The sequence below is a fragment of the Amia ocellicauda genome, chromosome 17 (assembly GCF_036373705.1).
Source record: "Amia ocellicauda isolate fAmiCal2 chromosome 17, fAmiCal2.hap1, whole genome shotgun sequence".
In the NCBI taxonomy this organism is placed as follows: Eukaryota; Metazoa; Chordata; class Actinopteri; order Amiiformes; family Amiidae; genus Amia; species Amia ocellicauda.
The window spans coordinates 21,430,001-21,536,944 of record NC_089866.1 but is presented as its reverse complement, the minus strand read 5'-3'; the positions used below and the strand labels follow the sequence as shown (position 1 = coordinate 21,536,944).

The following is a 106,944-nucleotide window of genomic DNA, read 5'->3' as shown; positions in this document are numbered from 1 at the left end:
CCTTGTTTATTCAGGCCTGGTCTGTGGGTTTCTCTGTGCAGTGGAGGGATAACGAAAAAGGGGTGGAGGGGGGGGTGCAGGAATAAAACTCACTGACTTATTTATGAACCGATTTTATTTATTCGGAAGTTGTGCAAACACTTCAATATACGTTAACCTTAATAATATCCTACAACACAGCCTGGCTCTAGCACAATACGACTTGCCAAATGTGTGACACTAAACATCCGATCTAAAGCTGCCAGTGAAATAATCCAATTCTCCAGAACCCTGGGGTATTTATTAACGTCAAGCGCAGCTGAAATGGATATGTTTATTTCATGTAATTTGGGTGCTGAGTGTGTACCTGGGTTTGTCTTGTGAAACAGCGCATGCACTGTAAGGACATCATCTAAAATATGCTGTTTAAGGCAGCTGGTGGGAGGCTGTAAATATAATTAGAATCATCTTTTGCTTTCAGACCTGCTTCAGTTGTCTGTAAAGTGGTGGAAAACTCAAACGTGTTGCCAAGCGCATGAAAACCTATAAATTGAAGTGTTGATACCTCTAAATGAAAAATCGCAAGAAAAGATCACCAAAAATGATCGATAGAAACAAGAAACAAACCATCCAAAAATAATAATAATAAAACAAGGTTAACCTATACTGGAAGCAGAATAATGTATTTGTTTGCAGATATCCATCTCTCCACTGCCTTGAATTACATCTCGGATTCAGTATTGTCACCTCAATCCTTATTCACACTGTACTTATTCAGGGTCACAGAATAAATTCAGATTTGCATACATTTCCAGGGCGTTCAAAGCCTTTTGCGTTAACACAGAATACCCTGCTCTGGCTTCAAGGAAAAAACAGCAAATATTTCCCAAGTAACGGTTGAAAAAGATTTGAAAAACCCCAAACCAATTGTGTTTGGCTTTTACCTTTGTTACCTTTTACCAAGTTAGCCGTTTGTAGACAGGAGCTAGAGTTAAATGCTGCAGTTCGTTTCAAATACAGACTGCAAGTGAATCACAACAGGAGTAGCCTGGACTATTGAAGATATCACACTTGTATGAAGACCAAGACCTATAAGGACTCTCCAACTGAAAAGGCCTTTATATGTTTTGTATATATTTACCTTTTTAAGAAATGATGATTGCTTTAATTTTACTTTGCAGTCCTGTCTGCCTTTGCATAACATATCTTTATCAATGTTGAAATATCAACATAGAATAGTACATGTAATTTTACTTTGACAAGTTATATACAAAGTCACTTTCTGGTATCATTGTTTTGTTTTGAGTAAAAAGCAAGGTATTATTATACTTGGAATCTATTTTCTAAACAAACCGCTAATACTCTCTCTGGGAATTAGAGATTCAGGAGTATTGTTCATGCCTGGCCGTCTGTCTTTGTCAACTCTTCGACGTGCCATTAATGCAGTGCTCTGCAATTTATTAGTCAACAAATGTTTGAAGCTTAATCATAGAGGAGGAATTGATCATCCTGTCAAAGGTCGCATTGCTTAATCATGAGAGATACCTGTAAATATGCATAACATATAATTTATTATTACAGTATATGCAACAAATGAAATCAGAAAATCAATAAATGTATTCTTCATCTTTGCCAGCACATCTGTGGAATAGAAATCCAACCAGATGTCTTTTTTTGGAAAGATTTAATTTGCACAGACAATATTGTTTATTTCTACGATTCTTGCCCTTACCCAAGATGACTCATATCTGCAATATAAAATTACAAGAAAGTGCGCAACAGATACATCGTGCAGAAAATGTGCAGTGTTGAGTAAGAAAACAGTTGATTGAGAATTTACAAGAAGTTAAAAGCCTGTCAATAAAAAGGTACATATTTATGAAGAAGATACCTATTTCAGTTTAATATCTTTAACATCTTAACACTTTAAACTTTGTCCTATTTCTGTAATACATTTTTGTAGTCGAAGAATCCTGTTTTAGTTAGTATAGCAGTAGATCCCATTCCCCTGGTGAAAGGCAGGTTTTGCTTTGTGATGCTCTCTAATCCCTGCTGTCTTAATTGCCCCATTCGCTCCTATGCGGTGGTTTGTCTTTCACTGTGCCCTCTTTACAGCGGCTGTGTCTGGTATAAATTTGTCACCAGAGTATGGCCTTGGCTTGGGATCAAACCCAATCCCCATGTGTATATTTAACTTTCTCTCCAAGAGTCCTAATGTAATTATTTTCACAAGCAGTTGGTGGGTTTAGAATAAACATTTAGATTAAAGGGAGGATCTCTTTGTGAGCGTGTGTGTTGTGCGAGTGCGTCTGGGAGTGTTTTCTGCTGACAAGTATTTGTGCTGTAGTGCTGGCATTAGAGGAACGTGGATAACTGTGTTAGTCCTCGACTGACAATGACAACAATAACAACTACAGAAAGACAAGAAAGAATTACTGGGAATTCTGTGCATGGCTGGCAGAGAAAAGCCCTCTTGCAATCTGAACGTCTCACAAAAGCCTTGTTTACAACATTGTGATGGTTGCTAGAATCAGGATTAGACACTGCTTTTAACTGTGGTCTTTTTTGAGCTGTGGAATTAAACATTGTGTTGAAAACCTCTCAGCAGTGTAGTCAGTTGGCGCAGCGTATTTCTGTTTCCAAACCGGTTTTACGGTCAACAGAAACATGACAGTATCAGCAAACAGCTTAATCTTGTTGTCTGCTTGTTGTGTGTTGCAGTGTTTCTTTACCTCTTTGCTATTGCACATTTGAAATTCAGTTCCAGGTGATAGTTATGTACGTGAACTAGGGCATGATCCCAAATTGATGACAGCAATTTGGTGAGAAACGTAACATTGTGCGTTTGTCCGGTTTTCAACACTTAACTTTTTTTTATTTTACTTTCCTTCTTCTATCACGGCTTACCGTTCCTTTCTATATTTTATTCCACTGCACTTTACTACACTCTCAAATCTGTCTTTTACAATGTTATACCAAAGTAAACTCTCATGAGGGCCGCCCTCCTAGTAATTTGAGAAATCTGTAATAAACTACTCTGTAAGCTGTGACCTGCGCTGCTTCCGAGGAAGGAGCTATAGACCAGTCAAAACTGTCAACCGTTGTCATTATTCCATAAAACCCCTCCGTAGATCACAGGTGTCAACGGTCTCTCCGCTCTCAGCACGATTTCAGAGGCCTCCTGCTTGTACGCTACAGCGCACGTACTGCGAAGGTTAATGATAGCTTCCAGCTCCTGCACTTGGACTTAAGCACACGGTAATGACTTTCTGATAGCAGACAAACAGACAGGTGCTGACGGCTCTTGAAGACGAGCGCTCGCACATTTCCTCGTTTAATTTACAGCCTACGAGGCCCCCCAAGAAAAATGGACTTGGAAATGTCAGTTCATTATCTGAACTGCAGTCCCCATCGCAGCAGGGGTTTAAACAAAACTGGCAACGCTATTCACACACTACCAGCACGGTGCGCACAGTCTCAGATTAACTTATAATAACAATAGCGGGGCTGGCGGGGGTTGGCTTGTTTGTTTTTCGGTCATAGACAATGTCTTTCCAATTTAGGCCCAAGTTGTAAGACTCTGAGGCACGTTTTCAGCCACCTATGTGCTACAGTGACTTTCTTCTGATGCCTGTATGCAGTTACAAATCATTGCTTCTCTCTGGTGTCGGTGCGTTCGTGGTCTGAAAGCCTTAACGCGGAGCAGACTCAAGCAAGTCCGTCGTGTGGCATTAAGGGGAAGGAAAAAGAAAATGTTTATGTCGTGAATGCCGGTGCCTTCTGCTGAAATGACAGCTTCATCAGCTCCACTCGACCCTGTGCAACCTGAGAAGTGTGCAGCTTTGCAGGGAGAATTTGCAGTCGCCGCAGGACTCCTCTGAAGCGCATGTTGTGTTTCCATGTATTTATTTCTTTTATTTCATTTTCTCTTTTAAGTTGTTTACAATCTGTGAGAAAATGGTTATTTCTTCATGGGACACTCCTCATGACAAATAAGACAGGTTTTTGCAGTCGGACATGTTGCTTGTTACTTAAACTCAATTAGGTATCAAAGGCCCTTTCCCAAGGAAAATGCCTTACCCCTCTGACTTAACCTTTCCACACCTCCGCACCAGCTGTTTCGGAAATCCATTTCAGTCTCTTTTGCTTTCTATGAGTTCCTTTAGATTTATTTCTAGAGCTGAAATTAACTCTCTCCCACAGCTTGATATACACCTTGGTATACTGCAGAAAATGGTCCTCATTGAAAAAAGCCAGTTGTGAAGGCTTAATATACCAGCCCTAATGGCCCAGACTGCAGAGCCTAGGTTGTTAGATGTCCCCTTCATCTGTAATCCATTAAAAACTAATCAAATGTATACATTTAATAATTTACTTTTATAGATGCATTACAAAGGTCCATGATATTATTAAGTCAATTAATTGTATTTCAGTACACCACTATAACTGAATTGATGTTCAGAGGTGAATTTAAGCATTTATCTTAATATGAACATCTTGTATAAATGTTCAGTACCAGCATAGAATTGACTGTATTCAGCATCGGGTATAAAGGTTTTAAACTGCAGATGAATGCCTTCCTGTACTTTTTATCAATATGTGTTGCTTCAATATCCTTTTTTAAAACAAAAACTGGCTCTAGCATTCTTTCCAGGTAGACTTTGACCAGTTACCCCATCATCCACTGCTTTAAACGTGGTGGCAAGGGTGGCCAACCGTTCTTAGGGCTTGGTTTGAGTTGTAATCCATTTAACTTCTTCTCAGGACTGAGACCAGAAACAAGCTTAGTTTTTCCAGTGGTTATAGAAATGGGCTTGTTAGCAAATGGCCCAGATCTGCCAAATGACTCACTTGCTTGAGTTGCCCTGTGGAAGTTGCTCGGCCTGCTTCTGCTCTGAGATACAGTTGCCTTCCTGTCAGTGACTCTACCCCAGCAGTTCATAATGCTTATTTTACCCCTTAGACTTAGTGAGTCACTTTAGAAGAAAGCATCTGTTACATTACTACTTGTAATTATTACTATTATTTCATACTTGGAAAGCCAGCTGTTCTCCAGTCCCGTGGTTGGATACCTCCTGCATTATGGATGTTGTAAAGACACTGGCCCCTGTCAGAGCTGCGCACCGATCGACGCCATGCATAATGCTCTTATTATTATGGACTGAATCCGAACAGCTTTTAACACCAGTTTAAATTCCAGTAGCCCTTTCAGGTAGCACTGATTTGTAATTAAGACATGCATTATAAGTAATTACTCCTGCGATGTCTCATTATGCACTGTTTTTATATCTGCTCTTTATGACGGTGGTATAACATAATGTGGCATCTCTCATTAACCCCCCAGTGCTTCCCAGCGCAGCTCTGATCTCGTCTGAGCATGGAGGCTCTTTGGGACCAAGGCAAATAAAACGGAGAACAATCGAGCCAGTTTTAAACATAAAACATATAAAAGCCAAAGCAATAGGAGAACAATGCCTAGATTCCATCTATCTTGTCTTCAACGGCGGAATAAGAGAGAGAGGGTCATTCCTCAGAGGCATCCGTTTCTCTGATAACTGATAACGTGTCCCGGAGCTCTTGTACTTTGCATTGTTGTCTTGTTTTTCATCTGTTTACAGGCACACACATGCCACACGTTTCGCAATGGAAATGAAAAGCCCCTCCCAAACCGAGACCTTGTCCTTATCGTCGCTGCCTCCTTTTCTTTTTTTCTTATTTTTTTTATATTTTCTGATGGGTTTTCTTTGATCTAGCCAACACCGTATCCAATGGGACAGCCTCAGAAAAAAGCCAAGGTTTCATTTTGCTGCCGTGCAGAAATGGATGTGCCAATTCCCCCATTGCCCCTATCCCAAAGAGATGCAATACAGAAGAATAGAAGAAAGAAGAAAGTGTATTTATTAAAGATGGCCAGCTGGATGTCTTTTTTTTTCAGTTTTTCTTTATTATGATGACTTTGTATGTATTCCCCTCTGTCTGTTTGTTATTGCGGCTGGTGATGGCCCCACATCAGTCACTGAGCGATGTCCCTCAGTAACTATAAGTTAGCAGTCAGTGCGGTTTGGATTTAAATCTCTGTCTCTTCTCTTAATGAGCACTGTTCTAACCCATTATTATCTCCTTCCCTCAGGACAGCACACTCCATATGGCTGAATACCAGTCCTAGATGCATTAAATATTGAGTATTGGGGGGAAAAGGAACATTAAAAAAGTCTCCCTGTAATTGGCTATTGTTTGTATATATATATATATATATATATATATATATATATATATATATATTATTTTTTTCATGTGAGTGTTTGTCTGAGAAAAAATCCCCAAAGAGCTGGACTGCTTTGTTTTTTTCTTGTGCAGAGTTGGTACATGCAAGATCAACTGGCCCAAGGAACGCTGCTTACTTCATGGCTTTTGGCCCAGAAAGTGGGTTTCTGAACAGCAATCGCCGAATTAAAATTTCTTTAAGGTCTTAAATGGGGTAGAGTCGAAAGCCAAGTTTTATTTCTATCTCTTTTTGCGGAGAGAACGGGACTATATCCCTCTGTCTGCTTCTCCCACTCCCTCTCTCTGTCTTCCTTAATCAACATCCTTCTTCGCCTGTCATTGTGTCATCTGTTTCATTATCATGTGAACCCCATTTCCTCTGTGCATCTGTAAATGGACTTCAACCTGGCAGGATGAGTTTGGAATATATATGTGTTCTTGGGGGAATTCAGACTTGGCAGCCTTGGAATATGTTTCACCTGAAAGATTTCCATGGAGGGAGGGTCCCTCTTTAATAATCGTCAGCATCATCTTTATATGCATCAACGTTTCCCAAATCCTTGCACCATGAAATAAAAGACTAGATACAAAATACTTTAAAACTACAATAATAAACAAACTATTAGAGGATGCCAAGGGTACAAATCTGTTTTGAATTTTGTTTTGAATTCACCGGTAGTCTCTAATTTCCTTTGTGATGGGACTTCCCCAGTCAAAACCTTGTACAGTGCCCTATGGTCTATAGTAGACAGCCTATGGTTAGGGATATCCTTATAATTGGGACAGTGTTTTCGGACAGCTACCAGTAATGTTGACAGACTCGTTCATGTGAAAGGAAGCAGCTTCATAACACTTCAGAAGAAGTGAGGAAAAGGTTTGGAGAAGATCATACCAATGTCACACTGTTAAATTACTTCTATTACACTTTTTATTGTGTTCTGTATCTCTCTCTCTCTGCGGGGTCTTTGACAATCATCCATGATATCTTTACAGTGTGTGTAAATCATATGGGAATTTAAATACGTATCTGAAGCCCACAATATAAGGTCAGGGTATGTGATGAAATGAAAAAAAAAATTAAAATGCCAACATAAAACACGTAATAAAAAAACTTTTGATGGATCATATAACCACATATATACGTTTTTCATCTTATACTATTCGGGGCATATTTTGAATTTAATGCTTTCTAATTGACCTTAAAAATTAACTATTAATTAGTGACCAATTATTGAACCGTAGTTTATTTATCCCTTCCCTGATTATGGTACACAGAAATCTCTACATTTTACAATTACAATTCCTGATGCTATTTTAAATGTCATTCTTCACTTACTTTTTTCTACCTTGCAAATCAGTTACTTATCCTCTGCTTAATCACTTTAATGCTGACAATTCTCAGGTTTCAAGAGACTGATGCGATACAAAATCTTTTAAATTGTCGGTTCGGTCCAGCACAGCATTTAAGGTTCCTCTGTGACCGTTATTAATTGCTGTATTAAGAGATACCTACCTTTAATTAAGAATTGGGGGAGTCTTAACAAAGTCTGATTGCAGCTTAAAGGCAGGGGAAGGAAAACTAAAAAAAAGGAACTAAAAGAGAAACTGTTAACATAATACAATCTTACTCCATCTGTTAAAATACCAATTTTGTAAGTCTTGGGGCTGGTTTAACACCCACATTAGCATTAGTTTTGGACTGTCCAATTAAGCAGGTTAGGCCGAGACCAATACTAATCATGTTCCAGGAAACCAGCTTTAACTCCTCAGAGAATGAACCTCACCGAGTTAATAGTTTCCGCCACCTGCTGTCAGATGACCTTTGAACTCCTAAAATGATAGTCCCTGTCATGGGGCTTGAAGAAGAGCACAGCACTCCAATCATTCCTTCAGCTTAATTAAATTAATAGTCTTCAGTCTGGCTTTCGCCACACTGTCCTGTCCTTCAGAAAGGATATATATATATATATATATATATATAAAACACTAAGAGCCTGTTCTCACCACAGCCATTAAGCTTCTCCTGGATGTCTTCCAAGAGGTTTCGACTGTGGTCTACAGGCCAGAGGAATTCCAATGTAGGTCAGGAAAATATGACCTGACTTAATTCACCTTGAATGGCAGACTTAATTAGGTTTGTCAAATCTCTCCTGCCAAAACATGGATGAACTTTTGACAGCCAGGTGAAACTGGAACGCTTTGAAAAGATAAGATCTTAGCATAATAGGAGCAGAATAATGATACAGCGTCTGCTCCACAGACCCCTAGTGCTGTTATTGTTGTTATTATAACAATTATCGTTCAAAAGAAGACATTTTAACAGGTCGGACTCTGCATTCAAGATGAGCTGTGATTTTGTTCTGCACATTCACTGGTCTGTCTTCCTCTTTAGTGAAACCTTTCTGAAGGAGTCCATGTTGCCGGCTAAATATGCTGACTTAAACAACACATGGTTAGTCCATTTGCCCCCATTATTTCTGAGGATTGCATTTACAGTTGGGTAGATTAAGGCAGCTCTGTGTGTGTGCGTGTGCGAGCGCACTTAACTGCCGGTCTGTAATCATAAACCAAAAAGCACGGTGTACTTTTGTACTGTTGATCTGCCCTTTAAAAGCAGATACTGATTTTACATATTCTACACAACCAAAACGAATTTAGAAGTCTTAAATGACACTAGGGAAAAAAAAAAACATTTTAAAAGAAGGGGAATAAAAGAGCCAAAATCATCTTGAAAGAAAGCCTTTTCCAGTAGAAGGTTTGGCCTGTTGTACTGCAGATTGTGAACCTCCGATTCTAAGCATTAAAATGAATACCTTATACCTTATGGAAATTAAGCACGTTTGACATTTTAGGCATTAAAGGAAACATGAACATAGCCTGGAAATGTGCTTTCCTTCTGTAATTAGATCAGTCTGCTTCACTTTGAGATTCAATTTGTTACTTCTGAATTTTCTCTCAATTAAAGACAATTAAATAACTGTTTTCATATGCCTGGCAACATCTGCACTTGATGTGTTTGCTGTTGGCCTTCAAAAGGCAATGTGCAGTCATTCCTCTTTGTGATACATATATAAATATATAATTAAGCATCAGCATGACTGGCAGTGTTTAAAGAAGGACTGGGCTTAAGTGCTTAAGTGTTGAGCAAGGCACATTCACAAGACACCAGCAATGGTCACATGATGTTATTCTTCGTGGATTTGATTTCAAAGCCAAGACGTTTTTTCGAGAAATGAAGGGAAGCTAAAGTAAGCAAGAGGAAAAACTTTCACGAAGTTCTAATCCAAGTGAACCAAGCAGTCTTCATGACTTAACAATATGATTAATATTCCGGCACACAGTGGGAAGTAATGAGAACACATCAATTTTGAAAGTGGCCAGGGGGCATGCAAATACGCTACGAAGGAGCTGCCTGGATATTTGAACAGACACTGAATGTTTATCAATTGACATAGATTATGAGATGTTGGTTTGTTTCCTACATTAACTAAATCAACCATTTTTCTCGGCCCAGCTTTCACTGCACTGTAGGTACTCAGTGGTGAGAGTGTAAATCTTTTCATTTTCTTTCCTCCTGCACTAGAGTCTTTAGAGACGTGCTTTGTAGCTGAGATCTCTTTGGTTATTGTTATAAGCAGCTTTTATAGAGCAGTCTCAACAACTTTGTATTGTACCATCCGGCAGAAAGAGAGGAACTCGTTTACAGGCCTGACATATAGCTGGAATTATCCCCATTGTACTGCCTGTTAAATGCTCAGACGACTTCTCTGCTTCTTAGCATTGGTCTTTTTTTTTTTCTTCAAGGGGAGAGCTTGCATGTGTATCCAGAAGCAGCTGATTTGTCTACAAAAACAGAAGGACGGTCTTACTTTTTTCAAGGAGACAAGGGAAATACCATTAACTATGTTCTTAATAGGAACCTTAAACAGTTCTCCCTTCGAATGCAGAGTCAGACATCTCAATTGACTGGAGAACTCGATAATTTTGACACAAGAATGTCAATAAAATATAAAGTTGGGGCTGTAGGTGAATATCATCCTACCCACATTCAGGAAGAATTCATGGCTATTATTTGAGGTCATTAGTGTGAAGTGTTACCGGTCTTCTGAATGAAGGCCCAGGTGCAAAAGTGTTTTGACCTATAAAGATACTTTGGAGGACAACAAAATAACCAGAACCCGTTTTTATTAACTTATCAACTAAGACAATGTGGACAATGCTGTCAGCTAATTAGCTGATTGAGAAAAAGCTATAATTCACTGGCCTTCGAGCAGCTTACTTATGTTGGTTCAAAGTGTTTTTGCAAGGTGTCCAACATTTTAGTCTGGCCGTTTTTTGTTAGTGTTTTAGAATTTATTGTACTGCAGATCTTTTGAATTAAACGTTTGGAAGCATAGTAGATTGCTATGCTTCTCACCTTAAACACCACTTCTAATGCTTTTAATTGGCATCATCAACATCGAGTGTCCTCTGCAATCTGGTGGCTGGCTCTGTCCGTTCTCCTGAGCTCTCTTCCTTTGAAGTCCTTAGTAGATCTGTTATTGTTACTCCTGTCCAGTCCCTAATGCTGTCCATCCGCTTGGTTTGCTTTCCACCTCTGGTTCCTTCTGCCAATCCTGCTAATATGTTGCATGGCTGAAACTAAAATCTTGAAACTCAAATATTTAAAACAACGGGAAACTGCTAGTAGGAAAGTCCTGAAGTGTTTGTACCTCAATGCCAGGAGTATAAGGAACAAGGTGTTAGACCTAGAAGCCACAGTGCAGGTGTGTGGCTATGATGTTGTAGGAGTGACAGAAACATGGCTTACAGAAAATGATGGGTATAAATACAAGTTGAAAGGATACACACAGTTTAGGAGGGACAGGCAAAATCAAAGAGATGGTGGGGTAGCATTATATGTCAAAAATGACATTGAGGCAGAACTCAAATTAGATCCCAGTAACAAAACAGAATCTTTGTGGGTTAAACTTTTGAACAAGACATCCAGAGGATTAGTGGTAGGAGTGTATTACAGACCACCCAACCCAAACATAGACTGGGAAAGCCCAGTCGGGACTACAGAAGCAGAAATAGAAATGGTTGAGATGGTAAATGACTGCTTTCTAACTCAATTTGTCAGGGAACCAACCAGAGAGAGCGTATGCATTGACTTGATATTTTCAAAAGAACAAGATAGAGTCAGGGGGACAGTAGTTAGAGAACCAATGGCAAACTGTGATCGCAATATGGTTAGCTTTGAGGCATTCTTTCAAAAAACAAGGACCAAGTCTAAAACAATGATCTACAATTTTAGAAAAGCAAACCTTGAAGGTATGAGGCGGCATTTAGAAGAGGTAGACTAGAGCACATTGGATACAAATTCAGTTGAAAATGGATGGTTATATTTTAAGAATATACTACTTGAGGCTCAGGAGACATTTGTACCAAAACTTAGCATATTGAGGACCAAAAAACACTGGCCAAAATGGTTTAATAGAGGTATGCAAAAAAAATATCAAGAGAAAGAAAATGTTGTATAGTGCATACAAAAGGGATAGAGACAAAAAAAATACATAGAATATGTTGAGCTGCAAAGAGATGTTAAGAAAGGTATCAGGAAAGCAAAGAGGGAAATAGAAAGAAACATAGCTCTTGGAGCTAAAACTAATGCAAAGAGCTTTTTTCAATATTACAACAGCAAGAGGTCAATAAAGGAGGAAGTTAAACAGATAAAGGGCAAAAATTGAAGAATCCTGGAAAACTAACAAGATGTGGTAAATGTTCTGAATGAGTATTTCACAGAGATTTTTACAAAAGAAAAAACAGATAACATGCCACAGGTTAACAATCAGTCCAGTCAATCCCTAAGAGAGATCAGCATAAATGAGGAGGAGGTACTAAAGGGACTAGCAGAATTAAATACAAACAAATCACCTGGGCCAGATGGGATATTTCCAACAGTACTTTATTTACAGGCCGCTAAGTCAAATATTCCAAATGACACTTAGAACAGGGGATGTGCCAACTGACTAGAAGACAGCAAATGTCATACCAGTCCACAAGAAAGGACAAAACTGAGCCAGGAAATTACAGACCAATCAGTCTCACCTGCATTACTTGTAAAATGTTGGAAAAAATGATTAGACAGAAAATAGAGCAGCATCTTAATGAAAACCATATTCTTGGAGATAGTCAACATGGGTTTAGACGAGGCAGATCATGTCTTACTAATTTATTAGAATGTTTTGAACATGCAACTGCAGCTGTAGATCATGTGAAAGCATATGATATGATATACTTAGATTTCCAAAAAGCTTTTGATAAGGTTCCACACCAAAGGCTGATCCTCAAATTGGAAGCTGTAGGTATTCAGGGTAATGTAAGTAGATGGATTATGAACTGGTTGATGTCTAGGAAACAGAGGGTGTCGATTAGAGGAGTCACTTCTAACTGGAGTGAGGTTGTTAGTGGATTTCCACAGGGATCAGTACTAGGGCCTTTGCTTTTTCTAATCTATATTAATGATCTGGACTCTGGGATAGTTAGCAAACTTGTCAAATTTACAGATGATACTAAAATAGGTGGCTCAGCAGATACAATCTCGGCAGCACAGGCTATTCAAAGGGAATTAGATAATATTCAGTTGTTGGCCGACACCTGGCAGATGAAATTCAATGTGGACAAGTGCAAGGTAATACACGCAGGTAACAAAAATGTCCACTATAATTACACTATGGGAGGAATAGAACTAGATGAAGTAACGCATGAAAAAGACTTAGGAGTCTATGTGGACTCCTCACTTTCTCCATCCAAACAATGTGGGGAAGCAATAAAAAAGGTAAACAGAATGCTAGGGTATATTGTCAAAAGTGTAGATTTGAGCACAAGGGCAGTGATGTTCAGACTGTACAATGCGCTAGTTAGAGCTCATCTGGATACTGTGGACAGTTCTGGGGCTGGTTGCATAAAACTATATTAGACTGGTCTATACCATTAGACTGGTCTTAATTTGACGATTAGTAATTGTGTGCTGTATTTAGCACTTTTGTTTTGCTATTTGCTATCCTAATTCGCCCTGGTTCAGGGTGCATTGCAAAGGAATACATAATAATAATAATAATAATAATAATAATAATAATAATAATAATAATAATAATAATAATAATAATAATAATAATAATAATAAACTTTGTGCTGCTTTGCGTTTCATTCACGGATGTTTCCTCTTAAATTAGCATATTATTTAATCGTTTCTCCCGTCTTTTACAGACCGCACAGCACACACACAACAGTTTGACAATGTTAACTTTTTCTTAATTTTATCCCACACCTTGTGTTTGAATGCGTTAGTGAAAGTTTCCGAAAATGGCTCCCAATTGATACATTTCTCTACATTATATTTTAATAACTAGCATAGATTATCAGTTAACTGTGATCATCGCTGTTTTAGAGAAACCATGTCCGCCATGTTTTTTTTTTCTTCAGGTGTCTTAAAATTCCCAGAATGCAGTGCGTAATTGACTTAGTAAGACCAGTCTAAGACCAGTCTAAGGAAAGACTGTTTTATGTAATGATCTTAACGGAGTGTCTATCGTTAGTAGGACTTATTATCATACTAAGACAAAGACTTTGTCTATGTTTATGCAACCGGCCCCTGGTCTCCATACTTCAAGAAGGATATCGCTGCTCTAGAGACAGTTCAGAGGAGAGCAACCAGACTTATTCCAGGTCTGAAGGGAATGTCCTACTGAGAGACTGAGGAACTGAACCTTTTCACCTGGAACAGAGGAGACTACGTGGGGACTTGATTCAAGTCTTCAAAATCATGAAAGGCATCGACCACATCAAACCAGAGGAGCTTTTCCAGACCAGCAGGGACACACGGACCCGGGGACACAAATGGAAATTGGGCTTCAAGGCATTCAAAACAGAAAAAAGGAGAAACGTCTTCACACAGAGAGTAGTCACAATCTGAACAAACTCCCCAGCAATGTGGTTGAAACTGAACATTTGGGAACATTTAAAAATAGACTGGATAGGATCCTTGGATCACTTAGTTATTAATGGACACCAAATGAGCATGATGGGTTGAATGGCCTCCTCTCATTTGTAAACTTTCTTATGTTGTTATGTTCTTATGTTCATGCCATGTGTTCGAAATGCTTTGATTTTCTGACTGCGGTGGTCTCTATCATTTACCCCGCCTTCCCTGCCCTTTGTGACCTGTCTGTTGCTCTTAATTAGCAGCCATAAATAAAGGGAAAGAAGGGCAGACAGAAGTCAAGTGTGGTGTCTGCAAATCCATGGACAGTCCATCCAGACTTTCCATTTAAACAGCTTGTTTCTACGTTCCTTTGTGAAAGCAAACCACAATCACATGTAGAGATTGCTTCTTCGCCCTTCTTATCATAAGACAATCCTATCAAAGATTTCAGCCTCACTATACCTTACCATTGAGCCCAGCGCCTCACCCTAAATTGCAGGGAATTACACGGCTGCCCACTGGAGCTAAGATGACACCACCAAATTGATTTCACTTATGACTTCACTTCACTTTAAGCCAGCGCTTCAAGAGGTACAAGCCAGTAAATTGCAAAGTAGTCCACAGATTCACCCACACTGAATTAACAGCCTGCCTGGCCTTCAAATTCATGCTTGACTGTATCTGTCTAGTGTCTGGCCCAGTATTAGAGATTGAGTTCAGCAACTCAATTCCATCTGTTCCAGTTTTGCTCTGTCCCAGTCGTGGGCAGGTGCGTCTGCTACCTCACATTTGCAGCAGAGGCAAAGGTGTCACAGCTCGCCATTTTATGTTCCAAAATATAATCTCAAAATGTTTTCTTCTCTCAGAAGGGCTGAAACACACTACCTTGTGACTTTTCTGTCTCTTTTTTTTACTCCCTCATTGTGTTTCTGTGATCATATTCACTGTGAAATGCCAACACGTTTTCAAGACCGTGTCAACTTAGTGCTGTTATACAACTAAACACGCACCGTCTCTCAGTCTGAACTCATAGCCTCAATATGTAACAAGTAGCATATTAATTTTACACAGAGGTTGACAGAGAGAAACAGATTAAACTGCAAACTTTATATTTCCTCCTATGCTGCCACAAATGACAGTAATGCATTTTTCTTTCCCCCCTCTAATATCATGCCAGTCACATTTCTAATGAGAAAATTGTATATAACTGTGAACATAGAATAAATGTATTCTGAAGGCACTGTACATATACAGTCATTTTTTTCCTTTTTTAATCCAGGTAGAGATTTCAGTCAGATGTCCATAGCTCTAAATGCAGTGCAGTTGTGCAGTTCCACCACCGTAAACTCTTCTTGTTGTCTTTGTGGATGACATACACCGATTAAGAACATCCAGTGAACAGGTCACACAATGTGTTTGAAATATTGCTTTGGAAGTAGTTCAGAGTAGAATACTACAAAGGAGTCCAGAGAAAATAAGACATATGGAAATGGTGAGAGGTTGTGACCCAGCCGCACTGTATCTTTTGAGCGAAAAGATCTTGTTATATTCATAAATCTGCTGAGCTGTGTGTTGGATGTATGTGTTGGAATATCTATCAGTGCACAAGGACATGTCTTTGATTGTGTATTCAGTGTATATTCCCACCCACATGCACCCTGAAATGTTGTTTATTACAAATCACAATCTGGGAGAATTAGCTTGCCTTCAGCCAGCATTTCAGTCTCTTTTTGAGAGGACTGAAAGATCTGCCAGTCATTTGCATTTGTCAATAACACGTTCAGCCACCGGGCGACAAACTTCATTTTGTTCATTTTTATTTAAAAAATGGAAATGCAATCACATCGGGAAGAGCGATTTATCCGACTGGATGCATTTTGTTTCCCCTTTGCTTTGCTTTTCATGTTTTTTTTTGTACAGGAAAATATAGAGGATGACATAAAGAGAATGAAACCAGGGTTTGATTACAGAGTTAAAAAAAGATTACAAGGCTGTCGAAGAAATTACTGGCTGACACTCTTATAACTCATGTTTTCAATCCTTTGTGTTTTTCCGGGCTAAATTGCATATAATCCCCCATTCACAACACACAAAGCTGAAGACATATGACATTAAGACATGTGCTTTCTAAACCTGACCTGCACGAATAGTAATTTTCTGCAAACACCTGTGAAAAGGAATGCTATAAAGCCTAGGTTACAGCTTACCGCTCCTTAGCAATGTCTGTGGCTTTAATAGATGGCAAAACACTCATTCACATTGTGGTCTTTCGTGAAAAATGGAGGTACTGCCAAGTCCCTTTCTGGTCCTATTGATGTTGCAGCTTAGGTTTAATGAGGATGTAGTAATTCAGTGCGCAGGGTGCTCGATTTTCATTATATTCCTCACACACAAGGGCAAGTCTGAGGTGCATTAGTATTTCTGGAGTAACATCTTACTCTAAAAGGGTATACTGGAAGCTTATTGCAGATTCGTCTCTAGGGCTTTGACAATCATGAGTGCCATTAAGAAAACTTTGAGGGATTGTAACAGATCAATTGTAATTTTGCTAAATTAGCTCAAGGTTTTTAATAGCCATGAGTCCCCAGAGTGCTGTGTAGAGTTGGGAGGAAGATGGTGTGGATCTTCTTTTTTCTTTCTCTTTTTTTTTTCAACAGTAAAAAGATCTAAGTGTGTTGTCTCCGAGCCTATTGTGGCTGTTAAATAAGACATAGGGCAAGATAAGCAGTTTAATTATAGCATGAAAAGGATTCTGCACAAAATATTGCTAAGGCCTGGACCCTGAATCACAAATTACAAACTTGAACTCTGTTGTGTTGTGCTGTGTTGTTAATAAGCTACAGGTGTTGAATTTGGGATTCGATGGAAGGGCAAAGTTGTTGTTGTTGTTGTTGTTGTTTTGACTTGGTATAGACCTAAGACTCATAGAACAAAGAGTTTTGACAGATTCACTTCATGCCGGATAATGTTCCCTATGAATTGTTAATAAGAGCTTAGTAATGTCCTGAGGAATTGTAATAAGGGGCAGCTACAGAGCAATTTTTATAAATTGAAAACCAAGCCGTAAGTGATGTCTCATGCACAATAAACTGCTAAGTGACCATTTGTACCGCAGGTAAAGACCATTATTCAAAGTTGACAACGGAACTTTAAATTATGCATGTCTCGTTTTCTGCTTGTTCAACCTAGGCAGAGCTAGCAGTTGGGGCATGATTTTTGCTGAAACTAACCAATGTTTTTCAGTAAAATCACATCTATATTAAATAAAAAATGTAAAGAACTTAGGTGAGGTACAGAGTCAGGCTGTGTGCCAATACAGTAATTGTTGGAATTCATCCAATTCCATTCCAGCTATGTTATAACTAACATATTTAGATTAAAGACAACAAACTATCCCCAAATGAAGAGAGTTTTGTCCCCTCACTGTCCTATTGCTTTCAATGCATTTTGAAGTGATGCTGAATATACTACCACTTGATGAAGATGTGGACATGTACAGTATATGCTGAATAATGCTCTCTGTACCTGTAGTCCTCTGATGATTCTTGTGTAGAATAAATATTTGTACTGTATGTCTTTAATTAAGGTGTAATATCAGCTTGAAAATGAAAGGAAAATCTATACACATATATGGTGCAGTGCTGGGTGGGGCACAAAATGGCTGCCAAGAAGGAAGGAATAAGTAGCTGGAAGCACCTCCTGTGGGACTCCCCTGATTGACCTGGTTCCTGGATAAAAGCAGGAAGTCAACATGCCTTCTCTCGTTCAGGGAGACAAAGAAGGCAGCGTCACGAAAACTAGTAACTGACCTTTTTGTTTTGGACATTTACTACAGATTAAGATTTGGCTTTGTGTGTTCAGTGTGTTTCTTCGTGTTTCGTTTGTAGGGAGGGACTGAGAAGAAGTTCTCATGGTGCCAATGTATATATAACAAATGAATGGTTCAAATCCATGGATGCTGAGGAGCATTTCTTATGTAGAACATTTCAGTGACTTCGGTGATTTAAAGCATTTTGTATTGAAAAGACTGAAGGATGTGCTAACTTGTGCCCACCACTAACTATATAAGTCACTTCTGCTTCCTTATAGCACACGAGCACATTGCTGCTCCCACTGAGTGTGACGGGGGAATTTGGCTGTGAGACACGTCAGCCGGCTTAATTTGGTAATGCTCTGGCATTTATCTGCATCAGTGTGGGATCTCACTGAGCCCTAGGAGAAGAGCAGACAGTCCCCACAGCAAAACAAAACCGACTAGACGCTGCACGGTGGAGTTCAGTAGCTAGTATTGAGAGTTACATGAAAAGACCAGAAAATAAATAAGCAACAGTCTGCCAATCTAATCCTTGAGACTGAGCCAGTGCAAATGATATTTCAATTCCTTCTTATTTTTATTTCTTTTAAAGATTGATTTCCTTCTTCAGTGTGCTAATTTCAGGTACTGTGGTTCTTAAGCAGCTCGACAAGCCTCGAAACCTCTCAACTTTAAACACAGATCATTAGATTATCGATTCTTCATTTTATGGGTACTGTTTCATTGTGCAACCAGGTCGACGGTGATTAATAGAGGCCAATACAGAGGACGTGTATTTTAGTGAAGTGAAAGGTTTCAAATTGCCACCCTTAAAAAGTCACTCTCCATAGCAGCTCCAAATTAAAGCCAGCAGGTTGGGCAATTAAAACATGTGTACTTTTGTTCTTTAGTCCGTACCCATTGAGCTGAACGAGCAAGTTTACCCGAGATAGCATCCAGTTCCCTCAACATTTTTTTTCAAATAAGAAGCTTCACTATGGGAAACAATTGTTGTTGTTTCATTCTGCTGTTGATATTATGTTATTCTACCTATCAATTTAATTAAGTGAATAACTCAACTCTCTATTTCCATGTATTGTATTATTATATTAGTAGTAATATTCACACCATCATTGGATATCTGTGGAAGCGTACTCTGTTTTTTGGGTTTTAGTTATTTACTTATGTAAACGGTAACCAAAATATATATATATATATATATATATATATATATATATATATATATATATATATATATATACAGAGAAAATCCTGAAGCTCTGGTCATATTGTCCTGCAACATTAAAATGATGCATGGAAATATCACTGTCAAAACCTTTTCTGTTTTCCTGCTAATGAAAGTAAGTAATTAAAACAGGATCAGTGTGCAAAAACAAAGTAGAATGAGTCACTGATCCCAGAGTGCCAAAACCGCAATACTCATATTAATTTCACACACCCCTCCCCAAATGTATCTTTTATTTTTCCTTAAAGAAATGCATGAATACAAATACCATGAAAAAAAGCAATAGGATGGGAGCAGCTTTGCAGGAGTATTTAATATTTCCTGTGCAAGCAGCTATTTTTGTTTTTTATTATCTGATTTCTTAGCAGACACCCTTATCCAGGATGACTTACAATTGTTACAACATTTGTACACATTTATACAGCTGGGCATTTACAGGAGCAATCTAGGCTGAGCTCAAGGGTACAACAGCAGTGCCCCCCACCTGGGGATTGAGCCCACAACCCTCCACTCCAGAGCCCTAACCACTACTCCATACTGCTGCCTGCTATCTGGTAGAGGGGTAAGAACATAATCTCCCGGAGAAGTACAGAGAATGACTTACTGACTGCTGGTACAGTTCCAATAAAAAATATTTATTTATATCATGGCAGACAGGAGTGCAGAGTATTTGGTCTTGGCTTCAAATGGCTGATAAAGATATACAGCCTTGTGGTTTTAACCAGTTTGACCATTAGGTTTGCTCAGTTATAACCAGTCTAAAACCCATTCCCCTTGAGGTTTTCAAGCACAGACCAGATGTTTCTCTTGCTTTGGAATTCAGTAAAGCAGCCATTTCTAAATGTAACATTTTGGTGTGTACTTTGTTTATATATATTGTACTATTTCTTACATAAGCAGCCTATTATGATGGGTTAGTCATATACTTGCTCCTCCTATGACGCAAGCGTATTTTGTTTAAAAGTGTACCTTATTTAAATGTGTAACTAGTCAGCTTGCCGATATGTGTTAATGGAGTGAGAATGTATCTATCTGGTCCTTAAGTATTGGTTTAATTAGTTTTGACAAAGCTCTGGCGACTGAAACGTCAGCCTTTTCCCTAATACATTTCCTGGAGAGGAGTTTGACGCATGAGTGGGAGACTTTTTCATGTTTTTCTACATTTCCCAGTAATCAATAGTAGCTCATTTCCAAAGTGGCCGAGGTGATCATTGGAAGGGGGTGGGTGTTAATTCCAGACCCATTCCCTGCTCTCCGTTGCAAACAAGCTAGGTAGCAGACAGCATTCGAAGCAAATCATATCCCAAGGTCAGAGAAGAGCAATCCATATTTCTATGAAAATTACCTGCAGGATTCATTCGGGGGGAGTCCTGAGTGACTCAAAGATACTCTTAAAGGAACCTTGGAAGTAGTCAGGATATCTCTGGAAAGTCAGCAAGTGTTGTTTTTGATATTTTTAGGATGCTTACGCCAACTGTTCACTTATATCAGTTGCACTCTTGTCATGCTGCGGGGTCTTTCTGCATCCCTCACAACAATCTGGGCTCAAGAGCCTTGACAATAGTACCGCGATAAATATCTTGACAAGGCCTCAGCCTATGACCCAGCAGTGACAGGGGCATTATTCTAGACTACAATAGGATTTGGAGCCGTGGTCCTGCCAAGTAGAAATCGAAGTATTGCTGTTGGTGACAAGGAAATCTCACTATTGCACAAATTCCTAATTTAAGGATTCTTCAAATAACGAGAGGGGAGGGGTAGCCAACATGGAATAGCATGAATACCAACAGAAAAAAAAGAATAAGATAACAAAAAATAAAATTCAGAAAATAATAGATGCTGTTTGATCCTTCTGCTGTCTTCAAACAGCATACAGTGTACATTGAAGTAACCGCAATCAAGGGGAGAGCCCCAAAGCATCCCCTTATAAATCTGTCTTATAATTAATGGAGTGCTTCTAAAGGGTTACTCACTGGCCTACTGGGAAATATAAATCAAGATCTCTTTTAACTGCAGCTATGGAAACTGCGAATGTGATGTTGTTAGATCTGAGGATCTAAACCGATTTGGGCTTTTGGAGTGGTTGCATTAGAGGATTGTATTGAGCACTGGTTTAGTTATTAATAGAATGGATTTGGATACTGTGTGTATTTGTTTTTTTTTTGGGGGGGGTGCATTTTCTTCAGTCCATTATAGGGAGAAGCACAAAGTAGCTCAGCATGTGTGCATTCTGTGATGTATTTTCTCCTCCTTCATTCCCCACGCACCATTATAGAGACATGTTCGAGCATGGTGCGTTCATCGTAATAAACTCGATGCGGTTTTCCGTTAGAATCAGAACTGATAGCCTTGCTGATTGTGTTTCCAGGTCTGCAGTCGTTGGCGATCATAGAAATTGCCTATTTGCCAACACCTAAATGTTGATATGCTAAACAGACAGTTCAAAAGATTTAAGACACCTGCCTCCCTCCGGTGCAGATCTTTAACCCTGTGTTCCTGCCATTTGTGTTCATGTCGGGACTAAATTAAATGACAGAATGACTTATGATGCCCAGTGCAGGTCCCGTCGCGGTACCCTTGAGACTTCATCCCCACGTGTGCGCCTTTCACTACAGCTACTAAAATGCATTAAGGCGCAGCAATAAACCTTGAGTGGGAAATGCATGATTCAATCCAGCTCCCCTCAATAATTCTTCCCAATTCAACCGTTGGTGAAGTATTGGGACTATACCTCAGCACACAAGAAATGAAGTAGAGCTGAAGTTGAAATTATTGTAATTACCTTCCTCACCGGTGAGGACACATGTCACACATGTATTCAGGAGTTCAGTTCTAGTTGTTTTTATGACCCAAGACCAGGTTTCCTTGTGACAGCAGCCCGATTAGAAAAGATTTCCTTATAGCACGGATACTTTATGACCCCAACAAGGCAGACTCTGTGACTGTAAAAGTTGAAGTTGCTCTATGTCATAAATCTGTGGCATGAAAGCTCCATCCAGCCATAGGTCATTATTTTAATAATAAAAATTCACAGGAACGTTATAATATGAAAATATGCTGACTTCTAACAACCTGTATTCAGACTAATGTGAAAACAAATGGCCTATTAAAGTTGCTCCTCGACAGGGTAGGAAAGAGCATATCGCATCACAAATTAGCACAGATGATTATTCAACTTTCAACTTTCCCCCCCCCTGCTCTCACTCTTTCTCTCACAAATGTTGCATTTTACTCCCCATTTATTCCATAGAGAAACATTGTGTCTCTCCTACGATGTTTAAGGGGTAATCAATGAGTCTCTCTCAGATTTATCCTGATCTTTTGCTTTTTATTTCGCTCTCAAAATTGGCGACTGTTGCCAAGATCCTGATGATAAATGAACTCTGCTTAGACAATCTCTCCCTGCCTTCACTTTGAACCTTTCCCAGCCTATATCACAGTGTGGTTCATAAGTGCAGACAAGTACCACGATGAGATCTGGAATCAAGTTAGCTACCTCAACACTCATCACCTGATCCTTGAATATTGTTGAGGCCTTTATCCAAAACGATTCACGATGAAGAAGGCACAGCGTTACATAGCATAGAGTAAGCAATGCAGTGTAACAGCAAATGAGGAAAACGATTACAATAAAATGTGTTTTTCAGGAGTTTGAAAACCACAACAGACGTATGTAGAAGGATGTAAATAGTTTATTTCAGCCTAGACTCGCTTGATTCCAGGATCAGAGGACCTGGCTATGGGATGAAGGACTAAAGCAAAGCAAAGAAAGTTGGGAAAGTACATTTGTTGCCAAATACTTATGCTTGGGAAGGTGTGAGAGTAGGGTTGTTCTCCTCACGAACTTCAGTTTGGAACTCCAGGAAAATCAGACCATGCGTTACCACACTAACTTAAAAGGTGTTTATGTGCTGTGCTGCTGATAACAGTGTACAGGCTGCAAAGCAGAGAGTGACACCATGCTGTCTAATTAGGTGAATTAGAGCTCTGCAAGTGAACAGTTAACTGCACAATATTTTTCAAAGAATATCGGAAATTATCTTACCACCACCAAAATTACATTCTCATGCAAATTCGATCTCTTTGCTCTGGAAAATCCTTAAGGCTGATTGACTGAAATCAGGGCATTGATTTATTATTTCTCTTTGCATATTTGCCTGTTTATGCATCTGCTGAGTGCCGTCTAAATGGCTGGTGTTTTAAACTTCTTTTTCAAGTCTTCGGGGCTTCAGTCTCTGCAGCCTGTCAATAAATTCAATTACCTCCTTAAATAAAACTTCAAATGAAACTCTTGTTTTTCCGCAGTGGGATTTCAGCTCAGAAGGAGGGAGATTAATGGTATGCAGTCACAGTTTAAATGGGGGTATACACACAAATAAAGTCTTGCCAGTGAGAAAAAAGAAAAAAAGCTAAGCAGCAATTTGTGCCTTATACTCATTATACACATGACAAACCAATCATGGCGCTCAGTTCGAGTCTGGCTGCTCGGATAGTGAACAAAAGTTTTCAAGCAGGAAACTTAAATCCACTGGAGGGATTTGCAGGTTCTCTCCTTACAGGAAAATGAGAAGTGATTGCTTTGGCTAATTGAAATGATAAATGTAGTCTTTTCAAATGTAAGAACCTACTTACAACGTTGTACTGAATTTCTTTATACCAGTGATTTTCTTTGATATGTTTAATTATATATATATATATATATATATATATATATATATATATATATATGTTTTTCACCCTTAATTAAAAAAAGATCACAAGACTACCGAACTAATTGCATGCTTGCACACACACAGCCTGACATATATTTTATATCTTTTAATGAAATCCTAAACACCAGGTTTCTGCAAAACCTCTCCATCTAAGAGGACTGGGTGAGAGGAGCAGAACATATTGTGTATATTGGTTTCAGTGCTGAACGCCCATCTCTGATTAGTGCCTGTATATAGAGCAAGCTGATTTAAAGCCTCCAGCCCTGTACTGGATAGAAGACAGCTGTGTTCTTATCAGTGAACCCCCCCCCCCACAAAAATATGCACTATGTACTACTGAAATAAGTACAGACATACAAAAGAGTTATCAATAGCTTGTAAATCAAAGAGAAGAAGAACATCCAATTTAGTGTTTCCAGCAGTTCCCTGCCCTAATTATGGAGTTCATGAAATTGCCACTCAAAGGATCTGGACAGAAAACAACGTGCACAACAAACTGTAATATAATCCACAGTGGGGCCGTGTGTAGAGTCCTTTACATTTTTCTATGGCTTACTACCATGTCCATAATACATTTCATGGGACCCACAACACCCAGTGGGTTATACTGCTTATCGAAAAATACAGAATGTAAAATCATAAAAATAATTAAAATAAATGTAGAAACGTATTGTGCATATAGTACATTTGGAGGGTTTTATAGTCTTAAAGGATGACTGCATTTTAGGCATGTTTCCAAATTTGGAATGGCAGGTGGCATCTTAATAAATGGAACAATGGAGCACAGGCTACTGGCATTGATAACCTGAGGATTGAAGCAATAATGTCATGGAATAGTAGAATGATGTGAGGTGTAATGATTTAGTATGTTAGGATCCAGAATGTTGTAAATTATATATAAGAACGCACAGCCATGTGATACAGTTTGTCCCATCATTGGCTGATTTTTCCTTTAAAATTCTTTGCTTAAGAAAATATGGTCACTAGTGTGCAATATCTCGTATATTTCATTTAACATGAATATGGTCCAATCTCAACCAACCTTCATCTTCATAAAGCTTCTAGATCTGGGGTTTCAAACTCAGTTCCTGCAGGACCACAGTTTCTCTCAATCACTAAGTTGATATATAACGTCACTTCTGAGCTTTTTCCCCCACTTCATGGCTTTCCACATTTTTAATTCAAGCTGCACTATGCAATTTGCTGTCTGTCTGAGAAGTAGTTTATTCACTCAACTAAATAATGAATGTCAAAAAACACTGCAGCCCTGCAGGAGGTTGAGTCCCCTTGAACTGTAATCTTCAAATGCAGGCATTGAGGGCCACAATCCAGCAGGATTTCCAGTATTAAGAAATTGTTCATGTTTTTTCACTAACCAGTTGAGTTAACCTAGTGAGAGCTGAGGTGGAATGAAACCACGAATCCCTCTGGGCCTGGAGGACTGGTTTGAAGATCACTGCTCTAGTTCTTCAGCCGAGGAAGCGAGAAACTTCCAATTAGCTCCACCCCCTGGCAACCGCAACCATAGCAGCAGGGAAAACGAGCAGCAAACAGTTTAACATTGAAATACCTTCCTTTTTAATTGGTTAGCACCTCCGACAACCAGCATTTGTGTTTTAATGCAGCAGTAGATGTGTTTCAAGTACTTTTTCTTGCTTGCTTTTCTTTGAAGAAGTATTTAGATATAGTGATATAGTGGTTTTATTAATCACACAACCTAGAGAAAGTATACATTTGGTAAAACTATTTATAAGCACATCCACGTTCTCCTTGATAATGTGATCAATCTGGACAGCTTTTTGTTTTGAAGAAAATGCGAGTAGGATGCACATACTCTGTGTTTTCAGGCAATGCTTGTGTCTAAAGTGGGTAAAGCAGTAACCATTTCCTCATGATGTATTAGCTTATTTCATGTTGTTAATGTACACTACTTTACGTATTGGGAGAACAGACAAATACCAGACAAAGTAAAGCTGTTCCAAGTGTATTTAATCGAGTATAGGCCCGCCCTTGGTCTTAATGACTGCAGTAGTCCTTCTGATAGATGGTTGGAGAAACACATTCCTCCTACAGTGCAGCTTCTACTGGTCTGGTCTCTGCACTCTCTTCTTCTGAGTTCCTCTTCCAGTTCATCCCAGAGGTGTTCCTTGCGATTAAGGTGTAGTCTTTGAGCAGGCAATTACACCTGTTCAATTCTTCTGTGAACCACGTGGTTACACTCCCAGCTGTTATGTATTCCATGCAAGCTGGTAGTATAGCGCCATTAAGACCATCATGATATGTATAGCAGTTAAAGCAGCCGCATCCATCCCACCTTCATTTCTCTATCGAACTAGAAGGAGTGCATGATTTAATCTTTACAGCCTACAGTCATTTTGGATTTGATGATTATGATTAGTTTGGCCATATTCAAACTTTTCTGACAAACATATCACCAATACACCTTTCTCGGTTCTGTTTGACTTCAATAACTAGGGCCATTTCAGACACTGTAGGTCCAAAGGCACTGATCTGTTGACATAATTAGATTTTATTTTATTATACATTAGGCTCATATTCCATGGAGTGCAGCGAACTCTGCAAGGCAGTAATTAGCTAGATGACTTTTAACTATTAACCCCTTTGAGTCTGCTTGTATTAGGTGCTATTTTTATCCAGTCTAATACACTTTAGAATACTGAGGCCTATTTTTATATTGTCAGCAATGCCCAAAGGTGTACGCCAGCCCTGATGCAATTAGCTTATAGTGAAGTATAACCAGTATATCAAGTGCATAGTTTAGCATCTGGCTGGAGGAATCAATAAAGTACATAAGTCTTTCGGTTTCATGGGACAGCAAGCCATTAGATTAATTAATGTGTCTTTCCTTTTCTTTTCTTTTTTGCTTTGTTTATGTGGTTTTGGAAGGAGCTTTTGCAGGTCATTCTTTACATGCCATTAGAGAACTCTCACGGTTATGAAAATTGACACTTTTCAATTTAATGTGTCTCAACGCGCACAATTTTTTTTTGTGTATTTGTTTGTTTTATTAATTTTTTTAGTTGACGGTTCCAATGACCAGTCCTCAGGGGCTTGCAGAGTTTCTTAAGTGACACAGTGACACTGTATATCGTTTCCCCTCTAAATTGCCTGGTAGTAAACTCTGAGAAGTCTATTATATATATATATATTTAATGGTTCAATTGTACAGAGGAATCAGAGGAATGAGCATCACTCAGCACATGCAACGTACACAACAAGAATGGACTGATGACTGTGCAAGTGCCTTGTAAACAGTCGCTTGTGTGACAGTCCAAACAGCGTTAAATAATAAATAATTTAGCGTTTATATCGGGAACTCTCTCACTAACAACAAGTTGCCAGGTTATCTGATCTATCTATCTATCTATATCTATCATATATATATATATATATATATATATATATATATATATATATATATATATATATATATATATATATATATAGAGGGAGAGAGAGAGAGAGAGAGAGAGAGAGAGAGAGAGAGAGATATTGTGACACTTTAAATTAAGTTATTTTCAAATGCAGTAGAATGTGATAGAGCCTTGGAGGCCTACACTGCCAGACATATTTCATTTTAACAGTTTGACTTTTATGCTATTGCTCTATAAAGACATATTTGAAAAAAGTTTAGTCATAGCTTAGTGTAAGTGCATTCATTAATTGGTAAAATGTAGCCTGGCTTCAGTTTAAATAGCGACATTATTTTTTAATGGTACCTCCAGTGAATTTAACATTAAATAGGGTTGCCATTCTCTATTAATACCATGTATCTGACAGGATGGTACCGTATATTTTCACTTTTCACAAGGTACTTTTGCATAGGATGTCATCATATAAGTAACAAGGGAACACCACTGCATGTCATTTTGATGACTACAGAACAGTGAGAAAGGTATCAGGTATGATTCCCAAATTAAAATAACTAGGTAATGTAATTTAATAAAAATAAAAAAAATAAAAATGATGCTCACTTAAAACTTTGAACCACTTCTTTAAAAATGCAGAATCTCTGGGGCTATGGATGTCTATGAATAGAAGTCATGTTTAAATATAAATTTTACAGAGACAGGGGAACTAGTTACAGTACTAGGACAAGAATTCGGGTCTCCATGGGCCTGTCGATTTAAACATTGACAGACCCGCAAACTGCAAACTTATATCACAGTTTAATTTATTGGTTGAAGTCACTTTCTACTACTTATAAATAAATAAACACCATTGTGTAAAGTTTGTATTTGGTGACTTGTGGCTTGTTCTATGCCTAGATGTAGAAATTCCCTTCCAAAGGTTTCCCATTGAAACCTGCCACAGAAATACAGTACAATGTGAAAAACAGAAATAATGAACTTTCTGACCAGATAGAGAAGAGAAATCACGCATCATGTGCTGATATATATTTATTGCTCTTTAAATCAGTTTAAAATGTTTAAATGAATGAATAAATCCTCTAAGCCCTTGGATTTGCTAATCATTTACGCTAGGCTTCATTTAAGCGTAGTCCCCTAAATTAAAGTCCCAGTGATTCATGCTCCGACATTGGGGAAACTGCATAACTGTATGAATAAGGCAGGCTTGACACTCATTACAGTGATGACCAATGACTGAAATTAGATTCAGTTCATTCTCAGATTGTCACCTTCGTTAGGAGATCATCAATGGATCTGACTCATTCTCCACAACAAATGAAATCCTGGAGTGGGCACAGGGGAGAATACTTCCTCCGAGTGGCTGAATTTGCTCAGAGTATGGAGAACAGAGCTGTCAGTAATCGGCTACGCCAGATTCATACGGCATGAGCGCAACCTTGATCTTTGCCATGTTACTCATTGGGATATGAAGGGAGTTGGTTGTAAGGCTCAGTACCTAATGTAAATCAATGAAAAGAAGTGCTTTTAAATTGTTTCCCTTTTACCTTTATTCGCTAATTCAATTTATGCTGCATTTCTTCATGTTTTGCTTCTCTATTTTATGTGTAATGGGAAGTGATTGACCTTTTTTTTGCCTTATGTGAACTAAATGGCTTTTTATTACATTCTGAACTTGCAGGCGGCCCCATTTAGAAGTCACCTTGCTTCTCAATAAAACACGGTTATGAGGCTGTGGACTTGACACAGGACATCCAAAGATGACTGGCGTATCGATTTTCCAAATACATTGCTTCATCATATCACCGGAGAAAGGTGGTTAGTATTCCGGGTCCAATTCAGCTTCAATTACACATACATTGTACAGTGCGAGAAGTCCCACCTCTCAAGAGCCGTCCTGTTGTCAATTGAATGCCGAAACAAACTATGCTGTCAACATTTTTCTTTGTTTTATGCAACTACAGGGTCCCCAGAGGAATAACACGGCAAGGCTGTACAATGCGATTAAACCCTGCCTGACACGCTGACAGCGAAGCTCAAAGAACGAGCATGTGTAAGTGTATAATTTAAATAATGCGCCTACGTGGGTGTGGAAGAAGGAGGGGAAGTTAAGAAGTGAAGATGTAACTGGAAAATAAATACAGAAAAATCAGTGTTTTGACAAGTAGTTTACAGTTCTGACCTTGGTGACTATACCTTCTTTTGGTTAGGCCATTTTACGGGCCAAACCTCATGTATGATTGGCACAGGGATTGGTCTGCATTGACAAATGTTTTATCAGATGTATTTTGGACAAAGAGTCCCTAATCAATTAGCGGTTTCCTTAAGTGGGTTAACTGAGGCCCTGCAGTCCAGCGATCCCTGGTTTAAATTAGGGCTGCAATATCAAGGGACCGTAACAAAGATTCTGCAAGGGTACGTCTCAAAATTGGCCAAGGTTCAGCAGCAATCCTTGTGTTACGCAAGCTGCCTGTGAGCTGGCAGTGTTATCAGCAAGAGCTATGCCAGTCTTGTGTCTGACACCTTAGCTCTGCTGATGGCTCTCTGGGGCTCACAGCGTGAAAAGAAGCCATGCCCGTGGCAGAAAATGCCTTAAAGTTGTCTTCGTCTCTCCCCTACTGCTTTGATTGCAGTATCAGAGGGTTATAGAAAAACACAGAAAAAAATGCTAATTGCAAATTAAAAATATAAACATACAATCTGTAGTTTACATAATTGCATCCCGGAGGGGGAGGCCTCTTATAAACACAAAAGAAATGATCACACATTTGACAGAAGTTTCAATAGTTATTCTGAAACAACAAGAAGCTTGTCTAATAGATTCCCCAAGCATCTGCTGTATACATATATAGTTTTATCAAATAACAAGCAAACCAGTGATGTTAGTGAAACAAAGGGAAACAGTGTTAGTTACTAGGAATCATAAATTTGTAATTCAATCCTTATCCCTGAGCACATTGCAACAGATCTCAGAAATACTAAGAGAGAGATGTAGTACATTGTGCCGTACACAGCTATCGAATTAAATTTGTACTGTATAATCACGGGCTTTTTCACATCCGAGGCTCTGGCACTTGAATTGATGGGTTATGTTTTGGTTGGTTTTGCTTTCTTGTTAGAGGGCTGACAAAAATAAAATGAAGGATTACACTGGAAAGGAGAAGGTTTGGGCTTAGGAACAGTGTGCATTAACATAACCATAAATCACAAAGCTTTCGTAGCTAATACAAGATCGTGCATTACAGTTGTCCTCCTGTTCGCCCTGTTTTGCCAGACAGACATGAGATGCAGGCTTATTCAATCTAATGTACAGTGACATTTATAACCCTTTTAATTTCCTTTCTTCTCGGGAAACATGCAATCTCATTTTCTGCAAAGTTGCTTTAAGGCTATTCCATTTAAGACTTAAGCATGGCCATAACAGATTCTTCAAAGCCTTTTTTCGTTTTTCGCCTTTTTTTGTTTTTTTTAATACCCATTTGGAGGTTACATTTAGTACTGGGGGCGTTGTTTCTAGGCCTGAAAAAAGTTCTGGATGGCGTGAGGGTTGCCTTTGCAAACAAGAAATCACCATTAACAGCTGTTGGCCAGGAGAATAGTGGTGGAAACCATCCATTACTGTTCCCATCCTAATCCTACCTATTATTGCATCAATCTTCCAGTTTCCTATTGCCGCCTTGATCGATAGCTGTTTTTTTTCCCCTCTTTCAAATCTAATGGTCCTGTAAAGCTCCATTTGAGGAAACATTTTTCTCTTTAATTCTTCGATAAGGTCAGCATTTATATAATGAAATGTCTTTCTTCCATTAAGTTTAAATCTGACGGAGAACTGAGGGTATTAGGTCTACATCTATTAAGTGAAAACTTGCTGCTGTGAGAGAATTGAAAATCTATTAATATTGCATAGCAAGATTGGTTGCTGAGATATGACGTGACCTACAGCAAATCTGGGTAAACAATTAACCTCCTCTTTTTGTCTTTATTTAATCTTTAAGAACAAAAAAAAGAATGAGAGTTATTGTCATTTACACATGGTTCTCTTTAAAGCTGTAAGTCATCTGGAATTTCTGTTGGTGTGATAAATATAATAAATATAATAAAATATTACTTTGGGACTTTGAGGAAGGGGGGAAGTTACAGGAATATGGTCCCAATGAAATGACTGTGGAATGTGAATTAATTTTCCAAAAGTGGTGTTAGTGATTTTACTTATTTAGTGAAGTTTCGAGCTTCGAGAAATCGAGCTTTACACAACACAAGATATTATCTTCAAGCCATGTCTGTCATAGAACAAACCTTCAATCTAAGAATCTAATCTGCCTAGTATCCGGTGTTGAACAGTAATGGACTTTTCTCACTTGAGATTTAACACAACACAAGCTTTTATTCCGAGTACCATAGGCGGCAATGACAAGAAATCCTTTGTGTTTTGACAATTCTTGCCCAGCTGTGATGAAAGTGCCTCTCTTTCTTCGAGCCCATCTTAACTTCTGATCTCCTATGAAAATTATAAGTGCAAGCAGTCAGATGAAAATATAATAATGATTAGAAATGACTGAGGTTATAGTAGGCTTAATAGGTTCATATACATTTTGCACTAGAATTTAAGTTTGAAGATCAAATTAGTGTTGTATTGTGGTTTGTAGGATAAGAGTTACATTCTCCCATAAATTAACTAAGATGGGCATAATTTCATATGAGATATGCCCACAAATACACACAATGCAGATCGGTCAGTAAATGGACTTGTATGACTAGGCCAAAGTCTCACTCCATTTTGCCTGAAACAGCAAATCACGATCTTTCTAATCATTATATATATATATATATATATATATATATATATATTTTAATTGATTTGCCGTGAAAACTAAAAAAAATTGATAAATAGAGCTGCCCTACTTTCAACACTTTTTTGTTGGCTGTCTCTGCTTGCCATTAAAACTGGGGAATTGTTAATCTATGTCCATTTCCCAATTCAGTCATGGAGACAAATTGTATATTTATTCACTATTGCTTTCCAGTACACTCTTTAAACTCCAATCAGGTGATGCAGAGCAATGCACCTGTCAGATCCAGCCAGGGTGCTGTCGTGTAATTCTCTGAACTTAAGGAGTCGTTGAGAGCAAATCTCATTAATTTAGTTGGTTTTTAAAGATGTTGTTTTTAAAATGACCACTCTGCCAATGAACCTCGGCACTGGTCATTATTTATTTCTGTATGGTACTGCGGGGAACATGCAGTTAATGGAATTATAATGTGACTTTGTCTTAAAAGTCTTGTGTAACTGGGGTAGGGAAGGACCCAGTTTTCTAACAGACAACTTTCCTGTCAGTATACAGAGCCCAAACATGGACATCAAACCACAGTTACAGATTAAGCATTCTTTCAGTAGTTGTGCCCCGATTTTGAAAGGATTATAGTGTTTACTTTCCCTTAATAAACTGTGCCTTTTTCCCTGAACTTGTTGCGAAATGTCTCAGTGAGCATCAATAGCTGGAGTGTAAACAAAATTAATTAAAACCCAACTGTTTTTTAAGGTACTTTTAATTTATCTCATGGGATTGTTTATTAAGCAACATGGCAGTGCTTTCTGAGGAGGCACGGATGAAACACAAAACGCTAAAGACAAAAAGTCAGGGCTTGCATTACAAATGGAGTTTAGGCCTCTGCAGAGCTTCTAATTCAAACTGTAAAATGTTTCTGTCTTGAAAAAAGACACATGCACAAAAGTTTGCCCATGACATTATCATTTAAAACGGAACATGTATTTGCAGTCCAGGTTTGTGTGTCTGTGTGTGTCTCTTTGTAAGTTGCCGAGGTTTACAAAGGAGATCATTTTCCATGGCAGGTTATTGATTCACTCAGTTATGCTGATTACAAGATAAAAAGGAGAATCTACAGTAGCTGTGTTATAGCGACTTCTGCAATTGACCTTTCCTTTAGCATCCATGTTTGGGTAATCAGCAGCAAGAAAGGTGACCACAGCAAACGGCTTTTTCTCAATTACTTTGAATCAATTCCTCCGAGTCTAGGTGTCAGTAACTACAGGGTAGCGAATAGGGATATGCCTAATAGAATGTTCCATTAGGGGTGGACACACAGGCAACTCAAAATCAATACACTAAACCCCACAGTGATTTGATGCAGAATGCAACACAATAAATACACATTATCAATAGCCTGCAGTTTTTATGTCGTGGGTCTACCTGATGTTGGGTGGAGTCTTGTATTCCTGCCAGTACAAACCATCAAAATATGGCTCATAATTTATTATTTTAATTACCACTGCAGAACACTGATTGGCCAATATCCAGAGTAAGATTCATTTTGGTATCTAGAGAGGGATGTGTATTAACCTTTTCGGAAAAAAAAAATTGAAAAGGAAGCTGATCTGCATTTCAGAGGCATGCCGAGTCTTTTATTCGAAGACGTTTGCTCCTGGCTATGAATGTATATTTAATTTGGTGTCAGTTTGCCTTCGAAAAGCTTGTTCGTAGATTCCTCTCCTACAGCACTTAAAACCCATGGAAATCAGTAACACTTGTTTGGGTATTTAAGGAAAAACATTTTTTACCACAGTTTTCGCTCTTTAAATGTCACTTTCAGAAATACATTTTGTGTTTGTAAGGAAATGTGTAACAATTACAGCAAGTGCCTCACTTCCTCAGCTTCCATTTATTCAGTACTGTATGTTCAGGTAAAAGTGCAGCCGTGTCAAATTATGCATTGGTCATGGAATAGTAGCAATATTTCAAAACCAAGCAGGCTGCCGTGTTGCATAATGGAAGGCTTGTTAAGTTTACAACTGTATACTACCAAATATGTCATCAGTCCTCAGCAATATGCAAAAAGAAGGTTCGACATTGGCCAGTGTTATATACACGAGCTCAGGCAACTCTCGCATGAGGGACTTGTTACAAGTGGAGTTTTACATTTTGGTTTCAATCCTCCAGGTACTGCAGAGGTGTTGTCAAACTCTTGGCTGCATCTTCTGAGGAACATGCAGGCTGCTTACATAAATGATGACGTCTGATTTCATAGGTCCTTCAGAAAACCCAGCAGCCACCAGGTGATTAAAAACAGACCCTCACAACCGCCCTCAGTGTGTCCAGCAGTCATTGTGCATTTAACAGACATCCATGAGGATTAAGAAGCAAATGACGGACAGAATAACCTCTATGACACAAAGCGTTTTCCCTTAAGCATTCATCTCATACCTAGAAGAGTAATACGAATCTGAACCTATCATGGTATTGAAGGTGGGAGATTCTTTTTTACTGAACACACTACATATGACTGACCCCTGACAATTAATGGGTTAGAGTACGGAACCAATATTTAAAATGAACTAATTTGGGATTTGTCTCTTTTAATGCATTTTTAAGATTAAAGCCACCAAACAAAGAGGGAAGAAGAAAATATTTAAATTCTACTGCTGTCTGATATTCCAGCTTTGTTGTCAGGAAACATGGAACCAAAGGAGATATATACACTCACCTAAAGGATTATTAGGAACACCTGTTCAATTTCTCATTAATGCAATTATCTAACCAACCAATCACATGGCAGTTGCTTCAATGCATTTAGGGGTGTGGTCCTGGTCAAGACAATCTCCTGAACTCCAAACTGAATGTCTGAATGGGAAAGAAAGGTGATTTAAGCAATTTTGAGCTTGGCATGGTTGTTGGTGCCAGACGGGCCGGTCTGAGTATTTTACAATCTGCTCAGTTACTGGGATTTTCACGCACAACCATTTCTAGGGTTTACAAAGAATGGTGTGAAAAGGGAAAAACATCCAGTATGCGGCAGTCCTGTGGGCGAAAATGCCTTGTTGATGCTAGAGGTCAGAGGAGAATGGGCCGACTGATTCAAGCTGATAGAAGAGCAACTTTGACTGAAATAACCACTCGTTACAACCGAGGTATGCAGCAAAGCATTTGTGAAGCCACAACACGTACAACCTTGAGGCGGATGGGCTACAACAGCAGAAGACCCCACCGGGTACCACTCATCTCCACTACAAATAGGAAAAAGAGGCTACAATTTGCACAAGCTCACCAAAATTGGACAGTTGAAGACTGGAAAAATGTTGCCTGGTCTGATGAGTCTCGATTTCTGTTGAGACATTCAGATGGTGGAGTCAGAATTTGGCGTAAACAGAATGAGAACATGGATCCATCATGCCTTGTTACCACTGTGCAGGCTGGTGGTGGTGGTGTAATGGTGTGGGGGATGTTTTCTTGGCACACTTTAGGCCCCTTAGTGCCAATTGGGCATCGTTTAAATGCCACGGCCTACCTGAGCATTGTTTCTGACCATGTCCATCCCTTTATGACCACCATGTACCCATCCTCTGATGGCTACTTCCAGCAGGATAATGCACCATGTCACAAAGGTCGAATCATTTCAAATTGGTTTCTTGAACATGACAATGAGTTCACTGTACTAAACTGGCCCTCACAGTCACCAGATCTCAACCCAATAGAGCCTCTTTGGGATGTGGTGGAACGGGAGCTTCGTGCCCTGGATGTGCATCCCACAAATCTCCATCAACTGCAAGATGCTATCCTATCAATATGGGCCAACATTTCTAAAGAATGCTTTCAGCACCTTGTTGAATCAATGCCACATAGAATTAAGGCAGTTCTGAAGGCGAAAGGGGGTCAAACACAGTATTAGTATGGTGTTCCTAATAATCCTTTAGGTGAGTGTATATATACTATATATATATATATATATATATATATATATATATATATATATATATAGTAGAAGCTCAAATAAGAGCTTTTGTGTTGAATTTCAATTACAGTATCTGACAGCAGGTAAATGCTTGCTACCCCACCATGAAATCGAAAATTACCAAAATCATCTACTTCACCATCTGTTTGGCCTTGAAATTAGAAACTTCAAAAAAATAAGGATCCTGTTTGTTCTTTCAAAGTAAGTGGTCAGCATGTTTTTCATAATACATCAAATCAGCCACTACTTCATAAGCAAATAAAAGAAAATAAACAAATGCACACAGGAACCATCAGCAAGTGTTGAGAGACACAACACTGGCTAATGTTATGATTGTTTTTTATTACCAAGTCTCAGAAACACCCATGTACTTCTCCACATTCATTTTTAAGGTTTAATGAAATATTCAGATTACCAATGATCTTAAATAAGCAAAAGAGAATGTGAATTTTGAAGTCTGTCACTTGGTATATCCATAGTAATACGGGCAGATGTTCCTGTACAGGCCATTACCGCAATGCATTTCCAGGCTTTTGTGATGACTACAGATTATGGGAAGGAAGAAGAAATCAGAAAAAACTGTAGCTGAACACGGTCCAATTACATCTGTATATGTTGTGTATGTGTGCAGAGTGTTTACATGTACCAATCCAATTGTTTATATTTGCGGGGAAGGGATGACATATCGTTACCTGTGTGTCTATAAATCTGCACCGCCTCTGCTTTGTAACAAAATTCAACAGGAGGCATTTGTTGTCTGTGTGAATGATTTCAATAAAATAAATGGATTTTCCTAACAAAAATGAAAGTATACAAAGCTCATGACAAGGCAGCAGCTGTCGAAGGGATTCTTCTTGTCACCTCAGTCTCCAGTGTTTTACAGGATGTCCATTAATCTTTTTCCACCTCCTCATCCGACCCTCCCCCCTTCACATTGTTTTCCATTACAGAGGCTTCAAAACTCTAGGCCGCTCTATAAGACCCAGTCATTTGAAGTGTGATTCTGCACGCACTAGAAAGTAGGTGGATATTTTTTCGTTTAATAATAGCAGTGTTGCCTGATACTCACTTCGTCTTTCAGCGTAAGGAGATTTCAGCCAATATAATAATGTTTTAATCCTTGATGCTATGAATATATACATCCACTATGTTACAAAAAGTAATGGTACAAGACTCCCAAAAGAAGTGTTATGTAAAGGTTGCTTTTTCTGAAGGGCGTCTTAACCTACATACTTTGTAAAACGACATATTGAAAGTTAGGATCTACTCTGTTTAACATTTTGGGAATAGTTATGTGTGTCAAATCAGCTGTACAATGTTGGTAATATAGCTGGTTCTACACTACATGGCCAAAAGTATGTGGACACCTGCTTGTCGAACATCTCATTCCAAAATCTAGGGCATGAATATGGAGTTGCTCCCCCCTTTGCTGCTATAACAGCCTCCTCTTTTGGGAAGGCTTTCCACTAGATGTTGGAACATTGCTGCGGGGATTTGCTTCCATTCAGCCACAAGAGCATTAATGATGTCTGCGTTCCAGTTCATCCCAAAGGTGTTAGATTGGGGATGAGGTCAGGACTCTGTGCAGGCCAGTCAAGTTCTTCCACACCTATCTCAACAAACCATTTCTGTATGGACCTTGCTATATGCACAGGGGCATTGTCATGCTGAAACAGGAAAGGGCTCCCCAAACTGTTGCCACAAAGTTGGAAGCACTAAATATTTTAGAACATCATTTTATGCTGTAGCATTAAGATTTCACTTCAGTGGAAGCCAGAACCATGAATATTCGGGCAGGTAGCGTTCTCCAGGTATCCGCCAAACCCAGATTCATCCGCCAGACTGCCGGATGGTGAAGCGTGATTCATCACCACTCCAGCCGACGCTTGGCATTGCTCATGGTGATCTTAAGCTCGTGTGTGGCAGCTCGGCCATGGAAACCCATTTCATGAAGCTCCCGACGAACAGTTCTTGTGCTGATGTTGCTTCCAGAGGCAGTTTGGAACTTGGTAGTGATTTAGTTACTACTTGCAACCGAGGACAGACGACTTGTACGCGCTACTCGCTTCAGCACTCTGCAGACCGGTTCTGTGATCTTGTGTGGCCGACCACTTCGCGGCTGAGCTGTTGTTGCTCCTAGACGTTTCCACTTCACAATAACAGTACTTACAGTTGACAGGGGCAGCTCTAGCAGGGCTGAAATTTGACGAATTGACTAGTTGGAAAGGTGGCATCCTATGACGGTGACACGTTGAAAGTCACTGAGCTCTTCAGTACGGCCCATCCTACTGCCAATATTTTTCTATGTGTACTTGATTGTATACAGCTGTCAGCAATTGGTGTGGCTGAAATTGCTGAATCCACTAATTAGACGGGTTGTCCACATACATTTGGCCATGTAGTGTATATGTATATACTGTTCAGTGTCCACATTATTATAAACTATGATCACAAAAAATAAATACTTATAGGCTAATAGAAAAGCTGGTCCTGATTTTATTTTGTTTATTCTTTATTTTGGCTTATAAACCGACACGAGCTTATACATGTTTTTTCTAGAATATAAAAGCAACCATTCGAAAATGTTAATAATGTTGTAAAAACTTCCAAGTCTATGAGAAAAAATGTAAAAATAGTAGGTAAGCAATAGAAATATGTGCAGTGTGACACATTTTTCATTGGAGTACACAAGAAACATTTGGGAGGTGAGTCAATCTTTAAACAGGTACATCAATCTACCAGTATTACAAATCCAGTGGCTGGAACTGAAATATGAAAAATGGAATGGTCTTAAACAAATATGGTCCAATGCTGGAAAATAAAGAAAACAAAAGAAAAAAATGAAGGCTATGAGCACAAAATGAAACAGATGTGCTACAATTTCTTTGTGTAATACTTCTAAAATATGTATCTGTTGTTGTTCTTTTCTTTTTGCAGGGGTGAGGGTGCATGCGATATATGGCTGTCGAAAAACAAACAAACAAGCCAAACAAAAAACAGGTGGCCTGAGACAAACAGTTGATTTAATATACAGGAGAATGACATTAACATCTGGAAGGTAAGGGGAGAGTTCTGCCACAAAGCATGCTTGTGTGTTGATGCATTTTGAACAAAAAAACACCTGCATTAAATATCGCTTTGTCTGTGATCTCCATACTTCTGTTGAAATGTGACACAGTTTCTAACTGTTCGTAATTATTCAGTGTCTTTTTTATCAGGTCAGTAAAGTTAAAACATGTATCCGGAGCTGTATTCCGATTAATCTGCTGTCTGCAGAATCACAAGGATTCATACCACATTGTTTTATGATCGTAAACTTTCAAAAGCCCTTTAACTTTTTTTATATAAGAAATGCCTGGTCTGTTTGGAGTAACGGCAGTGGACAAGAGCATGTCTGAGCCTCTTGATTGGCTAATCCCAGTTTCAATGCCGGGGATGTGTTTCCATGATGGGAAGATAAGTCTGTCAGTTCACTTGCTTAAGACAGGCAGTGTTCAGTAAAACCTACAAGAGAGACAGCACAAGCACAGCCATTACAAAAGAAGGCCTCAGAGCTGTTTCAGACTTGTCACTTTGCCTTTGAAAAATGTGAATTTGATTATGCTAGTTTGTGCCGAAGAGACAGGTGCTGTGTGGCATTTGTTTGTTTGTTTTAAAACTTTTAAAGAGCTTATTTATGTTATAGGTGTTTGTTTTATTCGAATAATAGTTTTATTCAAGTTCTCTTGTCTCCCAGCATCACCACTTTATGAGCAACCTTTCTACATACACCGATCAGCCATAACATTATGACCACCTGCCTAATATTGTGTAGGTCCCCCTTTTGCCATCAAAACAGCCCTGACCCGTCGAGGCATGGACTCCACTAGGCCTCTGAAGGTGTGCTGTGGTATCTGGCACCAAGATGTTAGCAGCAGATCCTTTAAGTCCTGTAAGTTGCGAGGTGGGGCCTCCATGGATCGGACTTGTTTGTCCAGCACATCCCACAGATGCTCAATTGGATTGAGATCTGGGGAATTTGGAGGCCAAGTCAACACCTTGAACTTGTGATTCATCAGACCAGGCCACCTTCTTCCATTGCTCCGTGGTCCAGTTCTGATGCTCACGTGCCCATTGTAGCCGCTTTCGGCAGTGGACAGGGGTCAGCATGGGCACCCTGACTGGTCTGCGGCTACGCAGCCCCATACGCAACAAACTGCGATGCACTGTGTGTTCTGACACCTTTCTATCAGAACCAGCATTAACTTTTTCAGCAATTTAAGGTACAGTAGCTCGTCTGTTGGATCAGACCACACGGGCCAGCCTTTGCTCCCCACGTGCAACAATGAGCCTTGGCCGCCCATGACCCTGTTGCCGGTTCACCGCTTTTCCTTCCTTGGACCACTTTTGATAGGTACTGACCACTGCAGACCGGAAACACCCCACAAGAGCTGCAGTTTTGGAGATGCTCTGACCCAGTTGTCTAGCCATCACAATTCGGCCCTTGTCAAAGTCGCTCAGATCCTTACGCTTGCCTATTTTTCCTGCTTCTAACACATCAACTTTGAGGACAAAACGTTCACTTGCTGCCTAATATATCCCACCCACTGACAGGTGCCATGATAACGAGATTATCAGTGTTATTCAATTCACCTGTCAGTGGTCATAATGTTATGGCTGATCGGTGTATAATGGCTCTCCTGAAACATTGAGCATACCTCCACTGTTCCCCTAATGCCATATAAACTGAAGGTCTACTTTGGTGAACAGTAACCAACCAAAATGTTGACTTTGGCCTTGTTTCACTTGGAAGTATTAAGTTCTCAGAAGAAAAACAGGAGTATGGTTCTACATGACATGCCTCCCATACATATGTGTTTTGTCATTTGTAATATTTGCTTTATTTAATCATTTATGTACAAGGTTTCCTTTGTATGTATTTTGCAATCTTCTCTCCAGTGTGTGGTCAATACGTTTTGCTATTGTCAAGTACAATTACTACCTGAAGACATTTCCACAAAGGACTTTAATTTTCTTGGATGTGGTAGCAGGGACACTTAAAGCCCACGAGGGAATATCTCCTGCACTTTTGCCCCATCAAATTGTCTCTTGGAGGGAATTTCTTCCCTGAACAGCTCTATAAAATTAGATTTTGAACAATTTACCTTCCCCAGGGGTTATCTTTTTGTTGTTGCTTCGCTCCAGGATTTTCAACACGTTTTCAAAAGCCAGCCTCTTTAGTTTAAAACAAATGACTTGTTGCAGGACACATAATCCCGACAGGCACAGAGTGACAAGGCAGATTGATATTGACTCATCCGTTTCGAATGCGTACAAGAACAATGCCATGCTATGCACATTTTCCCAAAGACCACTTCAGTATAGTCCTTGGTGAACGTGCCTTGTCTCTCCATGGCAGCTTCATTTCTGTCTGTTACTTTGTGAGAAAAATGAGGTCAGGCCATTCTTAAGACAGAGCATTTCAGTAAAGCTGTGCCACAAAAATACCTAATATTTGATTCCCTGTGAATTGCAGTTCACAGTAGTTGTCTTCCAATTGGACACTCAACTTACAAAGATATTTTTAAAATGGCATTGACTATTATTATTATTATTGTTGTTGTGGTTGTTTGGTTAGTTCATTTCTTTATGATCATCACATGCTTGAAACAATAGAGGAGATCATAAAAGCAATTGCGTTACAAAAAAAAAAGAAGGAAAAAGATCCGTCTCCCTGTCAATCACTTAATGCAAATGCACGAGCAGTGAGAGATGCATCAGCTTTTGCGTTTCTCTCTCTTTATTTCCCCCTCCTCCCTTTTCTTTTCAAAACGGCATGCATTACTGATAAGTGTAAGTGGACTGGATGCCCCCTCCCCTCCCCTCCCACTCCAGCTCTGCCTACAGGCTGCCTCTATAATACCAGAGCTACCAGTGCTCGGCGCTTCATCCCTTTCAACCCACAGCCAGGAATCGCAGCTTTGCAGCGTGTGAAGCTCAGCCCTGATCGCATCCATCTGCTGGCAACTTCATGCAGAGCAGCGTGTCGGGGTTTCGGAAGAACAAGCGTCAGATCACTTTCTCCTGCTTTCGTCTTCTGAGCCCGATCTGGATGCGACGCTCATACAGGAGTCCTATTTGCAAGTTTGCTCAGCGGGATCTCTGTTAGTGCTATGGAGGTGTGTGGTGTCCTACATGTTTGCGCACATCTATACGCAAATCCTGCTCGGGGCAGTCAGTGATGGGGATGTGACTGCATGTATCCATTGCAAAGGCTCGGGCTTTTTTTTTAATGAGTGATACTGTGAATGCGGAGGCTTCTTCTTCTTCTTCTCCTCCTTCTTCTTTTTTGAACACATGCAGCAGCACGCCGAGTTGAAGGGATGGTGGCACTGAATTGTCGGAGGTGGAGGTCTGGGTTCTCTGGGATTATTTCTTTGGAGATGCTTCTCCTGCCAGTGCTTTGTTTCTTATCCGAGACTTTTGCGGCGCCTTCCCTCCCAGCTGAGCAGATGAACATGGGGGTGGTGAGTATCTCAACCCTACTGTGCGCGTCCTCTCCCTGCCCCTCCACCTGGACTGCTGATTTCCATTTCAGGCACAAAAACAAAACCACGGCTACCTGCGTTACAGTCATAACCCATCTGCTGTCGACATGGAAACTTTGCACCTTTTTTTTTTTAAATATGAGAAACAGCTGCTGCATCTTCACTTGTATGTAACTGCATCGCTCAGACCACAGACGTGCCCTTTTAATACCGTTCACACACAAACACATGTTGTACTGCGATGTTATGTTTTAAATATATTTTAAATGTATTTTTTGCTACCTGAATATTGCAATTTAAAGACGCAGTATAGTATTTCCTAATATATATATATATATATATATATATATATATATATATATATGTGTGTGTGTGTGTGTGTGTATTGTATTGTATTTTTTTTTTAATTGAAAATAGTTGGTTCCTTATGTTCTGATAGATCAGTGCAACTTTTACGGCATATTCCAAATGAATCGTATAGTGACAGCCTGCATATTCGCCAGTAATCGTATCGAAGTTAAAATATATAGATAAATCGCATCAGAAGAAAACATCAACCATGCATATAGCTATATATAGTATGGGCAGTCCGGGCTTTGGTATTTTGGTCTTTATACTGAGCTAGCTATCTGATTTCACTTAGCAAAATGCGAGTAGTGCTCTGTGATGAAAACGTGTTATTCAATTCAATTCAGTTCAAAACGGAGAGACTCCGAAATCAAGGACCTCCCGCGGAGTTCTGTATTGTCGGGGGTCGCCTGATACAAAGACCCGCTTCTTCATCCCAGATTCACTGCCCTGTTTAGAGGTTTTAACGTTTCAACACATGTTCTACATTTGCATCATCCTAGTACTTGTTAATACAACATTTAAATTAATATTTAACAAATAATTTTAATGAACAATAGCAATACTTGGTTCTCGGTTGTATATTAATGGTGTATAGCCTATCTATCTATCTGTCTGTCTATCTCTATATATAAAATCAACAGCTTGAAAGAAAAAAAAATAGTTAATATACAACAGTCAAAAAGTTATTTCTAATATGGTTGGTACAGTATTTGGATATCCCACTAAAGTCCAGCATTCACCATGTATTGTGGCTCCTCTTTGATCCAAAAAACTAAATATTCAGCTTAAAATACATGTATATAAACTTGCCACCATTTTAAAACATATAATCCCTGAAGATGCACAGAAACTGTTTGTAACCATACTTTTGTCTCCTTGAATCATTTTACTGTAGCAGAATAAATAAATCAAGAATGAAGGGGGTTAGGTAAAAGAGAGTACATTTATTTAAAAAGGGATCATGACCCATTTAATTGAAAATGTTTAAAATTATCCTGAAAACGTTTTCCTCTGAAATGTGATGTATTTCTGTCCACAAATTGTTGTTCAGGTGAAGGCATTTAGTGCTCTGGCGAAATCAGTATGCTGTTAAATTGCCAACTCTTGCACCACTATCTACCTGCCTACTTTATATAAGTGATCTGTTTGTTAAAAGCATTGGATTGCAAGTATGGTCTTGAGGGTAATTTATGGTGCATCTGTGTGGAAAACTTCAATTTCTAAATGGTCTTTCAGTCAATTAATTCCAGCAAAGAAAAAAAAATACAATTCTGATTACTCAGGCTTTGAGTTATCAAATGAAGCCATTACTGATTGCTTAAGGGCATTCAGACAGCATTATGTAGGTCTATCAAAAACAGCATTAGTTGGCAAAACACAGTCCCTTATCTACAGCACAGTCCCTGGTGATTGAGCTAGCAGTTCGGACTTTAAAATAAGTATTAAATCAGCAGGTTTCTTTTGTATTAATTAAAAAATAAATAAAAGAAGCAGTTTCAGTGAGATGTAGAAAACATGTTTGATGTTCAAATCATCTGTAAAGCCATCTGTGAAGGTCCGACCCCCTTTGCCCACCCCCACTTAAGCTAGCAATTGCCTTCTCTGCAAAAATGCAGCTGTAGAATACCATTGGTTGGGAAAGCTGGGAGATAATTTTGGTACTAAAAGGGATTTGTACAGCTGTGGTCATGAGTTAGTAATCAGTTTTGGTTCCAGATAAGATGTTTATTATCATTATCATCATTATTATTATTATAAAACTGTCTTCTCAGGAGTTTGCCCACATCCTTGCCCTGTAAGGGAAAATCTCAATTTTCACTTGACTAATTGGCATGCTGTGGTTTAGTAATTGTAACTCCCCACTGGTGATAAACAATCCAGCAGATTTGATGCCATGTACACCAACCTATCCCAGATTATGAGGAGGCGTTTAGTAAATATTTTTGTCTGTCCTCCGCAGCCTCTGCACAGGCAAATCAGGTTCATTTCAGGAGCTTGTGAAAGAATCAACTGGCAAAATAAATAGCCAGAGCTCTGCTACCTCAGTCACAGCTGTTTGGAGTTGTGACAAATCTTCCCATTTTTTTCTCATTAGATCACATGGCGCATGTGTTTGTCCTGAATTACACTATGGGGCCTGTTCCTGTCCAGCAACATCGAGACTAATGTTTTGCTTTCTGGTCTGGATATCTGGGATGTGCATTAGTTCTCATTCGGTTCTCTCCTGTTTTGAGTTTGTCTGTTTTGTTCTTTACACATGTGCTCTGGCCAGTCACCTGTAATGCAGCGTTAAAAGAAAGTTTGCATGCCTTGTGAGTTGCTAGACTGTGTTAAGAAGACCAGGGAACAGAGAGCGCTTATGAAATTGCGCTCACTGTTGCCACTTGAAATCTTCGGTGTAATGTAAGATATTATTTCTCCACTGGGAATCCATGTAGAGGTAGTATCATGATAATGGGTAACTGCCGTGTTAAGTATTTCCTGTCTGTGTGATCTTCCTTTCTTTTTTCATCTGCTCCGCTTAGGCATTTTAAGAACACCTTGATACACAAAATGAAAGTGGGGCATTCAGGTGTTTCTGGGCAGGGGGGGATTATATAAATGGTGCTCTTTCAAAACCTATATCCTGGATCCTCAGGGATGGTGTTGAAAAAGAAGAGTGTTTGACTTCTGTGCTCCTTTTTCCTGGATAAAGATTTTAAATAAAATATACGGCCTTAGCCTGTGGACTTTTAATGATCCTCCATTGTAGTCCTGTCAGTCATCTGAGCAGTAACTCTCAACCTTAGCAGTCCCCTTAATAATACTGACATCTCTCCCCTTCTTTACTCAGCAAATTGTTCATTATTAAGCCTACAACTTAACTGAGATGAAATGTTAGACTAGATATTGAAATGTAGATAATATATATGGTCTTAGACACACACACACACTCACACTTACCTCTAATGAATTCCCTTAAATCTCTCCACCTTCTCAGCAAGTTGCATACCTGTTTGAACTTTTGTTGTGCTTATTTCAATCTCTTTTTATTTTCTATATAGACATAATCATGTTTACCTGTATTCAATTGTCATCCCCTTCAGCACAGTACACATATAACTTGCCTTGCTATATCAACCAGCAAACATAGTGATTGCAAATGTATATTTTCTCGAATAAACCCAACAAAAACCAGTATACACTTATAATAATAATAATAATAATAATAATAATAATAATAATAATAATAATAATAATAATAATAATACTCTTGATGGTCTTAGCTTTGTAGCCTTGAATCCCGTTATCCTTCACATTACAGTAATGTGAGTACCATCTGGGCACAATATCATGGCTAACATTTTTTCATTCAAAATAGTGTTATCAATTTGCATCCAAATATGTCAGACACGTTCTGTGCAGACTGGAATATAAAATAGAAAAACTGCAAACAGAAACAGTGATGGTAATCTAAGAGAATGGCAGAATTTTCCCACAGATGGTACCTTGACTTTTCTTATATTCTGTTTTTATTTAAAAAAAATCCACATTAAAGGGTTAATTCCCACAACTGTTGTAGATTTAATTACATTAAGACCTGGGCTTCTGACCCCTGGGGTGAAAGAAAAAGAACCATCGCTTGACATTTGAAAGGGAAATAATGGCAAAAGAAACAAAAGAATCTGGACAGAAACAACTGGAGCGAAAGAGCAATTCTCCTCACCAGATGGGAAAAGTGAAATCAATACAGTGTCTCCGAGACAAAACTGCCTTTTTTGTAACTCAATAGAATGACAAGAGACATAATAAAATACATACAATTCCAAAAATACATGCATGGTAAGTGTTTAACAGTTTATTTTAGGTCAGCATAGGTATAAATAATTGCACACAGCCCAGCATTGTTGTGTGTGTTTTAAAATAGGTTACCAAAATGCAGTTTGACAGGCCTGCCTAAAGACACTGGTTTTCTGAAAAGCCTGCTTTATGTAATATACCTTAAAACCAAGTATATGCTCTAGCCTGAAGTATGTCCCCACGTGTGTATTTCAAGTTCTGACCCAGTATCACAACTTTCCATCTCTGAACACTGGCTGTAGTGATTGTTGGGAGCACTTTCTCCATGTCTCATGCCAAGCTTGGTACAGGACAGTGAATAATGGGGAAAGTTTCACGTACCGACAGAACCGTGATGAGTGCTGAGTGTAGCACTTACAGGAGGAAGAAACAACAACAACAAACACCTCCTCACTTAGTTCATCTCCAAAATTATTCTCCTTTTCTGTTCTCTGGATCGTCTGCTAGCTAGACGTCTTCTCAGTGGAAAGTGCCGGGGTTTGTCTGGCTTTCTTGCCTCGCAAATCGAAGCCTTTTTAGACTGCAAGACCTTAGCGGAGACATATGGAAGCCGTCTTGGATATTTCAGCTCTAGAACTTGAATTGCCTCACCAATTCTGCCCAAGAGAGCACACTTAATATTCAGATACCAAAATACCACAGGCCTATCTGTAAGAAACACAGCGCCCCCTATTAAAAAATAAGCATAATTTTATTTACTTTGATGTTCACTTGATAAGTATTTTCTTTTTTTTCGTTTTTTTGGTCCCAGTGCATTTTGAAAGGAAGCAAACTCTTGGTAAAAAAAATGAAACTCACTGTAAAACAGAGCATCTGGTAACTTTGTTCTCAGGCAGCTGACGCAAATGTGCTGTTCCTCCGCAGAGTATTGCTGAAATTTTTCCCTTTCATTTCTCTGAACCCCAGAAAGAGAAGAAAGTCCTTTACAGACAGACTTGCAGGGTAAATTGACTTTTTATCAGGAGACAGCGCCACTCAATAATAATAGCATAGTTCAGATGTCAAATATTATTCATTTCTATTGTAATAATCATAGCCCATAATCTGGAGTTAGTTATAGTCATTTTTCTGCTGCCATTACATACAATAACATTTAGAATATGACTGGATTTTGAAATAAATACATTTTGACAGTCGGAGTGATGTAGAGGGTCTATTGTATGCATATAGACAAATGTGACAGTTAACTTCTGAACTATCCTAATGAAATTATACAAACATTTTTTTGTAGGTTGCAAATACAGTCATTCTCCACCTTATATGTTTCCCAATGTATTTTTTCCCCAATCTTTTGCCACCTAACTATGTGTCTGAAAACCAATCAGAATCACAACACTTACTGGGTACGTTGAATGTTTTTAAATGGCATTAGCACAATTTACATTACCAAGAAGAAACTTTTCTCTAAAATGTCAGTGTTAGGTACCCTATTACCATTGCTATAAACCTCTGATAGCGGACAAATTTATAGCGCATGGATTGAAGTAATAGCACCGGGACTCTGGCTGCTTGCCAGGGTGACAACGGATTTTGCAGCTGAGATGTGGGTGGAAAAGGAGAGACACTTTTTAACTGAGCAGACTTCAGGGTATGATTCTGACAAACTTCTTTGTAGCCCAAGTTTCCTAATGTGTATCCCCAGACCTTTCATTTCACCTCCCCCTTGAAAGCCTGCTTTGATTTGAACACGAGCGCAGCTTTTTATAACACTGGAAAAGATGTAAATAATTGATAGATAACATATACATAATACAGTGCTTCATTGAAACTATGAGTGGAGAAGGAAAACAAAAAGATATTCGCAGATGTCTCCTGCATGCTCGGAAATTAACAGTGTCTGCCAGATGAATAAATCATAGGACTAATTATAATAGTAATCCATAATTGTCATCGATGCTGTTTTTTTGCTTGCATTCCCAGTGGTGCGATTGAAATCAGCTGTCCTGCAATCCATGTTTTATCCCAGATAAATAAAATCCATGTGGTCGCTGACTTTATTTTAGGAAGAGGAATGAGGTATCCCACCCTCCCCCTAACAAAATAGCTTGCAATTACTGGGGTTTTGGCATAAAAACTAAAATCCTGTAACATCTAAAAATAGCCATAAACGAGTGATCAAGTAATTGGCAGCAGGCAGCGTGGGCAGTGTCCATCTAAAAAGTGACTAGTTGACTAGTCTTGCTTTCTTCCTAAAATAGATGACCCAATATATCTCCTCTAAATACTCTTCTAAAATTGTTTCATCTTCTCAGCGCCCGTGGAAAGTGGCTTTTTTCCTTTATGTAACAGGTGCTGGCACATTATTTAAAACCTTGCCATTGAATCTCCTTAGAGTTTGTCTCCTGTAATAGGTTTGTTAATTTTCCAGGTCATTCAGAGCAAGGCGAACAGGTTTTCTTGTCATTTGTCGCTCATTTGCATTTCTCAGTTCTTGAACCAAAAAAGGGAAGAAAAAAAAAGAAAAAACTTTTGATGCAGGCCAAGCCAGAGCAGCCTCAGATACGTGTGTTTGATGTGCACAGCGGAATAAACTTCAACCCTGAGCATAATTTTTAAATAACACATTGTCATCTCAGTACACTCTAGATATAAATAAAGATGCACTTGCCAGCATCTTCTGAGAGAAGCATAGTCGTTTAGTATGCTCACAGGCTTCTTTGATTTGATTTGGAAACACAGCGACCGGAGAAAAATTAAAGCAGCTGAGACACTGAAAATCTCCATGCATGATAATAGATTACACAAATGGGCAGTTTGAAAGTGTTGTTTTAGGTGTGGGTATGTTGTTGTGATCATTTAAGTTTAAAAGAAAAAAAAAGACAAATTATCTCTATCTATATTACATCTATTGCACATGTCACTTATGATAATTATATCCGAACGTATGAGTGCTCAGGGGCTTTATGAGCCAAAAAATTAAGTGGATTTTTTTTTCCCCGCGTCTCCCCTCAAGTACCTAAACTTAAATTGGTTTTATGCCCTTCGTGTGCATTAAAGTTCATCCGCAGCCTGGCTATCGTATGAAGAAACATGTGGGCTTGTTGATCCATCCTTTATGCTTTCTCCAATTCACATTCATTGTCATTAGCTGCTGTCAGTGTTGGCGCATTAATCTGTCAAGCTCGCTGAGGTTCCTTTACCTTAAAAGCTCCCTTCATGCTTAAGTAGTGTGGGGGACAGGCATCAGTTTTTGCTCGAGCAGGCAGATGTGGCCGTATGTGAACCCCAGCCACCAACGCTGGCAACCTGCGAAGGGTGCAATCGGCACAGCAGGCACAAGGTCAGTCCGGCTGGCTTCATAGATTCCATCCCGCAACATCAAGCTACCTTTTACCTCTAATCCTTTCCATCTGCTGCACACAGCTGGCTGCTCGGTGCTCTTTGCAGGGCTTGTTTTCACTCTTGGAATCCGTCACTGAAGAAGGAAAGCATCCTTGGGGCGAAACTCTCGAATCCGGGAGAACTGCCTGCCTTTAAAAGCCATCTGTGATGTGCAGTCAAAACAGGCGGCTGAAGGAGATTTTGTACGGTAGCTGGGTTAGCGTGATGAAGCCACACTGGGATCTGAAGTCCGGCCCTCGCCTGCCCTCCGCAGTTTTACAGTTTTACTGTTTCAGTCTGAAGAAGGAAACAGCATGGAAGTTGTAAGAGTCTCTGGAGGCCCCAGATGTTTTTTTTTTAAGCAACACTGTGAACTTGCTTTCCATTTTACATAAAGATGTACCTACTAAGAGAACAGGCATATATCAGACATACAGATCCTCCCCAAGGAATCTCAATCTTATTTTTTTATTCCCTAGTCCATCATGTGCTGACTCATCTCAATGTTGTCAGTCCTATTATCTTGATATTGTCATTAGTTGTGTGGAATCGTCTCTGCGCAGATGACCTTCCGTCTCCAGGCTTTAGTTGGGCTGGTTTCATTATTGAGCCATGTGTCTGTTAGCCTTGGCATACCTAATATGCTTAACTGCAACAATCGTAATTGACTGCTCTGTCATGCGAGATCCCAAGGACTTCTGTTCAACCCGTGGCTTCGGGTGACAATTTCTAAACGCTCATCAAGACCACAAGTGCCAAGCCTTTGAGAAAGTTGTATTCGACATTCAACAGTCGGGTTGGATATTTTGATTGCAAGCAGGTGCAGTATAGTCACTTTAAATATCTATGTTAGGGTTGTTCAAAAAAAAAAAAAGAATTGGTAGCCCAGGAGTAATGAAGGGATTCACTACACAGTGTTGTCTGCTGCTTTTATGTCACCCAGAAGTCTGGGCATAGTGGCGGAAACAAACTGATCAAGATCAGAAAGCGTCTTTCACTTGGATTGTGTCTGAGAGTGTTTAATTCAGGCAGAAAACCATAATTGCATATCTTATTTATTTAATCCTCTTTAAACCTGTCTTTCTGTCTATATCTGTCTATCTATGTATGTATATATAGAGAGAGAGGGAGAGAGGGTATAATTCCTTATTTAAAATCTTTCACAAGATTAATCACAAGATTCTAATACAAAAAAAGGTGACTGTAAAACGTAGCAGCAAACATTGAAGCTCATTATTCTTGGTCTGGTGTATGCCATGTCGTTATTAATATTTCACCATGACCAAATTGCTTTTCTTGATTTGCCTGGATTACGTGTTGTACATTGTTAATTCATCTTTTGTCTGTGTTGTATTACCACAGTATAATAAGTTCATAATTCTTCTTAAATTATATTGCCTCATTTTACTTAATGGAACTCGACACATCATGACAAAAAAATACACTGTACCAATCCTGACAATCTGAAATGGTACCAGCATAAGACAACTTAGTTTAAAATTCTCCTTTAAATGAGTAGAAATCAATGGGTGTCCATCTGCAGGCATAGGAACTGAGTTGTTGTTGTTTTCTTCGCCTGTTCTATAATTGCCTACTTTCGCTTGTCTGTAAATGCATTTCACAACTTGTTATTTTACTACTGCAAAAGAGACCTGGTGAAGGGAGAGCTATCTGTGCCTGAGAAGTGTTCAGGACTAAAGGTCAGATTATGAAACAAATATCAGGGAATCCATAACTTGAGGAAATATCTGCAATGCTTCACAATACTGCAGTGATGGTTAGGATATAAATTGAAAGGTAATTAGGAGGAAGTGTTAAAAGGACAGAAGGCACCACATACATAAAACAATGAAGTCATCAAGCCTCACATTAATGCTTCAGGGTACTGATTTAAGGCTTGGATTCCATCTAAATTTCAAACCACCCTGCAATCAAAAACTAGCAAATTAGTACTTGTTGATTGATTTGAAGAAAGAACCAGAAACCCACAATAACTTACTGGGTCTGCCATTTACGATAATCTGCCAGATGAGCCAAATTGTTGATTTAATCTTGGCCTATGAGTCGCCTTTGGCATCTCACATGTTTCTTTTGGATTTTCTTGCAGCAGAATTTCCCCTATGAAAGTCAACCATAGTAAACTTGCACAGTAATTTTCAATTGGCCATAGCTTTTCACTGACGTGTGTGAAATCTATAAAGTACTATAATGGTAAACTATCTCATCAGGTTATAGTGAAGTATTGAGTGCCTTTTCAATAGTAGGGTAGTGCAAAAAAAGTAACAATAAAATCTAAAAAGAAAAAAGTTGACCTCTTGAAAACCCATTATGTTTCTCAACAAAGAGGGGAATGGAATATTATCAAGAAATAGAATCATTATGGTGTTGTGTTTTATGTGTATTTGAACATAGTTATTTATCATTGCTTAATCGAAGAGGAATGGTAGGCAAGTGTGCCATGGACTAGTAATGCTACAGGACCACAGGCTGTACAGATAGGTTTTACACTGAGTTGTGTTATAACTGGTAGCATAGGAGAGCCTTTCCCTGATAGGAGGTATTCACCCCCCTTGGACTTTTTCACATTTTGTTGTGTTTCAGCCTGAAATTTTGACGCAATGCGATTTTTTCCATTTGATCTACAGCACGACGCAGAATCTGCTTAGAGCAAATTGGGTAAGAAGGGCATTGGTCAGAGAAGCCACCAAGAGGCCAGTAACAACTCTGAACTGTGTCAACAACAAAAATGTCACAATGTTGTGTGTTAGCTGGGCTGTCAATTTGTTATGCACTTTTCATCACGAGATTTTAACAACAATCAGTAAGGTCACAGACAAAAGATTGTCATCAACAAGTTTTCTTTTGGAAATCACTACTTAATCTGTGCTAAAAACAAAGTGCTATAATAAATCATAAATTACAGATTCAGTACGTATTGACATACAAATTACATAAAATCCCAATAGAGCTATTAATAAATCATAAATAACAGATACAGTAAGTATTCAATTCAGTAGCTACATAAATAAAACCTGAACGCTTCTCGTTTTAATTTACATCAAATACTTTTGAATGTCCTACAATGATTCCAAAACAGCCTTTAATTAAATCCTACAGTTATCCACTGCAGTTGTAGTATTTTCAACTCTGACTACCTTTTATTGATATCTCCAGCTACATGTTGTAACTAAGCAGGCTTCCTATAGAAACTTTGCCACTGTAAAAGACCAGATGTGTAATGGTCTGAAGGATATTATATTTACTTATTAGAAAGCCTTTACAAATTTTATATTTTTCTATCTGTATCACGCTTGTTTTTCATGCATAATTCGGAAGATAATTGGATACCTTACCTGGCTTGTGTTTTTGGTTTTTATCAATTGATGTTTTTCTGAGTGAAAGGTTTTTGCAGGCTTTGCTATTTTTGGTACTTTTCAATTTAGTTCCTGCCAAACAGTTTCCATCCAACATACACCTGAGCTTGCGGTTACCGCAGTCGCTTTAATAATGCATGAGCGTCATGTTTTGAAATGTAACCTTCGAATTAGAGAGTGTTCATTGCGGACATATGGTCTTGCCACTTTGTTGCTCAGATGCCGTGGAGAAAGGGCGCAAAAGCAAATCAGAGAGGGTAATATTCTGCTCAAAGAATGAGTGATTTATTCCTGTTTCCATCTTAAACAATACACATATCTTTAAAACAGTGCTAAATTACAAACCAATATTTCTTTCCAACTATAGATGGAAGGTGCTACCACAAAGCCTCCATCTATGTCTTGTTTAATCTTTCTTTGATTTCCCATAATTCTGTGATACATTCATCTGTATTGCTGCATGTGTTTTCATGAAATGATGCTACTACAGCACAAAGACTTGATAGCATAATTTTTCACCGATGAACTATAATTGTTTTCGCCCCCTAGTTTTGCAGTGTTGGTGATCCAGCAGATGGTGTTTGTAATGTTTCAATAGTATCTCATATCCAAATGTGTTACTAAATGTTCAGCTTTTAGTCGCAGGATTGTAGAACACATACGGCCAGAACTGTGAAGTGCTTTCAAACAGTAATACTGCAACACGTGACGTTTACTTAAAAAGGAAAATTGTCTTTTTGGCCTGCAGGTAAACAGGATAGCAAAGACTCTAGCTAAGGTGCCAATTTGTGCCGCGAGCATGAGATGAACAGCAGCACTCTGCGGCATAATTGTTTGTGCAGCCTGCCATAAAGCGTCCCAGCAGGTGATGTTTCTGAGGGAGTAGGTAGCGAATGCTGCCCTTAGGAACAAGAAATATGGGATCTCATAAACCAGGGTACCCAACAAGTATGCATTGAAGTAAACTGTTATCTGAAGTGGCTCCTGATCTCCCCACTTCTGGCATTCTTTCGCAGTTGTGTCCTTTTGTTTTATTTATTTATTATTTTACACTTTTATGATATTGAAGTGTTTGCCGTGGCTGATGGGTAAATGATTGAGTCATGGCTGTGTAAAGTGCATCATTGCCTTTTTTCTCACAGCCCCACAAACACACCTTAGTGCTGGTCTGCACACAATTACACTGAATTATGCTCAATTGTGAAGACAAGTTGATAAATTGTGTTGATTGTTTTCTGTGCTGTACTGAATTTGCTATGTCCACCATATTTTTGATGTATGGTTGCCAAAAGTGAATGTCTTGTTGTTTAAGATGTATTATGAATATGATAGTCTTCAGTGTGGTTCCCATATGCAACCCTCTGAAGAAATAGCTCTATGCCCGCAGCCTTCAGTGCACTTGGTAGTAGTTTCAAAATAGATGTGTGCTTCAATTAAATATAATACCACTGGTTAATCCTGCTTCCCTGGTTAAATTATATTCTCTGAAGGACTTCCATCTGTCAAACATATTTCTGAGTTGTGCTGTGTAATGATCTTAACTTCACGAACCACGTTGAGTACTTTCAACAGCAGATATGCAATTGTTCACAGATTACATTACCAAGACACTTTGACAACAATTAGCCTGAATTCACATAATCAATTAAATATGTAAGAGCCTCTTGCAGGAATATGCATTGCATGACAGTGCATTTTCACTCATTACGGTACACTTGCCTGACTATACAGGAACACAGAATTACAATTGCAGGCAGTGGATCAATATGTATTTGTGTGTACGCAATGTGTGTATAAATATATTCATACTATATGAATCACACACATACATATACAGACAGGTGACAAATTAAAGGACAAACCTGAATAAATGAGTGGAGGAATATAACAAATGCAGATGCCTCCAAACAGGTGTACTGCATGATACAATTAAGCAATTAACATCCTATCACGCTGTGTGGCATGTATATGTATAACTGCTGAGCAGGCCCAATTGACCTCGATTTTGGATCAAGATGGCAAGAGGAAAGGATCTAAGTGACTTTGAAAGAGGGGTCATTACTGGGTCACGAATGGCAGGAGCTTCACAAAGACGCTCAACTGGCTATTGTTCTCCACAAGTGGGCGAGTGCATGTGTGGCGACACCAAGAGAACGGTACAGGCCTGACTACTTGACCCCTACAGTGAGGGGGTCCGGAGGCTCTGTTATGCTGTGGGGGGCATTTTTCTGGCATGGTTTGGGTCTACTTGTCCCCTTAGAGGGAAGGGTCACTGCAAATCATGACAAAGTTATTCTGAGTGATCACTTTTATCCTATAGCGAAACATTTATATCCTGATGGGAGTGGTCTCTTCCAGGATGACAATGCCCCAATCCACAGGGCACGAGGGCTCACTGAATGGTTTGATGAGTATGAAAATGATGTGAATTATATGCTATGGCCTTCAGTCACCAGATCTCAACCCAATTGAACACCTTTGGGAAATTGTGGACCGACGTGTTAGACAGCGCTCTCCACCACCATCATCAAAACACCAAATGAGGGAATATCTTCTGGAAGAATGGAGTTCCATCCCTCCAGTAGAGTCCAGAGACTTGCAGAATCTGTGCCAAGAGCACTGAAACTGTTCTGGTGGCTCATGGTGGCCAACACCTTACTGAGACACTTTATGTTGGTTTTTCCTTTAAGTTGTCACCCGTCTGTTTATATATGCACAAACGTGTCTGTGTAGTTATCAGCAATGACTTAAATTAATAAATCAAGCCAAGCAAAGGAATGAAGAGGCTGCTATAAATCAAGTGTGTTAAAAGCTTTTGAGCCCACAACAATGCCACCACTGTTGAATTACTATGCATCCACCACTGTGACAGTTGTCACGCCACACAACTTTCAGCAAGGCGTCCCAGGCGTACTTTGTTCACATTTTTGTTTGCGGGGAACCAATGTCTGAGGCCTAACTTGCTGCATGCTCAGCTGCGATGCGTGTTTCATTCCTGTCTCTGCTCTGTCCTCACTGAGAGGAGAGAGATAAGCAATAATTAGCATTTATTAGTGAAGGCAGACTATAATTAGCAGAAGCTGTAGGGGATAGCCAGCTTACCCCAATGGTACCCATGTCAGGACATTATTGGGGAATTCAGCCCTGCTTATCTTGTAAGCAGGAGGTCTTTTGTTGAGGGAGGGTGGAATCAAATTTAATCTGAACAAATCCTGCCTAAATGGCGAAAACATAGTTTAGAACAGTAGACTAAGTCTGCTCTTACATGAACAGGTGGGTGTAGGTTCATTTGAGAATTTGACGGAGCACGTCAGAAAAGTCTGTGTGGCCCCCAAATAAGAAAGAAATCAATCACTCATTTATCCATCATTCATTCTCAAGGTGTCAATGAAGTTTCAGAAGATTTCACAGCAAAATCTTTCACATGAACCTAAGAGTAATGGGGCGTGTCTGTGCAGAGGTGACAGGGCTGCCAACATGACGAATAATAACACTGTGTCTAGACAGAGCGCTGTTTCTCTCGGCTTATCATCCTGGGCTGGTGTCCATGTATGCCTGCAGTGGTAGAAGCAGCCCTGGTTGTATCTAGGGTCTGCAGCTGCTCCTTATGTAATGTAATCTGATTATAACATAACAATTTAAAGCAGGAATGTGTTCCCCTTAAAGTGAATTACAATCTTATCTACTGATTTCTCATTTTATTAAATAAACAAATAACTAAATAAAATAAAATGGAACTAAAAGGAAACACCTACTAGAACACTTTGACTTTACCAAAATTGCAAGATCGCTATCACCTGTTTTCCATTCTTTTTTAATCTAGATTCCCCCTCCCTCCCTTTTCTCTTGTACTTTGAATTTGAATCCATAAAACGTAACATTTGCACTGCTCTTACAACCGGCTGCACATTCTTCAGGGGGAAATAATGTATTCTAATAATTCATTAGTATGTCTCTCCTTCGACAATGATTTAAAAGTTGTGGATGAAATCTTTTGTAATACTGTTGTAGCCTACTTATGTAAAACCTTTCCTTTACCTGTCAGACCTCCAAGCTTCATGTAATGAATACCGTGCTGCCAGCGTATTTGCAATTCAACTGAAATATTGATAAATGTTTCAGAAACAGCTTCTGGTTTCTTTGCCGTTGCTGTGTTTTCCTATGTTTCTTTTTTTTCCAGGTTCAAAGCAGCCGACACTTGCAATGATTGCTTTTCTTAACATGTGCTTCGTCTCATATCCCAGTTAATATATGCTGAACGACAGATTCTGTACGTCTGATGGATAACAAAAAAAAGAAGATAGCTACACTGTTAAGTGGACATCATATGATGGATATAAACATTTGTATCATCTATGGCACTTACTAAGCAAGTGGAATAGTGTTGATACTCTTAATTAATGTATCTTTCAGCTTGCCATATATTTCCAAGGGGAATTCAAATGCAAAAGGCCTTTGGCAATTACGATTCATTCTTGTACACAGAATTTGCTTCAGTTGAGTTTGCATCTAGTTATAGCTGGCTGAAAAAGCACTGGCATTCATCTCCAGCTCATAGGGTATACTGCTGTATAATAATGTGACTACGCCATAAGCACTTCTTCTTCAATCATATTACCAAAACAGGGGGAAAGTAAATAAGCAATAACATAGGCCGATGTCTTTGTCAAGGTGTCAAAGTACTTTAAAACAATCTTGAAACCAGGCTCTGTAGCTTTTCAGGACATAAGTTTGCTGGAACCTTGCTTTTGGGGACATTGAGGGGGGGGTCTGCAGTTTTCCCTCCTTATTAACCGTGGAACACTTTGGAAGCATGTTCTCCTCTAATCTGCGGGAAGAGCAGGGTTGAGGATTGAGAAAGAATCAAAGTGTGTGCTCAATCAAAGTGTGTGCACAACGTCGGTGGGTGGTCATCGCCAACGCTTTCATCAAAGTGTGTCTGAGAGAGATCAGTCAACCAGAGACTCCAGGGGACACTGTAAAGCTGAGGGTATTGCAATGAAGAAAAAAAGTCCTGGCACAGAAAATTCTAGTTTAGGTTTTTGCCAGTGGACTTTAATTCATGCTTTAAGGGACCACACATTTTGGGTTTGTTCGTTTTCCATGCCCATCAACTTCATTGCCTATCCTCTTGATGTTGCCTCAAGAAAAAAAGGCTTTTGTCTTCAGCCGAATGTAGATACCTTGAAAAACTACCAAGAGGCTGTTTCTTTTTTTTCCAAAACCTCTGGAAGGCAACTCAACTGCAGAAGAACATTCCTTTGCAGTGTGAGGCAACGAGATGAACTTGTGGCAAGGCCCGTCTCAGAGTGCTGCAGATTTCAAAAGCAGCCTCTCCGCCTCTGTCTCCAGGCCCTAACAACATTGGTAAACTGACATAAAGATCTAGATGTTTTCCTTTACCGAGATCTGTCGTAGCGACAGAGCCAGGAGCCCCGAGTGTGCAGGCAGAGAAAGCTCATCTTGTTTTGCATGTTCTTCCTGCAGTCTCTTGTATCAGCTCTTAGTTTGCGTGTTTCCTGGATTCCTCCAGCAATATGCAGATGGGAGCATAATTCTGATTTTTTTATGAGGTGCATGGCTTATGTGGCATAGAATGTAATTATAATTAAATACTCACAGGACCTGCAATGGTTTATTGCTTCTTAAGTAAAACAAGGCAACGTTTATATTTGCTTTTAAACTTTTGATTTTCTTTTTAACGTACAGCATAATGGGAAAGTTTGGCACCAAGGTTTTCTTCGATGCTTTAAAATGAGAGGGATCGATCAGGTGCTGAAGGGGAAGCATAAGGCAGCCATTTCAGCTCTGGCAGGTGGCTGTCTTAACTTTGTTTAAATTCAGCTTTAATTTGAGACAGAGGAGGCAGACAGAGAGTTAATCCAGACTGAAACTGGGCCATTTTCAGCTGCTGTTTACATGCAGAGCAACTAGAGATTTCTAGGCACGCTTCATATCTGAGGTCAGTAGGGTGCTTGAACATTTGGAATTATTCGCATTGCAAATATTGTCCCTTTTTGTACTCTTTCTCTCCGAGTCGATTTGTATTAATTAAAAACAACAATAAAATGACCTTTTAGATTGTGTTTAATTATTTCAAACAGAGTCACTTTGTTTTCTCGCCCGGCGAAGACCTTTCTCAGATTTCTCTTGTTGGAATTCTTCTCACACTTAATTGCTATTGAACAAGAGGAAAGCCTCCTCTGTCTTTCCTTGGCATGCAATAATGGAGTGATTTATAAAGGTGATCACAGACTGTCACAGCTGTGCAATCGCCCCTTTGCTGTGTGAGTGCGTATGTGCTCTGTGTTTGTTTGTTTAGCTTTTTTCGCTCCAATTCTTCGAACTCCTTATGAGAGTAACAATAAAATTAAATTGCATTCTGCAATTAGCAGGCATTCTGACATTTCGATTAGCCTCATCGTTTAGTGTTTAAGTGATCATTTCCATGTGCTAAGTGTCCCGCTCCAGTCTCAGGATACTCCTGCTGTTACATTTCGTCTTGCCAGTGTGATTGCAGCCAAAGGGGCTTCGCTTAAACGAGACTTTCAGCGTCTGTGTGTACATTTAAGCCAACTGATAAGGGATGTACCCTTAAAACTTACTCGACTAGAATGAAATTTTGCATAATTATGTTCCTGTTCACTGATGACATCATCCACAAACACACTAAAGTGCCTCTGCGGTACTGGAAGAAGTAGTAAATGCTCAACTGTCTTTGTGTCAGTGTTTGAATATGGAAATGCTTTTGTTGTGCTAATTGAGTCTCTTCATATGCTTGGTTTGCAGGAATTGAAATTGTTAATGTCGATATATCCAGTGAATCACTAGCTACCCTTTTAGCACAATGTATCTATTTCCATTATTGTGTGTGTTTTTTTAGTTGCTTTTACACTATGGGTGCAATGTTTTAAGGAGCAAGTAGCAGATTGCAAAAAAATATAACCTCTTCTTTTTTTTGGATTAGTAACATATAATTAAAATAAAATATAATAATTTTGCTTTCCATCGACTGCTCTTTCATTTTTTATACCGTAAGGTACTGAAGCTTCTTAATCTGTACAATCTGCCCAATGTTGTTCAGATACGTCTTGTGGTGTATGAAAATAATTAATTGACATATTTAACAATGTCCCCCCACCATTTCCACCAAAAATAAATAATGCACATATCTACAATGGCCTGAGTATTTCTGAGGTCTGGTGGAGACTTAGTCTCTCTCTCTCTCTTCCTCTCTTCCGCTCTCTCTCCATGGGTTTCAGAGGAGTGCTGCTACAATGCACTTTCCTATAATCTGGTGTCTTCATCTCTCATGTTGCGTTCCAGTGTGATAAATGCCTTCTCCACAAATGCACCTCTGAGCAGGCGACAGGTTTTACCCTGTACTTAACCTGCTAATGTTCACTGGCTATCATTGAGCGCTTGACAGATAAATTAATGGTTAGTGGTTAGCTTCAAAGAGGTCCCAATTGAAAGGATCGCCCCGGAGACGTATCGATTAGTCTAAGCATTTTAATTAAATGCATACCAATGCCGTTAAAGGTTACAGAGTTCCGTGTGGAGTTTCATGCTAATTAGGAAGTGGTCGCTGATATGCCACAGCCCATTTGGAGAGGGGGCACCTGCTTCAGGAGTGCATTTGCTATGTCACGTTTGCTGCCATATTGGTCTGTCATTCAACATGCTCTTTCAGGGTCTTAAACTCCTCTCTGTCAGTGCTCTGTCGGGCTTTTATTTGCCTACTGTTTGCACTAGTTCATAAAAGCCCCTTCATAACAGAGAATCATGGCTCAACAACCAGCAAGTCTATCTATCTATCTATCTGTCTATTTATCTATCTATCTATCTATTGAGTAATGGGCAGATAAGAATCTTTGTTATTTTATCAACAGTTGAGTCGCTGGGCCTGAACGACCAACTTGTCAAGCTGTTCATTAATCCAGTGTCATGAGAACTCCCACGCGAGAGATTCTTTTCAGTAAAACAGATGGTCCATGCGAAATACCTAACAGTTTTCATTTATTAATTTATTTGTATGTTTGTTTATTTGATTATTTATTTATTTATTTATTTAATTGTTGAGCTAGTGAAACGGCACTAAATCTGTCAGCTGGCAAACTGCATATCTACGTGTGTGGCCTGTTATTAGGGACTTGCTTGGGGAACAAAACAAAAAATACAATTGTTTTAGGGGATATTTTTTGGTGGAGTTGCTTGACTGCCTTGAAATTGAAAATATGAACAGATTCCAACATGGACAGTAGGAGGTGTGTGTTCGCTTCTGAGGATCCATGCCTCTCTGCTCCCTGTAGATTCCAGATCACATCAAGGAGCATTACTCATCACTGGGGCACTGTTGTCAAAAGGAACAGGAAATAGCACCCCAGAAGGTATTATCCGGTGGGAATGCTGTGCATTACAAACTGACAAGTGATTTGTTACTGTGTCTGACAGGCCACTGATTGTAATGGATTGATGGGTGGCCTGAACAAGCTTGATCGCCTTCACTACTTCAATAAACCATATGCTTACTTCACTGCTTTTAATAATGATCATAATGATGCAGATTATGAATGATCAAGAGAGTCCCATTCCCTTTATTATTGCTAAGATTATATATATATATATATATATATATATATATATATATATATATATATATATTTTAATAGCATATCATGGACTGCTCAAGAAAACCTCTTCCTTGGGGAAGACAGCTGGTTGAACACTGAGGCATCTTAGAGTTGTCAGTCATTGGATTTAACTTGATGATCTAAACAGTACCTGTCAGTGCACTGCAGCCCACACAGACTAGCAGAATAAAGGCATACATAATGGGTTCTTCTAGCATGAGTGGATGACCTGGTTAGTGTTTAATTGCTCTCTTTCTGCTGCCAATCACTCACATATTAAAACTTGGATTTTGAAAATCACACTCTGTGGGTCTGATGCTGTAGTCGATTAGATGTTCTTCATCTTGTATTTCAGTTCAGAGACCCCAAAGCTAGCTTCACAGGAAACATTTCCGCAGATTGACCAATGCAGTATGGGGTCATGTGACACCTGGTGGTACCTGGGTTGAAAGAGAGTGGAGGTGTTGTCATGGGAACCTGGGGTTGTAAGCTCTGACACAAAGGGTTGTGCTGCTCTTGAGCCTATGCTAATCCACTGTCTTTCACTTATGCCTTTGGAATGGCTTTTATATGACGTCTATAGCCATGGACTGGATTTTTTTTTAGATGGATTCTGTGGCAGAGGTTTGCAACATTAATCGGTTTCTCTTTTTATGTTTGTTGTTTGTCTTTTAGCTTTGTAGAAAAAACGGATATGATAATATTGACTTTGGAATGAAATGGCCTTGCGAATGGTACCCTTGTGTGTGTAGGTTTGCTAGGAGCGGTCTCTCATGTGTTGTACAATTTAATAAAGTTCAGGGAGAATGGCTTTGGAGACTGTTCGGTTTCCTGAGAAGCTCCGGGCAGGAAGTTAATTGACTCACAGTATCTGACAGAAGGAGCACGGTTTACCACCCCCTGGTTGACAATGTTGTTTCTCGGAGCACTACTTGTAACTGTCCTGATGTCAGCTTTTTAGAGTTGCCATGAGCCCTGTTCCTGCCATGAGACCAATTTTATTTTCTTGCTCTTTCCCCCGAACAGGACTTTTATCTCACCTAATAACATTCACAGATGACCTATGTTCCTTCCTTGAGTGTCTACTTTGGATTGAAGAAGTCACATGGGGGAATAGTTATAGGGCCTAAACACATTATAAACCATCACTAACATACAACAAGCACAGTTTCATTAAGGGATCACGCACTTCGAATGCTACCTGACTCACGTGAAGTATGAAGGGGACTGAGGTTGCTGTCAGATCTGAAGGGAAGGCCAGAGAGAAAATTTGATTGTTTCCATTACGGTTGACCTCCCAGCACTAGTGAAGGCCTCAGTGTACAACAAAACTCCTGGCTGAAATTAGACGAATCACAGAAGAGTGGTATTGGGTAACTGCTGGCATCACAAGTAACGGGGGGAGGCAAGGAGGAGATGGATGTTGGCTCTGGGCTTGGAATGTCCGCTGTGGGTTCCATGAAGTTGCTGCTCTACAGGCAGTTCAAAGGTAAGCAATCAGACTTATTCCAGGTTTAAAGGGTTTTCTTCCTGGAACAGAGAAAAATATGTTTGAATTTGATTCAAGTCTTCAAAATCATGAAAGGCATCGACTACATCAAACCAGAGGAGCTTATCCAGATCAGCAGGGACACACGGACCCGGGGATACAAATGGAAATTGGGCTTCAAGACATTCAAGACAGAAAACAGGAGACATTTTTTCACACAGAGAGTTGTCACAATCTGGAACAAACTCCCCAGTGATGTGGTTGAAGCCGACAATTTGGGAACATTCAAAAACAGACTGGATAGGATTCTTGGATCACTTAGTTATTAATGGACACCAGACGAGCACAGTGGGTCGAATGGCCTCCTCTCATTTGTATCTTCTTATGAGCAGTCATCACATTTCATCCTCAGATTACAAAATAAATAGTGCTGTGAATTTGTGTGTATGTGTGTGTGTGGAGGGGGGGGGTACATGACAGTGGAACTGCACAAAAGGGGTAACTAAGCAACCCACTGCTGTCTTTAGGTAAGGCTCGGCACACAGGGAGATGGCTGGAGAACTTGTAGGAGGACACACAGTCTTTGCGTACTGATCAGTCAGAACGAAGAGCAGCCGCGTCCTCAGGAGAGAGAGAGACGCCACTGGGGTGTTAATGAGGTTAGTCCAATGCAGTACGGCCAGTATAGGAACCTGCCTCCCAGCACAGGCAGAGTAGAGGTCACAGAATACATATCAGTGTGGAGTTGAGTGCACTGAATCAAATGTGAATTGAAATCATGGCGTTGGAGTTTCAGAAGTGAAACATTGTCATTGTTCCGCTCCTGTGTTCTGTGGGTGATTTTCTTGTATTGTATTTCCTGATTTATTTTAGGTCCTCCTTTTATAAACTGTAGCTGATGGAATGGTCTGTGTTAATTTAGAAAGGGTTTAAGGTGTGTATTTGTGAACAGTGTCCTCTGTGTCCTTCATCAGTTTCAGATAGCTTGCTTGCCTTTTCTCTCTCTATTCAATTGCATTATTGCACAGACGTCTGCCTCCCTGTTACACAAGGATGCTACATAAGATATTTCCCAATCATATTCATCCCACTCCTTGGGTTTGCTCGGGGCCTGCTTGCTTTTGCAGGTAACATTCCTTGCTTCACTTCTTTGTCAGCTTAATATTCGTACTTAAACCCACAACCTGAAGTTTGATGGTCTTACCGGTCAGTCTCATTGGTCTCATCTTCAGAAAAAGGGGACTTTAAAGAGAAGAAATGTCTGAGTTTTAATTAGGTTCACATATTGATTAATTCATTCATTCATACAGTCAAATGCCCCATCTCTGTGTTTAGAATTCAGTTTGTTTCTGGTCTACTGGCAGTGAAATATTCACTACTTTCTCCTAAGTTTATCTGGATTTAAAGAGACCACAGATTTATAGTTTGGATATTATTCGTATTTCGACACTACATCATTAGAAAATGTGTTCTGTTTTATAATAAATTGTACACAGGAGACTTGAAGGTGTTTTAAAACACTTAAGTTAATTAACCCGCAACACATGTAGATTGCTTGTATAATTGATATTATAACAGAATTCCTGTTAGACGGCTTTTAAGAAACAATTTGTTACACTGGTTCTGCATTAAACAAGCTATTGGACTAGTTTAGTGTTTGTTTTACAGTTTTTCCAATTAAATATATCTGGGATGCCTTATTTTACTTTTTTTATTTAATAGTGAATACTGTGACATGGGCCAAAAGCACAATAAATCAGTATTCAGTTCAGAATTAGTAAATTGCAAATTCATGATTTATGGTTTGTAACACACACACAAAAAAGTGTTTTTTTTATTCTGCAAGCTTGTGTTTCATTGACTCAAAAGCCTTTAATCATTTTCCTTTCAAAGTCCAGTTTGTCAAATATAAGAGATTCAACAGGAGTTCATCTGGTTCAGGAAAGTTTAATGCATTTTAGTGGAAAAAGTAAATCTATTGCCAAAAATATATATTTGGGGTCAATGTAATAATACCCAAGACATGGGAAAAGCTTCTTTTATTTAGTTTCTTCCTCTTATTGCATTTTTAATTCTAAATTGTTCTTTTTATAACATTCACTGTACTATCCAGATGGCTGCTTATGAAGATTGTCTCCAATAAGCCAACCAACCCTGCATAAGAAATGCCAGTGCTTTCATGATAAAACTTTGATTAATCATTAATAAAAGGACAGAACGTTTCAACAAAAGCTGTAGTTAATGTACTCCCCATCCACTCCCTTGCCTTCAATGAGATTTAACTTGGAACAAGAACATCAACACATGGATTAATCCTCACTTTATAGTTTTATAATCTATTGTGAATCTTATACAGGGGGAGGAGGAAATGGAGTGATTAAAGGTACATCCACTGGAATGTTCAGTTTCACTGGTTTCTGTCTACTTTATGAATGAAATCATCCATTGTTTTGCTGGTTGTTTAAAGTATGGGAAATATGTTGAAAAGTTAGAAACCATACATACATCCCACATCTTATAAGGTGCTGGGTAAATATAAGGTCAATAGACCGGAAAATTATTCCCGCACTCTTACTCTTATTTATATGCTCCAATATACAGTGAGGGAAAAAAGTATTTGATCCCCTGCTGATTTTGTACGTTTGCCCACTGACAAAGAAATGATCAGTCTATAATTTTAATGGTAGGTGTATTTTAACAGTGAGAGACAGAATAACAACAAAAAAATCCAGAAAAACGCATTTCAAAAAAGTTATACATTGATTTGCATGTTAATGAGGGAAATAAGTATTTGACCCCTTCGACTTAGTACTTGGTGGCAAAACCCTTGTTGTCAATCACAGAGGTCAGACGTTTCTTGTAGTTGGCCACCAGGTTTGCACACATCTCAGGAGGGATTTTGTCCCACTCCTCTTTCCAGATCCTCTCCAAGTCATTAAGGTTTCGAGGCTGATGTTTGGCAACTCGAACCTTCAGCTCCCTCCACAGATTTTCTGTGGGATTAAGGTCTGGAGACTGGCTAGGCCACTCCAGGACCTTAATGTGCTTCTTCTTGAGCCACTCCTTTGTTGCCTTGGCTGTGTGTTTTGGGTCATTGTCATGCTGGAATACCCATCCACGACCCATTTTCAATGCCCTGGCTGAGGGAAGGAGGTTCTCACCCAAGATTTGACGGTACATGGCCCCGTCCATCGTCCCTTTGATGCGGTGCAGTTGTCCTGTCCCCTTAGCAGAAAAACACCCCCAAAGCATAATGTTTCCACCTCCATGTTTGACGGTGGGGATGGTGTTCTTGGGGTCATTCCTCCTCCTCCAAACACGGTGAGTTGAGTTGATGCCAAAGAGCTCGATTTTGGTCTCATCTGACCACAACACTTTCACCCAGTTCTCCTCTGAATCATTCAGATGTTCATTGGCAAACTTCAGACGGGCCTGTACATGTGCTTTCTTGAGCAGGGGGACCTTTTGGGCGCTGCAGGATTTCAGTCCTTCACAGCGTAGTGTGTTACCAATTGTTTTCTTGGTGACTATGGTCCCAGCTGCCTTGAGATCATTAACAAGATCCTCCCGTGTAGTTCTGGGCTGATTCCTCACCGTTCTCATGATCATTGAAACTCCACGAGGTGAGAGCTTGCATGGAGCCCCAGACCGAGGGAGACTGACTGTTGTCACCTTCTCACCAAGCTGCTTGGCGATGGTCTTGTAGCCCATTCCAGCCTTGTGTAGGTCTACAATCTTGTCCCTGACATCCTTGGACAGCTCTTTGGTCTTGGCCATGGTGGAGAGTTTGGAATCTGATTTATTTATTGCTTCTGTGCACAGGTGTCTTTTATACAGGAAACGAGCTGAGATTAGGAGCACTCCCTTTAAGAGAGTGCTCTTAATCTCAGCTCGTTACCTGTATAAAAGACACCTGGAAGCCAGAAATCTTGCTGATTGATAGGGGATCAAATACTTATTTCCCTCATTAACATGCAAATCAATTTATAACTTTTTTGAAATGCGTTTTTCTGGATTTTTTTGTTGTTATTCTGTCTCTCACTGTTAAAATATACCTACCATTAAAATTATAGACTGATAATTTCTTTGTCAGTGGGCAAACGTACAAAATCAGCAGGGGATCAAATACTTTTTTCCCTCACTGTATATATGTATTTTTTTTTTGCAAATTCAGATCAACGTAAATATTTTTTCATACCACAATCGAGGAACGATTACAAAATGTTTGGAAATATTCATGGAAATGTTGGTAGATTGGATGCTTTTGAAGAAGACTTAAGCCTAATCCAAATCAAAACTTTGACATACCCAGAAATTGCAAAATTACCAGTGTACCCTATCAGCTTACACAGTATAAAGTGGCTTCTGACACAATCAATCTGTGATAGGGTACTATGCGATTCACAGGTAGGTCATCATTTCGATTTGGTCTCGATCTCAATTTGCTAGTTATTTAATAAAGGGGATGTTCAATGAGACTATAATGCATCAGTGTGCTTCCGACTTCTGTATACACTGCTTTCCATAATTACATCAGAGCTGTAAGTAGGGCAGGTGGAGAGGGGCACCCACCAAACCTGAGTGCATCCTAGTGAGCGTAGGCAAAGTGATTGAAAGGGATTGTCACGGACCGAGGTTCAAACCAAGGGTTCTGTAAATAAAACAGTGCTTTTTAATCCTGAACAATGTTATCTAAAGTGACAAAACACATTGCTGATGGTTTCAGTCAGAAGGGAACTGAATACTGTTCTGCAGCTTTAAACAGAAGCTTCCTTCACTACCTGGGAAACAAACTGCCTCACAAAATGGCAGACATCAACTGGTGCTGACATGGCTCGAGTTAAAGATTTACAAGAACTGGAACAATTCTCCCGAATCAAATAACACCTAGATCAATGAAAATTAGCCTGGTTTGAAATTGAAGGCAAACACATGTTAGTATCGATGGTATCGACATACTGTACTTGGTCAAATGTATTTTTGGATGGTGGGTAATCTGTTTATGTTCTTGGCGGAAATTCAATGGGTGGGAGTACCAGTATAATAGCTATTTCTGCTTTACTGCTTTATTTTGGACTTCGGGCAATAAATAACCATATGCTTATATATGATTATCATCATCATCAGCCTATACCGATCCTCTGCTGGATGAAGGTCTCCCCAATATGTTTCCACTTGTTTCGATCTGTAGCTTACCTTTTCTTATTTTTTAACTTTTCTTAAGTTTATTATTTCATCTTCCCATCTTTTATGTGTTCATTTTCTAGGTATTTTATAATCTCTTGGGATCCATTCAGTAGCTTCCAGTCCAATTGGCTAGTTCCAGTAACTAGCCAATTGTCTATCTTTGATCTGTTCTTCTTGCAGTGTGTTGGGCCAATTTCCATTTTTACATTTTGACCCAATTATGGCTGGTTTGTTTTCAGACCCATTCATTTATTTTTCTATCTCTTATTGTTATTCTAAGCATACATATTTTCATGTACATATAAACACACACACACACCTTTTAAATTCTATTGTAAAGTGCCCTGATTTTCAGATCACAGATTACTATTGAATGCCTAGTTACGGCTCTCAATGACATTATGTTGGGTGGAGTTATTGATACAGCAATTTTACTTTCAGGCTGCAGATTGTGATATTTTTCAACAACTGAAGACTCTGACATCGAAACAGGCCATCAATTAGGTGGGCAAAAGAATCATGCATGATGTATAGCTACTGCATGACTTTAATCCTGCCACTGGAAATGTGGGCTGAGCCTCACCTCAGTCCTAAATTACAGAAGACTGATGGCATTGTCTCAGCTCCTCATGCAGGAAGAAAATTCAATATCTGTGCAAGCACAGCAAACAGAGCACCAGGGCTGCTTGTCTTATGGCATGTCTGCTGAGATAATATGGAGAGGTTCTCACAAGACCACAAAGTGTTCAGCTGTCTCACACTTTCAGAAAAATGGGGATAAGTCAGTAAAAGTGCTGCTAAACAGTGTTATTCACATCCTGTCCCTGTAGGTACAAAGAACCTTTCATTTAACGGTTGGGTAGGACAGACACTGGAAGCCATTGTGATGGTGTCTAGTGAAATGTGCCAACGAGACAATCCCTCTTTCATGTTGGATGTGCACAGTTCAGCACCCTGCCGGTGACCCACTGTGGCTTTCTTTGCCATCAGCGGAAGCGGACGCCAAACGTTTGAAACTTCACTTGAACCTCATGGGATGCCCATAACAAGGCCCCTTGTTGTTGAGTTGTCTTCCACATTAGCAATCCTGTGGGGTCTTGACATTAGTTAATGCAACAGGCCCACTCTGTACCAAGAATACGATCTTAGTCATCAACACTCAAATCAAGCTGAACAAAAAGTGCCGGTTGTTGCCGTTATTTATTACTGGTCAGTATCTGTCATGCTTTAATTTAAAATCTAAATGTCATGGCTTTTGGAAGATTTTGTGAGTTGCCGCATAACATAATATTTTCAGATTTACAATTAGCATTATAGCAAAAGAAACTAAAAGTAGCTTTTATGTATAAAAAATGCACCGTAAGGATTTAGCATTGCAGTTCCAGCTGTGGTAGCTTCTGACACTCAAAACATTAAAGAGGTTACATTTTATTTGATCTCTCTCTGTTTTTATGGTTACATCTTTTAATGTGCACTAAAAGCCCTGGGAGTTCCCCAGGAAGTCAAAAGGCATCAAATAAAAATTGGAGTTCAGTGCAGAAGACAATTTTTTATGCTGCACAGAATCAATCCCCAAGAGAAACTTCAACCACATTTCTCAATACAAAAATAAAATAAAATAAAATAAAACTTTTCCTAGAAGAATGGGTCTGAGAATTTCATGTCAGCTGGTCATGTACAGTTGTGCATAGAGGCGATAACAGAGCTTTGCTTTTCAGTCCCCCCACTGTCTTTTGTGTCCACTGTTTTGAGCTAACAGGAACAGAAGTGGTGGAAGTGATTACTTTAATGTAACATAGTAACCAAATGCATCCGATGAAGAGTCCAAATGGACACCTGGCCAATGTGGAGTTGGGCCCTTGCTTGATGGATGTACTCCACTGGCTTTTTTGGCAGCTGAGGTAAATGAAAGTCTACTCAGGTGTAGCACTTCTGTCATTTTAGTCTCCTAGAAGTGTGTAGAAGAGTAGCAAGAGGAATCGCAGTGAGTGTAATGTGGGGCTCCTGAAGGCATGGATCCTGTTGTTGGACAAAAGTCCCATTTTCAAAATAAGAGGGAATAAATAAATAAATAAATATGCAGTGGAGCCATTGGCACAGGGACCCTCAGAGGCTACCAGTGTCCCAGTTATTGAGATCTAGACAGGTTTAAGAAACCCTGACATAGTCAGTAGATTATATTTGCTTGTAGCAGGTTTTCATGATCTCTTTAATCTATCAGCAGAGTAAGAACTGGGAAAAGTGTTAAATTGGCCTGACTGAGCAAATAATTACTGCAGTGAGGTAATTAAGGGCTCAGGGTGGATGAAATTAGAAAATCCTGTAGCGCTTGCAGCACAGAGATTTCTGCACCTGTTTCACACATACCAATGCCTCCCAAATACTCCAGTCATATGTTCTCTTCTTTCTTGATCCGTACTGTGATTGTGGAAAAGGATGTAAGGACACCACACGTCTTTTTTTTTTTAGTTTTAATGTTTATTTCCTTTCATCCTGAAATGTCTTGTCAATCATGACAAAATCAAGTGTGCTTGAGGGAGTTTTCATGCAAAGCCCAGTCTGGTTTGTCTCGTTTCTGAATTTCAGTTTGTGTGTGTGTCTTTAGTGATGTTACCATTTTTCTATTTCAAAGAAGGGCTCTTTAGTTCAATCTTAACTGTTACAGAGGTGCTTGAGACACTGTCTTTCTATCACTCCTTTGTGGCCATTATATAGTGACTGGGGTCAGCAGATCGTTGGGGTGATGGTCATGTTGAGCTCTCGGAGATGACTGGCACTCTTTCAAATTTGCAGCGTATTATTGCTTCCGACTTTAAAGCTCTCACTGAAACAAAAGGTCAAAGGAGCTTGTCTTTCTTGGTTCTTTCGGAGCTTAACTCGGATATTCCTTTGAACTCATTATTGGAACTGAGCTCTCTCTCTCTCTCTCTCTCACACTTGTGTGTGCTTACATCATAAAACCTGAATATAGACTCATAACATAGCTCTCATGTATGGAAGGATGGATGGATGTTTTTAATTATTTCTGAAAATCAATCCTCATATTATTAATCATCTTTCTCATTCAGTTTTACTGCCTGTTGCGTGGGACTCGCCCCCACTTCTTTTGTATTTAGTGTCAGATAACCTTCACAGCTATCACTCTGTAAATAAGCACCACTGTACTAAACCGGACAGATCACAGAGTTTGTAAATCCCTCGTACTGAGCTGGTCTGGTTTAATAAAGAGAGAAGGCAAAAAAAAAGAGGAAAAGACTCATTGATCAGTGCTGCTGTCCTGTACAGTCAAAAAAATCACTCAGGTAAAGGTGAAGTCCTGAGTAATTTCACTTGAACTGTCATGATCTATTATAGATTTTCTTTTAATATAAAATCACATCAACTTTTTCTTGGGATGTAACTTTACAAATGTATATATATATTAGTACAGTGGGTTCATGAAGTTTTAACGCTGAACATTAAAATCCATCGGCGAAAACAACGAGGCGAAACAGATTAATTGTATAATTTATCCTGTTCAGTTCCAGCATCAAATGTATTGGCGGTAATGTGACAGTAAGTCTGTCAAATGTAAATGTAAATGCTCCCAAAAAGGGCTGACAACAGTTTATGTAAAAAAAATATAAATGTGGAGGACTGAGAATTTATAGAAGTTATAGATCTTTTTATGCTTATCAGTTAATTGAACTGATGGAGAACAAAAAAATTATCTTCCTTTTTGCCTATTAAAGTAACCTTATTATTAGTTTGATATATTTCCTGAGTAACTTCTGATATTTTAAGGTGAAGGTTTGTTTTTTGATTTTTTTCCCTCCTCTTTAAAGATCTTTAAACATGATTTGCTGGCTCGCAATTGTCATTTTGATGCTGGAAATCAGGTTCAGACACGGATCAGCGCTAATCTCAAGGTGACCTAGCCCCCTTCTGGGCAGAAGGCAAGAGTTTAGAGTTCAACCGGATTGATATCGCAAGTGTAACATATGTGTTACTGTCTGTGCTCAAAGTGGCAGGAGAGTACGCTGTTCAAGGAACTGTCATTGATTGATGATCCAGGATATGACAGCAATCCAGCAAAACAACCTAGCCAGATCTTTAATAAAATATTTTATGTATGTGTCCAGCAAGGATAACAGCTTGTATGAGTAGTTTTTTTTTTTTTTCAACAGCTCCAGGGATTTACTATTTTCATTATTTTATTTAGAATTTATTTTTATTTTTATACAGAATTTTATTGGTTTGATTTTGGTTGCCACAGTATTGCAGGAAAGTACTGCATGATCCTAATAATAACTTTCGCTAAGGTTATGTGTTGTTATCATTTTAGTAGCACTTAATTTAAACTTTAAAATGGGTATGTATTTCCTTTTGTTGCTTTTGAAGTTATATGATTTGGAGAACTTCTGCTTGGTTTTCTTCAAGAGCTATTAAAACAAATAACGATAATGGGAAATGTTGTCCTTCCATTAAAACTGTGTAAACAATTTGAATTCTGAATACATTACTGAAGTGCTCAGATACCAGGGGTGCAAAATATGACCAGGTCCTGAAGAATGGATGTAGAAATGGCTGAGTATCAATACAATTTGTCAAGGTTAGCTCTTGGGCTTGTAATACATGCTGTTTGTTCATGAATATCACTGTGAAGTTAGTATTAGGCTTCTCTTATATCATTGTTGCCCATAGAGCAAATATAGCAGTGAACAACTGCAGCTATATAAAATTCATGAAGATGTCTTATCTGGGAATTGACCGCTGTATTTCAGGAACAGCTGCGGGATGTTTTCATGGGTGCTTTCTGTAACTTTCAGGCTGCACTAATGAATAAAGATAGTAACACACCAGATGCAAAATCCATGATCTTCATCAGTTAAATTCCCCTTGAATCCTTGCTTGATTAATCACAAATACAAGCTGGCCAAGTCCCCCCAGTGTTTAACCACACAGAGTAGTTTATCTCAATAGGACCTTGCAAGTGGGAGCCATCCATCTTTCAAGAGAATCAATACAGTATAACCAGTCTTTGTACAAAGCCCTCCACTACATTTCTGAAGTCTCTTAAAATTCCAAAGCAGTTTTTCTTTCAAAATTCCTCTACCACCCAAAGACACACACACACACACACACACACACACACACAATCACACATGCACATAACTACTTTTCCTACTACTCAGCAGACTTATATCAACAAATTGAACACTCTCATATATTAATTAAAAGTGCTTCCTGCTCTGTGTGTTGCCAGGAATTTGAATGAAATAACTTTTACCATCGTAAATTAAAAGTTTCCCCTTGGTGTGGACCTGTGGAAGGGCACGGAAGAGGGCACACAAATTCAGATGCATGCTTCCAGGCGTTAAACGTTAATTGGCTCTGGAAATAGATGTTGACAAAACGAGGCTTCATGTGTCAACATTACACAGCCGGGCATCCCGCTGTTTCAGCTGAGCCGCTTCAATCGTATGCTGAATGTTGTCGCTGGAGCCTTGTAGGGCACTCTGCAGAACAAGGCAAGAGCTTTGGGTGGCTATCTAGTTCAGAACTCATTATCCAAAGAAATTTAAATATGCTGGGCCAAATCGGAAAGCCTTTTTATTGATTGATTGATGAATTAGAACTATATTCATAAAATATTAATATTCCAAACCTGGTCTGGTTTCTGTACGACAATCTTTGCTTGTTTGCCCTTTGCATGCCTCGTTTAAATGATCTTTTTATCATGCTTATGCAGGATTATTTTGTTTGTGCTGTGCTTTTTTCTACCTAAATCAAAAACAAAAAAAGCTTTGTGAGGTTATTGTCATTTTATTTGTGCGTGGTGTTACCCTGCAGCCTGGAGGAAATCACAGATGATACCAAAACTTTGTCCTATTCCTCAGTGAATTGCACATTTTTTTGTAGCGAATTGCTGTCAGCAGATGAAACTTTAACTGTGAACCGAAAATAGCGAGTGAAGTAGTAAGACAACAACCTGCCACATATTAATCAAATTTTAATGCCCAGAAACACAAGTGACACAGTGATTCTCTTGAGGCCTAGTTATTACTTTTGTGCTTCAGGTTTAACTTTGCTTTTTTTTCTTCTTTACTTATGTGCAGGACTGGCTGAGTAAATTCGGCTACCTCCCACCACCAGACCCAGTCACAGGGCAGCTGCAGACCAAGGAGGCTCTGACCAATGCCATCAAAGCAATGCAGAAGTTTGGAGGTCTGGAGGAGACAGGAGTTTTGGGTATGTATGTGTGTGGGGGTCTGTTTTGGGGGGTGCAAAACCTGACTAAGCTGCCTACCTACCCTGCCCAATCTGATAATGGCATTTCTTCTCCTTAGTACCAAGTGCAATTATTCATGTGGTATAATTTGTGTGTGTACTTGTGATTTGCTGTTATGGTGACGGTGTTTGCTGGGGTCCAGACGAAGCCACACTGGGGCTGATGAAAACGCCGCGTTGCTCTCTGCCCGATGTCACTGAGTCAGAGACCAGCTCCGGGAGGCGGAGACGCGGCGCGCCCACCCAAACCAAGTGGAACAAGAGGCATCTGTCCTGGAGGTACGGTCTCCTGGAGGAGTATACATTTAGGAAGATGACACATTCACAGTCTCATTTGTAAGCAGCTTAAGATAACTGCTCTCTTTTAAGTTGTGATTCTTTCCTGGCCACATAAACACATTGATTAAATTTATTTTGTTTTGGACAAACTGAGCAGCATTTGGAGTGTAAGGTGTAATGGATTTGCAGTATGGTTTTATATGGATGGTTATTCTGCATGCTTTTCCTGGAAACCTCTAAGGCTCTGTATATTTTTCTATTTGGAATAAGTGCTTCAACTTATCTATGCCTGATGAAAGATTTACAACAGACCTTGGCCAATTTACCTCAAAGGGGTTCTTTGTGGTTGCGGTCAGATACTGGGGAACCTATGGGGTATTTCCAATACTGTTCTCCTTGAACCCCTGTTTTTATGCTTTTAGCTTATGTTTTATGTTCTTGAAATTGATTTATCTGGTTGTTAGGACACTAACAGGATACTCTTGTCAAAAATATCCCATTTCGTGATCAAGCGAAAAAAAATGCCTTTCCAAAAACAAACCTCTACATAGCACTTCCATTAGGGAAATCCATTAGTTTGTTTTTGGTGCTCTGGTGCATTGTAGGGATTACACACACATCACAGCAATTGATTTGAATGTGAATTGATGTGGTCTTGAGACAGAAGGACATTTTGTTTCTAGCTTCTCCTTGGCAGTGTATCCTGTGGCTTTATTTGCCACCTTTCATAATCACAGACCAGAACTCTGAACAAAATACTACAACAACAAAAAATACCGGATCGCCATATTCAAATATATATGCTTTTTTGCATTTCCAACAGTACATACGGCTCATGTCTCCAAAGCAGATAGATATGATTGAGGCTGATGTTGCTGGGAGCGCTTTGGCTCACAGTACGATAAGCCGCTGAAAGATGAGAGCAAGTTCCCCTTCTCACATTATTAAGCTCTCCTTTCTTTTTTTCCCTGTAACGTGTCAGAAAGCAGCGACTTTGCCTCTGTTTTCTCCCTTTGCAGTTTCTCTTTTCTTACTGTAGGTCAAACGGGAAATGTTTATACTCGGTAGCACAATGACAGAGCTTGTTAGCTGTCACATCCTTAATTGGCTCAGAACAGCATTACACGCAAAGGCGCACTCCTTAGTAAATAAATGCACTTCACAATTCATTCCAACCACTCCTGGGTGCCTTGCAACGGGAATCGTTTTTATTTCGCCTTTTATACAGCAAAGCACTCAAAGCACCTACTGTATTTTCCGACCCTCTTGATTAAAACACGCAAATGTGGGCCACCACGGCTTGGAAATTGTGCGCTGGCAATGTGCTTGTTCGGTTTATTGTTTCATTAGCACCGAGTGGACAAGATCACTCATTCCACTGCATCGGCTGCTGTTTTATCAGAATGTTTAGACTCGATTGTTCAGTGCTTTTTAATGATCCTTTTTAATGATGGGTGTTTTTCAGGCTGCTGTGGTTGCACAGTTGGTTAGTGGGGGCACAGGGGAGATGAGGCAGGAGTTTGAAGTTAAGTAGATGTGTTTATTAGGAGTAACAGCGATTTTTTTTGGCAGTAAACCCTTGGGAGCTTTATTGTTCTCCAGTATGTTGGTCTGGGCTCTCTTTCTCTGACTTAGGCCTTCCCATGTATCTTTCAATTCAGTTAATCCAAGATTTTGTGAAGAATACATTCTCAACACCCTCTGTTTTTTTAGGTCATACAGTCCACTGCCAACTAACGAAAGTAATTAGGAAAGAAGAGATACACAATCAAGACTTTTTCCATGGATGTGAATTCCAGGTTCTCCTTTAAATGTGTCCAATCCGATAATAGAAACATTTGTTTAATAATAATTACATTTTTTTTTCTTCTTCAAAGGCTGCAGTGCAGGGAGTGCAGTTCTTAGATGCCTGTAATGAAGTCTTTGGTAATTGTTTCAGAAATTAATTATGCACCAGTTAACAGATGCAAATAAGAAACATTGTTTGTGGCACTGAAAGGATATAAATAAAAATAGCAACCAAAGCTTTTTCAGACAACAGAGCCACATTTAGATGTGCTACTTACGCTTCATAGTGCAACCGTTTTATCTGTGAGGCGACATACCTCCCAAATGATAACTGAGCGGCCCTGGAAATCCCTGCTGTTTCCGTTTGAAACCCATAACTCAGTTTGTCAAGGGAGTAACAGGTATAACTAATAACTTAATTAAATCGAATTACAGAGGGAAATGACCAGATATTGGTCATAATTACAGAATATAATTAACTAATCAGATATCTCTTTCTGAAGTGGTTCCTGATGTGTAAGCACGTAACGCTGATAATATGTCAGGGAATACAAGAATGAGCAGTTGCTTTATAATTAATATTCATTTCATTTTCTTTTCAATGCTGATACAGTTTTTTTAATTGTTCCTTTTGTGCTCTGTGTGAAGGTAGCTATACTAGTGGATGGTTTAAAGTTTTTCTTCCCAGCCATGGGGATTATACAGTAGTAGTTGGCAGGCCAATATTGACTGAATCCACGCGGACTTAGTATTTCCAGTAAGAAAAAATAAAAAAGTATTTTAACAGACACTGGCTTACAGGGACTAGAAGCATCAACAACTGCTGCTGCAGAGTCACTTACAATTAGACCTCAGGTTTGACATCTCGTCTGATGGATGGAGCACAAGGACATTAAGTAACTTCCTCAGGGTGATACACAGTGAGTCAGCGGCAGAGCCAGGGATTAAGCAGGATACCTTCTGGTAAGAAGCCCTTTTCTGTAACCACTAGAATTGCTTCCAATGCCTCTGCTCTGGCTTGCAGTGTGTGACTCCCAGATTGGCAGGCCACCAGACTGGTAACCCGATGTAGCGCTGACGCGAAGTGTTTTACTGACGCTTCTCATTAGCAACATCTGATGATTATAGCTCAAGATTTTCAAAGTATATAAATAGTTCCACACTGAGCACCAGGGCATGTGTGCTGCTGCAGAAACTAACAGGACAGAAGTCGTATCAAATGTTTTTAATTGTGTAGTCGGATCAACTTTAACTGTTCCTTTACGAGCTGAACTGTGAGAAGTGGTGTGATGCTCAGCTTATCTTGGTAGCCAAAGGCTTGTAAGGGAGAGAAACAAGTCCATCCATCAAAAAAACATTTTCCCTCTGTGGCTGCCAAAGGAAGATGGCTTTGCAATTTCTTTTATTTTGTTTTAAAGACAGAATTTGATAAAACGCCAGAGATTCTTGCTCTTAAAGGCTTAAGGAATTACGCTGCTGACTTGTTACACTTGCTAACTCTGGGTGAGTTCTGCTTCATTACACACTGCTTTTGCAAGCTTTGCGGGATCATACATGCTTCTCAAATGAAGTCATTCGACAGTATAGGCTTCACTCAAAAGTAGACTTTACTGAGATATAGCTGTTACACGCTTCAGTCTGGGCTGCACTGTAATCAGCAGCTTTGTTTTACTTTTGGAGAAATTGACACGTTGTACTTCCACTTATGGACATAGATACATTTATATACATATATACAAATGGTGTATATATAGATTTTAAATCCAGTTTTCATTAACAGCTTATTCCAATTCATCTGAGTTTAAGAGCCTTTAAGAATCTGAGAGAATTACAGCCAACTCTTTGACTTACCTTGGATGGCCTGCCCTCCACTCCCTCGGATTTCTGTTCTCATCCTAGCATTTAATTATTTGCATGAATAACTGTTTAAATGCAGCAAATGGATCGTTAGTGAACAAGGACAATACAATTATGATGTTGCTGTAGTAATAAACTGATACAATCTTCTTATCTGCACTGTATCACCTTGAATGAAGGAGTGAAGTTAGCATTACCATTATTTACCCCAATAGCTGTTCTGAGGCAGTGAAAGACAAACTTAGCGTTTCTGCATCCAAGTTTAGCAGGAAACAGATCCTCTCTGGGTCTGTATTAGTGCCTCAGTCTTTTATACAGATGGCTGAAGGAGCTGCTGCCCTGCTGTTAAGGGCACTGAGAGAATCTTCTTGATTCAGCGTTACGACTGTTTCATCCCAGAGGTGTTTTACTGGATTGGGGTCAGGACCCTGAGCAGGCTGTGGAATGTATTTAACTCCGATTTCCTTGAACCACTATTTGATACTAGTCCCAGTCATGTCACATTATGCCCTGCACGCCATTAGTGTTGAAGGTGAGCTTGTCCCATTACTTTTGGTAGTATAACATATCCAAGCTGATGAAAATAACTTTCTGTTTCCTCGTCTGGTTTTCCGTTTGCTCTTGGTTTGTTAAAGCAGTGAGGAAGGGCACTGGCAATTTGTAGAGTGTTTATAATGTCAACTGCATTTAATTGACAAGGGTAAGTACTGTTCATGTTTATTTTCTGAGGTTGTTGCCTTGTTTTCTGTTGATTACTAGACAAGCTGTGCAGCTGGGGTAGGTGTATATATGCTGCCTGGGGGAAAAACTATATATATATACATGTATACTTATGGAGTTATTGCATGTACTGTACCTTATGGAGGCATGATGAATCCTAGCACACTCCCTGCTGGTGTTTCAATTTCACATGTATCGGAGGGAAGTGGAGTTTGCGTGGAGATGCAATGCGACCACAGGCGACAGTGGGGGAAGAGAGCGTCGTATTGAGAAGCCGGGCTCTGACAGCATGTGTCCCGCTGTTCTTTTTAAGACGCTGTCCCCCCCCCCCACCGCGCCTCTGAATCATCTCCAGACACAGGGAGAGTGCTGTGATCCCGCTGCAAGTGACACATAACAGCTTACTTTCACGAGCGGGATATGAACACCTACTACTGCCGACTTTGGTGATGATTGACAATTGTTGGGAGATGCACGCAGAGCGCTGACAGCCAGGGTGATTTGTGGAAGTTTAGCTGTAAAGCAGTAGCTGTCAGGAAAAAGGCCCCATTATTTTGAACAGGCCCATTTTCTACTGATATTTATTTTTTCCATTCCAGCAAATGCTAAATACATTTTTGGTTGCTGTGTGCTTGGGCTGGATTGTAGGCTGTGAATGGCCAGTGATGAGCTAAACACATCGTCTGTGGAACTCCTTATTTTGTGAGTCTTCTGTTAACCTTGCCTTAGCAGAGTGTGTTCGGTTGCCAGGTTACCAGAACTGAAATCATGATTTTTTTTGTTTTTTTTTTAACATTGACAAGGCGGAAAGATGCTGGTAAATCTATTAAGTGCGTCTAGCTGGGGAAGATAAGTTAATCCCAGACAAGGGGTATACTGTAGCTCTTCTTTTGTACTGAGAGCCTAAGGGTCCCGAAATGAATTATTCTTAATCTCTGTGCAATGTCAGAGAGCTTCCACTGTGACTTACCTCTGTTTTGATTGTGAGTATCATTTCTTCCTCCTGGTCCCCCATCCCCCACCCCCCATCTCCCCGACTTCTGTTTGAACAACCCTGAGTCTTTGAAAAGAAATCTCCCATATTATTATGTTAATTAAAATCCTAATGGCCTTCAGCAGAGAGATTGCCGGTACTCAGAATGCTTGTCTACATAACCGTGTGGAAACGTTTGGATTAGCCGCATTTTTAAGATGTCTTCTGGAGTGGGCCAGGGTGGTTCACTGTCAGGAAATACATTTCCGTTTCAGTATGTCAAGAGCTAATACTGATAACGGGGAGGCTGAGCTTTTCAGTATGATAAGATACTATTTCCTAGGGGATGAACCTCAGGTTGTAGGATATAATATTTCTGTTGCACAAAAAACTAACATGTGAACTTTTGTTACCATATGGACCCTGAGATTCTAAATTCTACACATCCCTAGCACACACCTGGACACAAGCCCGCCCCCCATACTCTCCCCCCCTGAGATGATGTCCACTTTTTTCCAAAGGGTCCGGACGTTCCCAAAAGAGTCCCACCTCCTGGGACATGATACGGTCCGCGCCCTGATGTACTACGCCCTGAAAGTGTGGAGCGACATCGCGCCGCTCAACTTCCACGAGGTGGCCGGCAACGAGGCGGACATTCAGATCGACTTCACCAAAGCCGACCACAACGACGGATACCCCTTTGATGGGCCGGGGGGTACCGTGGCCCATGCCTTCTTCCCTGGGGATCGCTACACTGCTGGGGACACACACTTCGACGACGACGAGTCATGGACCTTCCGCTCCCCAGGTCAGTCACTCAGGCTTTATAGGGGACAATAAAAAGGAACTGCATAGTAACCAGAGTTTCAATTTCTGCCTTCCACAACAACAGTTCTGAGCTGGAATTTTCTGTGACAAAAAAGGAAAATCTATACTGTGTACATTCTACACTTTTCTCCCACTCCTTACTTACCTCTTGGTCGAATTGTAACTTCAGAAGCCTGCGGTCATATTTTTCTGCATTTGATTTGATTTTTTATCCTTTGGTCAGGTTTTTCAATCCAGACGAAAGCCAGTCAATTATTTGGACACCTGCACTCCTTTACACTACAGATAAAACTCTTAAACGTCCTGGAATCTGGGAAATGTGAGTGCTATCTGCGCAGTGTGAAACCGGGTCAATTGTAAAATGAGCAACGGCCTCCAAAATTTCATCTCTACTTGCCTACAGTCCTGCTGCACTTAAATAAGTCTGGGCAAAATGACAGAAGACACTGAGTCCATTAGCAGAGGTATTTGTGCCACAGCACTGTAGGTTATAATGTAGATTAGCCATCTGATGTGCTTTGTTTTCACTGCCCATGGTGCCCATCAGAAGTGCTTTATTTTATCACTAAGAGGTGTTGGTCCATATGCTCCTCAATTTGAGCTCAGTTTGCTTCAATTAAAGCGCTTATTCTTGGCACAATGCAATTACCAGCTGTTTAGATGCTACCACAGTCAGTATTTATAGGATCTGGCAATGGAAAAATGGGACACAAAAGAGGTTGACAGGGGTGAATGTGGGACACAAGAACTGGGCCTTGCCGACTGAGACTCGCACTGATTGATATTTCATCTCTGCAGTTCGGGTGTAATTGTGTGTCGTTGCCTAATATTGTTTTCAAGGTCCAAGTTCCCTTCATCGGCACCATAAATAGTAAAAATAAAAGGAAAGCATGATTTATCTCCTCTGTCAGGGAATTCATTCTAATGAGGAATGAATGGAACATGTTCGTTTTCAGTTTAATCTTTTCTACCATATTTTGTATCTCCCTGGATTTTTTATTGTTGTGCTTTAAATTATTATTATGTATTTGCATGTGTTTAATTAGTTACAGACATACAGTACAGAAGTACAGTTTAGGTCAGTGTTCCTGCCACTATTGCCTTTCTTTCCTTGGCTCTCAAGAGAAATTTCATTCATTGACCAAACACTTGGCAGGTACGCCGCTCTCTTCAGCCTGTTTAACACTGACAGAGTACTTCATTTGCGTGACTAATTGGCCATCCGTAATCCATTAGTCTTTACGTGTTTGAATTTCAACTATTGAATTGCCCAGTTTCACTCATTATATTTGAGGTTGAGATTTTGCTAAGCGGTTAAATCTATGAAATAAAGAAAAGTAGGTTCATTTTGTGATCCGCCTAATTTCCAGCAAAATCCTGTATTCATTAGAATATTTATTTATTTTGACAATGGGAAACCCTGGGTGAATTTGATCCCTGTTTAGGAAAATGTGTTGAAATTTTTCTGCAGAAATAAAAATCAGAGAACTTTGAAGCTCTTATTAGCAAAACTCACCATGGAGCATATTTTTCCCTAAGGAGTAGATTTTTCTCCTACTCAAGTCGACTGGTGTGCATTATCATAAAGTAAAACAATTACATTAAATATTCCATTATACTTCATAAGCTGCACCCTGGTGGTAAAAAAAAAAGCAGGAAAAAATGAACGTCCCGTCTACCCTTAATTTCTGCTACCTCTGCAATAAATAACTAGACCGTACTCACACAAGTCATCAGATCATTTGTCACAATGATTATATTTATGACGCCAGCGCTTGGCTTTTATTAATTACCTTTTGTCAAACCGGCTAATGCAGACTGATTATAATGGCCCAAAAACACTGGCCTCATTAAAAACGTTCTGATGACTTGCATGGTATTTGCAGTGTGTGTCAGACTGGCAGCTAAAAATCACTAAAAGATCCTGGTCACCCCACCCTCCCCCACAACAGGGCAACTCCATTCTCTCAGCAGCCTCATTAGCAAACACAGGGCACAGCACACAATCTATCTACTTATTCAGAGGACTTATTAAGCATCCCCCTCGAGGAACTGCACGTAGGGATGGGGAAGTGTTTATGTATCCACCACCTTAGACAAGGAGTCTGCGCTTGGCTTTATCTCTTATAGTGCTACCCAAACTTCAGACCTTGATGGAACCATGGCAACCCTCAGGCATTCGCAATGTGACCTTCACCTCAGTGTTCTACACAATATATGTAGGCCACATTTTAAAATAAGCCGCACAGGTTTTATTAGGGACAGTTCTCCTGGGCTCACAAAAACAAATATAGCTGTCTAAGAGCTCTATGATTTTTCAGACAATGCCCATCAACCAAACAGAGCACTTCGAGAATAAGGTCAATAAAGCAATCAGGGGTTTTTGGACCTGAGTCAAACGCTGGAGACAGACAGCATGTCATTGCCAGCAAACCCATTCACCCAATGGATCAGACTGTTCATTGCATAGCAGTCTGATCAATTTCAGACAATACACATGTTAATTGCACCTTAACAAAGCGAGAGCAGGTTATGCTGTTACTAATCATTCGTTTAAATCTGAAGATCGCTACCGGAAAGGAATAAGAGTAATCTTGAAATGCTGTCTGGGTTCAGAATAATGAGAGCCCTAGATTTTGTTTTTACCTTTGTGGTTTTCTGCAGTTCGGTGGTTTGCAGTCCAGAATTATTTCTTTGGAATTCGTTTCTGGAACTTATTTGTTCCTCTGTACTAAAGCTGTTGTTTTTCACTGCCACAGACAACTAGGTGCACAATGTAGGGTCTGTTAGGAGCTGAGTGAGGCAGAGATAGATACCTTTTTCCAGTCCCTAAATATTGGCACTTTTTCAGGCATAACATCTTTTAATTTTAGGGCCCTGGAGGAAAGCAAAGCGGGATCATAAATTGGTTTTTAGAGTTCAGTTTTTAAAACCACACAGTCTTTCAATCTGTGACTTTCTAATCTCTCCAGTCAGTCTGTCCCTGAGGGCTTCCGAGGCGGGCAATGTAACTTAAAAGTCTAGTGTTTTAACGGCTGCAGTTTCACTCTATTTCTTTGCGGTTTATCATTCTCAGCAAAGCCCTTCTGCGTCCACATCCCGGACAGCTGTTGGAATTGAGGCTGGTTTGGGGACACAGTGACACAGCTGTCACCTGTCCTGCTTACTCTGTGTTGCTGCCTCCTCCTGGGCATAAATAATATAATAATAATAAAAAAATAATCAACTGCCAGACCATCAGAATGTGCCATGACAAAATCCCAAGCTCCCAAAGCACTTGTTGACACAGCACTCTAAGTAGCACATTATATTGGCTTTGTGTGTGTATGTGTCTGGGTGCATATGTGTGTGTGTGTGTATGTGGTGTGGGGGGGGGGGGGTGGCTCCTGCTTGTTTTTTCCAAATAAATCCATGTAATGATTTGTAAAACAGAGATGAAGCGTGTCTTTTCCCAGTTATTAGTCCGAGACCAACAGATATTCAAGAAATACTTCAATAGCTGTCAGTGTCAGACAATTCCAAATAACCTCCTCCATATGCTGCATATAAGCTGTGATATTTGGATAGCATTTAGATATTGATTTCCAGACAAAAGTATACTTGTTTTCACTAACACATGAGAGAGGAAACAGCGTGTCGGGGCACAGACAATATTGGCATTAACATTACCTCAAGCTCCTCACACGTTTTTTTATTCACAAACCCTCTCCCAGCTTTGACACACCTTTCTCCCCATTTAACCCTGTTCATTTGCCTGACTAATTGACCATTCGCCATCCATTACTCTTTCTGTGTTTAGGCTTTCGGCAATTTAATTATTCAGTTTCAGTCACTATGTGTCAAGGTACACTCCGTGGTGTTTAAGTCACGACTGTTGCCATTATGCTCATAAAGTAAGAAACCAGATTGATTTAACACAATTTTGCCGGCGCTGTGTCAAGCCAGCTAAATGGTCAAGTGTTTAAGGTAAAGGATGTGTAAGAGGTCCCCTGTTCAGGTCCTGTCTTTGTTTTACCACCAACTCACTTTTTTTTTTTATTATTATTTTAATTATAAAAAATATGTGAATATCAGTATCCATCAAATACTGCTCTAATATTTTAACTGTTTTAATTAATTCTGCAATGAACAGCTTTCTGTATGTTAACCTTTCAGCCTGTTCTGATGAAGTATGCAACATATGTTTACAGACACTTAATTAATTAGTTATTAGATTTAACACTGTTTCATCAAAGTCATGTTTCGGAATAACATGTTTAGCCGTTTTACAATGCCAACACAACTGTTTTATTTATGACTGGTGGATACATTATAGTCCAAACACACAAGGCAGTGATACATGAGAGGTTGAATGCATTTTGGTTGCTTTCCTCAAAATACTTCCACTTAGATTAACCGAAATGAAAAGTTTATTGAGGTGTGATAACATATTTAACCGCCAGAAGGATAAAATTATGCCAGCTACCTTCCATACAAATCCAGTGGCACTCCTAATCACTTTTACAATCCCTGAGCGGTGTTCCAAGTATTATTGCCGTCAAATTGATTTTGTTTCAGGTGTCTCTCAACGTTAACAAAATACACTGTTTTAGTTTCAGCCAAGGGAAACTAATGGGAACGGCTGCCAGTGTTCTTTCGCATTACCAAGAGCTTGTGGGTATAGGCTAACTGTGATGCGGATTAAATCCAAACTTTGACCAATCCACCCACCATTCACGGATAACAACCCCGAAGCTTGATAACAGCTTTTTATATGCCTGAGGCTTCTTCCTTCTCTTCATAGATCAAATCTATTTCTGTTGCTGTGCATTGTTTGCTTGGATTCTGCAGATATAGTCTATTCAAAGCTTATATTTAATTTAGTTTACATTTACAAAAGAAATGTTGGCAAATGTTGCACATATTCCAATGATTTGTGGAGGAGGACTCAAAAATTTATATAGACACATACAAAAGCACTTGAGGAAAGCAGCGTTTATTATGTCTGACTTTTTTTGTATTCCGCTTAGAGTTTGAACATGTTGGTGTTGTTCAGGATCGGCCCTTTGGAGGAAAATGTTTGCAGATACTTTCCAGAAGTTCACTTTATAAACACAACTTCTTGTTTCCTTCCCAGACTCCCATGGGATGGACCTGTTTGCAGTGGCGGTCCATGAGTTCGGTCATGCTATTGGGCTGGCCCACACCTCCGCTGTGGAGTCCATCATGAGGCCGTACTATCAGGGCCCCGTCGGAGACCCGCTCAAGTACGACCTGCCGTACGAAGACAAAGTGCGCGTCTGGCAACTCTACGGTAACAGCAATCAGAAATCATAAAAATCTATTATAATTTTGATGATGTTGATGATTTTTTCAACAATTTAAGGTATATTCATATCTACAATCACCATCATACAAATCCTTGTTTCTCAGCTATCAAAATCATGGAACTAAGGATGCAAAATTTGTGACCACTTGTAAATGTTGTGTGATCCTATATTACATGCAGCTTGTCTGCTGCTGGCTTGTTCTCAACCTCCAAATCACACATTAATCCTGAAATCGTTGTCTGTGCAAATCATGGATCTCTTTGGTTTTATTCCAGTGGCAAACAGTGTCAGTTTATATCATAATACCAAAAGTCTCTGGAGTTTCCTGCTGATTCCGCTTCATCCCAGAGGTGCTCTGTGGATTTAATGTCAGGACTATGAGCAGACATTTCAATGTTTTAATGTTCTTCTCCTGTAATCACTGTGTTCACATCCCAGTTGTGTGGCATGGTGCATGTTTATTGATGTACAAGCCCATAGCATACAATTCCAAGATGGCTGGCAGTGACTGGTGTCAACAATAACACAAAATATACTGACCTTCACAACCCCATTACAAGAGGAGAGAGGCTTGTCTCATTAGTATTAACAAGAATTATTATATTTCTTAGCAGATGCCCTTATCCAGAGCGACTTTATTATAATCACATTATTTGTACATACAATTACCCATTTATACAGCTGTGTTTTTACTTTAACAGTCTTGGTACAGTATCTTGCTCAAGGGTGCAACAGCAGTGTCCCCCACCCGGGATTGAACCCACAACCCTCTGCTTCAGAGTCCAGAGCCCTGACCCGTACAACACACTGCTGCAATTAATTATATTTCAGGGATTTTTTACATTACTGTACATTTTTACTGTGCATACTTGACACATTAAATGATTGCTATGCTACCATCATCTAGTTTCCTTTAGAAGCTTGAGTCTATATTTCTGACCGGCATTCCATGATTTTGGAAAGGTTACAAATGTAAAAGGTGTTTTACATTCTCAAAACAGAAAAAGTTGAAGCCGTTGCGCTCATGCATGTGCACTAACTCAGCATACAGCAGCTATACAGTGGTTATACCATGGTTATACATTGGTTATACAGTGGTTATAAAGTTGTTATGCATTGGTCATATAGTGGTTATACAGTGGTCGATTTGTGTTGTGTTCTGTATTTTTCACAAGACACATGTCCGTCGCAAATCAGCAGCCTCAGTGAGCAGTAACTGCACGTCCCAGTGGGGGTTTTCCTAGTGTTTCTGAATCAATTTGTTTCTCACCAGTGATTGTGTGAGATGAAAACACACCATGTGTGTGTGTGTGGGGCGGGGGTGGGCGTCATGGATTTTATCTGCTTAATAATACAGGGTTTCCCACCTCAATGCTGACATTTCCTGCAGAAAAGCACAGATTTCTTTTGTTCCCTCTTACATATGGACAAGGCATAGTTCTAGCAGTCTGAAGTACCGGTGTTTAATAGCAGCACATTACACTGGCTTATATTAAATTACATTACATTAAATCCACATCCCCTCAGTGTGAGTTTAACGTGATGAACTGTTCTTAAAGGTAATTAATAGAAGTGCATGTATTATTTAAATATGCATGGCAGCTTCTTTCCTTTTTTTAAGAAAAGACGCAAGGCTGACTGATTAGGCTAAAAATAAAAATAAAGTGGTTGCGTTTTATTCGGTCTAGCCTGAGCTCTGTATCCTTAATACTGTATACATTTATCTGTTGGCACGCTATGGGGCACGGGCTGTAAATTGGTGATTATGCTGAGCTAGTGCCTAGCTCACTCATTATGTCTTCGGAGAGTTATAGATAAGAGACGTCTATGTGCGCTCTGCTCTATAATGATGAACCCTCTCGCAGCTGCACAAGAATGGGCATCTGATAATGAGAATGCTGTACACATCGTTATCTTAAATTTACCTACAGCCGGGGCACATCCCCTCCAACGGTACATTCCCTTATTATTACTATACATTGGTAATTACAGCCTCAATTGACAGTGTCGTGACGCGGTTGTTGGTGGGAGAGGAACTTTTTCTTTTTCTTTTACGGGTCTGACTTTGCATGGGAACTTGTTGCTTATTTTGAACTCGATTGCATGAATGAAACTTTATGTTTAATTGTTTTTTCCTGCTGCTTTGTGGCTGCTTATCATTACCCAGCCTGCCAAAGAAAAGAAAAGGTATTAGCATCACTCATTAGAAATGGGGCGCATGGAAATGCCTCCAAGCCAGTATTAAGCAGGGAACATGCATAATTCAGCTGGATGCCAAATATTTGAGCTGTGTATGAAATCTCCAGAGCCAGTGTACGCTGCAGTTCCCTTCCTGTAAAGGACTGTACCAGCGGTCAATTGCTACTCTTTGTGGAGGCTGCCATGGCTGCCCTCAGATATTATATTATATCAGATATTATAGCATTGATGTTGAGGGGCTGTACATTTATGAACAGCAGACACAATACCATGTTTTACAACATCGATGGCCTTCCATGAGATCCATGAGACTTTCTTTGTGAATATCTGTATGTTGCATGTGCATTAACATATTTTAGTAATGTAAATGCCACACAGCAGGGTGTTATGACAGAAAGGTGAAACAGATCCTTCTCCCCCCAGGTGTGAGAGACTCTGTGTCACATACAGTGCGTCCAGATGTGGACAGGACAGCTGACCCTCCTGTCCTACTGGACCTCCCCGAGAACAGATCTACTGTCCCGTGAGTAAGAAGCCCCTCATTGGTATCTATCTATTTGGATGTGAGTCACTGCTGTACAGTATTGGAAATCAGTAACCCAAGGCCAGTTCCACATATATTGCTCACCAGGAGACAAATAATTGATCATAAGAAGAAGATTCCAGTTGGTCATCCAATGCTTAATTAGAAAATATCACTGGTAGAATAATGAAGTAACACCAAGTTCTTCAGTAAACCTTGCCAGTTGACATGGAGGTTAACTTAACATCTGTGTCCAAAGCATGCAACCGTTTCGATCATCTGATTGGGCGGTTAAAGGAACACTTGAGGTCTCTCGTGGTCTTTCAAGCAAGCAGCGCTTTATTTTCCTCCCTCTTCAGCTTTTTCCGAAAACGTGGGCTTGAAGTGATCAACAAGAAAGAGAAAGTCGCCCACCCCCACACAAGCCTCCCACAGCGCCCAATCCATGCAGAGCCAAACAAGCATCAAACCCACGGCGCCCAAAGCCTGTTCCTCAAGCGTAAACAACATCAACAAGCCAGGCACATCTCTCTAAATCAGCAATTAGTTCTGAAAAACACAGGCTAAGGCCTCCATACGTGCGATTTGATGTGTTTGTCAGCTGCTGCTTTTTCAAAACCAAACACATAAGCCATGCAACAAATTAGGAGTCAGTGTGTGTTGTTGTGTGTTTTGCAGAAGGTTAAAGCTGCAGTGATGTGTTAATGGCTTTCCTCTCCTCTCTTCCCAGGCCAGCTCGGGACGCCCCCGACAGGTGCAACACTCATTTCGACGCAGTGGCTCAGATTCGAGGAGAGGCGTTCTTCTTCAAAGGTATTGAACACTTGCTGTGCACTGGGGAAGCTACAGGCTTACAGGAGAGACACAAATTAATGCCAGACAGAGGAAGTTCCTTTTTTTATTTTTTTAACACTTTTGAACGCCTTACACGCTACACGGCAAATGAATGTGACTTTAAAAAAATGTAGGCCTGGAGCTTTTGAACATTTGAGCTAATCTTTATCATCTCCACTACTGATGAAGTATAGTCCCAATAAAAAGAAAGCAACTGAGGCTTGAGTTTTCTAGTGCTGTATTTGCGTTTATGGTTCTCTTTCCAGTGATTTCACACGCTTTTTCTTTTCTTTTTCCTTTTTTTTACAGTGGCGCTAAAGGTTTATGGGTTTGTGATGCTTTAAAAGCACTAACTGATCAAATAAACTAAATGGTTTTACCTTCACTGGTGACAATAAACAGTTTCAAAATATTAATTAAATACGGATCAAGGACTTTTTAAACATCAACCATAAACAGGTCGATGAATAGTCAATACTCAGCATTTTTATTTTGTTCAGAAGGTCAGAAGAAGCATTTACATTCCAGAGAAAAGATCTAGACCTAAGATCTTATGCCAATTACCTCCATTTATAATTGAATCATCCCAATGTTCATCATCTGTGGAATTCTCTGTAATGTTCATCTCTCTTTAACTCATGAGATTGTATCATCCCACAGAATAGAACAGCCCTTTTATTGGTCTGGCATTTTGTATTTCTTGTTGTTACATTTTATCAGTGTATGAATTATTCATCCAGGTTATCAACCACAAATGCTACCAGCTTAACTCCCCTAACATTTAGTAACCATCCTTAATTATCAACATCTTAAACAAGAGAATCGATTAGAGGATTTCATTTTATCACCCCAGAATAAATAAATAAACAAAGCAGAATTAGCATGCCATTTAGAAATTTCTTACTCAGAAGGTTGCCCTCCAACCTTTCCTTTTCTCGTTTGTTAAAAGTGTGCAGTATAATTAACTTGGTCATGTGTAGTAGATTCAGTTTTGAAAACAATAACGAGCTTTGATACAGTATCATACTGCGAGCTGGCATTGTGCCTCCTGGTTTATCCTTATGATCTTTGAAAAGTCTTGGAAAGTGGCAAAGTGTCCCCTCTCTTAATGAGCTCAGTGTGCGAACGTCCAAGAAAATGTCACCAGTGGATAAAAATAAACCTTCGTCATATCCTCAGCAAAGAGACAGTCGGCACATGTCCTTGAGAAAGGCCAGGCTGACATCAGACCAGTGTTCTGTAGAGGGGGGGTTATTCCAGTTCGGCAATTCTTTTCAGTCAACTTCTCCATCCTCCCTTTCCAAATCCTTCAGTGCCATATTTCTCAAGACAAAAAAAATTTAACTGACAACTGTTTTGTAACTGTAAATCTTACTCTGGTTTGCTACCATGTCTTTGGTCAGCTGTTCATTGATCTTACACCAATTTGGGAATTCACCCAGTTTCTTGCTCTGATTTCTTACCCTGTAATATAGACATAATGAGAATAAAAGACATAACTGTCCTCTTTTTTTTCTAGGAAAGTATTTTTGGAGACTGACCCGAGAGAAGCACCTTGTCTCGCTGCGACCTGCACAGATCCATCGTTTCTGGAGGGGCCTGCCAATTAGTATGGACAGTGTGGATGCTGTCTACGAGAGACCGGGGGACCACAAGATTGTATTTTTCAAAGGTACCATGTTTTGGCTGCAGCCCTGCATTGACAGTCATACACATTGTGTTAATTTGTTTGAGTTGGCTGAGGAGAAAAGTATTCCTAGCTTCCCCTCCAGATATGCTAACCCCCTGATTCAGAGGGCAAATAAGCGTACAAGACTTGCTGTTGTTCATTAACGTTAGCCACTTTAAAATCCAAAAGATGCATCAGATATTGATTAATGGTGACTTTTCTTAACTGTGGATCAGCAGTGGGAGAAAGTGTTCAGAAATTTGATCAATGTCTCCCAACGCTTTCAAGCCAAACCAATTGAATATATATATTTTTAGCTGCACACCAAAACCTTGTGATGTACAAGTTCTGGTGGTATTTCTTTTATTTTATTTTGCATTTTTCACATGTGTGTATTTTCTGTAATTTCCTGGCACACCTACAATTTGAACATTTGACAATGGTGGGCTTTAATGAGGGGCAGGAAGCCAACTTAAATGATGTATAGTGTAAGATCTCTGCTTTCGACACTGCAGTGCAGTCCAGAGTAAAGGATTCTTTAATTAGGTGTTAGGCTAGTTAATTAGCCATATCTCTAAATTGCCAGATTTAGATGTTCATGAAAAAATGTATGACACAGCTGAAAATCGAATGAAAATAATCTGGATACAAAGTGACCCACTGGTTTGTAAACAGCAATGCCTTAGGTGACAGTGACGCTGTGAGTCAGTGAGAGAGTGTAACGCTATTCAGGGTGAACCTTTCATGTGTCCTTTAAAAGGAAGCTCTGTGTTTGATATAGAAGGGTCGAGCTTTCTGTCATTCACAAGCGGAAGGCTTACGTGTTCTGTGTTGTTTTCTGGCTCCCCAGGGGAGAAGTACTGGGTGTTTAAGGACAACAACGTGGAGGAGGGATACCCTCGGCCCATCACTGACTTCGGGCTGCCTCTGGAGGGGGTGGACGCAGCGTTTGTCTGGGCACACAACGACAAGACGTACTTTTTCAAGGACAGCCGCTACTGGAGGTACGACGATCACCTGCGGAGGATGGATCTAGGGTACCCCAAGGACACCATGCTGTGGAAGGGAGTCCCACCATTTCTCGATGACGCCATGCGGTGGTCCGACGGTGAGTCCGAGCTTTAGCACCACTGGAGAAGGTTACTGACAGAAAGAGAGCAATCCAAGACAGGACATTTTCTTTCATGAAGTGACATTGAATGTGCAGCTTGCAAATAACCATGCATGATTATGATGTTATCCTTGTATTATTTGTTACAGCATTGATGTTATGATTTCAGTGTGTTATATAAATTGTTCTGGGAGTCAGTGCTGTTTTTTAAACCTTTTGTTGACAAATGATGTGTTCCTACTAGTAAACTGAAACATTTAAATTATTTATTTAGACATTTTAAGAAATAATATTGAAAATAACATATTGGTAGTAAAGGGATGCATGTCCTTTAAATAAATGTCCGTAGCTGCTGCTGCTTAATCAGTGTGCCAATGTGCCTTAATAGAATTACTAATTGACATGATTAAAGGAAGATTATTAATCAATGAGTGTTTTTATTATGCAGACTACGTGACCACCTTGTGGTGGGAGGAATGAAGTGCACCTAAGAACAGATTGCGTAAAGCAGCCTACAGTGCATCCGGAAAGTATTCACAGCGCTTCACTTTTTCCACATTTTGTTATGTTACAGCCTTATTCCAAAATGGATTAAATTCATTATTTTCCTTAAAATTTTACAGACAATACCCTATAATGACAACGTGAAAGAAGTTTGTTTTGAAATCTTTGCAAATTTATTTAAAAAAAAAAAAAAAAAAGTATTCACAGCCTTTGCCATGACACTCAAAATTGAGCTCAGGTGCATCCTGTTTCCACTGATCATCCTTGAGATGTTTCTACAACTTGATTGGACATGATTTGGAAAGGCACACACCTGTCTATATAATGTCCCACAGTTAACAGTGCATGTTAGAGCACAAACCAAGCTATGAAGTCCAAGGAATTGTCTGTAGACCTCTGAGACAGGATAGTATTGAGGCACAGATCTGGGGAAGGGTACAGAAAAATGTCTGCAGCATTGAAGGTCCCAATGAGCACAGTGGCCTCCATCATCCGTAAATGGAAGAAGTTTGGAACCACCAGGACTCTTCCTAGAGCTGGCCGCCCGGCCAAACTGAGCGATCGGGGGAAAAGGGCCTTAGTCGGGGAGGTGACCAAGAACCCGATTGGTCACTCTGACAGAGCTCCAGCGTGTCTCTGTGGAGAGAGGAGAACCTTCCAGAACAGCAACCATCTCTGCAGCACTCCACCAATCAGGCCTGTATGGTAGAGTGGCCAGACGGAAGCCACTCCTCAGTAAAAGGCACAGCCCGCCTGGAGTTTGCCAAAAGGCACCTGAAGGACTCTCAGACCATGAGAAACAAAATCCTCTGGTCTGTTGAAACAAAGATTGAACTCTTTGGCCTGAATGGCAAGCGTCATGTCTGGAGGAAACAGGCACTGCTCATCATCTGGCCAATACCATCCCTACAGTGAAGCATGGTGGTGGCAGCATCATGCTGTGTGGATGTTTTTCAGCAGCAGGAACTGGGAGACTAGTCAGGATCGAGGGAAAGCTGAATGCAGCAATGTACAGAGACATCCTTGATGAAAACCTGCTCCAGAGCGCTCTGGACCTCAGACTGGGGCGAAGGTTCATCTTCCAACAGGACAACGACCCTAAGCACACAGCCAAGATAACAAAGGAGTGGCTACAGGACAACTCTGTGAATGTCCTTGAGTGGCCCAGCCAGAGCCCAGACTTGAACCCGATTGAACATCTCTGGAGAGATCTGAAAATGGCTGTGCATACAGTGGGGGAAAAAAGTATTTGATCCCCTGCTGATTTTGTACGTTTGCCCACTGACAAAGAAATAATCAGTCTATAATTTTAATGGTAGGTGTATTTTAACAGTGAGAGACAGAATAACAAAAAAAAAAAAAAAGCATTTCAAAAAAGTTATAAATTGATTTGCATGTTAATGAGGGAAATAAGTATTTGACCCCTTCAACTTAGTACTTGGTGGCAAAACCCTTGTTGGCAATCGCAGAGGTCAGACGTTTCTTGTAGTTGGCCACCAGGTTTGCACACATCTCAGGAGGGATTTTGTCCCACTCCTCTTTGCAGATCCTCTCCAAGTCATTAAGGTTTCGAGGCTGACGTTTGGCAACTCGAACCTTCAGCTCCCTCCACAGATTTTCTATGGGATTAAGGTCTGGAGACTGGCTAGGCCACTCCAGGACCTTAATGTGCTTCTTCTTGAGCCACTCCTTTGTTGCCTTGGCTGTGTGTTATGGGTCATTGTCATGCTGGAATACCCATCCACGACCCATTTTCAATGCCCTGGCTGAGGGAAGGAGGTTCTCACCCAAGATTTGACAGTACATGGCCCCGTCCATCGTCCCTTGGATGCGGTGCAGTTGTCCTGTCCCCTTAGCAGAAAAACACCCCCAAAGCATAATGTTTCCACCTCCATGTTTGATGGTGGGGATGGTGTTCTTGGGGTCATTCCTCCTCCTCCAAACACAGTGAGTTGAGTTGATGCCAAAGAGCTTGATTTTGGTCTCATCTGACCACAACACTTTCACCCAGTTCTCCTCTGAACCATTCAGATGTTGGCAAACTTCAGACGGGCCTGTACATGTGCTTTCTTGAGCAGGGGGACCTTGCGGGCGCTGCAGGATTTCAGTCCTTCACGGCATAGTTTGTTACCAATTGTTTTCTTGGTGACTATGGTCCCAGCTGCCTTGAGATCATTAACAAGATCCTCCCGTGTAGTTCTGGGCTGATTCCTCACTGTTCTCATGATCATTGAATCTCCACGGGGTGAGATCTTGCATGGAGCCCCAGACCGAGGGAGACTGACAGTTATTTTGTGTTTCTACCATTTGCGAATAATCGCACCAACTGTTGTCACCTTCTCACCAAGCTGCTTGGCGATGGTCTTGTAGCCCATTCCAGCCTTGTGTAGGTCTACAATCTTGTCCCTGACATCCTTGGACAGCTCTTTGGTCTTGGCCATGGTGGAGAGTTTGGAATCTGATTGATTGATTGCTTCTGTGGACAGGTGTCTTTTATACAGGTAACGAGCTGAGATTAGGAGCACTCCCTTTAAGAGAGCGCTCCTAATCTCAGCTCGTTACCTGTATAAAAGACACCTGGGAGCCAGAAATCTTGCTGATTGATAGGGGATCAAATACTTATTTCCCTCATTAACATGCAAATCAATTTATAACTTTTTTGAAATGCGTTTTTCTGGATTTTGTTGTTGTTATTCTGTCTCTCACTGTTAAAATACACCTACCATTAAAATTATAGACTGATCATTTCTTTGTCAGTGGGCAAACGTACAAAATCAGCAGGGGATCAAATACTTTTTTCCCTCACTGTAGACACTCCTCATCTAACATGAGGGAGCTTGAGAGGTCCTGCAAAGAAGAATGGGAGAAACTGGCCAGAAATAGGTGTGCCAAGCTTGTAGCATCACACTCAAAAAGACTTGAGGCTGTAATTGGTGCCAAAGGTGCTTCAACAAAGTATTGAGCAAAGGCTGTGAATACTTATGTACATGTGCTTTTTTTGTTTTTTATTTTTAATAAATTTGCAAAGATTTCAAACAAACTTCTTTCACGTTGTCATTATGGGGTATTGTTTGTAGAATTGTGAGGAAAATAATGAATTTTATCCATTTTGGAATAAGGCTGTAAAATAACAAAATGTGGAAAAAGTGAAGCGCTGTGAATACTTTCCGGATGCACTGTATGTATTATATATACAGTATATATGCAATCTATCATTTATTTATTTATTAAATAACAAACAGAATGATAGCAATGTATCAGTGATAGCACTATAAAAAATGAATGTGGATAAAAGCTTGCTAGCCTGTTTTGGGGGTTGTGTGTTCTTGAGTGTTCTTGAACTTCTGAAGTGACACAGTTAGTAAGAAATATTGCTTTGGTGTGGAAGTAAAGCTTTCCACTGCTGTACAGTTTGCTCTAGTTTATTTCTGCAGCAGTAGCTGAGAGCTCTGGCAACTGAGAGGATCTGGAGCGAGTGTGGCTCCGGTGGGATTATGCTTGTTGTTGCTGCAATGTGCAGGATTCAGTACGAATGTGTAGAATACCTCATTAACAGTGGCTCAGCACTGTGTGTGTCAGTCACTTTACAGTGCAGATGTCAGTGGTAGTGACCTTAGGTCTTTCAGTTTAGTCTCAAAATGTTGCTTAGAGCAAAATTGCCTGTCCTCGAAGAATTAACTAACTAACTGACTAACACACACAGAACCGAGAATGTATTTCTGCATTACATGACTCAAGTTTTTCTTTTGCATTCCTTGGAATGAGACTTTTTTTAATTTAACAGGTTAATGACCAGTCTCCACACCATCAACCACATGTTATGAAGCACTGTGGTGTTGAATTGAACATGCATTGTAGTCTCCTGAAGTCTGTTTGTCTAAACACACTGTTTGCTTAATGCAGTGTAATTGAGCACTGCGCTCCACGTATTAGAGAGCATCAAATTAAAGAGAACCTACCCTCTAGCTCTAACTGACTTCTAATCACCCGTGAGATATCCGCACTATTACAAACAGGAAACGTTTTTGGCTATTCTTATGAACCCTGTCTATTTAAATCTGCATGTATTTCAATATAAAAGCAATGAGCGCAATTAGAGAGGGTTTCTTTAGCTGCACGTTGAACAGCTTGCTGTGAGGGCTGCTACAGTATATACCAGGAACGCCGCTGTTATTTGTTTGAATTGTATGAGAGCTTCTCAACTGGACTAAATTGACAATGCCGCAAGCAAGCCTAAGTTGTAATGCAGCCTAAAATAAAATAGAAAACTGAATAGAAAACTGATTCCAAGGACAGCTTTCTGTGTCTATCAGATACATCAAAGACTAGATTCCTTGTGAGTGTTTCAAAGCACCCTATGAGAACTGAGTCAGTAAAACACCCACAACAAAATAAAACAAAACTTTGCAGTCACATATTTCCCCCAGTTGCATTTTATTTTATTTTTTAGTTGGGATATACAATGGCTTTGATAAGTGTTTTCACAGAATTTGCGCTCCAGTGCAGTGCTTCTCTTTTGGCACTTCCTGAGAAAATCCTGTCAGATTTCCAGAATAACATGTAAGTGAATCACACAGGGAGAAAAAAGAAAATAAAAAGGAAAAAGAAAACACATTTGTGTTTCTCTTTACCTTAACCAAGCTGGCTCTGACTAGATTTGCACCAAAAAGCCGAATCCCCTATGGAACCCTTGTGAAGAGTAGCCAAACACATTGTGACAAAAGACAAAGTGTGTATTAAATACAGTGTAGGCTACATATGGGGGGAACATTGTGTACTTCAGTTTGTCAGGGTTCCTCTGCTCTTCTCCGCAGGCGCCTCGTACTTCTTCAAAGGGAAGGACTACTGGCGGGTGCTGGGCAGCGACATGGAGGTGGAGGCGGGCTACCCTCGCTCCATCGGCAAGGACTGGCTGGTGTGCACGGAGATGCAGTCGGACTCTCCAGCGCTGGAGAGCAACGGCACGGCCACCCGCTCACAGGGCCAGCACCACGTGAGCCACGCGGAGAACGGCTACGAGGTCTGCTCCTGCACCTCGGCCTCGCCGGCCCCTGTGGCCCCCTCTCGGACGCTCTCTGGAGCTCTCTGTTCACTCTGCCTCTGGACCCTCACAGCTGCCCTCTCTGCACCGCTATGATGAAGGATGAGAGAGGGGGGATGGGGACAGGAGAGACACACACACAGACTGGACAACAGCCAGGCAGACAAAAAATACTAAAAAATATGAAAATAAATATGAGCGGACAGGAATTGTTCTCACTGATATGCAGATCAGCCACACACCAATATACTCCTACAGCTAGTATCTGTTATTATCTGTGTCAGGTTATTATTTTTTACAACCAGTATTACTTATTTTTACATGTTTGTTATCATTGTTTCTGATATTATTATTATTATTATAGTTCTTTGATTGAAATGATAGCCTGTATCCAAACTTCAGCCATCTCACCAAAAGCAGTGGGTTTGGACCTTGCAATTGGTAGGTGATTTGAACTTGTGATTTAATCAGGACCTAAATCTGAGTTATACAGTACAAATAAACTGGTCTATTACCACTACCACTACAATACGACACAATGCAACACATAGGCATTTTTCAAATCTTCTGTTTACTTTGGTCTTAAAAGCTTTTCGATGGTTCTTTGAGGACACATCTGAGGTTGTGAAAATAATAATAATGATAATAATAAGCAGCTAAAGCCACAGCAGATATTTCCAACCGTAGAATTGCTTCTTGCAATCCTGGAGAAGAATGCTTCTGTGGTTTGATTGTGGAAGACTTTCTTTTGTGTGTAAACATTACAAGTGCATTAAGAGACTGATATCTTTATATATAAAAGGGTGTTCCCCCTTTTGTACAACCTTACTCACCTAAACGGCACATTACAATGAGTGGGCCTGGTAATCTTCCTGGAATGCACTCTTCTGAATGACTCCCAGCTTATGTTTGTGCTTAATGTGCAATTCAGATATATCTGCCGACAGCAGATGTCTGTGTGCTACCATATATATATATATATATATATATATATATATATATATATATATAGCAATACTTTGTCCTGTATATATACATATATATTTATATTTATGTATAAATATATATAAGCTTAGCAGTCCCCCTCCATGCATTATTAAACATAGCAAGCAATGCATTTTGAAATGAAAATTAATTATGACAAATGAAAACATCTAGGCATGGAACATTACAGCCGTCCCTTTTCACATGGCCTAAATAATGCACGGCCATCACCCTCTACAATTGGGAGTACAATCGGAGTGAATACTAATTATGGCCGTGTCTCCGATTGTGCTTTGCTTCTGGTGGGGTGCATAGAGACACTCTTTAGTGCATATTAAGTTTCCGCATATGATGTTTTGATGATGCAGCTGATTGTTACAGTGGAATAATGGTGGTTCAGGTGACTTGTGCAATACTAACTTTTTTAAGTTTCCATTAAACCTTTTTTATTATTTTTTCACTTCTAACCACAGGAAATACATCAATATTTCAATGTCAGTAATCGAAACACTATGAAAAGGCATTCCTATATATTTCTATATTTATTTTAGGAGAATCATGTACTGTGGTTGAAAATTAGTAGTTACAAGCCTAGTCTTTTTGTGAGGTATGAGTTTCATACAAAATCAAGTTTGCTGACAGTTGTGATTTCTGAAGGTGAAATGCCCTCCATGGAACATCAGCAGAACACTAAAGAAACATTGATTTACAAATGAATAAGTATGGGTTTATATTTTTTTTAATTGGAATATACTGGGCCACTACGTCTGCTTCAACTGAACTTCTGTAACACAGCAGGGGGAAAAGTGTGTGCTGTACCCATACATATTTATGTATATCAAGTACAGCATTTTAGGGAAAGTCAGATATATTTTTACAAGTGAAGAGGCTGTCTTTGTTCAATGCAAAGGTGAATCAAACAATATGTACTCTGAAAAAGTCTGCCCTAAAGAAAACTTCACATTTTTTTATCACTACTTCTAAATAATTTATATACGTTGTTGGCAAGGGCTTTTCAAAAATATGCTCGGTTGGTGGGGACCTCATTTTCAAAGGACCTGTAGGTTTTAAATCTCTTTGTGGTGTGAACTATGCTCCTGGATCATGACTTACTAAAGCTGGCCTGTGTTTTATTCCTGCTTCAGATAGTTATTTTTCCTTCTTCAGGATTCTTCAGAAATATGTCAATGTTTGTTGTGACTGGAATGCTTGATGGGATGAACAAGAGCTGCAGAGATTACAGCTCACTGGCTTGGATCCAGTTGCCTATGGCTAGACCCAGGCGGGATAGACAGACAGACTCAAACAAACAACACTTTGCAAAGGAATTTCACTTTTCCCTACAGGTTGTGAAGATGTGATAAAACAGCTGGATACCATTAACACAAATTGAAGCATCCTGCCCATTAGAGGACCAGTTCTGTTGACGAGTTCCCGAAAGACGGACTACAATCACTCACGACACACTTCTAGATTTTTGTATTACTATTATTATCTGTTCATTTATTGATTTTAGGAACTGTCAGTCAGGGAGTAGATCCAGGGTTAGGAGCCAGAATGTGAGCTCGTCCTTCTTGATTGGATTGACACTACTTAAACAGCAAGGGCTCCAAAAGCAAGCAGTGGGGTTTCTAAAGTGACCTGGGCTCTGATTATTTACAGACACACTACAGAGTAAACTGGCCAGAAAGGGCTTAGAGATTGCTTACCAGTCAGTAGCTTCACATGGGGCCTTCTTGAGGTTATGTTATTCTCAGACAGGTTGCATTGCCAATTCTGCCAAAGACTCGAAGCAATCTCGGGGCGAGTCACAGAGACGCTGACATCTCTGAACTACTCCTTCAGAGATCAGGACAGGTCCAATTGAAAAACCCTAATTTTGTGGTTAAATAAAAGCCAGAATCTTACTGAAAAAGACCAGCCCCCTTTTGAGGAATTTCCTGAGTTCCGCTTTGCAGAACTGTGTGGACAATAATAAAAAGGAACTCGGAACTCAAGACACAAAAGGGCGGACAGAAACAGGAGCTTGCTCAGCTCTAACTAAAATAGCCTTAAGTTAACAATGCTGTCACTGTTGCTGGGTCTCAGTGACTCTGCTTTGGGTTTAGTTTAGTGGCCTCTTTGGTTGTAAAGGGGAGCTTTTTCTTAGGGAACTGAGCCCCAGCTGGGTGACGTAAACACCAGTGTTAGGCCAAGTGGATAGTGAAGAGCTTGTGAAGGACGCAGGGTTCATTTTCAGGTTACTATAGATAGTGCCAGGGAGGAATTTTGGTACCTCCTCCACTTTATTTGCAAAAATAGGAACACAACCCCATTTCCCAATGCACTGAAGAATTTGATCTGGTTACCATGTGCTTATAATCACATGGTGTACAATGACTCCTAAAAGTAGTCCTTCCACCAAATGTACTGCAACACAATGGCCATGCTTTGCTGTTTGTCTTTTGGGTGTGACAAGAAACATATTACGTTATCAATTGCTTTATTCATTGGAGTGCATGTTGTTATATTCCATTTTAATTAGAGGCTATTTTTTGCTGCTGTTATAACAAAGTAGCGGTTGGCTGAACATGCCATCTTTCTTCCATGGATATGTAGCATCCTTGCCCTACAACTTTCCAGATAAAAAGAGGAAAAGCAGCCAATAACAAAGACAGATTTCTAGTTTTCTTTCACGTTAAGTGGTATAGTACTTCAAGATTTTCCTCAAAACACTACTTAGAAACTGAGCTTAATAAAAATCTAAAAAACTCACACACATCACTTAATTCCTGTAAAACTTCACTTTGACATTTCCTGGTCTTGTTATAATTGTTTACGATGCCTCACCAGTCTGTGTATACCACAGTAAACTTTTATAAGAGAAGTATCTGTTCAATATTCTCAATCCATTTCCCAGCAGTTTCACTTAGTGCCTTCATCTTGCATCTCTGTTGATTTTTGTGGTAAATTTGGAAACATTTAGAAACCCATGTCTATGGTATGGGAAAGAAATCAAATTAACTTGACCTTTCTAAATGAGAACTGGGTCTCCAATTAGCATATTCTAAATCATTACAAAGCTCTGCTCTGATGTCACATATTAACAACTTAAGCTTTTATATGTGCAACATGATGAATGTCTAATGTCGGGCTAAACAAAATCTGAAAAAGTGTCCAATAAAAAAGATGTTGGTTTTCTTATTGTTAGTTTGGTTCAAAACACTGACAGTTTTTCTGCACCAGCCTAATTTCTGTCGGGAACTTCCATTCCCAGCTTTAGCTGCAGGTATAGTATGTTGGATGATGCTGTGAACAGGTGCTATTGAGCACATCATTTCTCTTGCCTGTGGTTGTAGATTGAAAACTTGTTTTTCTCCAATTTTCAGCTCCACTGCCTAGTCCAGGGCCCATTGGTTGCTAGACTATGAGGCAGCATGGATGTTCCAGATGGTGATGTAAAAAAATGGAAAGAAAGAAAATCATTGAATTTTTCCGGAAGATTTTACAGTCCTTGCAGAAATGCGGGGGGAAGTGCTGAGGTTTAGGAAAGCAATACCATAACCTGAAGCTCTTTCAAACTCCTTTCTTATCACATAATGTCCTTTTTCTCCACTTAGAACAGCCTTTTCAGACAGTTACCTCGTGTCATTTCACCTCCAGTCTCTGTAATCTTAGAAAAATAATGACACCAGAGTTAAGTGATGTGTGACGAGACCTATCGAGTTCTCAATATCTCCAGCGTCTCAGTGGCCGGGCGAGTTTTTCAGCACCTAAGATGGCAGTTCAAACCTGGAGTCCAATGTTAAAGGCTACACGGGCAAAGCGATTCTTTACATGTTTATATGTATTGAGAAAAATGAAGGGTGAACTCTTGATGAATGTTCAGATTGTCTGTCAGGCTCGTTTCTGAAGATGTCCAGTTGTAGGTTAGGAGGGACAGTTCAAGCCAGAGGATGTGGAGAGGGCACTGCCACAGAGAGTGTTTGTCTTGACCTGGTGAGATTGTGTTTGTGTACTCGTATTCTGTGTTTCCTTTCTCCAAAGCAGGGTCAATCAGCAGGAATGAAGCGCAAACAGGCTTATGGCGAGTTTTCGAAATCAGCCAATTCGTGACTGGAGTTTGAAGCGGCATCGTTTTTCTTCCGTGCTGTGACACAAAGAATGGCGTGACATCTTTTAAAGTTTACAATCATGTCCCACTTCACCAGTGCAACACAGGAACCTTGGCCATCTTATCTCCAGAATGCTAAGCAGAGCTGTCGGCATCCTAAGTAGGCCAGGGATGAGGATGTAAACCGCTTCAGGCCTAGACCACCGTTCCTCTACTCCCTGCCAGCCCGGCATTGGCCATTTCCCTGTCCTTTGGAATCGAATAATGCCATTTGTTTTAGAAAGGCATTTTAATATTGTCCAATGAGCACTCGTTAAGGTCTTCTGGTTTTGGAGGGGGAGAACTTTATTGGACACCGCGCCGGCCTGCATCTTTTTCGTCAAACCAGATGCTTTGGGAGGTTTTTAACCTAGTGGCTGTGGCTGTGTTCGCGCCTGAGATGTGCGCGTGGCGGCTTGTCTGCATTCAGGTCACGCTTCTCCAATGCAGCTGTCGGTGAACAATGATTTTCAGTCACTGGGGTTTTGGCGTAACATCTTAGGCCGAGTCACGGACCAGCTAATGAAAGCAGAGCGCAAAACTCACGAATCTGGCTGGCTGACACAGTTATTTTTCTCCTTTATTTTAATTTATACCTTTAAAAGGCAGATAATATAATATCAAATAATATAAAAAGGTAATATCTGCCTACAGTTTGGTGAGATTACAACCAGACTGTCTGTTTGCATAGATTTAGATATTTTCCAACATCCTTAGTTGCCCACAGCCTTAAGGGAAACTGTTTTGGGGGGGAAAAATAAAAAAAAATCCAATAAAACAAAAGGTTAGAACAAACAAACAGGCTATTTGTGGTGATACTCATCCATCAAACTCCAGTGTTTTATTTATGTATTTATTTCTGTGTAGTGTGTCAAAGGAGCACGGATACAAGGAGAACGTTTTTTTGTTTTAGTTTTTCTCTCTTCTTTTTTGAACACTTGTGTATTGAGCAAGGGCTGCTTACCGCTATTCAACTTGGGGTGATCTCATCATCACGAAAAAAAAAACTATGTCATGGGAAGTTTTCCAGGAAAAACACGAGAAGTATCTGTACAAAATAAACCTGTTAGGAAACCCTATGGGAAAGAATGTGGTTGTACATGCCATGATTGTGTACAACCCAACACTGTTTTTTTTTTGTTTGTTTTGTTGTTGTTTGATTGTTTCTTTTTCTCTTGTTATATTGGTTCAATAAATCCTTGGTATATTTTAATCAACTCTCCGTTGTACTTGCCTATTTTTATTACTGAAATATCGAGAAATACAAGAGGAAATGTAGACTTATTTTTTTTCTGTATTGTGGAGAGATTTTTTCACATTTAGAGTACTTGTTTAGCATATATTCAGATTCCATGCTTTAGGCTGTTTCACTGGTGTTTTTTGACAAATATTTGATGCAGTCCTAGGAAAATTCAAATTGGGTAACTGGATGCTATTGTATCAGATTTTCCTCAAACTAGTATCCTGTGTTGAAAAGTATTACCATAATTATGTAACAGTGAACAACTGAATTTGTATATGTAGAATTGTAACATCTGGAAGGATCTGGAACCTTTCGCTCCAGGTGGTTTGGAGAGATATTACTGCAAGTTTTCAATTTCCAGGGAAAGAAAAGATAGTTGATTTCTTTCTATTTAGATGTTTTCCCCCAATATTTGTTTTTGTCACATGATTTTTTTTAAACATAGTGAGCACAGTCTCAAAAACACTTAAGACAGGGCTAACACCTGGCCCTGGGATCCATTCAGAGTTTAAAGTAGGAGAGCTTTTCAAACCTCTTTAAAATGCGGGGAGCTGACACTTACAGGAAGACCCGAAGTAGCCTGGTTTATTTGATGCCTTTTCTGCGTAGGGTGTAAAACTGCAGATTCTCAAATCCTTTTGTGTGAATTGTCTGTGTGCGCGCAATATTTTGTTGAATTACTTTGAATTAAAACACAGCTCAGTCTCGCCTCACCACCTACTCACCCACCCCCTTGGGTCAAACAGGTAATAATACTGGCTCTGACTATGCAAGGAAGAAAGCAAACAGGCTGAATCATTTCAAGAGGTTGGCTTGAATAAACGGGCACATTTTTCTGAAGTTAATTGTTTTCCAAGATTCTGTAGGAAAGACATGAATTACAAAACCTGTCCTGTGTTCAACCCTCCTGGATTTAGAGAGCCAGGTGGCATTTAAGAATAGGGCAATGGGGGGGAAGATGACAAGTAGAATAATACATAACAGAAATATCTACATTTTTCCTGTAAGTTGGAAGACTGCCAAGCTATAAAATAAGACTGTAGACAGGGATTGTCTTAAGGTTTTGTATTTCATTAAGCACACTTCTGCAGGAGTGAAACACGGGACAGCAAATCCTTTCAATTCCTAGCCCAAGGAGTTAACCATGAGTGAAATTAATTGATTAATTCATTACAGTGTTTATTTCTCTCGTTTACTGAATTACTTTCTCAGTGTCTGGAGTTCCCCACTTAAAACACTTTTCCTAAATTGATGTAATACTAATTAAAAGGTATGCTTTTTTTGGAGCGGGTGGTTGATTGCAGTTTTTTTTTTTTTTTTTTTTCTTGTCTAAGGTTTAAATAGAAATATTATGGGTAAGATTAAGCTGATCTGAATGAATCTGCTTTTCTTTCAGTAATAGTTAACATGTATTTCTCCAAATGCATCCAGCAGCATGACTCTAGGCTATACATAGACCTGGCTCTCTCTTTCTGAGATCCTCATGGCATGTGGGACAGGCATATTTTTGTACCGTTTCTTGTATTTTTTTGCCCAAAGTAATATTTAGGTAGTGAAAGAGATATTAGAACAGTCGGTCAAACACTTGAGTAGCTTCTCCACAGGGAGTAGCTTTGCAAAGTTGAAGTGTTTCCTTTGAGAACTACACATACATTTCAGGAGCAGCCCAAGAAGTAGCCAGGTCCTCTTCAATAAATTACACAATCATTTCTATTCCCTTCCACGCCTGAGGCTGCAAGAATATTGACAATGGGTCAATGGATGTCTCCCGGCTTAGGTACATATCACGTTTAGATTTTGACTGCACAGCCTTTGCGGTTAAAACTACAAACCCTGTACTTGATGTCAGGATTTTGTTTCCTGT

General features: G+C 39.7%; 1 protein-coding gene across 1 annotated transcript; it reads left to right on the top strand.

Annotated features, from left to right (window-relative positions):
- The first annotated feature begins 42,046 nt into the window (after positions 1-42,046).
- mmp17a (matrix metallopeptidase 17a) lies at positions 42,047-99,676 on the top strand. Its single transcript, XM_066689467.1, has 10 exons — positions 42,047-42,600; positions 74,915-75,047; positions 75,230-75,365; positions 81,225-81,511; positions 86,648-86,824; positions 89,463-89,562; positions 90,293-90,375; positions 91,916-92,068; positions 92,916-93,173; positions 98,495-99,676. Exons 1-10 carry the CDS (start codon positions 42,457-42,459, stop codon positions 98,815-98,817), a joined length of 1,794 nt encoding a protein of 597 aa, XP_066545564.1. The 5' UTR covers positions 42,047-42,456; the 3' UTR covers positions 98,818-99,676.
- Positions 99,677-106,944: the final 7,268 nt, after the last annotated feature.

Coding starts and splice junctions, on each gene's coding strand:
- mmp17a (XM_066689467.1), top strand. CDS start 42,457: ATGGTGGCACTGAATTGTCGGAGGTGGAGGTCTGGGTTCTCTGGGATT. Junction 75,366..81,224: donor AAGAGGCATCTGTCCTGGAG/GTACGGTCTCCT, acceptor TTTTTTCCAAAG/GGTCCGGACGTTCCCAAAAG. Junction 92,069..92,915: donor CAAGATTGTATTTTTCAAAG/GTACCATGTTTT, acceptor CTGGCTCCCCAG/GGGAGAAGTACTGGGTGTTT.